Source organism: Leguminivora glycinivorella, chromosome 1 (assembly GCF_023078275.1).
Source record: "Leguminivora glycinivorella isolate SPB_JAAS2020 chromosome 1, LegGlyc_1.1, whole genome shotgun sequence".
Taxonomy (NCBI): Eukaryota; Metazoa; Arthropoda; class Insecta; order Lepidoptera; family Tortricidae; genus Leguminivora; species Leguminivora glycinivorella.
The window spans coordinates 19,377,571-19,486,373 of NC_062971.1; the positions used below are offsets into that span (position 1 = coordinate 19,377,571).

The 108,803-nt window shown below is 36.7% G+C and overlaps 10 protein-coding genes and 3 long non-coding RNA genes across 19 annotated transcripts; 6 read left to right on the forward strand and 7 right to left on the reverse strand.

Annotated features, from left to right (window-relative positions):
- Nucleotides 1–4,172: 4,172 nt before the first annotated feature.
- Nucleotides 4,173–28,081, reverse strand: LOC125228153. Of its 2 annotated transcripts, XR_007177260.1 has the most exons (7): nt 27,788–28,081; nt 27,467–27,560; nt 26,131–26,270; nt 7,574–7,681; nt 5,499–5,585; nt 4,918–5,180; nt 4,173–4,795 (listed from the first exon to the last, which is right to left on the reverse strand). XR_007177260.1 is itself a non-coding variant. In XM_048132613.1 (6 exons), the coding sequence occupies exons 1-5, from the start codon at nt 27,854–27,856 to the stop codon at nt 5,514–5,516; spliced, it is 483 nt and encodes a 160-aa protein (XP_047988570.1). In that variant the 5' UTR covers nt 27,857–28,081; the 3' UTR covers nt 4,173–5,180; nt 5,499–5,513. The 2 variants fall into 2 exon arrangements, 1 of the variants encoding a protein (XP_047988570.1); XM_048132613.1 differs by having other exon boundaries at nt 4,173–5,180.
- Nucleotides 18,475–19,656, forward strand: LOC125233542. Its single transcript, XR_007177862.1, has 4 exons — nt 18,475–18,536; nt 18,819–18,921; nt 19,227–19,347; nt 19,595–19,656. It is a non-coding gene; the product is annotated as an uncharacterized LOC125233542 (long non-coding RNA).
- LOC125233547 lies at nt 20,029–22,007 on the forward strand. Its single transcript, XR_007177863.1, has 2 exons — nt 20,029–20,191; nt 21,844–22,007. It is a non-coding gene; the product is annotated as an uncharacterized LOC125233547 (long non-coding RNA).
- Nucleotides 28,082–30,401: 2,320 nt separating the features above from the next.
- LOC125231625 lies at nt 30,402–34,375 on the reverse strand. Its single transcript, XR_007177643.1, has 2 exons — nt 34,015–34,375; nt 30,402–33,205 (listed from the first exon to the last, which is right to left on the reverse strand). It is a non-coding gene; the product is annotated as an uncharacterized LOC125231625 (long non-coding RNA).
- A 3,906-nt stretch (nt 34,376–38,281) lies between these two features.
- Nucleotides 38,282–39,678, reverse strand: LOC125230038 (tubulin-specific chaperone C). Its single transcript, XM_048135021.1, has one exon. It carries the CDS (start codon nt 39,661–39,663, stop codon nt 38,668–38,670), a length of 996 nt encoding a protein of 331 aa, XP_047990978.1. The 5' UTR covers nt 39,664–39,678; the 3' UTR covers nt 38,282–38,667.
- Nucleotides 39,666–45,153, reverse strand: LOC125226367. The gene is made up of 2 exons (XM_048130370.1): nt 45,050–45,153; nt 39,666–39,791 (listed from the first exon to the last, which is right to left on the reverse strand). The coding sequence occupies exons 1-2, from the start codon at nt 45,149–45,151 to the stop codon at nt 39,666–39,668; spliced, it is 228 nt and encodes a 75-aa protein (XP_047986327.1). The 5' UTR covers nt 45,152–45,153.
- A 4,234-nt stretch (nt 45,154–49,387) lies between these two features.
- On the reverse strand, nt 49,388–54,809 carry LOC125230034 (spondin-2-like). Its single transcript, XM_048135007.1, has 11 exons — nt 54,766–54,809; nt 53,806–53,967; nt 53,266–53,480; nt 52,583–52,765; nt 52,141–52,350; nt 51,528–51,785; nt 51,057–51,273; nt 50,674–50,719; nt 50,352–50,523; nt 49,757–49,844; nt 49,388–49,527 (listed from the first exon to the last, which is right to left on the reverse strand). Exons 1-11 carry the CDS (start codon nt 54,785–54,787, stop codon nt 49,472–49,474), a joined length of 1,629 nt encoding a protein of 542 aa, XP_047990964.1. The 5' UTR covers nt 54,788–54,809; the 3' UTR covers nt 49,388–49,471.
- Nucleotides 54,810–55,340: 531 nt separating this feature from the next.
- Nucleotides 55,341–72,228, reverse strand: LOC125226592 (spondin-1-like). 4 transcript variants are annotated; one of them, XM_048130619.1, is made up of 10 exons: nt 72,211–72,228; nt 60,869–61,279; nt 59,950–60,141; nt 59,519–59,725; nt 59,118–59,375; nt 58,180–58,348; nt 57,872–58,004; nt 57,298–57,475; nt 56,873–56,990; nt 55,341–55,653 (listed from the first exon to the last, which is right to left on the reverse strand). In XM_048130619.1, exons 2-10 carry the CDS (start codon nt 61,262–61,264, stop codon nt 55,559–55,561), a joined length of 1,746 nt encoding a protein of 581 aa, XP_047986576.1. In that variant the 5' UTR covers nt 61,265–61,279; nt 72,211–72,228; the 3' UTR covers nt 55,341–55,558. The 4 variants fall into 4 exon arrangements, with proteins under 4 accessions (XP_047986576.1, XP_047986567.1, XP_047986557.1 ...); XM_048130610.1 differs by lacking the exon at nt 72,211–72,228 and adding an exon at nt 71,715–71,748; XM_048130600.1 differs by lacking the exon at nt 72,211–72,228 and adding an exon at nt 71,720–71,735.
- On the forward strand, nt 69,479–71,574 carry LOC125226447 (pickpocket protein 28-like). The gene is made up of 2 exons (XM_048130463.1): nt 69,479–70,178; nt 71,540–71,574. The coding sequence occupies exons 1-2, from the start codon at nt 69,479–69,481 to the stop codon at nt 71,572–71,574; spliced, it is 735 nt and encodes a 244-aa protein (XP_047986420.1).
- Nucleotides 72,229–77,854: 5,626 nt separating the features above from the next.
- Nucleotides 77,855–80,491, forward strand: LOC125225851 (engulfment and cell motility protein 1). The gene has a single exon (XM_048129726.1). The coding sequence runs from the start codon at nt 77,985–77,987 to the stop codon at nt 80,196–80,198; it is 2,214 nt and encodes a 737-aa protein (XP_047985683.1). The 5' UTR covers nt 77,855–77,984; the 3' UTR covers nt 80,199–80,491.
- Nucleotides 80,492–81,639: 1,148 nt separating this feature from the next.
- Nucleotides 81,640–97,098, reverse strand: LOC125226351 (transmembrane protein 87A). Of its 3 annotated transcripts, none has more exons than XM_048130322.1 (12): nt 96,858–97,098; nt 96,468–96,528; nt 95,815–95,906; nt 94,787–94,960; nt 94,163–94,312; nt 93,025–93,200; nt 88,187–88,294; nt 87,260–87,356; nt 86,555–86,676; nt 82,768–82,888; nt 82,205–82,355; nt 81,640–81,895 (listed from the first exon to the last, which is right to left on the reverse strand). In XM_048130322.1, the coding sequence occupies exons 1-12, from the start codon at nt 96,948–96,950 to the stop codon at nt 81,678–81,680; spliced, it is 1,563 nt and encodes a 520-aa protein (XP_047986279.1). In that variant the 5' UTR covers nt 96,951–97,098; the 3' UTR covers nt 81,640–81,677. The 3 variants fall into 3 exon arrangements, with proteins under 3 accessions (XP_047986279.1, XP_047986272.1, XP_047986285.1); XM_048130315.1 differs by lacking the exon at nt 93,025–93,200 and adding an exon at nt 93,246–93,421; XM_048130328.1 differs by lacking the exons at nt 93,025–93,200; nt 96,468–96,528; nt 96,858–97,098 and adding exons at nt 93,246–93,421; nt 96,259–96,310.
- A 943-nt stretch (nt 97,099–98,041) lies between these two features.
- Nucleotides 98,042–99,748, forward strand: LOC125226370 (mesoderm induction early response protein 1). The gene has a single exon (XM_048130340.1). It carries the CDS (start codon nt 98,311–98,313, stop codon nt 99,496–99,498), a length of 1,188 nt encoding a protein of 395 aa, XP_047986297.1. The 5' UTR covers nt 98,042–98,310; the 3' UTR covers nt 99,499–99,748.
- Nucleotides 99,749–101,880: 2,132 nt separating this feature from the next.
- On the forward strand, nt 101,881–104,871 carry LOC125226537 (uncharacterized protein K02A2.6-like). The gene has a single exon (XM_048130564.1). It carries the CDS (start codon nt 101,881–101,883, stop codon nt 104,869–104,871), a length of 2,991 nt encoding a protein of 996 aa, XP_047986521.1.
- The last annotated feature ends 3,932 nt before the right edge of the window (nt 104,872–108,803 follow it).

Consider the following 108,803-nt stretch of genomic DNA (forward strand, 5'->3'; position numbering starts at 1 on the left):
AGACAACTTTTAGTCTATGACTAGTTTTATAATTTAATTAGATTTACTATTATAATAAATACTTTATTTTACATCTGTAGCAAATAGTATATTAAAGGTCATTAATTACTACCTACTTGCCAATATCATATTGCTTCATTTACGAATACCCACAGTTCTGAATATACATTCCAATCCAGCATGTGTGTTGTGTGTGGAAGTAGATAATTACGATTGTCTCTTACTTATAATGACATTATTTTACTTGTTTATTTGGTTGCATATAAATTTAAGTAAGAATACAATTAAGTATGTACTTACGTTTTAAACTAGCAATACGTATAATTAAAAATTCACTGCATCTGTTTAGGGTTCCGTACAAAAAAGGTACAAAAGGAACCCTTATAGTGCGATTCTGTCCGTCTGTCACATTACTAAATATTTTCTTTTGCGGTTGTTTCTTATTGAAACTTTATTACGCCTAGGCACCACAGCCGGCAGTTCACGTCGATATAATTATATATTATGAAGAGATTATGCTAAATAAACTATTTAGTTTTTTTGTATGGTCATACCATTTTAGATGGTATCACTGTTAACGTTAAAATTTCACTGGCTACATGTTTCGAGTCATCGACATGATTGCTCGCAGCTATCAGTGGCGGCTGGTAAAAATTTCTGCTATGCAACACTGAGCAAAAAGAAACCTACCTTAACATTAGGTACTAGACTAGTAATACATTTTAGGCAAGCCTGAGGGAATCGGCTTGTATGGACCAGCCGCTGCTGGTGGCTATACTCCGTGTAACGTGTGTGTAGATGTAGACGTTCCCACTCGTAGATTCTGCTGCGCCATACGCTTTCTACCGAAATCACCATTTCTATGCAAATATATCAGTTTTGTGTAGACATAAAAAAACTATGTACTTATTATAAATGCTCCACTATCATGTTTTTCTAGACTGATTATTTATGTATTCATAATATATTGTCTTCCTTGTATTCATATTAATGTAATGTTATCTTGAATAGGTACGTCAGCAATAGAGTGTAATTATTGACTTGCCACTGTCAAGCAGCACCGGCAGTCAAGGTGTAATGAAGCATATTTTTTTTATATGTAACCAGTTAAATCTTGGTACCTATGTTGTATGACAGATGGCAGTCACACGACTAGGGTGTGCAAACCGGTTAACCGGTTAACCGAAAAACCGGTTAACCGAGACTTTTTGGCCTCTGTTAAAAACCGGTTTTTATAGTCTCTAACCGGTTAATAACCGAAACTGTATTTATTTCTCAAAATTTCAAAAATTAGGCATTAAAAGGTTCAAAAATACGTAATTATTTAATGTTTTGTAATAATAAAGATTTAATCATTAGTTTTCATTGACAACATTATTATCTGTAATGATTTTATTTTAAAAATTAGTCCCGAGTCTATTCAATTATACATTTTATACAAGACAGTAGAGTCCGGTTAGTATATTACGACTCCGCATAGACCTAACGTCCAACCTCTTACAACGACATAAGCACAAGTATTTATTTGGTTTTCGTATGTGATAGTATGAAAGTACATCCGTTTATTACGACTCCGATTTTAACGACTAGCCGCTATTTACGACACATTTTACACAGAATCCGTCCGTCAAGTCCGGTTGCAACGACGAGCGACAACGTTTTTAGTTTTACTAGTAAATTGAGGAAACAAAGCTACTTCCACCCGAGCACGGCCCCCTGTCTTGCCTACAACAAGTAGCAAGATTACATTGTGGCCATGTAACTTTTTGGAGTATTGCTTTTAAATTTTTAACAATTTGTTCGCCTCGGGTCTAATCTTATAAGCTAAATAGTAACCCAATTTTTATTTTTCGATTGCGTATAAACTAGCTTTACTTACAAATGATGAGCAAGCACGCATACTAAAAAGGACTTTTCTAACTAAACAAGTCACAATAAAATAAGGTATTAATACTATGATAATAATACCCTGTAAATAAACCTATTGATTGAAATGTTTTTTTTTTTTACAGAAAACTCTTTATTTACATGAACATATTAAATGTTTTAATAATAGAGATGTAGATATTACTTTTAATTAAAAGAAATGAAATTCGTTTTGTACGACATCTGGTTAGTACGACGTAATATCAGCGGTCCCTTGAGCGTCGTTGTAACCGGAGTCTACCGTATATTTCAAACTATATTTTTTAAAAGAAAGGTAAAATGGAGAACTTGGTTTTCTTACATCAATTGCTTGTATTACTAGGGGCTCTGGGAGCTGTAGACCTTCGCGACAATCGCGACATGCCTAGAAAACGCAAAACTGACGAATCACATTCAAACCACACAAGCCTTTTTTAGCAATTTCCGCATTTACCAAATTTCCAAAAACTGGATAAAAATGATCTTCATCGTGCAAGTAATACCTGCTACGATATCATCAACATCAGAATTCTTAAAGGTAATGGTAATTATTGCGTAGTACGGCCATTTACTAAAAATCCTCAAAACCGGTTAATAACCGGTTAACCGGTTTTGAAGGAAAAGTCTCGGTTATTAACCGGTTTTTTAAGTTAACCGGTTTTTGCATACCCTACACACGACCCTGGTCCATCGAAAATAAGTGTTAGTAGAGTCATACACTGTCCCTTTCACACTATTATTGGCAAGAACCGAGGGTCATCTATATCAAACCATACCGTCTACTACTCGTAAGCTAATTGCCAACCGTATTATAGTGCACTAATCCTGAAAAATGTAACTACTGAATCCCTAAAACTACAACCCAAACGATTGGCGATAATCTCGCAAAAAAACTGTGATTTCGACATTTCTTGTGTATTTTCAAGGTAGATGTAAATAAATTAATATTTATTGTTTTTATGTCTTTAATTAATCACCCTTAACTTAAAATTATAATGACACATTGAATTATCAGTTTGGGGGCGTTCAAATGTTACTACATGTACACGTTAGTGCGTTTTCACATTATCCGATCCGATATCGGATGTCTGACCGATATCCCATACATTACAGGCGCCATCTTGGATTTTTTCTATGGAAATCCTTCCGACATCCGATACCGGATCGGATAATGTGAAAACGGCTTTACGATGTACGGACGCGTACAAGGGCGGAAGGAGGAATCAACAAATTAGTTAAATTTTAATCCCCAAATATTGCGTTACATTATACATAGCTATAATTTGATCGCTCCCTTTGGAACTTGTGGAATATTTAATGGAATAATACTAGAATACATGTAGCTCAAATAGAAGACCATAAATGGGAAATTATGTTAAAAACAGTAGAAATATCCCACAACTTCGTGTAACTTAAAACACTAATACTAAATTATTGACAAGTTTTATCACAATAATACGTTACTATGTATTACAAAAATGATTATAATAGCCATAAACTGAGGTAAACGTTAAAGAGAAAGGTTTATTACCACTCAACTCACACTTCAAAATACCGAAATTATAAATAAGACCTATATTTACCAATAATAAACTTGCAACTATGGGAACAAATCAAATTATTTTAACAAATATTTTAATTTGAGTTTTTTATGTAGTCAGTAGTCACACTTCTATATATAAATTAAAAATCGAAATAAGATGTCATATATTAAAGAAAAAATGGTGGTGCTCGTCATTTTTTTCTTTAATATATGACATCTTATTTCGATTTTTATTATAATAAACTTGTTAGTTTTTTAATGACATTAAACTTTCAGATGCGTGAACAAAGTAAACATACCTTTAACAATGTTGGGAGATGCTTGGGAAAGTACACTTTTTAAATAGTTATTTGTTATACAAGGGGGCAAAGTTGTATTTTAACGCCGAGTGTGGAATTTAAAAACGAGCAAGTGAAAGGATTCTATAGTGGAACCACGAGCGAAGCGAGTGGTTCGAGAATAGAATGATGAACTTGCGAGTTTTTTAACACACGAGAAGTAAAATACATTTGCACCCGAGTGTAACACAAAACTTTTCCCCTCACTATACCTATATAGCGAGGAAACTACAACGCAAAAAATGCGTTTATCACTGCTTCCAGTAGTTCCACAGGTGGTAAATCATCTTTATTACTAGATTCACCTACTTTTATCAATTTTAAAGCAGTTAATTTGACTTTATTCAAGGTCAAATCACTTTACCCACTAGTGGATAAAATGCGTTTTTACCCGCTGGTATTAAAGGACAAAACACGTGTTTCCGAGCTAGTGAGGGGAAAATATAATTGTCTTATCAAAAACACCTACACGACTGTAACGTGTCAGACTTAGTTAATTAGGTACTTCACTATCTTGCTATTAAAAAATATAATCATATTAATTGTTAACATAGTTACCTATGGCTTTCTGCGACTTAAAATTAAGAATCACAGGGCAAATGTACTTCTTACTCTATAACACTACACGGAAGAGAGCAGTACATTTTATAAAACAATATTATATGACTTAGCACCACATCACTTCAAGTTAACCGTTTTTTAATATATTTAGACTAGTTATACGTATACATTTTCTGTAGTCAAGTTGCGATACATCATTATATCATTAAATTACTTTAAAATATTAATAGGTCGGGTCGTATCATTCACGATGACGCGTGAATTTGAAAAATCTAATCTTTGTTGGCATGATAGTATCACCCAAGGCACGCGTCTTCGTGCATAACACGATAGTAGCAAGCGTAACATTATATTACATAAAAATGTCAAGGACAAACGGACGATCACAGTAGTTTGTCACAATTTCTCCGTTCTTTCATGTCAAAAATGGTTAATTGTCAATAATTACCTATTTGGGTGAATCAACTTTTTCTTGCCTGTTATTGCCATGGTTACGGTCCCCTGAGTCACGCTGGTTTTATGCCAAATTATGTAATCATGGCAATAACAAGCAAGAAAAAGTTGATTCACCCATTTGATAATCAATATGTAATGATATATCATGACGAAAAAACGACATAGAGAGAAGTTATTGTGACTTACATTTTAAGACTAGTACCTATCTATCTACTTACATTAAATTGACAAGATATTTAGATTAGAATGACTATCTTAATGAATGAACTAAAATAATTACAATTTATTATTTACATACGTAAATCATTGTCTGCGACTAATAACTTTAGACTAGTAAAAAGAGAGTGTAAAAGTACATACCCTTTTCTGTAATCGACCTGAAAAATACAACGGGGATTTATTAGGAACAGGCAACATAACAATAGTAATACTACCTACGACCGGACGACCGGTCTGGCTAAGTCGGTAGTGACCCTGCCTGCTAAGCCGCGGTCCTGCGTTCGAATCCCAGTAAGGGCATTTATTTGTGTGATGAGCACAGATATTTGTTCCCGAGTCATGGATGTTTTCTATGTATATAAGTATGTATTTATCTATTTAAGTATGTATATAAGCCTTGCTTAGTTTGGGGCTAAGTTGATCTCTGTAAGGTGTCCCCAATATTTATATTTATACTATTACAGAAAATTACATACCTCATTACAAAGTCATCAATCATCGGGAGTGCGTATTTTTCCCATACCCAAAATAGCTCTCATATGTTCCACTCTTTCCTTTAGCTCCTGAAAATACATACAAATAAAAATATCAATCCTACAGAACTCTAATATGTTGTAAAAAAAGTATAAGTCACAGTCGTGCCATAAAATAACATTTTATTCTGGTTCAAATGGCGCCACACCTTTGCTTGATTACGGATAGGTTAACTACTTATTAAATTATTGCAAGTAGGTCCTACTTGTCTATTTTGAGTAAGTACCTAATATCGTCTAACACTACATATAATTTTTAAGAAAAAAAAACCGCCTTCCTTTGGGGTTCTGGTGATAAATACTTTCAAATGTTGGATTATGTTATCAATTCGTCTGTATATTTTTTAATGTTTGTTATTCGATATTTCCGTCATTTCTGAAACAATTTTGAAATTTAGATGATTCTGAAGTACTTACAGATGAGAATGATTATCAGAACGGAACTCTAACCAGGGGCGGCTCACTCTTCAACAGCAGTTCCACTGCACCAAATGTCACTGTTCTGGACGTAAGTGCATGCTGTTCTTATAAAAATACCAAAGTCACTATAAGTGTGCCGTTCAGATTTGAGGAGTTCCGTTCTGACCATCATCAGCAGTTCCACTGCACCAAATGTCACTGTTCTGGACGTAAGTGCATGCTGTTCTTATAAAAATACCAAAGTCACTATAAGTGTGCCGTGCAGATTTGAGGAGTTCCGTTCTGACCATCATCAGCAGTTCCACTGCACCAAATGTCACTGTTCTGGACGTAAGTGCATGCTGTTCTTATAAAAATACCAAAGTCACTATAAGTGTCCCGTTCCGATTTGAGGAGTTCGGTTCTGACCATCATCAGCAGTTCCACTGCACCAAATGTCACTGTTCTGGACGTAAGTGCATGCTGTTCTTATAAAAATACCAAAGTCACTATAAGTGTCCCGTTCAGATTTGAGGAGGAGGAATGGCGTCACACCTTTGCTTGATTACGGATAGGTTAACTACTTATTAAATTATTGCAAGTTGACCTACTTATCGTCTAACACTATATATAATTTTTAAGAAAAAAAAACCGTCGCCTTTCGGGTTCTGGTGAAAGTTACTTGCGAATGTTGGATTATGTAGAAATGTGTAGGTATTTTTTAAAACTGCTTTTAATGCTATAATTATTAGATGGCAACATAAATGAATATACGTATAACGTTAAGGTTTGAGGAGTTTCCTCAATTCCTCATGAATCCGATATTATATTATAAGAAATCGAAGCTTGACAAACTTTGACTTGAAAACTCAATATGCTTAACAAACATAACTAAATAAATAAATGTCACTGTTCTGAACTTAAATGCATGCTTTTCTTGCAAAAATACCAAAGTCACTTATGAGTGTGCCGTTCAGATTTGAGGAGTTCGGTTCTGACCATCAGCAGTTCCACTGTACCAAATGTCACTGTTCTAGACGTAAGCGCATGCTGTTCTTATAAAAATGGCAAAGTCACTATAAGCGTGCCGTTCAGATTTGAGGAGTTCGGTTCTGACCATCATCAGCAATTCCGCTGCACCAAATGTCACTGTTCTGGATGAAAGTGCATGCTGTTCTTATAAAAATACCAAAGTCACTATAAGCGTGCCGTTCAGATTTGAAGAGTTCTATTCTGGCCATCATCAGCAGTTCCACTGCACCAAATGTCACTGTTCCGTACCTAAATGCATGCTGTTCCTTTAAAAACACAAAAATCACTATATGTATGCCTTTCAGATTCGAGGAGTTCCCTCGATTTCTCCAGGATCCCATCATCAGAACTGGGTTCTGAGAAAAATGGGACCAATCTGTATGCATATACATTCAATTAAAAAAAAAATTTCAAAATCGGTCCAGTAACGACGGAGATATCGAGGAACAAACATTAAAAAAAAAAAAAAAACATACAGACGACTTGATAAGCGTCCTTCTTGAGATATGAGGCGACGGTTAAAAAGTAGATATTACCTACCTACGTACAGCGAAAAATCCGAAACTATGAATTTGTTGACAATTTACCTGTTGCTTTTTTAAACTCATTTCAGCGCTCGGTGGTCTCCACATCTTTTCAGTTTCGATTTCTTTCAGCAATGCAACGCGCTTTGTCATTGCGTCCTTAAGCGAAGCCTGAAAAAATTATAAATAGCTACTAAATTATATTGTGTAGTTTTACGTGGGTAGGTACTTTATTGCTAAAAACTCGAGGGTAATAAAATTATGGGACATGATTATTTTTTTCCTCTTACTCTTTATTTATTCGTTTCATTTTAAATGTGTTCTTATTCTTATTATCTACCTAACTACTAGGATTGCAAATAGAAAAAAAAACCATCAGAATTATGAAAAAACCGAGCATCATTGTTTTTTTTTTCTAAATATGGGTTTTTTTTCAGTATGCAAACATTTATTGGGGAATCCCCGATGCGGCGTGGAGCGTGGAGAGGCGGTGGTGTTGCCAACAGTAAATAGCGATAACTACCAACTACAAATTTCGTAAATGTTAGTTTTATAAGACCAGGAATTAAAGTTATAAAATTAAATTCGTTTCATAGCTAAAATAAAGTCTAAAAAACCGAATAAAAATATTAACTGCTTTGCAAATTTTGAGATTTCGAACTTTCGAAAAAAAAAACATACGTTCCAGAAAAAAACTTTCTTTTACGGATTTTTTCTACTCCCGTGTTTAACAACACGGGAGTAGAAAACGCCATCTTAGCGGTATCGTGTCGTGAATAATTTCTCCTTCTTTTGCTCATTAATTTTGTTTTCCCCTCACTAGCTCGGAAACACGTGTTTTGTCCTTTAATACCAGCGGGTAAAAACGCATTTTATCCACTAGTGGGTAAAGTAATTTGACCTTGAATAAAGTCAAATTAACTGCTTTAAAATTGATAAAAGTAGGTGAATCTAGTAATAAAGATGATTTACCACCTGTGGAACTACTAGAAGCAGTGATAAACGCATTTTTTGCGTTGTAGTTTCCTCGCTATAGTGAGGGGAAAAGTTTTGTGTTACACTCGGGTGCAAATGTATTTTACTTCTCGTGTGTTAAAAAACTCGCAAGTTCAGGATTCTATTCTCGAACCACTCGCTTCGCTCGTGGTTCAACTATAGAATCCTTTCACTTGCTCGTTTTTCAATTCCACACTCGGCGTTAAAATACAACTTTGCCCCCTTGTATAACAAATAACTATTTTCTACTCCCGTGTTGTTATTCGTCATTTACAGTGTCGTGCATAGATCGTTAAAACCCTACATAAAAGATGCCCGCCCCCGCCCGGCGCCCCGCGCACCCACGCATACGATATACTCTTAAAGCATTGTTAGGAAGCCTTTAAGGGATATAGCGTGGGTGCACGGGGCGCCGGGGGCTGGCGGCGGCGGCAGCGGCGCGGGGGAGTGCGAGCGACAGGGTGAGTGCAGGAACAGAGGGGAGGCCGACGCACGGAATGGTAAATCACTAATCTGGGCGGCCAGAAGTCAATTTTTTAAAACTGATTGTGGGTAGAATAATGAGGTAGGTTCAGAAAGTCTACTTATTGACGCACTATAATCTGTCAATGTATTCGACCTTATCGCTAAACTTTCCTCGTATAGCTGGTTGCAAATGTTGCAATATCAAGTATTTGAAGTGCACTTACGACACATATAAAATCGGTGACTTTTAACAGTGAATTTGTATGTTTTTGCGGTAAAATATATAATTTATGTTATGATGGCAGGTAAGGATGTTTCGTTTATATATGTTTTTAATAGGATTGATTATGTTATGAAGATATGGTAGTCATTCAAATGTACATTCTTTTAACGTTCTCATTTTGCTCGTACTTTGACTTATCGGAAACATTTAGTTGTGGTTCCCGAGGAGTCCCGGCAGAAATAATACATGTAGCACATACCTCATTTATTCTAGTTTACGATTAAGCTTTGATTTTTCACGGAAATACTCCGGAAAATGGAAAATTAGGCATCCAAACGTTATATGGGCATAATGTATGATTTTATAAATTTATTATTTTTTGCTTATTTTGATTTTTTATTGTTTCTAGGGCCATATAATGTTAAGCTAATAAGTCGATCTAAGTTGTTCGAGTTGATGCAACAAACGAAATTGCCAAATTTACAAAATAAATTGGATTTTCTTGAAAATGATTTGCTTAGTAGGGAAAGCTTTAATGAGGAACAAATAAAGGAAATCAAGCATTATTTTAGCCGGTTTAAATCTGAAATAAGATCTAGATGGGCTGCAGCACACAATAAAGAAGGTGATTTCTTAAAAAAAAAATTCCCGAAAGTTTTCGAGGGTGTCGTGCAATACGGATGTACTGAACAGATTACTAATGACTTCGGATCCTCTAATAACAGGTATGAGAGCAACACCGCGTAAAAAGACAAAGCCATTCGCAACAGAGACTCTCGATATGCTACTTCCCATGGAGCCCCATACAGGTTGTAACTAAACCTCCGCTCACCTTACTTATTTACTTACTTACTTGACTAATCAACAGTATAGTTAACCCCCCCTTTAAATATACCCCTTAAATTTGGCCTTGTGATCGTCTAGCGTGAATAAGTAGAACCCTTCGATGTGAACCGCGATAACTTAGATCCTTTAATGAGTATCAGCTGTATTTTTGACTAATATTTAAAATTTTATTTATTTATATTTTAAAGAAGAATAAAGGTTATTGTAGCATAATAATATAGTGTTATAGAAGAGTATTTTATCAGATTTAGGCCTAGAAAGTTATATGTGAGAAAATTAATGACGTGATGAAGAAATTTTAGAATAAAAGTTAGTGAGTGAAACATACATGAAATAAATATTAAAAAATATTTTAGAAAACATCGGCTACGCTCTATTTTCGATTCCGGTTTGGGGTGAGAACTTGCGATACCGTCTGGAATCCTTAGGCCCAATCAAACCACATTATCGGGCATCCTAAGCAAGTAAGCCTGAAAGGCTATCTATCTACAAACTAACCCCTTTTTTATTTTGTTTCTTTTCCCTAGCTAAACCCCCTTTTCCCCAATACTGCTAATAGACCATAACTTCTCGATCTTTCTAATGTTTTATCGAAACACCGAGCAGTTGCTAACTTTTATAAGAAATAAGTAAGTCAAACTTTTCTAAGCTTTAGACTTTCCATCAGTGGACGGCGCTCGCATGCCACTGGGCCCTATAACAAACAAATCCTTTTATTCCAAAGACAGTTTGTTTCCCTAGCCAATTTGATAGAATTTACCTTGAAAAACTAGTTAGCAACACTAAGTGTCCCGCAGCCACACCGAAAGATCAGAAATTGCTACCACAATTATTAATTTCACTCAAATAAATTAAGTAATAAGAGATTTTATAAATTACCAGTTTTACCACATATTTTAAGATAGTAAACACCACATTTAAAGTCCATTTAACCCATATAAATAGTAGTAGTTAAATTATTTCTCCACAATACACGTTGACCAATTATATTCCAAGACCAATCATAAAAGAACTCTACTTTCATAGAAATAGTGTGTGACTTTACCCTAGTCCTATCGTTTTCCCTACTCTAGCATATCTGAAACACAGACCATCACTTACCATAGATCTTGTGTTCAGAATATGTACAAGTGTATCCCTACTAGAACTGTACAGTTCAGCCAGCGAAGCTGAGATAGGCAACCTATAGGCTTGTGTCGGTCAGATCCCCCTCTGCTCTTGCCCGCGGGCTAGGGTAGCAGAGAGTAGATCGCCCTATCCGTGTATATATCCAGTATTCTAGGACACACCAGTACCAGCCACATGAGAGACCCAGCTGCGATCATCTTTACTTAGATGTGGATCGATCACAACCGAAATCCCCAGCGACCAACGCCAGCATGGACCAGAGCACCGAGTAAATAAATATATATATATATATAGGACCCCAGCCTCAAATACTGCCGACTTCAGTGAGCAAGGATTACTCCTAATGTCTTTCGTCAATCGTGAAAGTCCTCACTTCCATCTAACAGTTGGACTCTTTGAGACCGGTGAGAAAATACGCTTTTGTAAGTATAGAAAAGCGTCCAAGCCCTCCACTTGGAACAAAAAGACCCCTAAACGCCTCTTATTTGACACCGTAAGGGAAGAAGCGCCTAGCCGGACAACAGTCTGTCACAAACAATGATCTGGCTTATAACTTTCACAAAATAACCCCATAGAAAATTACTAAATTCAATTTTACTGACCAACTAAACAAACGAGTGAAGTTTCCTTTATGTGCTATAATCTAAGCTTAGTTTTGCAAGAATTACTCCCTACAAAACCAAACACAGACTTATCTCCAAGCACCAGCCATACATCGACCCAGTCTTTGTATTGCTTGACGGCACTCATGAAACAAAGCACAGAAAACTTCACTATACACAACAATTTAAATGTAACACTACACTATAAATAGAACACTAAATTAACCCCACAACTGACGGTAAAGCAATTCCACCACAGGTCTAGGTTCAACTGTACGACGATATTGTCCCCGCACAATCAAACAGAGACACAATTTCAAAGTTTACAATCACTTAGAATAATTTCCAAGTAAAAACAAACAGAGAAATAATAGCAGAACAACTTCACTCACCAGTATAACACACGAAAGCCAGAGACACTGTTAGTCTTGTAGATATTTTAAGAATGACGCGCGTCGGCTCGCTCCGACCCTTTTATAGATTCTATCTCCGACTTCCGACTTCCGACATCCGACTTCCGACTTCTGACATTCGACTTCCGACTTCTGACATCCGACTTCCGACTTCTGACATTCGACTTCCGACTTCTGACATTCGACTTCCGACTTCTGACATCGGACTTCCGACAAGATGGCTACTCAATCGTGTGCTTTGTTTACTAAGTCTTATACCCTATGCATTAGAGTTCACGATTAACACACGGATGTTTGCTTATCAACACGTGCCGAGTACACGTGTTTTAGAGAGAGACAGAGCTATTGATATTGATACCTATGTAGTCCAATAGTGGAGTGTTCCGTAAATATTTTTACGTAAATATTATTTTGTGAAAGACTGTTTAAATCAATTTAATAAGTAACTTCGCAATAAAAGATCACATTTGTTCCTAATTGTTACATTGAATGATATATTCAGGAAGTATAATAATCAATATCAGTGATTATTACCTCTTTGACTTGTAAATGAAACCAAGACATAATATCGGAACGTTACGCAGCTGACAACTGTCAGTGTCAGTATTCCGTCCATGTGAACGTAGTTTGTTGATAAATACGTTTTTCCAACCTGTTTTACATTTAATAATAGTGAATTTTATCAGTGATGACGTAACTAAACATGTGATTAACCATCAAAGATATTATTTGTTAAAATATTCAATGAAATCCCGAAGGAAATATGCACCAAAAAGTTAGTCAAGGAAAAGTTGATTCGCCGTAAGTTTTATATGTAATAACGAGTCCATTTCCTCGTCATAGACGCTTGTTCTGTTACAACTCGCCCCCAAGATTGACTATTTTTTACAAATTACAAAGTAGTTTTGTAAAAAATTGCAATCTGATCTAGCAAAAGAAGCAATAAAACTGAATAAAAGAATAAAAGAAAAATATTTCTAGATCAGTCGGAAATATCCCTCCATTTCTAATCGTGTGGTGTGTATTCCAATACTATGCAACTGCTAGTGACTCAGTTTTGAAATCAGCTCATCAGAATCTCGACAATGAACCATGATAACCCCTTTCTCAGAGTCCACGCATCGCCAGGGATACCAGGTTGTGAATCTGATAGGTCCTATTAACCCGTTCTTGCTAGCTCGTTCCCCGGTCGCGGCGAATATTCATTCCATCCACACTGTTGGACCGGAATAATTATCGTAATAATTTCAACGAGTTCACAATAACTTCCCACGCAATTACGAAGAAACCTTTAGAGCTCTCATTATAAGTCCAGAGCCTTCAATCTCCATTGTCGGAACTCAAACCAATTCCTCTACCTAATCACTCCAGCCACATGTTTTGGCGCATGTCTCATACTTGAATAAAATATACTGACTTAAGATCTGTTTGGATGTGTTTTTTTTTTTTTTTTAAAACAAACCTTAAATGACATAAGCATGTTCCTCAACTTGGTACCACATCCTTGACCAAATGAAGAAGTTATTTCATGATACTAAACTTCACATTTTTGAATTACAAATAAGAAGGAAACAAATATTGATAAGAGCCTCGTTCTCACTAGACGATTTTGGCCCTTAATTATGTCGATTGTCAAATACATCCCATTCAAGATGAGGTGTGTGGTTTTCGTATGGGTCTTATTACCTTGTGTAGTAGTAGTCACAAAAAACTACCCTTGAAATGGGTCGAATCCATTGGATTTTAACCTAACCAATAAGAATTTTATGACTAATGTGTTCCCAAAATTCCCCCCCTTGTTTGTTCCCCGCAAATTCCGACCAAACTAGTTTTGACCACTTTCCAGCGCTGTCTGTCTGTATCAATCCACTCATTCCATAAAATAAAACATTCGAGACACACTTTCATATCTTACATCCGTCATATCCAACCATTCAATCTATCAAACATACATCTATAAGCATTCATCACCTCTAACTTATACACAATACACATACACTCGTTCATTCCTCCTCAATTACGCTTTCATTCGATTGTTTACAGAAAGCCAACGCTTTTAAAAGTAATCAAAATAAATAATAAAAATGAAAATAAAATTCTATAATAACTTCAAAAATTTACGTATCCCATTTTACTCCACTCTACCCTGACTCGAAGGCAAAGAAAATTTCAATTTATTTATGATAGGTTTCATTTTATACGTCTATATTTCATTTTTACAAAGTATTTATTAACCGCAAGAAATTTGACAATGTGTGAAAATTGTTTGATGCACATACTAAAAATAAAATGTTCGTACGAAGAAAATGTTACATTTTATGTTCACATTTTAATTAGAGTCAATTACTGTAAGGACACTACCCTACTTTCAATTTTCCTGTCTTTGTTTTTTTTTTTCCTGCAGTTCATAATGCAAAATTGATAGCATAAAATGCAAAAAATTATAAAAGTAAGTAAGCAAAAAAAAGAATAGTGGCCCTCCCTACTCTGATCTTTGTAGGATAAAATACTGACCAAGTTATGCTTAGGAACGAGGATCTGCTGTGTCTGTGATCTGAGTGATTACCGATATTGTACAGTATACCACCCTATATAATGTAAAAAAAAAATGATAACGCATAAATAATAAATATCACTGCTAACTGTAATAACTAAAATGAAAAATAGCTTATCCACCGCTCTGAATTTTCTAATGTCTACCCCAGGTAGACTAGATACTATATGTCCAATTATGATTATATTAAAAGAATCCAACCATACAATGAATGTTCAATACATTCTTTATACAAAAAAAAAATTTAAAAAAAATTGTTGTCCACATAATGAACCGACTTCTTTATCTAGATAATAAAAAAAATCCGTATTATAGATTTACATCCACCATACACCACTTTATAATCCTAGGAATGAAACTACTAAATGACAGTGAAACTTTACGATGGGCTAGCCAATAAGACCCTTTATCACACAGATCACTATAGAAATAAAATTAATTTCAGTCAAAATTTTGACTTCTACCACCCCTATAATAATAACAGTGAATCTCAATAAAATTTTGAAGAACTCATAACGCGTTTAAAATAATGATAATGATGATGATGATAAGAAAGAAAAATAATAATGTTCCACATAAGTATGTCGCAATAAATAAACATTCTTTACTAAGAAGTCATTGACTTGTAACCAATGTACTCATAGAATTTACATTACACATCAGGTAATGTTCATAATAAACGCATAATACAATTTTGCAAAAAAAAGTAATTGCAGTTTTGAAGTGGTTTTCATATTTTCAATTTTTTCCCGCAAAATATGATGTATCCTTAATTTTGATATGGTTTTAATATTTTTTGTAAAATATAATGTAACATCAAATTTGATGTGGTTTTGATAAAATATATTCCTTTTTTTTTTTTCAAACTATCTGCAAAATTTTATTTTGGTTTTAATTGCCTTATGATAAAATACAAAATGATGGCATAAGTAGGTTCAAAATACTTTTATTTGATTGAATAATAATATAACAAAATAATGTTTTTTTTCTTGAAACGAGCTTAAAACTTGTATTGTCCTATTCTATGTCTTCAATATTGTATAACATGCCCCGAAAGTTTTGTAACCTCAGACAATCCATTCCTTCTTCATGGCATTCGCAGTTGCAGCAAACTTAGCAAATTGTTAACAAACACGACAATGGGTTGAGGAACTTGGTCAAAGGTGTCTCTCTTCCTTTTTTCTCCTTCATACTTGGCTAGTTCTATGATGGGTTCTTGAGTAGCTAATGATGATGATTAGATCCTGCTGGCCTCCTGGTAATATTTCAAAATTTTCCAAACTATTCTCTTCTCAGTCGGTGTCATAACCCAGGACACCATGAAACCTCTTCCGAAGACACGTTGCACACTTGATCACAATCAGCATAACCGCAAAAGATCCAGTTACTTATTTTTGAACACAGCAAGTAACTTGAAACCAATGAATATTTCTTCAACTCTAAAGTTGGCTAGTCCTTATTTGTCCAATCATTGGTCAAAAAATAAAATATTGCATAAATCGAATATCATAAACACTTGTTATTTCACTAGCGTTACTAAGCATGCACTTAAACACACACTGAAGTTTTCACCGCATGTTTCCACCGTCCTCGCTGATCCACTATGTTCAATGACAGAACACTGCTGTGGTAAGAATCTATCTTAGGTTAAAACTAAAGTTAAGTTAAAGACTTCCAATAAACAGAGGGAAAGATAAAATAAAAATCACAAGCGTTAAAATATTTTCCAAAAAAAAAATATGCCAACTAAGGTTGCAGGACCATCTAGGTACTTTAACCATATGAGACGTACGTCTCATTTACGTTCACCTACAATTATTATTATTTTTTTTTTTTTTCCTCAAGTATGATGTCTGATCGCTAAGTGACTTTAATTTTTCTAACTCAAAAATTACTGCAGACTATAAAACTCCGTCTTGTTTGCTCAATAAAACTAGAATAGGGTAAATTAACTGGGGTTTTGAACACTTACATATATGTATTTTTCTTGATCGGCATTTTCTGTTCCATTCTTCTGTTTAGTGTGGCATAATATGGCACCACTAACAACATAATCATATTGAAAATCTTCAGTAACACGTTGGTCCTATGAGCAGGTATGAGACCAGGCTCAAAACTCTTACTCCTCCGTTAGTTGACATCAAAAGCCGGGTACTTCAACTCGAACGTCCCACGAAATATCTCAATGTTCACTTCATGTTTTTCGCGTCCAAACTGTCGCTAACTCTGTCTCCATGTACTCAAGTCTTGCACTATTGCACTAACACCTTTTTTAACTAACTAATTATGGCCTAAAACTAATTGAAATTACTATGTTTTCACTAACAGAGCTCTTCGTTTCAAAACGTAGTTAACTCTCACATTTCTCTACGTGTGATAATAAGACGTCACTAAAAATCACACATGCTCCTACACTATCAATTACACTAATTATTTGAAGCTACATAACACTATAATTTCAGTGAAATCGGTTTTCTTAAATAAAATTTAATAACTTCGCGCTCAGATTTTTTTTCGTAAGGAACTGTCACTGTCAATATTGTCATCCTTAACCGTTTTTTTTTTCTTTTACAATTGTCCTCATGGGCGTATTTTCATTGTAAACACACTAATGTGTTTTTAGTAGTCACAAACATTAAATCAACAAAACAATTATTTGATATCATAAATTTAGCCTATCATAATGTTCAAATATTTGACTAGTTATTAGAAATATATAATTGATTTTTTTTTTTCATAATTTAATGAAATCGAACGAAAACTATCGTGTAAATTTGTCAATGCGTAGGAAATCGCGTATGCGCATCGGTTTACAAAAGTGTGACCACATTAAAAATATATTGTGAGATTCTTTAAGGATCTAACAGACGGTCGGACCGCACTTGTAAGGGGACATGTGTTAGGCCCTATTTACAAAATACCGTTCAAAATCTACACAACTTGAATAGTTTGATGTGATTTAAGCAATAGAAAATTAAATTAACAAAATCTTTTGTATTTAAATACATCTATTGTATTAATTTTACTATAATGAAGTAGAGAAAAATGAAGTAAAGTTTTGTAAATGACAACACCGGACAATAAATTACTGAATTACTGAATATTTTTTTTGTCGAAAATTGTATGACCGATCAAGCGTACCAACTTAAAAACAATGATAGTTTGTGTAATGTCACCGATAGAACACCTTTTGGCGAAGATATATGATATCTGTGGTTAAATTATTTTCTCTAATCTACCTGCCATGTTTATCGCCAAACCGCTCTATTCGCGAAAGAATAGCAGATCCGTTTTTGTTTTCTATAAGCTCGTCATTAATTACGTGATCTACAATTAGAATTATTTAAATATCTGCTTTATTTTAATCGGCTTAAACAACCGACAGGCAATTCGGCGCCGACGCCGGTCATGAACCGTCCATATTCGCCATTTTGTCATTTAGCAAACTAAGAAAATGCAAACAAAACATTATTTGCCCTAAACACGCGTTACTTCTAAATAATTTTGTCGACAAAGTGAGCCTGTTTTATCAAATTGAACTCTGAACTGCAATTGCAATGTAATTTTCCGTTAGCGAAAGTGAGGTTACGAAATTGACATGACATTATTGTTGGAAAAAAAAACGTGAATGCAATGGACATGTGTTTTGTTGTGTTTCTCATCAAGATAATAGAAGAATTTAGTGCTCATACTCATGATCTAATGAGCAAACAGCCCATGCAAAGGATGTCTTATCGGGCTATGCCTCAATTGATAAAGTGAACTAATTGCCTACTTCAAAAGCAGTTTTGCATGAAAGGTAAGTTTTTGTTTTATTATTTGATGTGTTTCCAAACAAGTCGTCGTTTTCGAAACCCAGCAGAACATACTTGCGAACTACAACGACTAGACCGAATATATATGGTGAAATGTTGCTTATTTCATTGTTCTGTCGTCAGATAAGTTATTGATAGTAAATTTCCCACGTTAATTTCTGACTTTCACATTCCCTAAGAGGATCTAAATGTACGTGAAATAGGCCTAACTGTCAAAATAGATTTGTTACTTTCAATGAGGTTTATATGGTTGTTTGATTTTTCAGTCAACATCTAATTGGAATTTACAATGCCCGATATTTCTACACATCTGCCACAAATTTTATGGAAAACAATATTTATAGAAACTGAACATACCTTGGTTAAACGGTAAGCATTAAAATTATATCTTTGACTAATTTACTTGACCTAGGTCTCCTAACTGTACTTGGAACTTGTAATGTTGTTTCCGTTCCAACCAATAAAATTTCTCAAGCTTATGGATTATGGAAAGCAATATTTGTAGGACCTCAAATGAATGTCATGACATTTAAAAATAGGCATTGAAACTTGTCAAAACTTTAATTTTGTATTTTTGGATACTTAAATAAAATTATGCAGACTAAAAATCCAGACTTAGCATAGATTTTATTTCTGCTACATTGAGTTTAAACAATGTATGTATTAATTTTCAGTATATGAAATGGGTAACCATCCTCGAAGAACATCAACCAGCTGTCGGCAATGTGCAGGTGGACTGAGGAATTTTCCGGTGTGTCCTTTATGGACTATACTCCGTCTTAGCACAATTCCCAAGTAAGTACAAAAAATCATTGCCACTAAACAGCTACTTTTTAACTTAATTAACTCTACTTAGTGAGTAAAACGAGTCGGCAGAAAATCTTACATGACTTAGAAAAATGGGTATGGTAGGTCCTTTTTTTTTCTAACTGTGAGTGCAGTAGATAAATATAAACAATCTTAATGATACATACTTATAAATAAGATTCCTTAAACATACATACACCCTATTTTAACAAATTTTTCATATATACAATTTCAGGTTTTACCCGAGAGGCCATGCTTCAGGTTGGACCGTCTTCCATATATCTACTGACTTCATATAAAGGAAAGGAAAATTATTAAATTTAAAAGTGAACAGCTCATGGCATCATTATCTAGAAAATTGAAGTGAAGCGTAAAGCAAAACGGCGAGGCATGAGCGACCGGATAAAAATCAAACTTAACTGACTCATCATCATTTTATTGGCTAAGCAAACTTATTACTAATTTATGTCCTAGCTCATGTAGATATGAACTGCTAGGCAGGATTCTCAAACTTTTAATATTTTTTTTCTCTTTGTAAATTTTGCTGTATGCGTTGTTTTTTTCTGACACAATATTTCTCACGGGCGTGTCTTAGTTCCAAAAATTAAGCGACGCGCCCCCGTGAGTAGATAAATGAAATAATATTGTTCCTATTTGGCAGAACCCCACTCTAAAACTAAACCCTTTTCTTACGCTATCTACATGAACATTTCTAATCTCTGACGTTTCCTTTCAGTGTACTGAGGACTCACTGATCTACACTACCAGCTCATGCTCAACGTTACTGAACAACAAAGTAATCCGACAATCAGACTGGACCCGGTCATGTTAGGTAAGTTTACATACTTAATGCGTACCACATACTACATACTTTTTCTGAACCTCAGTAAAATATGGTTTTATAATGATAATAGTGCTTATTATCTATGCCTACTTAACAGGAATATTACAAATTTCAATCAATTTTCCTGAAATTCATTAAGCAATTGTGCCAATGATCAAGCAGTGGTGGAGTTAGGGTATGGCGAGGTACGACCTCCCAGATGCCGGTAATGCTAATATTTCGTAGGATATGTTTGACATGGTTGTAATGAAGTACAGTATGTTGGCATACTCCTGACTTGTGTAATATTGTATAAAAGCTGTGTACACAATCTACCGAACATAATGATTGTATGGTTTTACACTTACTATTTTAGACTAGCCTACAGCTTATCATGTGAGGTAACGAACTCATGTCATATGGAGCTATTAAAAATTTTATTTATACATACATACTTATTTGTATTACTACAGTAAAAATATATACGTATAGAAAGTTGAAATTCGTACAGTGGATTTAATTTATTGAAATAATTGGCAGATATAGGCTATGGTGACCTCTCACCATCAAGAGGGACGTATGCTTGTTTACTACGGATGTAATATGAAAATATATGATGACTTATAAGCTAATGAACTAAATTAGTCCTAACATGATTAATACGTATAACCTAACAGACAGACATTTGTTCTCATAGTGAAAATATTCAGTATAAAGACTTTGTCAATTTATTGTATGATGTATGAAATCCTGTGAGACAATACATATATTATAGAGTTACAACTGAAATGCAAACAAACCATCCATCGAAGGAGGTACTGTCATAGTATAACATGCGTGTAGCTATTCAGCATTCATAGAAAAATGGCGGGACGCCCCATATAATATTGTACTTCAGCGCGACAATGAATAATCGCGCCCCCATAATCATTAGACTAAAGCCTATCTTCTTGTATTACTAGGTCTTAAATCTAGGGCTTAGGTACCCTGGATTATTTTAGAAAAATCATCTTACATCTAGACTGTAGTTATCCTGCCTATGAATGAAATTCTGTATAACACAAGCCTGCTAGGAATATGTATATCATCAGAGTGTTCGTAGACTATATAAGACAGCATCGAAGCTATCCGATCTCCAATGTAAAGCACAAATGTGATGTAAAGCTTTCAAAATAACCCTGAAGATGGCAGAACCTGCTAAGAAAATGTACTGGGCATATAGAGAACTATTTGTTTTAACATGAAATTCTATTACTATTGTACTCGTACATTGTGTACACACTTATGTTTCCAATTCCGGTCACGAGGTGGCAAACTCTTCTAAAGTGCTACAGCTCCGCGCCTCCGGCCTTTTATTTTAGGTACATGGGTATTTTTTCTATAAGTACCTAGTATTTTACGTACTAGCCCCGCCTATCCCACAGCTAGAAAAACATACATTAAGGCACAGAATAAATAATAGTACTGCACATAGGCGCAAAGGAACGTCAAGATGTGCCAATGCCAACAATTGCTACGTAGCAATGCAACCCGAATGGTGCTAAAATTGCCTAATCGGGACAATATTTAGTTCAACCACTGCGATTATGAGCTAATTTCCTAGAAATAGATTTTGTCTAAGTTTACTACGCTACTTTAATTTTATTATTTTATTTTTACAGATACCAGAGGAAGACGAAAATATAATTGATTCTGTACTGATGCATAACTTCGCTCGGAACGCGGCAAGAATTAACAATGGAAGAAAATACTACAGACTTGTTTATTAACGATAAACTTATTTTAGTTTTTATGAAATAGCGATTGAATAAAAATATTAGGTATATGAGTTTTATTTAGAGATGAAATAAGTCAAGAAATACAGCACACCCACTCGTTTTCACAACAACAAATGTAGCCTGGTAAGGCTAATAAAATAAGGTTATTAAAATTCTGGTTGCTCGGCACCAAAAGTAACCTTGCAACGGCTACTTCCTATTATTTATTTGTAAACCTTGGTATCCAAGATGTGTTCTACAGAGCACATCTTAGATCCTGGTCACGGCACCAAATGTAACTAAACCTCCGCTCACCTTACTTATTTACTTACTTACTTGACTAATCAACAGTATAGTTAACCCCCCCTTTAAATATACCCCTTAAATTTGGCCTTGTGATCGTCTAGCGTGAATAAGTAGAACCCTTCGATGTGAACCGCGATAACTTAGATCCTTTAATGAGTATCAGCTGTATTTTTGACTAATATTTAAAATTTTATTTATTTATATTTTAAAGAAGAATAAAGGTTATTGTAGCATAATAATATAGTGTTATAGAAGAGTATTTTATCAGATTTAGGCCTAGAAAGTTATATGTGAGAAAATTAATGACGTGATGAAGAAATTTTAGAATAAAAGTTAGTGAGTGAAACATACATGAAATAAATATTAAAAAATATTTTAGAAAACATCGGCTACGCTCTATTTTCGATTCCGGTTTGGGGTGAGAACTTGCGATACCGTCTGGAATCCTTAGGCCCAATCAAACCACATTATCGGGCATCCTAAGCAAGTAAGCCTGAAAGGCTATCTATCTACAAACTAACCCCTTTTTTATTTTGTTTCTTTTCCCTAGCTAAACCCCCCTTTTCCCCAATACTGCTAATAGACCATAACTTCTCGATCTTTCTAATGTTTTATCGAAACACCGAGCAGTTGCTAACTTTTATAAGAAATAAGTAAGTCAAACTTTTCTAAGCTTTAGACTTTCCATCAGTGGACGGCGCTCGCATGCCACTGGGCCCTATAACAAACAAATCCTTTTATTCCAAAGACAGTTTGTTTCCCTAGCCAATTTGATAGAATTTACCTTGAAAAACTAGTTAGCAACACTAAGTGTCCCGCAGCCACACCGAAAGATCAGAAATTGCTACCACAATTATTAATTTCACTCAAATAAATTAAGTAATAAGAGATTTTATAAATTACCAGTTTTACCACATATTTTAAGATAGTAAACACCACATTTAAAGTCCATTTAACCCATATAAATAGTAGTAGTTAAATTATTTCTCCACAATACACGTTGACCAATTATATTCCAAGACCAATCATAAAAGAACTCTACTTTCATAGAAATAGTGTGTGACTTTACCCTAGTCCTATCGTTTTCCCTACTCTAGCATATCTGAAACACAGACCATCACTTACCATAGATCTTGTGTTCAGAATATGTACAAGTGTATCCCTACTAGAACTGTACAGTTCAGCCAGCGAAGCTGAGATAGGCAACCTATAGGCTTGTGTCGGTCAGATCCCCCCCTCTGCTCTTGCCCGCGGGCTAGGGTAGCAGAGAGTAGATCGCCCTATCCGTGTATATATCCAGTATTCTAGGACACACCAGTACCAGCCACATGAGAGACCCAGCTGCGATCATCTTTACTTAGATGTGGATCGATCACAACCGAAATCCCCAGCGACCAACGCCAGCATGGACCAGAGCACCGAGTAAATAAATATATATATATATATAGGACCCCAGCCTCAAATACTGCCGACTTCAGTGAGCAAGGATTACTCCTAATGTCTTTCGTCAATCGTGAAAGTCCTCACTTCCATCTAACAGTTGGACTCTTTGAGACCGGTGAGAAAATACGCTTTTGTAAGTATAGAAAAGCGTCCAAGCCCTCCACTTGGAACAAAAAGACCCCTAAACGCCTCTTATTTGACACCGTAAGGGAAGAAGCGCCTAGCCGGACAACAGTCTGTCACAAACAATGATCTGGCTTATAACTTTCACAAAATAACCCCATAGAAAATTACTAAATTCAATTTTACTGACCAACTAAACAAACGAGTGAAGTTTCCTTTATGTGCTATAATCTAAGCTTAGTTTTGCAAGAATTACTCCCTACAAAACCAAACACAGACTTATCTCCAAGCACCAGCCATACATCGACCCAGTCTTTGTATTGCTTGACGGCACTCATGAAACAAAGCACAGAAAACTTCACTATACACAACAATTTAAATGTAACACTACACTATAAATAGAACACTAAATTAACCCCACAACTGACGGTAAAGCAATTCCACCACAGGTCTAGGTTCAACTGTACGACGATATTGTCCCCGCACAATCAAACAGAGACACAATTTCAAAGTTTACAATCACTTAGAATAATTTCCAAGTAAAAACAAACAGAGAAATAATAGCAGAACAACTTCACTCACCAGTATAACACACGAAAGCCAGAGACACTGTTAGTCTTGTAGATATTTTAAGAATGACGCGCGTCGGCTCGCTCCGACCCTTTTATAGATTCTATCTCCGACTTCCGACTTCCGACATCCGACTTCCGACTTCTGACATTCGACTTCCGACTTCTGACATCCGACTTCCGACTTCTGACATTCGACTTCCGACTTCTGACATTCGACTTCCGACTTCTGACATCGGACTTCCGACAAGATGGCTACTCAATCGTGTGCTTTGTTTACTAAGTCTTATACCCTATGCATTAGAGTTCACGATTAACACACGGATGTTTGCTTATCAACACGTGCCGAGTACACGTGTTTTAGAGAGAGACAGAGCTATTGATATTGATACCTATGTAGTCCAATAGTGGAGTGTTCCGTAAATATTTTTACGTAAATATTATTTTGTGAAAGACTGTTTAAATCAATTTAATAAGTAACTTCGCAATAAAAGATCACATTTGTTCCTAATTGTTACATTGAATGATATATTCAGGAAGTATAATAATCAATATCAGTGATTATTACCTCTTTGACTTGTAAATGAAACCAAGACATAATATCGGAACGTTACGCAGCTGACAACTGTCAGTGTCAGTATTCCGTCCATGTGAACGTAGTTTGTTGATAAATACGTTTTTCCAACCTGTTTTACATTTAATAATAGTGAATTTTATCAGTGATGACGTAACTAAACATGTGATTAACCATCAAAGATATTATTTGTTAAAATATTCAATGAAATCCCGAAGGAAATATGCACCAAAAAGTTAGTCAAGGAAAAGTTGATTCGCCGTAAGTTTTATATGTAATAACGAGTCCATTTCCTCGTCATAGACGCTTGTTCTGTTACAAGGTGAAGTGGTGTCTGATGATGATGAAATATCCACAGAGCCGCAACCGTCTTCGTCTGATGAAAGTGAAACGATTTCTGACTGATTTTATTAACTTTTGTATATACTTTGTACATATATTATTATACCTATTTTGAGCTAATATTGAAAAATCCTTTTTTTTATAATTTCAACATAATTTCCTTACCGTATAGATAAAATAAATGAAATATTAGCTTAATATTACTAGAACTACCAATATAACATCAAAAATAATATTGGCCGCCCAGATCAGTAAAATAACACACTGTGCGACGCGTCAAAATACAGGAAATAGTGCGAATTTCACGAAAGTTATTCTAGAAAACTATTAAAAAGTAAGTGCATGGTCGTAGAAAAAGTATTGTATGCAACGGTGTTTAGCTGAGTCAAAAAATACACTCGTGGCGTCTTTATTAACAATTTTCGGCTTCGCCTCAAATTGTTACACACGCCTCTCGTCTTTTTTGACCTCACTTAAACGCCAGTTGCATAAAATACTATTTTTTTTTCAAGCCAGAAAAAAACCGTTTTTTTGTAACCCTACTAACTACTACCTGTTAAGGTAAAAAAATTGACAACTCGATATATAACATTTTTTACAGTAGGTACATATATGGTGCTACTTTATTTTCCACACTAGTATGCAAAGAAGTCTCGAATTATTAGTTTTACCAAGGATGATTTATATAGGATTTACAATCTTCATACTAAAGGAAAGTAAGGCGTTCATTCTCCCACTAGTGCGGGGAAGTAAAGTAGGTAGTGTAGTCCCTTGTTTGGAGACTAGATACCTAATTCTAAGCATTATATTAATTTACTTGTATAATTTACTCACTTTAACGTCCGCGAGGCTTCGGGTGGCGTTTTTACTCATCTGCATCACCTGTAGATAGTCCGTCGTGACGCTCGCGCGTCGTTTTCGGGCTTCCACTAGTTGGGTGCGGACGCGATCTCTGTCTCGAATGCTAGCCGCCACTGAAATATAATTATACAAAACCTGAGTTAACTCGTCCATTTTACCGATTTACATCTACAGTCAAGTGCAAAAATATGTATAGAAAAATTCGTCTCATAAATATGGTACCAAAAGTACGCTCTTATTACACCGGACTAAGATGCTATGGGACATTTTTGAGTAAGGTGTGTATACTGTATACACCCATATTTTTACACTTGGCTGTACAATCTCGGCAATATATAATTCAAGTCAAATAGTTGATATATAAATTCATAAATATAAACAGCCGTGTTTATAGTACATTTTTGTTCAATTATACAATTGGGTGGTATTACTTATGTAAGAGTATCTTACCCTTCACAGCTTTTGACACGTGTGATTTTTAGGCAGTTTTCACATTATCCGATCCGATATCGGGTGTCGGACCGACATCCTACACCCTATAAACGCTTCCGATAGTGTCGGATGTCGGTCCGATAAAACGCATTGTTCCAAATCAATGAAGTATGATTTTGTATCAAAAAATATTTTTTAAAAGTTTTATATTTAATAATTATAAGTACTATATTTCAAATATTTTATTGTAAAATTAAAATAACGAGCATAAAAATACTCAAGTGTGTGCAGGTAAAATAAATAATTTTACATTTAACTATATATATCTACTAAAACATGAAAAAATTAGTATCCGCAATTCGGACCGATGAATTACAATCTTCTTTTTTCAACAGAAATTCATCATTAACAGCTGTTTAATAGACGCCATTTTTGTCACGCACACTACTACAAACGTATACCTACATTATATACGCACACATACAAATATTATCGGCCGACAGCCTGGCGGGGGGTCCGGCATGCCAAAAATGTCGGAAGCGTCCTGCCGATATCGGCAGTTCGATGGTGCCTCGGACAAAAACTGTTGTAGGAGAGTGCCATCTGCATTAAATCCGCAATTTTTGCGTTTTATATCGTTTTTTAGTAATAATGATCTATCAAATACATAAATAAAGACCTGGAAGCGCATAAATCTTACATTTTACATCCTTCCTACATCCGATATCGGATCGGATAATGTGAAAACGGCCTTAAACTCCAAAATTTGTTTTTTCACAAGTGCGTTTGAGTTAGCAAACTGTTTACAATCTGAATTCAAATAAAAAACGTTATACATATATACTTTTATAATGTTAAATATAGTAAAAATACTAACCCATAGCTGCACACATATGCTGCCTCTCCACAAGCTCATGATTCAGAGCTTGCAGGGGTGTTCGCTCCTCTGGCAATGTCTCTTCCTCCACTTCCTTTAACATGATCAAATAACGACATAATATATAAATGTTATAAAAACTTGGAACTTCAACTTTTAAAGTCGCGTTATATTCAACTTTTAACTTCACAGTTAGGTCTTCAGAGGCGTGAACAATATTGTTCTTCACCGTGATAAAAAGATAATAAAAATTATAATTTAAGCACCTACTAAAAATAAGAGAATATAACATTTATCGCACATAAATAAAATGAAACTTACGATGATTTCCACTGTGCTGTCTGGTTCGCAGGTATCCATATCCATATCCACGTCAATAATATTTGCCATCACTAAAACTATTATCACACTGATTTACTAATTCAGGAACACACAACCGCACGGTATAAACCACAACTTTGTAATGAGCAGGCAGAAAGAAACGCCGGCCGGCTCGTGATAACCGTTTTGTGGGGAGGGGGTAGTTTTGTAACTGTTTATGTTTTACTAGCAATTCACTATGGCACTAATCGGGAGTGTTACAAAGTGGCAAATTGCATGGCAGACGAGCCAGGTAAAACCATAAAACACCTCTTTCTAGAAGACAATACTTTGAATACTTACATAGTGTTTTAAGAGATAATGATATGAACACTCCAAAACGGAACTATTAAAAATGTGCAGACAGGTTGGCGTCTATAGGATGTACTAATTATTATTCTCGAATCTTTAAATTAGGTGGTAAATAGGTAATACCGAACCTACAAGCTTAGCCTACCTAAATGTTTATGACGAAACAGCGATTCAGCATAATAAGTACCAGAATTCCATTAATAAGTTATTATAAGTACCTACATACTTACTTACCTAAGCAAATTATCTATCCATGAATGTTTTAGATGATTAATTTGCGTTCAAAAGAGCGCATTAAGTTAAGTCATACACCTCCTTAACTTAACGAGAATCGTTAGTTAATTACAAAAAAATAATCTACTTTAAACAGTAAGTAGGTAAATGGAAGTTAATTACTTAATTATTTCAAGTCGTGTTATTTTATTAATATAAACTTCAATTTAGTAAGGGATAAATATAAATTGAACATAACAGAGTTGTCAGACACAGGTAGAGTCAGAGTTCATGAGAGAGATGTTTAGGTGTACCTAACCTATTTTTTTAATTCCTAAATCTAGTGATGCGAACGGTAAAATTTCTTAGAGGTAGGATTCTTTAGGTTCAAATGGATATGAAATCATAATTATGAGGAATTCGCATTTATTTCTAACCTACGTGTAATTAGGTAGGTAAGTACCTATAGTTTGAAATGATTTAGCACTAGCTTCATTTTAATTTAGTCGATAGGAACCCTAATAACTCTTTTGTATAGCTCAACTTTAAAATGTTACGAAGTATAGAAGAGCAAAAGAAATAAATATAAAGTACCTAAAAAGCTAATAAAGTAGGTACAAACTGTCTAATCCTTGAAACCAGATTTTTAGCTGGCGCTTGTTGTTTTGCCAAGACTGAACCGGATTACCTACATTCTACAACATTTTGTGGTCCCTTTGTTTCACTTGTATTGTATGCGATTCGAGTAGCAACTAAAAAGTTAGTAGGTAGATGTCCATTGTTAAATAATAATAAAAAAACCGGCCAAGAGCGTGTCGGACCATCAGTGTAGGGTTCCGTAGGTAGTTTCCCATCCGTCGCCGAGTTAAAAAACAATTCGAGAATTTACTCAGGAAACATCATAATAGCGCGAATTACCTGGCCCGAAGTACAGCGCCACCTTTCGGGAAATTAAACTATTCAGACGGGATATGTGTATTGTGTATGTTGGGTTTTCGGAGATAATTTTGGATTTCGTGAACCGTAAACCAATTTTAATCATTTTTTTTTATTAAGTAGAAAGAAAATACTTTCAAGATAGTATAAAATATGTGAACTAAGATAAAAAAAACCGTCGAAGTGCTAGTCGGATTCGCGTTCCAAGGGTTCCGTCCGTTCAATAATAGTTATTTGTTATACAAGGGGGCAAAGTTGTATTTTAACGCCGAGTGTGGAATTGAAAAACGAGCAAGTGAAAGGATTCTATAGTTCACGAGCTTCGCTCGTGGTTCAAGAATAGAATCCTGAACTTGCGCGTTTTTTAACACACGAGAAGTAAAATACATTTGCACCCGAGTGTAACACAAAACTTTTCCTCTCACTATAGCGAGGAAACTACAACGCAAAAAATGCGTTTAAGTATCACTGCTTCCAGTACTTCCCAGTAGTTCCACAGGTGGTAAATCATCTTTATTACTAGATTCACCTACTTTTATCAATTTTAAAGCAGTTAATTTGACTTTATTCAAGGGCAAATTACTTTACCCACTAGTGGATAAAATGCGTTTTTTTTTACCCGCTGGTATTAAAGGACAAAACACGTGTTTCCGAGCTAGTGAGGGGAAAAATAAAATATACTTTCTTCGTTCAGTCAGCACTGCTAACCCACAAATATAGTCTTAAGCACCTTACACTTCTGAAAGCGCTTATGGCCTTAGTGTAAGAATTAAAAAAAAACGTAATTTTCAAACGAGCTGATTTGCTGGCGCCTCAGTCTTTCGAGACCAGTATGACCACTGCAAGTGCAACCTGGCCGAAACGTCGAAAAAAAGGTAAATTTCTACGTAGGTAGCTTTTTAGTGCTATTAGGTCACTGAGATTATCCGCGGACCGCGGACGAATGGACGGACAGACAGACATGGCAAAACTATAAGGGTTCCTAGTTGAATGCGTAACCGCTAAAATGTCGCTTGGGAACCATTGTAAAAAATCAGCAAAGAATATTAAACACCTTTTGTATTCATATATCTAACGTAATATGATGTACTTAATATAAAATAAAACATTTTTCTGGAAGAAATCACCAAACCCTTTATTATTACTTTAGTAAAAGTGTGCGTTTCAATTATCTACACTAAAATTAACATATGCAGGGTGTAAAACCCTGATATTTATAAATAATAAAATGTGTATAATTATCAAAAATGGTTACTAATTAGTAATCATCAACTTATTCAACTATGTAGGTCTATCTATATCTATACTTAAATTGTATTTACCTCTTCACCATTGAATTGAAAAAACTCCTATCTACATTATGTATTAGTATTATGCAATAAATATCCACTTAATTGGCTAAATTAATTTACATAGGTAATTATAATCGTTTAAACTCAACAGTTATTGTTCCATAAATAATGTAAATGATCTGATAAAAACAAAATGTACTTAACAGTTTAATCTCAAAATTCACAAATTTCTTTAAAAAAAAGAGCAGCACTTACTTTGCAAAAAAGCAGCAACAAGCAAGAGCAAGCAGATACTTTGTAAAAAAATATGCCAATATTCAATATCTACCTAATTAAAATTCAGTCATTAGTAAATACATATTAATTATGTGTATTTAACATTTTCCTAACAATATATAAATAATAGCTTTCAAAAACGACATAAAAACGTAATAACAGATCAGTTGAGTTTATCACACGTGTAAATAGATTAATAATACATACATATATATATATATATATATATATATATATATATATATATATATATATATATAATTATATATATATCGCAACACGTTTTATTTGTTTTTTTGTTACAATATACATAATACATAGGTATTTAATGTGGGTATAAGATATGATGTACTTTAAAATGTCGTCACGTTAAATGGTTTTAAATAGACTGACCAAAATTTATTATAACAATGTGACAAATTACCATAAAATGCCAAAATTGCGAAAAATAAAATGTAATCCAAATTTAAAATTACTTATTCCGAAATTCATTTCTTTTAGTTATTTATTTCTTAAAAGTGTGTACTTCAAAGGCACGTATCCTGATTGCATTATGTATTTAGTTTAAGATATGTAGGTATGTATGATTTTCAAAAGTTTACACAATATGTATGTATGTATCTATCTACATAGTATAACATGAGGAATCAAATGATATGAACCATGCATTTCTGATGTCAAAAATTACAAAAATAAATACAGGTTGAAGCAAATTATGCAAATGTTAACTTTTTTGGATGTATTTTTCACATAAAAAGTAAATGTTATTCATAAAACTAAAAAAAGTTAAAATATTTGTTTTTAAAAAACCTTAGGTTTAAATGGTTTTACTTCTCACTTTTTGACATCTATCAATGAGGGTAGTGAGACCATCCTCCATAATGGCATCAATGCTGACAATGCTGTTGAAGCTTTTTGTACTGAGTAATCACAAGAAAATACTTGTTTAGTTGGTTATAACATAACTCTAAAAGTAGGCAGAATCCAGAAAAAAAAATATGACATTTTGTCTTAAAATTTGATCAGGAATATTCTGTTAAAATGATTAGGTTTCCTCATGTTACATATACAAGAAAGCAACAACTTTAAGTTTATGTGGATAGTTTTATGTTTAACATGATTATAATTTTGTTATGTTTTAGTTTTTACTTTAGTTAAATAGTGATTATGGGTAAATAAATAGTCACAACAGATTATACAAATCTCCGCATTTTCCTTAATTACTACATAGGCATGAAAATTATCAGAACTATCAGTTGTTTCCTGATGAAAATGACAATACCCGTAAATCAATTACAACATTCATAATTTGGTAAATAATTATGCAATTTAACGTTAACCAAGAGAGTTAGTTATTATATCTTATTATGCTCTGTAAAGTAACTCTGTTGAAACAGGCAGACTTAGAAATTATGATATTCAATGTCCAAGCAACTAGGACGGACACAGCACAAGGCATACAAAAGATTCCCTACATTATAATTCATGTTTCAGTGCAGCACATACATGTGGTCAAGATATAGGCACCAATCCAAATGACTTATAAATAACAATGTCAGCTAAACTATCTTATTTGGTCTATAAAGTTTTCCTTGGAGCAACCAGACATTTTAATAAAAGGTTATATTGGAACATTGTTAGGTCTTTGAGCAACCAGAGCTAATTATGGCCAGTTGTACTCTAACCTGGGGTATCATTATGGTTTTATAGTGCAAGTTCAATGTGGCAGGGCATGAACAGCTTAGTGGAAAAACTCTGCTCATCAACATATGTTTAACCCCATTACTTGATCAATGATATTTAGAAAATGTTTAATTTTCAACAAAGATTAATTGATTATATTAGATGTGTAAAGATATAGAGAAGAGAAGCTCTCTGTATAGCATACATGTTTTGTGATTGAGTAGAGTCACTACAATAATATACTTTTTTTTAATAAGTATATCTAACACAACCAATGAATCTATGCTAACAAGTTGAAATGTGGATTCATACATTGTTTTTATTAGAGGTTTTTATTTAGATACAAATCCACATATCCTCCTCAGTTCTTGTGTACAATTTTTTGTACATATTCCAATTGTAACAAAATTTACCACCATCACTTGAGATAAAGGTATGTTAAGCCACCACAAATTGCTATAATAAGTGCAATTAAAACTAAACTAATAATCTTAGTACAGAAACAAAAGATGATGACTCCCAATACAGCAGCACATACCAAAGCAGCAGCCCAAGGAACAGTAGTTAACTTAAAAGCAGGTTTTTCATCTTGTTTTTTATCTGCAGTTGTAGTGACAATAACTGCAATAAGGAAAACTCCCACAGTCCAAGCTAATACGCGCGACATCTAAAACAAGGACATAATGGGCTTTTTAGGGTTCCGTAGCCAAAATGGCAAAAACGGAACCCTTATAGTTTCGTCATGTCCGTCTGTCCGTCTGTCCGTCTGTCCGTCTGTCCGTCTGTCACAGCCGATTTACTCGGAAACTATAAGTACTACAGTGATGAAATTTGATGGGAATATGTGTTGTATGAACCGCTACAAAATTATGACACTAAATAGTAAAAAAAAGAATTGGGGGTGGGGCCCCCATACATGTAACTGAGGGATGAAAATTTTTTTTTCGATGTACATACCCGTGTGGGGTATCAATGGAAAGGTCTTTTAAAATGATATAAAGTTTTCTAAAAAACATTTTTCTTAAAGTGAACGGTTTTTGAGATATCAGCTCTCAAAGTCGTAAAAAGTATGTCCCCCCCCCTCTATTTTTATAACTACGGGGTATAAAATTCTAAAAAAAATAGAGGTGATGCATGCTAATTAACTCTTTCAACGATTTTTGGTTTGATCAAAGTATCTCTTATAGTTTTTGAGATAGGTTGATTTAACTGTAATTTTGGTTTGCTGCTACGGAACCCTTTGTGCGCGAGCCCGACTCGCACTTGGCCGGTTTTTTTACTATACAATTTAGTGTGACGCACTAGTTCCGTTTAAGAATAAACGAGTCACTCGCAAATTAAACATATAATAAGGACAATTCGAAAACTTATTTTTAACGAATATAACAAAGTTGACTACTACTGGAGCTCAACAACAGACAAAATGATATAATATTTTTTTAAAGTACAAAAGAAACAGTTATAACTTTTACTTACGTTTTCGGGTACAACAAAATATAAACAATCCAATGTTCTATTTGATAAAGTTTTTATCAGTTCGAATACACGTATTTTCGTTATTTACTTATGACTATGCTTCAGCAACATTTAATTAATGGTGATAGTGACTTCCAGTCGAATTTGTGCTTTTCTATCACTACTTTGGTACTTTGTTGATGTTATTTAATTTTATATTGATGTCAATGTCATAGTTGTCATACTCGTGTCACTGTCAAAAGTGCTAACCCAGTGCTCAGGGAGACTAGAGATAAGGAGGAATGTCTGTCGAAGTAGAACAGTCGCAAAAATGACCGGCTGAGGCCTTGTAATTGCAGTTACAAATCTCTCCGCTTGGAGCGCATGTCTCGCTCAATGATCAGCGATGTGAGATGACATTAGACGTTCTTTTCTCTAGGCAGATTTCGTCAGACTGAGCAAGTCAAGACGTAGTCCCGTGGCAGTGCGCTGGCTTCGTACGCAGATGTTCTCGGGTTCGATTCTGACAGCGATCTTTTTGCTTTTTTTTTTATACATTAATTTTCTTTTTGTGTATTTTATTTGTTTATTTATTGTTTTATTCATACAAATGTTATAACATAAGCCCTTTTACATTGTTTGCCCCATCTTAGGATTCTTCTGTAATGTTGTAAGTCTGCAATTTCGAAAAGTTGTAACAAAACAAAATATTTTTGGACATTAAAAAAAAATTCAAGAAAAATATTAGTAGAAAAAAATAAAAAAGGTCTGATCAGTAGGCGGGGTCACTACCGAGAAGGCAAAGAGATTGTTAAACCCTTATGCACCTGCGATTGCAGCGCCACCTATCTTTTTTTTATATGTGCACTTCTGATACTTAAAGCTTTCGCTCCTTATATTTCTAATCTCCATACCAGTGCTAACACATTACCGCACCGCAGTAAAGTCATCCAAAGCGAGAAATAAAATAAATAATTATATTCCACAGACTTAGGCTCCCCACAGACAGTCTTAAAAATTCATAATCTTAAAAAAAACTTGTATGCAAATTGACAGTTCAAACTGTCAGTCAATCTGTCAGTGTCAGTTTGAACTGTCAATTAGCATACAAGTTTTTTTTAAGATTATGAATTTTTAAGACTGTATGTGATCGGTCGACTACGACACGTATGGTAGTGATTATATTCCAGACAGTCTTCTTAAAAATTCATAATCTTAAAAAAACTTGTATGCAATCTGACAGTTCAAACTGACACTGACAAGACACTGACAGATCTGAACTGTCAGATTGCATACAAGTTTTTTTTAAGATTATGAATTTTTAAGACTGTCTGTGGGGAGCCTTATAAATCTATTATATTATTCTCTTTGGACTACGATGCAAGACCTCGCGCGAGTGTGGACGGCGCTTAAGGCTCCCCACAGACAGTCTTAAAAATTCATAATCTTAAAAAAAACTTGTATGCAATCTGACAGTTCAAACTGACACTGACAAGACACTGACAGATCTGAACTGTCAGATTGCATACAAGTTTTTTTTAAGATTATGAATTTTTAAGACTGTCTGTGGGGAGCCTAAAACGATTCTTGTGACGATTTGTTTTCTGATATAGTATGAAAGGGCCCCCACAGACGGGAGACAAAACTGTTTTGTCTCCGTCGCTCGGTCTATGGGCTAGTATGAAGGTGCGCACACGAGGCGACGCAACTTTTCATACAAATACGACGGAGACAAAACAGTTTTGTCTCCCGTCTGTGGAGGCCCAAAGAGGCGCGTTCCTAGCTTGTATAGGTGAACGCGTACTATGCTTGTATGAGTGAAAGGGCCAGCGCACACGGAGGCAACAGTTGCTCGGCGACTTTTTTGTCTCTGTCGTCACCCCTTGCGACAGTTTCCAAGGCACACGGGAACGACAGCGACGCAACCACAGACTAAAAAGAAGATATTACCATAGACTAGTTCTATAATCTTTGGATACTACGGACGCAACTTTTTATTTTTTTATGAAATTGAGAGCCTATCCAAAATAGTTTTTTGGTACTTCAGAATGAGGCCCCGCGCACACGGAGGCAACAGTTGCTCGGCGACTTTCGTATTTGTATGAAAAGTTGCGTCGCCTCGTGTGCGCACTTTCATACTAAGCCATGGTCGCGACAAAAAAGTCGCCGGCAACAGTTGCCCGTGTGCGCGGGCCCTGAGTGTTTAAAAATTTTGATGAACTGGTTAGAATTTTACAACCCGGCATCGTTTTTTCTCAATATTGTCGGAATATTCTTTTAAATTCTTGTCATATAAAATCGGTCTTTCCTCTACTTCTTCAATTAAACGACAGATATCAATGTCGTCTTCAACAATCTGTATTTAAAATTATATTTATTTCGACTAATAACATACGTTCGCCCAAGCCAGGCCAGTGATAACTGTCAAAATGACAACCGACCGGCTACTGTTTTGTCGCCGTGTGCGCACTTGCATTGAAACCAATAGGGAAGGAGACAGTTGCGTCGCAGGCCTGTCGTCGAACCCTGCGACAAAAAAGTTGCGTCGCAACGTGTGCGCACCTTCATACTAGCCCATAGACCGAGCGACGGAGACAAAACAGTTGCGTCTCCCGTCTGTGGGGACCCAAATATGACAGGTCGACTGTTCGCGTTTTTGACAGGCGGTAACTGTGAGGTAGCCGAGAGGGTGTGGGCGGCACTTTCAGCGGGGAGCGGGAGTGGTCATACTATACGAAACTACTCTTTATTATACTGTGCTCAAGGTTCCACTTTTCAAACCACTCGCTATGCTCGTGGTTCATTATTGATACGCTTATACGCTTGCAAGAGTATCAATATTGGGCTATTAGAGCCGGGTACTCACTAGCGAGCTGTAACTGTAACCGTTGCATGACCTGTTACCAAAAAACATAGTGTGTACGTGGTTCGCAAACCTCCTGCGAGCGGTACGCGTTGCTGCTCGCAGCGAGCCGATGTTTACAACGTACTCATTTCCGAACCTGTAACGTTACAGGTAACCGTAACCGTTATTGTAACCAAAACCATAGTGTGTACATGGTTCGCGAACCTCCTGCGAGCGGTGCGCGTTGCTGCTCGCAGCGAACCAATGTTTACAACGTACTCATTTCAGAACCTGTAACATTGCATGTAACCGTAACCGTTACTGTAACCAAAAACATAGTGTGTACGTGGTTCACGAGCCTGCAACGAACGCAACACGAGCGGCTCACAGCGAGCCGATAATTGTCGGTTTTTGCCGCGAATCAAAGGGCGCTCGCAGTGCGCTCGTGGACGTCGAGAAGAGAGGTTGTAACAATCCGCTGCGAACGTCAAACTTTTCATCATGAGTGAATGGTCAGAGGAGAAATTTAATAGCTTCTATTGATAGACTCCTACAGAGAGAAATGGAGAATAGTGTCCTGTAGACTCCTAAATTTATTAAATATTCGAAATCGGTTGCACTCATTCGAGTGATTTTTTATACTTAATGGTTACAATTTTTTTTATTTTTCATTATTTACAGTAGATCACTTCTTTTCCGGTACATTCTCTGAATCCACCTTCTTCGTGGCCGATAGGTATCATAAAGTAATGCATCTATAAATATAAATATACATATATGCTGCACAAGCGAGAGACACCTTCGTCCGACATTGTGGAGTTACAATCCAAAAATGCAGATGCATCCGGCTCGTCATTAATTTTACAGTGATGTGGCCTTCTCGTACACACTAGAACCTGGTTACTGTATCTTTTTGGTTACAGTTACTGCTCACAAATGAGTACGCTCCAGGAAATGGATCCGGCGACGTCACGAGCCTGAACTGTAACACGCGTACACACTAGACCTCATTACTGTATCTGTTCGGTTACAGTTACGGCTCGCTAAATGAGTACGCTCGGGGTACTGGATCCGGCGACGTCGCGAGCCCGAACTGTAACATGCGTACACACTAGAACCTCGTTACAGTATCTGTTCGGTAACAGTTACAGCTCGCTAGTGAGTACCCGGCTTAGCACGAGCAGTTAAACACAAAATTTTCCACCCAGTGAAACAGTGATGTTACCTATCTATAACTACATGAGAAACTATATAATAATACATTACGATACAGTTTTTTATCGCTTAGCTCTTTTGTGAGAAAAATATACCTACTATTTGTGAACTTCGGTTTACGTGGAAGGCCTTCTGAAATTGACCTATGGTTTATTGAACATGAACCGTTCATCATTTTGAACTTAGTGTCTAGCTCCGTCGAATGGTTACTAGTAAAAATAACAGAAATAATATGATAAAAGGCTTTATTATATAAATTGTTTTCCAATCTAACAAATGCTATCTATATCAATGTAGATTAACTAAGCAGTTAAAACAAGGATTTTAATTGATTATTATTGCAAATGCCACTTCTACTATTCATATGATGAATTATTCCATATTAAACTCAGGTTAAACATGTCTTTTTGGGACAAATAATTTTATTAATGTTGCAAAGCCTTGAGACACTGAATTATTTCTGTAACTAATGTATATGTATGATAAATATTAATCAAGTATTAAAATTTATTTAGGTAGTGAAGGTTTTATCCAACTCCATTCGGAATGTCTCAGTCCTGATTAGTAAAGTATTAAAATTAGATACCAGTTTATTTCTTGAACTTTCATTGCCTTCAAGGAGTTTTTGACCAGTATTCACTCCAATCATTGACTCGATCAGAAACATCTAAAATAGACCAATTAGGGGATGGGATATCAGGAGCAAGCCAGTTGAAGTCATCTAAACAGTTCCAATTATTGCTCTTCTTGTCTAACAATGACATACTAAAATGCTTCTCTAAGTCATCATACTTTAAATTATATGGTGCTGTCCTGATGTCTGTGCAGTCTTCTACAATACCTTTACTTGTTACATGCAAATAGATATCGCATTTCAACGAGGTGTGCATTCTCAGCTGCTGGCATGCCACTACAATCTTGCAATTTGTACATTTATCTATAAAGACGGAAGAAGTTACTGGGCCAGACAGAATAATGCAATTGTCTAAGTTGTTCATGTGCAATGTACCCATTACACCCTTCAAACTAACTGTGCAGTTCTTCAAATTGCGTAATGTTACATCCCTTTGAAATAGTTCATCATTCTGCAATGCCAATATTTCATTTTCTTTAACATCAAATCCGAAAAGTTTTTCATCCCATTTGTTGCTGTCTGGTTTTCCTGCACCATCATGCTCATCCGCCAAGTTCTGTTTCTGATTATCTGATCTAGGCAACTTCTTTCTAGTGAAACCAAATTTTTTTCTTGGTACATATCGGTCTTCTAACTCGTAGCATTTTGTTTGGAGATTTTGAACTATTCCCAAATATTTGCGCATGTTAAACTCCTTCAAGAACAGAGCTGATGTGATCACATATTTTTGCAACTCATTGACTTCTTTCTTAATATTATCAAAGTGAGATGGGAGAGTTTTAATCTCCAATGTGGGTACTTGAGAGAGTAAGTCTTCAATGTACTCTGATTTTATTTTGAATGCTCCAAAGAAATATTCTTCATTTTCATTACAGGCATCTACTTCTTCTCTGGCTTTGTGTGCCTTGTGCAGCTTTTCCAGTCTTTGTGCATCTCTTCTGCTTAGTCTCTCTAACACTGTGTTTTTGTCATTCATTGTTATTTCTTTATTAGGTCTTCAATCTTTTTATTAAGCTCAGAGTCTTGTTTTGTTGCGTCTTTCAATATAGCTAAGGTTTGATTTGCTAACTTTCTTGTGTCTGTGTGCTTTGATTCTTGGTCATACTGTAAACAAAAAAAAAACAGTTATCAACATTGCTCTTGGTATTATTCTCTACCTTTAATGTTAATCAAGTCAAATTTTTTTCTGTTGATGGAGTTCTATAAGGAGCTTATAACAGGGTACGTATCACAATGTCTAAAGTTAAAAAACCTAACGTTAAATGACCTACGTTCAAAATACCTAAAATCAAAATACATAATGGTGTTTCGACCGAAATTCAAAATACCTAAAGTTTAAAAAGGTGCATATTATAATGTCTCAAATAAAAAAACTAACGTTAAATGACCTACGTTCAAAATACCTAAAATTAAAAAACGAACGTTAAATGACCTACGTTCAAAATACCTAAAATCGAAATACCTAATGATTAAATCCGAAAAGCAAAAATGTCTAATAAAAGGGGCTTAAATAACCGGTTTACCCTTGAATCGTCGACAAACAATTAATCGAATATTATTTCAAAGACAACGTTTCAAATAATTTCATTTCATCGACAGTTCATATCATAGAATGATCGATACAAGTCAAATTAAACCGTGGACTTTTACTTCGTAGATAACTTATTCCGAGTATACTTTATATCGTGGTATTTTGTTTTGAGTTTTTTCATTTCATTTTGTTTTACATTAAATAAAATTTATTACGCGTAATATTATTTCAATTGTGTATTATGTATTTCAATTGTTAATTTTTCTAAAATTTTACAATTTGTAAATTATTTGTTTTTATGTTTGGTTACAACTAACGTAACCTTCTTCTAACCTAACCTAAACCTACACTGTAAGCCGTTCTTTTCTGTGTGATCGCAGTTCTAACCAGGGAGTATAGAAGTATAAAGGAGGAACATCTGTCGAAGTACAACAATCGCAAAAATGACCGGCTGAGGCCTTGTAATTGCAGTTTCAAATCTCTCCGCTTGGAGCGCATGTCTCGCTCAATGATCAGCGATGTGACATGACATTAGACGTTCTTTTCTCTAGGCTGATTTCGTCAGACTGAGCAAGTCAAGACGTAGTCCCGTGGTAGTGCGCTGGCTTCGTACGCAGATGTTCTCGGGTTCGATTCTGACAGCGATCTTTTTGCTTTTTGTTTTTTTTTATACATTAATTTTCTTTTTGTTGTATTTTTATTTGTGTTTATTTATTGTTTTATTCAGACAAATGTTAATTTAAGCCCTTTAACATTGTTTGCCCCATGTTAGGATTCTTAGGTAATGTTGTAAGTCTTGAGAATGAAATTTCGAAAAGTAGTAACAAAACAAAATATTTTTGGACATTAAAAAAATAAAAAAATTGAAGAAAAATATTAGTAGAAAAAAATAAAAAAGATCTCATCAGGATTTGAACCCGGGACCTCTTGCTCCGTAGGCGGGGTCACTACCGATAAGGCTAAGAGATTGTCAAACCCTTATCTCCCTGCTATTGCAGCGCCACCTATCTTCTCTTTTATATGTGCACTTCTGATACTTAAAGCTTTTGCTCCTTATATTTCTAAACTCCATAGTTCTAACCTAACCTAAACCTACTCTGTAAACTGTTTGTTTTTGTGTGTGGTCACAGTACTAACCTAACCTAAACCTAATCTGTAAACTGTTTTTGCGCGTGGTCACAGTTCTAACCTAACCTAAACCTACTTTAAAAGCCGTTCGTTGTTGTGTAAGGGCGGAGTTCTAACCTAACCTAAACCTACTCTAATATAGGATTTAAACCAATCGGGTTCCCTCTATTTGGCATAAGTTAATTGTCCGAAACGATTTTCGCATAACAGACTTCGCATAATCGATTTTCGACGAATGTTAATTTGGCAGAAAACTTATTTGACATAATATAAAATAATACTAATATTACTTTGTACGAAAATGAGTTCGCATAATACTTTTTACGCCGATTGTTAGGGTTCCGTACCAAAAAGGTACAACAGGAACCCTTATGGTGCGACTCTGTCCGTCTGTCACATTCCTAAATATCTCGAGAACTACTAATGCTATCAACTTGAAATTTCGAATAGTTGTGAACATTGTAAACCTCTACAAATAGAAAGTATAATTTTTTTAAATATATTAATTTTAATTGTAGAAAATGGCCAAAATGAAAGGGGGGCAAACTGTAAATTTCAAGTTACTAGGTCAAGTGGGGTATCGTTGGAAAGAGCTCAAATTGAACGTAAATAAGCTATTTTTTATAATTTTTTTGTTGTGGAAAAAAAAAGAATTTTGAAGGAAAATGTAAAAAAAAATACCGTCCCCCCCTTATCTCCGAAGTTTACCAACGAAAAATTATGAAAATTTTAGTAAACATTGGTTTTATGCTATATATTACAGGAAAAATATAATCCTGTTTGTATTTTGAATACTTTTTTTTTAATTCACAAAAAACTTTTTAGATTTTTACTTTCAATTTACCCACCCTTGCGGATGTATATCGTACTTCAAATTAATACGAGATGTTACGTAAACCATCTTCTGTCCAATAAAGTAAAAACTGTTTAAATCGGTTAACATTATAAAGAATTATCCCTGAAAAACCAGGTCGCGCAAATTAGTTAGCAAATTGACCGGGAGATGGCGCTATACACTATAATACTCATTAGTGCCTATACTTTTGTCTTCTAGTCAAGTCATTAGAGTTATATGAAAATATGAGATTATTTTTACTAGGTAGTTTGAAAGAAATTTTGTACGGAACCCTCGGTGGGCGAGTCCGACTCGCACTTGGCCGGTTTTTTATTATAACATTGATTTGAAAATTGTATTTGGAATATTCCTTAAAATCAGAATAACCACCCATACTAAATGCAGTCAGGAGAGTCGGTTAGGTTAGGTTAGAACTGCGACCTCAAGAAATACAATATTTTGTTAAGAATGCACGAATGTCGGTTAGGTTAGGTTAGAACTGCAACATCAATATAGTAGTATTAGCTATGATAAAAATTCTGCGTGATAAATGTCGACTAAACAATATTATGCATAAAAACCACTCGACGAAAAACCTTTATGCACAACATATATTCGAACAAACAAAAATATGCCTAGATAAATTATGCGTAACTATACTATGCTTAAAATTAATACTTCAATATACCCTCTTTTACGCTCGCGGAACCTACCCTACTACTTCGGTATTTTGACCGGTTAATCATTTTAGGTATTTTGACCATAGGGTATTTCAAATGTTGGTGTATAAAATTTAGGTTACATAGTTTTTGGTATTTCAAACATTAGGTATTTAGTCCATTAGGTATTTTAAATTTCGGTAATTCGGGCGTAGGTGTAACTTGCTTAGGTATTTAAAATCATTAGGTATTTTGAACGTAGGTCATTTAACGTTAGGTTTTTTAATTTTAGACATTGTGATACGTACCCTTATAACATGTTATACACCGTATTTTTTTGTTTTCCGTTAAATTCGACACGTCGTTAGGTTCATTATCAAGAACCAGCCTGTATATCACTTTTAGTTGAATTCGCAAAAAAAAATTTTTTTTCATAATTTTTATACATAATAAATGAATTTATTAGTGTGAGAGACCCTTAATAATAACATTCAAGTTAGTGTCAAGTAATTGACGGCACACTTCAAAACAAATAAAATTAGAAATTGGTAAACGTGTTCAAAATTATTTTTATTTTTTTAATAACTCGATAACCGTAAGAGTTAAGATGCTAGTTTCTTAGAGAAATTAATTGTATTTGATCTAAAGAACCTTCCCTTAAAGTTAACGGAATTCAATAAAAACAGGGTGTATAGCATAATATTTGTAGTAAAATGTGTTTGACCAGTTTTCACATTAAGAAGGAAGAAGATCCAAACCATAAAATTCGGTCAATATAATTTGAACTTGAAGTTTCAATGGCAATTTTAAAGGATGATCCTTTTTGCTAACTACATTCAACATCCTTTTGTTGCAACAATTGTGACCCCAAAAAATTGGTAAAAATAAAAATAATGAGTATTTTTAAAACAGGACATAAAAATCAGATAAATATTATTCACAATAACAATATAATTAAATTTCTGGAAATATATTTCTGCTAATAAGTCCCATTTTTTTTTGTAAGAAATATTGTTTAATCAATTGATTTTACAAACTTAAAGGCTATTATGACAGGTGTCATTCCAATATTTTTTTAGATTTAACAATGTTTAACAAATAATAAATAACATTTTATCATTATTAATTGTATGAATGAACACTTGCCACTATACCCTTCATGTTTGAAAAATACTAAACATACATTACATGCACTTGATGATCTCTATTAATCTCAAATCTAAGTCTAATGAGGTTAGCAAATGTCAATCTTACATAGCTTGCCTTTATCTATTAGAGATGGGCCGAATATTCAGTATTCTGCATATTCCGCAAGTTTTTCAATGTTCGTATTCGGCAGAATAGTTCGGTTATATTGCCGAATATTTACCGAATAAACAAAATAAATAAATAGCGTAAGTTGTTTCGTAATTCATGGGATAATGACATCCTATTTCATATAAATTCCTACATTAATTATGTAAAAAAGTAAAAATAACATAGCTTAAGAAACAAAAATCTGAATTTTCTTATGCACTAAATTATAGGAACATTAAGAGCCTTAGTACCCAATGTACCCATTAACCATTAATTGAAAAGTTTTTAACTCTAAGCCAGGATGTAAAATATGGTGGAACCGAATATTCGGCCGAATGTTCGGTTCGGTAACAGCTGAACCGAATGTTCGGCCGAATATTCGTATTCGGCAAAGTCCGTATTCGGCCCATCTCTAATCTCTAGTTTTGTTCTAGGTATGAATTGGGCTGGCATTCACACCAAAAACAAAACTTACGATTTACTTTTAGAATTTAGTAAATTATTATTATTGTTAGAAATGTAACTTGATCTAAGCATAGCAATATAGTTCATAGAAGAACAATTGTGTCGCTTAACTTCAAACTCTGGTAAATCCATTCTGCTATAAGGTTGATTCTTTTTCAGTTTATATATATTTTTATACATAATCAACCTTAAAGCAGAATGGATTTACCCAAGTTTGAAGTTAAGCGACACAATCATAATTCAGTTAATATATTTTTATTTTTTCATCAGTCTAGTACAAAATTTTTTTAATACTTCTTCTGCTAACATTTTTCTTCCCTACAGTGATAATAGGATTAAACTAATAGTATTAATTTAAATAATGAAAATGAAGAATAAGTATGAATACATATTCCAAAAGCTACACGAACAAAACATCACAACCAGCCCATAATAATAATATAATGACCTTCTTCAGCAGTTCTTCATTAGGTTTGGCCAGTTTGAACATGGCATAGCCAAGCCCTCCGAACGTAACCACCCAGAAGGAGGCCCTAATAGCAATGTCCATCTCACCGCTAGATCTTGCCCTCGTTAGTCCACACTTTGTAGTCAAGCTCTCGGGTCTTGTGGTCAGCAATCCGCTCACCCAGTTGATAATAACCTTCCAGTACCCAGTTGCAGTTCTTGTGCATATACAAACGAAAATCTGTGTGAAAGAATACATATACTAAGTATGAGAAGTGTAATTAAGTAAAACAAAATTATTTCATAATTTATATTTCTATTTTACAAACATACTGGGTTGGGGTGTAGGAAAGGGTGGCCGTACCTGGGACTTAGAAAAATTTTGACCAAAATTTTTTTTATTTATTTTCCATTGTAATCATATTTTATAAGTCGAAAAAACCATATTATTTCAAATAAACTTTTTTCTACGAGCCACCATTACGAAGTTATCACAGTATGAAGGGCGCAGGACTTAGAAAAAATTTGATGTATGTGGTGTCATTATGACCATTAGGGCCCCAGAGTAAGGTTAGGTTAGGTTGGTTAGGTTTCTTCCAAAATGCGCGAAGCGCATAACCACCCAGAATAGAAGCCCCCGCGCAGCGGGGCCATCGACCTGTCACGGAATTTACTATCGGGTTCTATTGACAATTTTCCAATAGATTACAATCTGACTAGTAAAATTATAATCTAACGGTTTTTACAATCTTGCGGTGACATATATATTTCATTCATCCAAAATAGGTGTTATAATGAAAGCGTGAAAATTTTCTAAGTGTTGAAATTTATAAAACTTTGTGTCGCTATATTTCGGCCATTTCTCAATTTAGAGAAAAAAAGTTCCAGTAAAAGATGCTTATTTTGATGTGTTCTATATGTTTCATTCATCAAAAATAGGTGTTATAATGACACCGCTCAGTGTGAAAATTTTCTAAGTGTTGAAATTTATAAAACTTTGTGTCGCTATATTTCTCAATTTAGAGAAAAAAAGTTCCAGTAAAAGATGCTTATTTTTACATATTCTTTAATGTTCTGATCAAAAAAGTAGTAAAAACGAGCAAAAAAAAAAAAATTAAAATTTTTCTAAGTCCTATATATGGGCCACCCTTTGCTACACTCTGACCCTCAGTTGGTAGCTGGTAATGTTATGGGTTATTGACCTTATTCGTTCTATTTTAGATTACGATTGACAGATGTCCAATACTGGATAATTAGAATATAGGATAACGAAGATACCAAAGTAATGACCCACATAAGAAGGAATCACATGTCAATAATTAACTCTCGATCACACATTTCTCATTCATTAAACACGTCTATACAATTTCTTAACAATAAAACAAAGCATAAAATTACAAATTTCAAAGATTCAAACAACAATTTTAAGTACAATACTAATAAAAAAAGAATACAACTTGCCTCTTTCCGTATTTAGCTTAAAATACACTCCGTACGACACAGCGATTCCAAGTGCTTCGAGAATAAATACAGTTTTTAGAGTTTTACCGATCCACTTCGAGTACGATGCAGGTTGCGGCTTCTTTACTAACATAATATAAAATACTGCAATAATGAACGATTTTCGAGTCTTTTAGTATCGCTAAAATTATTTCGGAATAAAAGCGAAATGAAGAAGGGCCGAGATGAGATGACGTAAAGATTTTTTTTTTCAGTGTGTGTTGCCATTGCCACGGTGTTGCCGTTAGGTAGGTTTTGAGGGCCTCTACAGACAACAATAAGTGTATGCGATTCGCGTAATCGTATGTACAAACGAGGATAAATCGAATTCATCGTGCACTCGATCAGATTTTATAACATTACGAATTTTAAGACTGTAAGGTCGGCCATAACGTATATATATATTTCTTAATAGAAGTAAAAGACCTGTACCCCACCCAGGCAAGGCACAGAACTATATGTATGAGGCAAGGTCACCTAGAAATGAGTCCTTTGTAATATTCGGAGTGATGGAGGTATGGTGTTCCACACTTTGTAGCTCAAATAATGGAAAGTGTTGACAAATCTAATCTGGATTAATCCTCGGGTGTCTTTCTCATTTAGGCTCCCCACAGACAGTCTTAAAAATTCATAATCTTAAAAAAAACTTGTATGCAATCTGACAGTTCAAACTGACACTGACAAGACACTGACAGATCTGAACTGTCAGATTGCATACAAGTTTTTTTTAAGATTATGAATTTTTAAGACTGTCTGTGGGGAGCCTTACTCATGTTTTTATTCACACTAAAGCATTATAAGAGTGATCATCAACCTTTTTCCCCTCACTACCTCGGAAACACCTGTTTTAGGGTCCGCGCAGACGGGCGACAAAGTAGCTCGACGACTTTTTGTATCTGTCGTCACTCCTTGCGACAATTTCCAAGGTGCGCACACGGGAACGACAGCGACGCAACCACAGACTACTAAGGGCCCGCGCACACGGGGCAACAGTTGCTCGGCGACTTTCGTATTTGTATGAAAAGTTGCGTCGCCTCGTGTGCGCACTTTCATACTAGGCCATGGCCGCGACAAAAAAGTCGCCGGCAACAGTTGCCCGTGTGCGCGGGCCCTAAGAAGATACTACGGACGCAACTTTTTCTTTTTTCATGAAATTGAGAGCCTATCCAAAAATAGTATTTTATGCAACTGGTGGTTAAAAGAGGTCAAAAAAGGTGAGTGGCGTGGGTAACAATTTGAGGCGAAGCCGAAAATTGTTAATAAAGACGCCACGAGCATTTTTTGACTCAGTTAAACACCGTTGCATACAATACTTTTTCTACGACCATGCACTTACTTTTGAATAGTTTTCTAGAATAACTTTCGTGAAATTCGCACTGTTTCCTATAAGTATTTTGACTTGTCCTCTGCAATGTTTCTGCACTCACCCTGTCGCTCGCACTCCCCCGCGCCGCCGCCCGCCCCCGGCCGGCGCCCCGCGGCCCGCTATATCCCTTAAAGGCTACCTCACTAATCACTATGCTGTAAGAGCTATATCGTATGCGTGGGTGCGCGGGGCGCCGGCCGGGGGCGGGCATCTTTTATGTAGGGTTTTAACGATCTATGCACGACACGGTAAATGACGAATAACAACACGGGAGTAGAAAAAAAAATGTTGTGGTACTTCAGAATGAGTGTTTAAAAGTTTTGATGAACTGGTAAGAATTTTACAACCCGGCATCGTTTTTCTCAATATTGTTGGAATATTCTTTTAAATTATTGTCATATAAAGTCGGTATTTCCTCTACTTCTTCAATTAAACGACAGACATCAATGTCGTCTTCAACAATCGGCATTTAAAATTATATTTTTTTCGAATAATAACAAACGTTCGCCCAGGCGGTTGAGTGATAACTGTCAAAATGACAACCGACCGGCGACTAATTTGTCGCCGTGTCACAGAATATATAATAGTACAAGTACAGAAGGCCCACTGCTTTGATGTTCACAAAATGCCGCCCTTTTTAAATGCCTACAAAATTCTAACAAAGAAACGAGCCGCACGTGCGCAGCGTCGGACGATAGGGTTGCCTATGGATTAAAAGGAATTAATACTCTGCAGATAAAATGTTTCACTATTATAGTCAAGTTTTGGGTACTCTCTAGGTGTAAGTAGATCTGTGTAAGATTGTCTTATTGTTTTATTCATGATGACTATTTAACTAAGCATTATTAGCCATTCCACACGCGGACATCGCATATGAACCTTAAAAAAATATTTGCGACGTAAAGTAACAATGGAAAGTACGAACGTGCGTTCCTTGAGAACCCGCGCCACCCCTGATTAGGCCGCGAACTCGCGGCCGCCAGAACAATATAGAACACACTTTTTGTATTTTATTTTTATTTTTTAGTGGAAAAAGTAATTTGATCTAAATACCTATAGTCAAATTGTCTGCTTTAAAATTGATAAAAGTGGATGAATCTAGTGATGAAGTTGATTTACCACCTGTGGAACTACTGGAAGTGACAAACGCGTTATTGCGTTGTGATTTCCTCGCTATAGTGAGGGGAAAAGTTTTGTGTTACACACAGGTGCAAATGTATTTTACTAATCATGTGAAAAACTCGCCAAGTTCAGGATTCTATTCTCGAAACACTCGCTTCGCTCGTGGTTCAATTATTCCACACTCGGCGTTAAAATACAACTTTGCACCCTTGTATAAAAATTAACTATTATATCATTTTCACATATCAACAAATGCACTATTAGGGCTATCAAAATTGCTGCCGACTCAGATTGGTTACGCGTTACGCATAAGAATAAGGACTACAAAATAGTTAAAATGACAACTCATTATTCATTAACTGTAACACACGCTTGTTTAATTAATCTTTGTCGGTCGACATAAAGTTGTTTTAATTTGGCTCAAATTAGGGTCAATTACTTGAACCACCAACTTTTCCCTGGAGCAACTCGTTGCTGTGTTTCGGGCTCCGCTGAAACAAAATACTTATAGATAATACTGTGTAATTAAAAGGTGGCAAAATAAATATAACAGCTCCTTGTATTTCGTTTTGCAGCGTACTATAGCCAAGTATAGCTATACCTAGTTATAGTATATGATGCTGAATACCAAAAATATAATATTATATCGGTAATTGTAATGTACACATATGAAAGTAAATGTGGTCTGATAATAATGTATTAAAATCCAATTTAATTTACCTGTCGACGTTTCTTCACAGTCTTCTTCGCATAGTTCAAAGTTGAATTCTTCTATTTCTCTACAGGTTTCGGGTACCTTCTCGTATTCCTAGATAAATAACATTAAACGATGTATAGAGTTACTGCGTTAGTTTCTATCCATCGCTAGTTATCGTCTATTTTACGAATTTAATTTATAAAATTTTGGGTTTTTGGCGAAGCTGGTGCAATGAGTTTTATTTGCAATCATTATCTAAATAATATGTATAAATAATTATCTACCTACATACAAATTATATTGAGCCGGTACCAAAGCTAACGGACGGAAACTAGCACCATTAGCCTATTTTGAACTTGTCCTGTACCGCAAAAATATGTGACTCGCTCTAATGAGCCTACAAATAAGATTGTTTCAGCTATTGTTGCGGCCTTCGAAGAGTAAAATATTATTCCTGACTGTTAGTACATACATATTAGGCATCGCAGGTTGAAAATTAAAAGGTAAATTTGATTTTGCTTAGGTACTGTTTTCAAGTTCCTATCTACTCTTGTTCGTGCTGCTGAGGTGAAAAGATAATTTCATAATTGCCACCATACCGCTCGTTCAGCTTCTTACCTCGTCGTCCCCATACTCGACGGGGTGGTTGTTGACCAAATGGTACCGCTCCCGCTTGTGCTGCCCTCTGCGCTTGCCGTCCTCGCAACTACCCACGCATTCATCCCAGTCGCTCCATGCTGACATAGGACACTCGGCTGATGATTCTGGATCCGTTACTAGCGATGCTTCACTAAAATAATAGTTTTATACTTATTCTTAATTTATTTTTACCGTAACTGCTCTTTTACGTTTAAGTTCACAATTCTGGGTTGTGGTTGTTCAGGTAAAGCCTTTACCAGTTAGTTTTAATCACAGGTTTTAATAATTTGCTTAGAATCACCTGGTACTGGACACGGTAGTTTTTACACTCGATTCTTCATCTTCATCTGAAACAAAGTTATTGCTACTTTTATTTTCTTTATAAACGTTTAAGTAAATTACCTAATCGAAACTTTCATTCAAACATGACACGATATCGACTGTCATTAGGAACGTAATTTGTTCTAAACTTTTGAAAGTGTATTTCAGACCGTGTTTTGTTTTCTTGAAACTCTGAATTCGAATAGAATAGTACACATACTAAGCTAGGCTAGGTTAGTGAATGGAGAAAGGTCTCAAAATTTCGAATTAAATTTAAGCCGCTATTGTAATCCAAAAAGGGTCACTATTGTTTTTTAAAGTCTATTTCATGTCGAACTGAGTCTTAATATGAAATGATTTTACTTTCAGTGTTTTCTTCATCCTCTTTAGGTTTGTCGGTGTCGCCTTCGCCTTCATCTTCACCGGAGGTCTCGGTCTTATTGGTCAAACAGTACGGAGTGAGTTTGAATGTTCTTATGAGCTCGAAGTGGAGCTTCGCGAATGGCTTGTTCTCTTTGGAAGGGTTTTGAAATCGTACATTGCCTATTGCTTGAGGAGGCATGAGGTTGTCGTTCGGTGACTGTAAATTGGCATAGAATACAATTTTAACCTTTAGCAGAATGTCTTCGTTTAGCTTTCTGGGATGGTCAAACAGTAAATGGACGAGCGAGCGAAAAGTTAAAGTACAAGAGCCAACACACTAGGTACCTACCATTCCACACCACGACAAGGTCACCCATAAGTAAGACCGAGAAAATATATCTCCTTCTTGTTATCACTTACCTAAGGGTGACCTACATGCGGAGCGATGTCTATTATGGCTTTTAGACTTACAATAAAGTCCGTCCCCTTGTCTGTTCCAGCATCCAACGGGTACAGATTATAAGTGATTTTTGGTGACCACGTATTAGGATTCCTCGCGTCACAAAGTTCTAGGTTGGCTGCCCCTAAGAACCAGTCTGGCGATGGCAAAATTGCTGTGACTATTGACACTAGGTGGTATTTCTGGTTCACGCGGAATATAGCGGAGGTTGCCGCATTTGTAGTGCGGGGTCTAGTTGCCTTAATTATGCTTCGGACACTGTTGCCAATCTGAAAGGGGAAGTTATTTAAATGTTAAGTTAGATAGGTACAATGATCCAACAAAGTATGCTCTTCCTGCCCTATGAGGTGATGATAGTCCTAACGTCTTTTACTCACGAATGGTTCTTTTAAGGTTTTCTTGTTAGACTATTTTCTCTTAATTTATTCTTCTAATTGATTCAATTGTCTTCCACGTCCCCTTCTTTGCAACTTCCGCAAGGTGGCTATTTGGTTGTTTTTGCTACCTACGTAGGCTTGATCGGTCCAATCCTATTTCAGTTTCGCCCTTTAAGAAACCAGAAGTTTTCTTTCCTTAGTAATAGTATGCCCAAGTTTCCCGACTTGTACTCAACTACAGCAGTACCTTTTCCTGCATATCCAACTCCAGTACTGTAGTATTTCCCTGTTCAGCAAGTGTTTTAACTCCCTCGGAAGCCTCTTTGTCGATGATAAAGATATTAAAGTTTTTGTTGTGTGATGCTCCCACTATATCACTGAATGAAGCCGAGCTCGTGTTTGACAAGGGGTACAAGGGTCGGTGAGTATTATAAGACCATAGGCCTTCGAATATCATCTGAAAAATAATTATATTTTAATATAATTTAATAATTAAGTGTCTCCATAAAATAAATAATCGAACAATTTTGTGTACCTACGCATTACGCCATAGGTTTGTATGCCGACCTTTTTCTTCAACATGAAGAAAAAGGTCGGCAACGGCATGTTGCCTATGATCATATTTCTATGATAGTGTAATAATATCGACCTGACTATTAAGACAAAGATTTTGTTATAGAAATCCGCACCTTATATCTGGCCTCCTCACAGACAGAGCAATTAGGGTTTTCGTCCGGCGGCATGTCTTCAAGTTTGCGCACATCCTCGCACACGCGTCGTGTCAGACCGCTGTAGTACATGTCGTTCCTGATCGCCACCATCGCGTGAATGGTCACGCAGCCTTGGTCTTTGGGCGGAGCTTTCCATTTAGCCTGGACAAGATAACATTTGAATGAAACAGTACGTTAGAACAAATTAATAGGTACACGAGCAAAATGGGGTAAATGGGATCAAATTAGATATTATCAGGGGCGGCTCGCTCCGCGATCCTTTCGCCGCGCTACAAGTACATGCCGGCGGCCGCGAGTTCGCGGCCCATTCACTGGCGACGACCTTCGCGCGGCGCAATAGAATTCAATGTCGTCTGCACGCGTGCGGTCCGTTTGTTAATGTAGGTAAGAATTTAGAATGGCGGCGTTTTGTGAACATCAAAGGAGTGAGCCTTCTGTACTTGTATACTATTATACATTCTGTGGTATTATTTCAAAATGTCCATGATTAAACTACTATATTTGCATATCGAGAGAAACTTTACCAGTTGGTGTGTGTTTTTTTCAGCGCACCAAGAAGTAGCCGGCGGCGGCCGAATAGTTAAATTGGTCATGCAGTGTACTACATAACGCAGTATATGTACAATGTGGCATCTAATTACCTGCACTAAGCTTTTAGGGACCAAATTAGTCTGAATGACTGTGTTATTGGGACAGTCTCGATCTCCAAATTTCGTCAGCGAGTCATCCGGTAATAACCGGCCAGCCAGAAAATATTTCGGTTTCCTTGGGTTGTCAGGATTTTCTGCGGTGTTACCCGTCAGCCATATACTGAAACCTATGAACTTGGCCTTCCCATCAGTAGATTTAAGGACAACTAAAACATAATAACGTTTTATTTTAACTCAAATAGGTACTCAAAATGCTTCTTACTTAACCAACATTGAAATCTCGCCTTTCGGTTCCTAGCAAGCCTAGATGTCTTGGGACTCGTGAAGTAATGACATACTTCCCGCACTAGTAACGAAATGTAAAACTGTCTGGTAAAAAATATCAGATATAAGTTTGCATAAAAAATTAAGCAGGTATATAATAGTACATATACATACATGGTGGAAAGCATGTTACTTGCCTACTTACCTTACGATACGTTTAGTTTAGTGAGTTTACAATTATAATAGGTAAATAATATAAAACTTTACCGGTGTAAGATTCTTCTGGTACATAATGATCCACCGGAGGATTAATATCGATTATAAAGCGATCGTCAGGAGGCAGAGCGGACGTCTTAATGCCTAAAGGTACTCGGCAACTTTCGTCGCCCAGGACACTTTGCAATATTAAAATCATGAAGAAAGAAACATCTGAAAACCGAATTAGATATAGGTATTATCATGTTTAATTCTCACAGGTTCCGTAAAGGAATAGGAGTAGGTACCTCGGGTACCTACAAAATATGTACCATTTTTGTTTTACCTAATTCTAACTGTTAGAATCTAACAGAATAAAACCTTTTTCCCCTCACTAGCTCGGAAACACGTGTTTTATCCTTTCATACCAGCGGGGAAAAACGCAATTTATCCACTAGTGGGTAAAGTAATTTGACCTTGAATAAAGTCAAATTAACTGCTTTAAAATTGATAAAAATAGGTGAATCTAGTAATAAAGATGATTTACCACCTGTGGAACTACTGGAAGCAGTGATAAACGCATTTTTTGCGTTGTACCTAGTTTCCTCGCTATAGTGAGGGAAAAAGTTTTGTGTTACACTCGGGTGCAAATGTATTTTACTTCTCGTATGTTAAAAAACTCGCAATTTCAGGATTCTATTCTCGCTTCGCTCGTGTTTCAACTATAGATCCTTTCACATGCTAGTTTTTCAATTCCACACTCGGCGTTAAAATACAACTTTGCCCCCTTGTATAACAAATAACTATTGTCAGCTTCATAAAAAATAAAAACAATGATCGGCAAGATGTGTTAAGTACAAGTAGTAGTAGGTCACAAGAGAGTAAAATATCATAGGTACCTACTTTTATTACAAACATGCACTGGTACTTACTACTTGAATTTGATATCAGAAACATTTAAAAATACATCACCTGCCTATGGTAACTATATTATATTTATAAGTGGGTATCAAAGGTAACAAAAATACTTACCGATATTGAAAAACGTGAACATTTTGGAAAGATTTTCGTATGCACTTTTGATCACTCGCTGTAACCATTTGAGAGGACAGCACACAAATGCCGCATGACACTAAATATAAACTCCTTCATTAGCAGCATTACATTGTCCAATTGTAATATATGCTTTGTGGCCAGTATCCTAGTATACCTACTGAATTAAGATCCCTTTGCTGATTTTAAATAATTCATACGCCGGGTCAAACGAACAGAGATAGAATACTGTCCAGAAATGCGGCTTTCTTTCGTTTGATAACAGAAGGTAAGTAAGTAAAGTTAGTGAAATAATTTAAATAGCTTATTTTAATTTTCATTTGAACCGTTGACTAACCAATGTTTAAGACATTAAAAATATTGGTTAGTCGCCCGTTTTAAATAATTATAACGGTCCAAATTTATGAGAAAACCTCGTCAGTGACTTGAAAACCGTGCATCTTTTACGGGGGTCTTGCTAGGTTGGTTGGTACTTGTCACTTGGTCTACCTCCAGTGTCGCTGTGGCAGTAGCGTATCTTTTATGGGACACTCTGTATAATAAAATAAAGTAAGAGTAGGTACTTAAAATGTTTAATATTTTTCATATAATACTAATTAATATACTTAAGCTTAAAATATTAATTCTGACGATATTAGGTATAAGTAACATAGGTAAAATGAAAGCTTTAGGAATTTACTTATATGTAGTTGGTTGGTCGACGATGAGCTCTTTCTATAATTTTAACTTTTCTTAATAATAATAGGTAGTTCAAATTATATTGATATGAAGTTTACAATAAAGATCTTATGTTCTTCTTGTTAAAAAGTTCTCGTTTCCTCGAACCCCACGGGTGGCCCGGAATGATCATGTTCCGTCTACGTTCAGCTGAAATCATAATAATAAAAATATAATACTCATTATCAAGTAATATTTTATAAGCATAAAAATGTAGGTATGAGTAGGTACAAAAAATTAAATTAATAATATTATTTACAGAAAATGGCTAATATGCAAGGGGGGCAAACTTTAAATGTCAAGTTACTAGGTCAAGGGGGTATCGTACATATCAAAACTATTTTTCATATTTTTTTGTAGTGGAGAAAAAATTATAAAGGAAAATGTAAAAATACCGCCCCCCCCCCCCTTATCTCCGAAGTTTAATTACCAACGAAAAATTATGAAAATTTTACGAAACTATGGTTTTATGCCAAATATTACAGGAAAAATAAAGTCGTGTCTGTAGGTATCATGGAAACTTTTTTTTAATAAAAAAAACTTTTCATATTTTAACTTTTAATTTAATCACCCTTGCAGATATATATCGTACTTCAAATTAATAAGAAATCTTACGTATTATATTATCTTTCAAATAAAGTAAAAATTGTCGAAATCGGTTAACATTATAAAGAATTATCCTTGAAAAACCAACATACCATGCAGGTCGCGCAAATTAGTTCGTAAATTCACCGAGAGATGACGCTATACCTATACTTCTAATCATGTTTTTAAAGTTATATCAAAGAGGATCAAGTATGTAATCACAGTGCATAGACTGCCATCTCTTGACACAAACTTGTGAACCTCAATTTTGACAATTTGGCCCATATTCTTAGCTTGATATGTTTTAAAATGTCAAATATTAATATTAGCCCATCTAGCTGAGCGTACCCCAAAGGTGTAATGCCATCTAGGCCACCGTTCCTTTTTCTGTATGATACTGAGGTACGTTTTTTTCTTAGACTTTATCTGTCTATACGGAGTTATGTCTTTGGTTATATTAAGAAATATGCGATTATTTTAACTGTCGAAAGTTTGTACGGCTACGGAACCCTCGGTGGGCGAGTCTTACTCGCACTTGGCTGTTTTTTTTTACTTTAGTATAATTTACAGGCTGACAAGAAGACTAACACAAACCCTTAATAATGAACACTTAAATAATGAATGGCATAGAATGTTTATAAGAGCGTCATGATTGTGGGACTCGGCCTAAAGCGGTAAACTGTTCTGCAACAAAATCTAAAAGGCTGTAAGCTTAGAAAAGTTTCTAAGCTTACAGCGGCCAAGTGGCGGGCGCCAAGGGCATGCACTGACAGTATATGCATACCAGTGACTTCAGTCCTTTCTCCTTCTTCCGTGCACGGTTCCTCGCATTCCATGCGCTCAAAGTCTTCGAAATGGGTCTTGCAGTATATTGGAACTTCTTTCTTACTTGGATGTTTTTCCTAGTAGATAAAAGAGAAATATGTAGGTAAGGATAGAGTGCTCCTGAATTATTAACCAATAAAACTGGTACGTAGAGTCACTCCACCTTTAACATTTCTATATTTACAGAGGTCTTAATGTTTAACCAAAATGATATAAGGTACAGCGGGGCAAATCGCGACTGGGGGGCAATTTAACCGGTGGACAGTCTATTTAATCATGCAAACATTGTAAAACATGGAAAAAATGGACCAGTTACATTTGTCCCTCAGTCGAGATTTGCCCCGCTGTACCTTACATTAAATTTTAATAGAAAACGATACTCACGTTAGGATCATACATCTCGATTGGTAGTCCATCGACTAGATGGTAGCGTTCACGCCATTTATATCCTGTGAGCGTGCCATCCTCGCAGAGGCCTTCGCAGGGGCTCCACTCTAGCCATTGCGTCATAGGACATTCCTCTGTTGAATCTGGATCTTGATCTAAAGGTATCTCGCTAGAACTAAAACGAGACATCATTTTAAGTAAAATTTGGTAACTCTGATCAATTTTGTACCAGATGCAGAGGAAAGAAGAAATTTCTGGGTGCGCACCGTAGCAATTTATTGCTGACAGTAGGTATAAAATAAATGTGTTGTTCCAGATAAATATAGCATAACACGAACGGACTCATTTATTTTCCCTTAATTTAAATGTGTCATGAGTACTTACTTAAAAAAGTTTTTTCACAATTTCGGGGTTTTTTGATATTAAATTTTTGATATTTGATTCCATTAGTAATAAAGCTGCTCAGTTGAGCTTAATATTCTCCCCGCCCGTAAATTATTGCAGGTGACTAAATAATATACATCATGTACAATTAAATAGCAGAGTTTAGGAATACAGAACCATGGCTCACCGGCCGTGTTCGTCGCTAGCTATGTCAGGGTTTTGATACCTGGAGGGCTCGTCGGGCTCTTGACTATCCGAATCGGTTTTCTCTTCCCCACTGTCGGGTTCCTTAGGCTTTTCTTCTTCTTCTTCCTTTTCTTCTACAATTAAGGAAAGATAAAGCTTCCAAATTATGCAAACATGAAAACATCCAGAGAAATAGGTACTTATACACTTACTACCTACACCTAAGCTTTCAAATTTTTTTCAACGGTCTGTCAAAATCTACTTTCTAATAATAGGTGTAAGTACCTATGGAATCTAATACCTACTAACCTGAAGATTCTTCACATTCTCGTTGGAACGTTCTTATTAATTGAATACGGATCCTTCCAAATGGGTGGACATCCTTCATATCGATTCCATAGAATGGTGAGTTTTTATCATATGAACTCATTTGGACCCTTCCAATGGAATCTTGAGGATACGTCTCTATGTTTGGGGACTAGAAAAAATAAGACAAATATAATAGGTTCATACGAATTTCTCCGTGCCACTTACAATCACACAGTCAATATTTAAGTGATGTAATGGTATCTACCAAAACAATCGCCTAAATAAGTCTTTATTTTTCTAATAGTATCTAATCTAAAAAACCGGCCAAGAGCATGTCGAGCCACGCTCAGTGTAGGGTTCCGTAGTTTTCCGTATTTTTCTCAAAAACTACTGAACCTATCAAGTTCAAAACAATTTTCCTAGAAAGTCCTTATAAAGTTCTACTTTTGTGATTTTTTTCATATTTTTTAAACATATGGTTCAAAAGTTAGAGGGGGGGGACGCACTTTTTTTTTCCTTTAGGAGCGATTATTTCCGAAAATATAAATATTATCAAAAAACGATTTTAGCAAACCCTTATTCATTTTTAAATACCTATCCAACAATATATCACACGTTAGGGTTGAAATGAAAAAAAAAATCAGCCCACACTTTACATGTAGGGGGGGTACCCTAAAAAAACATTTTTTTCCATTTTTTATTTTTGCACTTTGTCGGCGTGATTCATATACATATTGGTACCAAATTTCAGCTTTCTAGTACTAACGGTTACTGAGATTATCCGCGGACGGACGGACGGACGGACGGACGGACGGACGGACGGACGGACGGACGGACGGACAGACAGACATGGCGAAACTATAAGGGTTCCTAGTTGACTACGGAACCCTAAAAATTGGAAACAACTAAGAAAATATTGTTTGTGTTCGACTACCTACCTCATACGACACTCCGCTATCAGTCCCAGCATCCCACGGATACAAATTCAGTTCTTTTTCTTGAAGCCAGGTATTATCTTCCTGGCACAACTCAAACCTGGTCACTCCTAGGAACCAGTCGGGAGACGGGTACATCGCCACGGCGGTGGTGATCAAGTGGTTGACTTTGTCAGCTCGGAAGAAAGCATGAGATGGGTTTTCCATCTTTTTGTAACCGTGACCTTTTGCTTTGATTATTGTTCGGACGCCATCACCAATCTGAAAAATATGATTGTTACATTTGTTACCCAAGTAAGTAGTAGTAGTAGGTAGTTGGCGTATTTGAATGAAATAAATTCTATTGTTTCATTTCTTGGTTAGTTGCAGCTTGTAAAGGAAGACTGATAAAATAATCTACGAACCTTTTCCCGTATTTCAGCTTCTAACTTGCTGCTGTTGGCATGCTCGGCCAGTTGTCTAAGCCCATCGGAAGCCAGCTCCCCGGGCGCCCAAAGCACGAAATCAGTCGCATGAGAGGCGCCGATTAAGTCACTGTAACGCGGCAACCAGTCGCTTTCTGGGTACAGTCGCGGATGAATGTTACGAGACCAGATACCGGTAAACGTAACCTAAGAAAACAGATAATACTCTTTCATTGTTATTGTTAGTTTGATTTAAGTAATTAATTTCATTGTAAAAAGTGTTCATCCAGCGTCAAATATAGGTAATCCTCACGTAAGGTCGAAAACTCAGAGCACCTCATTGCATTATATGCGCCCCATCTTAGTTTACACCCATAGACTGATACTTGGCATAATAGGAGACTAGACTAGACTCGCCGATTGATGATTACCTGATATTTAGCCTCATCACAGATGTTACATTCGTAGTTTAAGTTCGGAGACACATCGTCTGGTTGGCGCATGTCCTCGCACAGTTTACGAGTCAGTGGCGCTCCGTCTTCGAACCAGACCTCCTGGCTTTCTGCCACCATAGCTCGGATGGTCACGCAGCCGCTACCTGCTGGGGGAGCCTCCCAATACACCTACAAACATATTTGAAGATAACTCCCGTACATTAATGAGTAATAATCAAACTAAAGTAAATGTCATATGTAAGAACTTTTTAATCATGCACTGACCTATACGTTAGTTGTATATTTAATATTTTTTTACATTTTTATCTATTGAAAAATAAAAAATAAATTGTTTCGCATTGTAATTTTTAAGCTCGTTCAAATGATACCCCACTTTAATTATTATTTTCTTTATAATAGGTCACTAAAATAAGTGATAGGTTATAGATAAAATAAGTGAGTAATAATTTTTACTACATAACTCTATGTCTATAGGTAAGTAATCTAATACTATTGTAGTGACACACTTTGAAACCTTGACCCACTATTAGGTCCCCTCCCTTCTCATAGGATAGGTCATTCGATTGATTACCCACTTGATCTAGGATCTAGATTGAAGAGATATTTTCTACAACCTATATGTATATAACTAATAATTTAACAAATAATTAAAGTTTTATATTAATTAAAAAATACCTATACTTTTAGTGCATCTCAAAGCGCTCGTATTATAAGTATTTTATGCCACTGATATTAGCACTTTGACAGACAGACGGACAGAGTCGCAAAACAAGTACTTATAAGGGTTCCTTGTGTGCCTTTTTGCTACGGAATTCTAACGTCGATCTAAAACAGTCCTCAAACTACGGTTAGTAATGAAACTAACGAAAATAATATTATTTATCCAGAAACTTACCTCTACAGAAGACTTCGTGTTATAGCTGGCTTGCTCCACAGAATACAGACAACGGTCACTATACTTCCCTGTTGCTTGGCCTTGCGGTCTCAATTCACCTGGATTTTGGGCCAAAAGCCGCCTTGGATTTCTCGGATCCTGCTTTAGATCACCTTCAGCCGACAGCATAAACGCCGTAAATTCAGATTCATCATCCGTTCTTGTAATTTGAATAGTATAAACTTCTTCCGGTAGGTAGGTGTCGTCAGTGCCGATAATATTTAACTGAAATCGGCCATCTGAAGGAGACGCTAAAGACGTAGATCCGTAAGGTCGACGGTCACAACGAAAACTAGTAGACGTCTTCAAAATTAGCATAAGTAAGATCAGAAAATGTTTTAGTTTCATTTGTGACATCTCGCTAATATATGACTGAAAAAGAGATAGCAAAATTTATTAAATTGATAATTTTAGTAGGTACTTACAATTATTTATAATTTTTTTCTACTTGCGTAGTACTGTTAAAACTCTAAAAATATGTGTTTTTCGAGACTGTGTAACGATTCAAATGAAGACAGTGGGACAGGACAATGTGGGACGCGTCGACGGATATCGCATATCCTACCCAATTACTTAAGAACTCGTCTTAATCTAAAGGATATATTACATACGCTGTAGCTATAGGTACTTTTTATGTAGAATAGTGTAGGTACTGTTGTGTAGGCACCTTACGTTACAAAAATGACTTAACATTTTTGGACTACGGGGAGCAGTTTAATTTTATTGAGTGTTACGAAAATAGTGTTACGAAGTATTGTAATATACCTAATCGTAACATAATTTAACATTTTTTATTCGTCAAACACAAACATGTAGATAAAAAAAACCTGCCAAGTGCGAGTCGGACTCGCCCACCGAGGGTTCCGTACAAACATTCTTTCAAACTACCTAGTAAAAATAATCTCATATTTTCATATAACTCTAATGACTTGACTAGAAGACAAAAGTATAGGCACTAATGAGTATTATAGTGTATAGCGCCATTAGCGCCATCTCCCGGTCAATTTGCTAACTAATTTGCGCGACCTGGTTTTTCAGGGATAATTCTTTATAATTAACCGATTTTAACAGTTTTTACTTGATTGGACAGAAGATGGTTTACGTAACATCTCGTATTAATTTGAAGTACGATATACATCCGCAAGGGTGGGTAAATTGAAAGTAAAAATCTGAAAAGTTTTTTGTGAATTAAAAAAAAAGTATTCAAAATACAAACACGATTATATTTTTCCTGTAATATATAGCATAAAACCAATGTTTACTAAAATTTTCATAATTTTTCGTTGGTAAACTTCGGAGATAAGGGGGGGAACGGTATTTTTTTTACATTTTCCTTCAAAATTCTTTTTTTTTCCACAACAAAAAAATTATAAAAAATAGCTTATTTACGTTCAATTTGAGCTCTTTCCAACGATACCCCACTTGACCTAGTAACTTGAAATTTACAGTTTGCCCCCCTTTCATTTTGGCCTTTTTCTACGATTAAAATTAATATATTAAAAAAAATTATACTTTCTATTTGTAGAGGTTTACAATGTTCACAAGTATTCCAAATTTCAAGTTGATAGCATTAGTAGTTCTCGAGATATTTAGGAATGTGACAGACGGACAGACAGACGGACAGAGTCGCACCATAAGGGTTCCTGTTGTACCTTTTTGGTACGGAACCCTAATAAATGAACGCCCCTCCACTCCACCTATCGGCCACTGCTGAACACCCTCTCCAGGCTCTCCACTAATGGTAGACGGTTTAAATTTTCGTTGATTAGATAGCAAACTTCGAAGTCTAATTTAAATATGGTATATGTACAGCTCTATAAATCTATTATTTATATGTCCTTATAGGAACCAAACAAAAAGTCACAAATTCCCTTGTCCAATATTACGTGGCCTAAGTGATATAAATTATTAATATTGTAATTTTAAAAATTACACCCTTTTAAAATTAGATATCCTTTTCTGTGTCATATTAAAAATGGTTGCAATCACGAATACGTTGTACAGTACAGTCGTCAATCAAATCAGTAGGTATCAATAGGTATGACTGTAGGTAGGTATATACTCGTAAGTATAGGGACTTAGGGACTTTAAATGGACCCTGTAAACTTGGAACGTCACATTCTTGTGCGAAACTGTAATGTATCATATGGTACTTTTCTAATTTTCTTCTGTTCATCTTTTTACACATGTTTAACCGCCGCCCCAAATCTCAAGGAAGGTGGTTCTCAATTCGACTGTATGTTTTTTTTCCCCTCACTAGCTCGGAAACACGTGTTTTGTCCTTTAATACCAGCGGGTAAAAACGCATTTTATCCACTAGTGGGTAAAGTAATTTGACCTTGAATAAAGTCAAATTAACTGCTTTAAAATTGATAAAAGTAGGTGAATCTAGTAATAAAGATGATTTACCACCTGTGGAACTACTGGAAGCAGTGATAAATGCATTTTTTGCGTTGTAGTTTCCTCGCTATAGTGAGAGGAAAAGTTTTGTGTTACACTCGGGTGCAAATGTATTTTACTTCTCGTGTGTTAAAAAAACTCGCAAGTTCAGGATTCTATTCTCGAACCACTCGCTTCGATCGTGGTTCAACTATAGAATCCTTTCACTTGCTCGTTTTTCAATTCCACACTCGGCGTTAAAATACAACTTTGCCCCCTTGTATAACAAATAACTATTTTATGTTTGTTCCACGATATCTCCGTCGTTACTGGATCGATTTTGATTTTTTTTTTGATTGAATGTATATGCATACAGATATATTGGTCCCATTTTTATCAGAACCCAGTTCTGATGATGGGATCCTTGAGAAATCGAGGGAACTCCTCAAATCTGAAAGGCATAATTATGGTGATTTTTGTGTTTCAGTGTTGTCAGTGGAACTGCTGATGATGGTCAGAACGGAACTCCTGAAATCTGAACGGCACATTTATAGTGACTTTGGTATTTTTTATGTACAGCATGCACTTACGCCCAGAACAGTGATATTTGGTGCAGTGGAACTGCTGATGAAGATCAGAACGGAACTCCTTAAATCTGAACGGCACGCTTATAATGACTTTGGTATTTTTAACCGCCTTCCAAATCTCAAAGGAAGGGGTTATCAAGTCGTCTGTTTTTTTTTTTTTTTTTTTTTTTTTTTTTTTTTTTTTTTTTTTAATGTTTGTTCCTCGATATCTCCGTCGTTACTGGACCGATTTTGAAAAATTTTTTTTTTTGATTGAATGTATATGCATACAGATTGGTCCCATTTTTCTCAGAACCCAGTTCTGATGATGGGATCCTGGAGAAATCGAGGGAACTCCTCAAATGTGAAAGGCATACATATAGTGATTTTTGTGTTTTTAAAGGAACAGCATGCATTTACGTACGGAACAGTGACATTTGGTGCAGTGGAACTCCTGATGATGGTCAGAATGGAACTCCTCAAATCTGAACGGCACACTTATAGTGACTTTGGTATTTTTATAAGAACAGCATGCACTTACGTCCAGAACAGTGATATTTGGTGCAGTGGAATTGCTGATGATGGTCAGGACGGAACTCCTCAAATCTGAACGGCACACTTATAGTGACTTTGGTATTTTTATAAGAACAGCATGCACTTACGTCCAGAACAGTGACATTTGGTGCAGTGGAACTGCTGATGATAGTCAGAACGGAACTCCTCAAATCTGAACGGCACACTTATAGTGACTTTGGTATTTATATAAGAACAGCATGCACTTACGTCCAGAACAGTGACATTTGGTGCAGTGGGACTGCTGATGATGGTCAGAACGGAACTCCTCAAATCTGAACGGCACACTTATAGTGACTTTGGTATTTTTATAAGAACAGCATGCACTTACGTCCAGAACAGTGACATTTGGTGCAGTGGAACTGCTGATGAAGAGTGAGCCGCCCCTGGTTAGAGATCCGTTCTGATAATCACTCTCATCTGTAAGTACTTCAGAATCATCCAAATTTCAAAATTGGTTCAGAAATGACGGAGATATCGAATAACAAACATTAAAAAATATACAGACGAATTGATAACATAATCCAACATTTGAAAGTATTTATCACCAGAACCCCAAAGGAAGGCGGTTTCTTTTTCTTAAAAATTATTATAAGTACAGCATTAGGGTTTGCAATCCGGATATTCGAATATCCGAATTATTCGAATATCCGCCAATATTTTTATCCGAAAATATTCGAATAATCCAAGTGAAATTATCCGGATAAACGGATAATTTCTATAAACATTATTTTTTATTTATAAGTAATATATTTAATAGATAGACGTCACTGAAACCAATTTCGATCAATTCTTAATACGGACAATGTTATTGCTAACAAGTTAACACCTATTTATCTTCAAAATCAAACTAATATTTACAAAACAAAGAAAGCATTCGTGGACAAGAAGTAAGCAGAATGCCTCACCCCACGCACTCAGTTTTTATCAAATATTCGATTAATTGGATGATTTAAATACAAATAAACACTTTGAACTTGAACTTGAACTTGAACTTAAAAAAACAGAAAAACGTTCAAGTATTATTTTTTAATATGAAACGTTACCCCAACCTACTTTCATTACTGCTAATAGCTAACGTGAAGTTATCTGTAAAACCGTACTTAATAAGGGAGATTTATACCTAGATTTCCTGGTCCCTTGTTTTTTTGAAATTGAAATTTAGCGCCTCACTCCGAATTTAGCTGTTATCAGTTCCATGGCAATTTAGTACGCCAGAATTCCCTCCACTTCACTTAGAAATATAAGGCATTTTCCTTTTAAGTCCTTAGTTACATTCATACACAAAAATCGGTCTAATTACTACTTATACTTTGAAATCTTAGTCGATCTACTGATCAGCTTGGAAACTAAAACCCATCAAATTGCTGCCGAGCAATTTGAGGCGTTTTGGATTTGAATATTTAAATAAGTTCGCCTTTGTACCTCCTCCTTCTTCATTTTTTTAAATTTTATGTCTTGTATATTTTATGTTGGTGGTACAATACTTATTTATCGCCTCTCCCCTTCCATTGGTACTTTGGTACCAGCCACTGTGCAACTAAGGTCTAAAATGATCCACACCTGGATAGGAAGTGTCTTCGACTAATTGGTCTTCTCTTTTTTTGGTTATCTGTTTTGAACTTTACAACAAACTGCCAAAAGTAATAAAAACTGAGACCAACTTCAACACTTTCCGTCGCAAAGTAAAACAGCTACTACTTGACAAGAGTACAAGACACTTTATAGCATAAAAGAATACCTAAATAATACCTATTAATATGCCTAGCCATGTTCGTGACTTCCAATTAATTATTAGTAAATTATATATGTATATTAAATGTCTATATTAGTAAGTTATAATTCTTAGTAAATGTGAACCTAACTAAAAAAAAAAAAGTTATATACCTACTTGTAAGATTGTTAGCTTTTAATGCGTACCTAGTGTACCTGCCTTGACGATCTCTTTATGTGTGCATGTTTTTGTTAGTTTTTAATTAAAAATATGTATGGATTTTGAGAAATAAATAAATCTGAATCTGAACGAGTACCTAATACCTATGCTCAGTTGCTCATTCCTGTTCTAAGACCCTAACCAGGACGCTTTTGTTTAGAGCCTACGAAAAGAGTTTTCAACTTTTTATATTAAGTATCCGATCCGGTCCAAGATGGCATCTGGTACGGGCGTAGGCATTTATGCAAATGACTAGTGACTACAGTGGTAGTATCAGCATGGGCAATTATGCCACTGTCTTTTAAGCCGAGACATACGCAATAATTACCTGTGTACATAAGAATATAGTTAGACAAACCCAAGGAAAGAATATCTATATACTCAGCGACAGTCAGGCGGCACTCAAAGCCTTCACATCGCCCAGAGGTGACTCTTGACTGGTATTAAACGGCATCCAAGCTCTTAACAAGCTTGGAAGGCAAAACAAGATGCAACTGGTATGGATACCGGGGCACGAAGGCTTCATTGGCAATGAAAATGCTGATGAACTTGCCAAGGCCAGGTCTGAAGACAACGTCACAAGGAACCATTAAAACGGCTATGAAGGACCATACAAAGGCTAATCGCCAAAAAGAGATGGGACACGCTGACTACACAGATTGTCGCATGTGCGGCGAAGAGGAAGAGACCGCCAGACATCTAATGTGTGAATGTCACGCCCTCGCCAGACAAAGAATGAAGAACTTTGGAGCAGGCTACCTAGTACCAAAGGACATCAGAGAGCTACCCATGAGCCTCATCATCCGATACGTGGAGATGGTCGAGAAGCTCCTGAATAGCTGAAGGATCTTAAGATCTAAGGGGTAATTGCACAAAAGATCCCGATGGGTCGAAGTGTATCCGGAAGGGCCCCGCAGATTTAAGATAAGATGAGTATCCGATCCGATCGAGCGAAGGACCGACTCCTATACATTCTCGAAATCATTCAAGGCGCCATCTTTGATTTTTGCCTTTGACATCCTTCCTATATCCGATATCGGAACGGATAATATGACAACGCTGTATCGCCTATAACCATCATCATATCCAATGATGTTGTCTCACGTTCACTCTACACAAGCCATCCTCTCTACCATCCATTTCCAAGGTAAAGGTGTTGTCAGAAAAACTTCTCGTTATACCTAACACCTACCTAATCACTACTACTAACTGTCTTATATCGACAGCTCACTATCTGATTGCAAGATTCTAGTCATAGAACTAAAGATAGAGAGCTAGGTGTGTTTTAATTTCTACAGTTTGCTGATTTACGCAAAAAATAAATAAAAATGTAGGTAAATTTCGCATTATAGCGCTCATCTATCTCAGCCCTTATCAATTCCACGCTTATACGCACCTGTAACATTAATTTTGTTCCATTTAATAAATTATCCGAATTATTCGAATATTCGAATAATAAAAATTGTATTATCCGAATTATTCGAATACTAAAAATCCGTCGGATAATGCAAACTCTATACAGCATACATTTAAGTTCAGAACCGTGACATTTATTTGTTAGAAGATTTGTTCTCTTTGTTATGTTTGTTAAGCATATTGAGTTTTCAAGTAAAATTTTGTCAAGCTCGATTTTTTATAATCGGATATCGGATTCATGAGGAATTGAGGAAACTCCTCAAACGGTATAGGTACGTATATTCATTTGTGTTTCCATCAAATAATTAAAGATTTACATTAAAAGCAGTTTTCAAAAATACCTACACATTTCTACATAATCCAACATTCGCAAGTACCTTTCACCAGAACCCCAAAGGCGGCGGTTTTTTTTTTCTTAAAAATTATTTTATTGCAAGTGTGTAAAGGGGCTTTAAAACATTGCAAACTCGTGTCCACCATAAGAAGTAACTACGAGTAGGTATATTCTCGTTTGCAATGTGTGTGCTCGTGTGGTGACGGGTTAAGAATTTCACCACCATCTTTCTTCCCGTGGATGTCGTAGAAGGCGACTGTGGGATATGGGTTAAATTGTGGCGTAGGCGAGAGGCTGGCAATCTGTCACTGCAATCTCACAGTTTCTTTTTCTTTGAACCCCTTATTTGCCAAGAGTGGCACTGAAACTTGAGTAGTTTCATGTGCTCTGCCTACCCCTTCATGGGATACAGGCGTGATTGTATGTATGTAATGTTTAACTTACATGCATTCACCAATAAGTATGTATGTACTTGCATCATGCATGTTATTGTAATTCTACATAAAATAAATGGCTGTAGAAACAAAACCAAAACGCGATCGACAGAAAAATATTGATCCATGCGCGCCTCCTAAAATGTGTCGCCCGTAAATCAGCCATAGGAAAACGGGATGTTGACTGTACACTTATCGTATACCTAATTAGAAGTAGGTATTATATGAACAAGTGCCGTGACAAACGGCGTTTTAATTGTCCGGAATGCATAGCATTGCACGTAACCTTATAAAGCATAGATAGATTCGTTGAATGGTGATTCATTATAAAAACCAAATTAGTAAGCATCTCGTTTAAATACAAGGAACCCACATTATAATATAATGGAAAAGAAACAAAATGGATTTTTTCACGAAGAACTCGCACCGTCTCACATGCCCAAACGGATAAAGAAAGTACCAAGTAAAAGAGTTCGTTTTCAAAAAGTCAAGACAAGGGTTAAGCTTAGTCGAGAACAGATTGTACGAAAAAGTTTACAGCAAGTATTTTGTGAATATATGGTTAATTCGTCTCTAAGTGGGATTCGATTTTTAGTTGATAGAACTAAGACCAAAGTGGAAAGAATAATGTGGTTTGCCATAATTGGATGTGCAATTTTTGGCTTCTTCTATTTCGTGAACAACGCGCTTCGAGCTCAGAGCGAACAACCTGCGTACATGACATTAGAAGATGCATATCTTCCAATCAATCGAATTATATTTCCAGCTGTTGCAATTTGTAACCATAATCGAATCAAAAAATCTGCTGTTTCCCATCTTGTCGATGTTTTATACTCACACGACAACACAACATTTTCTAGCAAAGAAGAACTTTTTGAAGTTGTTACGTTATATGGCTATCTTTACGATTTTTCTTACTCTAGAAGAGCAGATATTATGAAATACAATGATTTCCTTGAAAAACTTGAGGATGAAATAGACCAAAGTGAAAATATTAAGAAGAGTAACATATCGGATTTAATGCTATCGCTAACTCCAACCTGTGAAGAAAGTTTAATAAAATGTAGTTGGAAAGGAGTTGTTCAAGATTGCAAGAGTTTGTTTAGAACTCAAATTACCCAATTTGGATTTTGCTGCACATTTAACTATTACAATACTGAAGCAGGCAGAAAGAAAGAAGACCCTGATTACCCTCTTGACAAGCCTTATATATTGAATAATCAGGAAACAGGACCTTACAATGGCCTCACCTTAGCGGTTGACGCTAAAACACACGAGTATCTTTACTCTACACGACAAAGCTACGGTTTCGACGTCCTATTCTTTGATCGGTACGATTACGCTGATCAAACGGCCGGTGGACTGGTCCACAGAGTAGTGTCATTGGGATCCCAGTATGATATGGGTATCGATCCATACACTTACTACTCAACATCAGACATAAAAAGATTTCCTTTTGAGAAAAGACAATGCAAGTTTGCTGATGAAATGCAAAGCGAATACAATAACTATTACAGTTTGAGCAATTGTCTAGTGCGGTGTAGAATGAGAACATTAGAAAGACTTTGTAACTGTGTGCCTTTTTTTCTGCCAAGAAGGAGTAACGTTTCTGCTTGCACATTAGAAGAGCTATATTGTCAGAATAAATACAGTCAAAAACTGTTATTCGTATATCCTCCTAAGGATTTACCGGGGTTGGAGTTAGAACGAGAAAATTCTCTGACGTGCCCGAAATGTATGGCCGATTGCACCGTTACCAAATATAAAGTAAATAGCAATAAATTAATGCGAGATAGGGCGTTCGAGTTCGCCAAAGACCTTGATATGACCGATAAGAACATATCTATAATCCGTATATTTTTTCTTCATACTACATTACCATTATTCAGAGTGGATGTGACATATCGTTGGTATGAACTAATTAGTTACTTAGGTGGGTTATGTGGATTTTTTACTGGATTTTCTATGATAAGTCTGGCTGAATTCTTTTACTATATCGTCATACGACTTAGTTACGTTATAATTGAAAATTTTAAGCGATTTGGTTAATTTTCGTGTGCCGTAGCCCGTAGGGCGGCTGCGGCTTACTTTTTTTACAATTTGCATTCATAGGCCGAGAAGTATAGTTATTTGTTATACAAGGGGGCAAAGTTGTATTTTAACGCCGAGTGTGAAATTGAAAAACGAGCAAGTGAAAGGATTCTATAGTTGAACCACGAGCGAAGCGAGTGGTTCGAGAATAGAATCCTGAACTTGCGAGTTTTTTAACACACGAGAAGTAAAATACATTTGCACCCGAGTGTAACACAAAACTTTTCCCCTCACTATAGCGAGGAAACTACGACGCAAAAAATGCGTTTATCACTGCTTCCAGTAGTTCCACAGGTGGTAAATCATCTTTATTACTAGATTCACCTACTTTTATCAATTTTAAAGCAGTTAAGTCGACTTTATTCAAGGTCAAATTACTTTACCCACTAGTGGATAAAATGCGTTTTTACCCGCTGGTATTAAAGGACAAAACACGTGTTTCCGAGCTAGTGAGGGGAAAAATTTTTTAAAACTCGCATAACTCAATAACTACTGATTTTCGACCCCCAGTTGACTGCATTGCAAATAACCTATAGATTAAAGTAGTCTGGAGTGATCCGCATGGTCCTATGGGCAAGCAAATTTTATATTTTACACAGCTTTTATAATACTTTGGTGACTTAAAGTAAACTTATGTGATAAAAATCACTTTTTTTAAGGCTCGGCGGGTTGACCGTCCCCACGCACTGAGTACAGAAAGACCGTCTAGTGCTCGTTGTCGCGTAATTTCATATGGAAATAAGTATCAATATCATGTTCATTGTTATATTCTGTAATAACAAGGAGTAATGTGATAGATATTAAAACAAAATAACGTTGATATATTCAACATATCAGATTTTTTCTATTTATAAGGCAAGACCGTCATATGCCCCTCAAATGAGGTTGATAACCTTCTTTTTTCAGGTCCAGACAAAAGCAATGCCGAAACTTGTAATTAAATTTAACCTACAACACCCGTTTAAACTCGACTTATTTCCAATAAAGCCTAAAAAAGGTGCATTACTCTTATATGCCGGTCTTTCTGACTAGGCACAATTTCGAAGTTACATATTTTAGGACATAAAACTGACACACTGACCTTACCTAAATTGAATTCTACCAGCCAGCTTAAGACATCAAGTTAAAATTAGTACGAAATTACTTTGCACTCTCGTGGATAAAATGCAATTTTGCTATCCGTTTTCAAAGAATCAAGAGAGCCTTTACCAGTTAGTTTGTTGAAAATAATTACTTAGGTACATTATCTATAAGACATTCAACACAATTGTCGTGACAAGGTCAACCAATAAGTGGGAGCGACAAAGATCTTGATTGTTGCATGTTGTCATTGTTGTCTCTCTCACTTTTATTTTATTTGGATTTACCAACGAAGTAAGATAAACATGGAAACCGTTCAAATTCTTGGCACCGTTTAGCACACACATTTACACAAGACAATATCTTTACAGGCCCAATCAAAACTGGTAAACAAAGCAATAGTCATCTCCTTTATACTAATGCACACAGATAAGTGTGTAGCTGAAATGCATATAATGTCACTAACTACCAATCAGTGATTTTATTCGGCTAATTACCTTCTTGCTGTACGTACTGGCAGCTAAGAATTCGCGGTTCATATTTGACTAAAATTTGACACGAAAAGGGATGGGTTTATGTCATACATTAAAGAACCAAGCAAAAATAATTTTAATTTTATGCATATTAAAAAATAACTACATGATTAATTTGTTGTTATGAAGTAACAACCTACATATGAAAATATTAATTATGTCGTACACGTATTCCGCTATAATAAGTATTTTTATGGCTAGATAAATTCAATTTATATTTGTATATCAATGTATAGTCACGTTCAGGTTGTTGTCAGTTGCCATCTATTGTTAACAGGTGTTAAATACAGGCTTTCATTTTATAAATTTTACCTTATTAAATATGTAATTACTTAGATGTCGCCACCGAAAGATAATAACATACAACACTACTTTCAAACAAAATGTCAGCCGAAAAGTGGTTCCAAAATCATAATACGTCGTACTGACACCGGACCACAGGTCACGTCTATTTCTGTTCTACAACCTTCTAAATTACTTAACACGTTCAGGGACGCTTAGTGACGTCATCTGTCATAGACCAAAGGAAACAAATGACTACGCGTATGCTATACCATACAAGTCCATAAAGTGTTCAGATTGGCCATTTAAACCACTATGCCGGTGACACAAGGTCTGTGATCGAAATAATCGAACTCCTATGCCACTGACACGTATGTGTGTTTAAACAAGTTTACTGGCCTATGTCGGCCGCACAGCAGGCAGGCAAGCATGGTCGCGCGATAAATGATAAAACATCTGGCCGTCCCTATCGCACTATATATTTACGCCGTGGCTTGCGTGGGCGACGGTCGCGCGATGGTCGCACGACGGCGATGCGACGCATACGAAATCAAACCTTATCGATATGGAAGGATGAGACGCGATGGCGACGGTCGCGCGACCATCGCCCACGCAAGACACGGCGTTAGGGGGGACGGTCAGATGTTTTATCATTTATAGCGCGACCTTCAACTAAAAACTTCATATCCCTATACCGCTGGCATAGGAATAAAAAATTGATTTATGCCAGTGGCATAGGAATGAGAATTTAGTAATATGTAGATATTACTAAATTCTATACGGCATAGTGTAGGCATTTAAGTAGTAGAACAGTACCGGGGAGAAACGCTTCGAATAAAATTATACAAAAATGAAAGTTTTTAAGGTGGCTCGCTTTCCATACAAAAAACATCTACCATTTATTTAGTCACCGCACACTACAACTAAATAAAAATATGCGCATACATCTACTATACATTATCCGTCGTCGCGGTAGTGAATGAAATACATTGTTTCATACAGAAATCATGGACAAATCCTTGTGAATTTTTTATTAATTTTACGTAAATGTGCGTGCCAAATTTTGTGTACAGACACAGAGCCGTCATATTTCGCGCATTTTTAGTTGACATTGTCATCAGTGACATTTGGCTCTTGACAAGTAATTATTTAAAGATATTGGTTTAGTTAACTCAAGCAGACTCAGAAATAATGACGCATTTTGTCAACAAAGATACATATCGTGTATTTCGACACTGCTAATGTAAATCGAAATGGCGTCTCGGTCAAACGACTGACTATGATGCACAAGATCGTGGGTTCGAATCCGAAGTTTTTTTTAATCATTTGAACTTTTATGGATTTATTAAGTATTTTTTATTTTTTTAATGGAATATTTGACTATTACTATATTGCTTTCCTATTTTTTATTTTCATACAAAAATACAATACAATCCTTTATTATGCCTTTGTTGATAAAATAAAATATTACACGTCTGGTATAATACATTATACATAGGTCATAGTGTGGGCATAGTATTAGTAAAGTATTGCATTTACTGAGCTGGTTGACCTATGTTATTGTTGTGTGAATGTTTTTCTTCAACAACTAAATGGTTATATACAAGAATATGGGTAGCTTTTGCACATTGTAATTTTTCCTCAGTCACCCGTTGACCACGAACGCTGTAAAGTGTTTGAAACATTGGGATGAATTTTAAACTCATTATACGCGATTTAATCCGTTTTCATAGTTTTTATTTCATGAGTAACTATCGCGGTAACTGAAGACAATATTAACTAAATGGTTACAAATAATAATTATCATCAATATAATCTGGTCCAGGCAGGCAATTATGGTCGCGCGATAAATGATAAAACATCTGGCCGTCCCTATAATCGCACTTACTAATAGTGCGACAGGGACGGCCTGATATTTTATCGTCTATCGCGCGACCATGCTACCCGTGCTGTACTAGCTTTTGCCCGCGGCTTCGCTTGCGTTAGAAAGAGACAAAAGTAGCATATGTCACTCTCCATCCCTTCAACTATCTCCACTTAAAAAACATGTCAATCCGTCGCTCCGTTTGGCCGTGAAAGACGGACAAACAAACAAACACACATTATCTTTGGTGAAACAACGAATTCTTCCACTTCAGATTATAGAGTAACCAGCTTTATACCGCTTTATACAGCTTTATACCGCTTTTGATAAACTAGCTTTTGACCGCGGCTTCGCTCACGTAAGAAAGAGACAAAAAGTAGCCTATGGCACTCTCCATCCCTTCAACTAAATCCCCTTAAATAATCACGTCAATTCGTCGCTCCGGTTTTGCCGTGAAAGACGGACAAACAAACAGACACACACCATTTCCCATTTGTAATATTAGTATGGATTTGACATTATTATTTATATTTAATTAATTATATATGTATAGCCCAATTTCGTCGGGAACAGCGTGTTATGTAATGGCGTCGTTGGTGTACAGTCGTCTGTCACGCCGTGAAGGTGCGTTCGATTCCCAGGATTCTATTAACTTTTTGTATTTTTTTGGATATAAATTTCGTATTTTTTATTGACCGAGCAAGAATGGAGAGCCGAAGGTATCAATTTTATCTTAGAGAACCTATTGATATTATTATTGTCATTTTGATTTTCTATTTATTAAGTTGTGATATAAAACACAACTTTTAACACCCTCGCTAAATATAATATTTTATCGAAATTACTCGACCTTATAGATAAAAAAAGTCCACTTGAGTTTTTAAAGCATTACGTTACTCAGTTAACTATTGCATTTTCATTTACTAATTTAAGATTTCAAAAGCGATTTGAATACCCTTGCTCCATCGAAAATAAACAATTAGAAAAAAAAATCATTCGAATCGTAGTTTAGAAACTAAAATTTATCTATACTTTTTTGGAATATTTAAAAATATCAGATTAGGATATTATGTTAGAAATTCTGAGTTCGACGAACCCAAAAATTATTACCATGTAAGAGAAAGGTTTTTGATTTTTTTTGTGGTTAACGCTCAGTAACTACTGTACGAGTACATATACATTTATGTATAATAATAAAACAAAAAATAGTGTCTCATAGTGTTGTGTTCCTGCCGGTGAGTAAGGCTGCCAGAGCTCAACGAGGGTGTGGGGTGCTGACGACGGGAGGACTTACGGAACTAATTTGTTCCGTCTATTGTCCTTTGAGTCGTCGGCAACCCAAACCCTCCTTTGAACTTGTACACTCCTTTTTGCTGTGCACACGCAGCAAAGGGGAGTGTACAAGTTTCTAATGGGGCGGCAACGCGCATGCGACACTCTTTGAGTTGCAGGCGTCCATAGGTTACCGTGACCGCTTTCCATTAGGCGGACCGTATGCTTATTTGCCACCGACGTAGTATAAAAAAAAAAAAGAGAAAAAGTCCTGGATTCGAACCCAGTACTTCCATGCAAATCATGCGATGGCACGTATTTACCGCAAGGCTATTTAAACAAGCTGTCGCCGCGTGAAATTATCGACTAGAAGGAATACAATAACACTGTTTGTATGTGTGAGTGGTACTTAGAAATAGTGTAAAATAGTAAATTTATCTACATTAAGGGGATTAATGTTACAATGAGAAGTTGACTGTTTGTTGTAATACGTCAATTTTAATATTAAATGTTCGCGAAGCATAATTGAAAGTATATAAATGCCTGTACAACTCCACAAAAAAAATAAGACTGGTAATTTGAAGATTAACGCCATCTAACGCAGCCTGAGCTTCGGGTAACCTAAGCGAGCCACCTTAAGTATCAATGGCTATTAAAAATATTGCATAACATCATCCCCATACAAAAATAGCTCGTACAAAATAAATCGAAATAATTATGATCCTCGCCAAATTACACATGAAACTTAATCCCATATTTTTCTCCGTATTTGTTGGAACGACTAGCACATGATATTACAAAACAGTACGGCATATTCTTTTTGTAAACATATATTCTAAATATGCCGTACTACAACTGTTCCGACTGGCCGCCATTAGCGCACTGACAAGCTCCGTGGCACAATATTGAGGCCCCGCCTACCGTGGCACAATATTCTATGGAACAATATTCGTGGTGGCCGCTGTACACATATGGCCAACGGTTCCACCAACCCCCTTGGCCAAGCGTGTAGAGGGCTACTTGGCCGTAAGTTGGCAGTTGGCGCTTGCGCTTGACAGCCAACCGATTGGTGTCGGTTTTTTGTCCACACATCAAAGGATCTTGGCGCCAATGGCCAACTGCGTTTACACGTTGGCGCTTCATTCAGTTGATCGTCAGCCGTCAGAGAGGACAGTAGTGAAATATTTACGAAAATAATAAGTTTATCTATGTCAATAATAGTGTAGATTTTAGGAAATAAAATAACCTTGCAAATGTTTAATGTATTTCCTAAAAAAGATAAATGTTCTTATCATAATATTCAAAAAATTGTTAATATTTCAAATAATTTAATTTTACTACGGGGTTGTTATTTTTTAATCAAATTTTTCTGTCAACGTCTATGACCTAGAATTTCCTAGACTTTTCCATTCCACGTCCATCTTTCATGAAGAGCCAATGCCAAGTGATTGCTTCGCCAATGTGTAAACAGCGGCTCTTATCTTGGCCAAGGGGTTTCACAAAGGGTTGGTGGAACCGTTGGCCATATGTGTACAGCGGCCAAAAGGATCTTGGCGCCAATGGCCAATTTACTTACACGTTGGCGCTTCATTCAGTTGGTCGTCAGCCGTCAGAGAGGACAGTAGTGAAATATTTAAGAAAATAATAAGTTTATCTATGCCAATAATAGTGTAGATTTTAGGAAATAAAATAACCTTGCAAATGTTTAATGTATTTCCTAAAAAAAAGGTAAATGTTCTTATCAGAATATTCTAAAAATTGTTAATATTTCAGATAATTTAATTTTACTACGGGGTTATTATTTTTTAATCAAATTTTTCTGACAACGTCTATGACCTAGAATTTCCTAGACTTTTCCATTCCACGTCCATCTTTCATGAAGAGCCAATGCCAAGTGATTGGTTCGCCAATGGGTACACAGCGGCTCTTATCTTGGCCAAGGGGTTTCACAAAGGGTTGGTGGAACCGTTGGCCATATGTGTAGGTATATTAACAATCGCTGGGATTTACCTCCTCTAATGTGATAAGGCTATTAGGTTATTATACACGATGAAAATTGCGTAGACTTCGACGACTTCTGCATGCGTGGCATGTGTTATGGCCTTAATGCAAAACGTATGCGATTATCGTGAGGTGTGTAGAGACCTATTAAAAAACTTGTCATAAAATGTCATTCGGTGTCCTGTCATTTCCTGCTTGCTTTTATATTTCGTGTTGCCTTGCCCTATGCACAGATTAATGGGAGGGACAACGGGGTGTGAGAATTTGAGCATTTCAAACACTCTTTTTGTGTATTGTGTACGTAACAAATGATAAATAAATGTCTACTAAGCCATTGAAGATGCCTTCAGCGACGAGGGATTCGACTATACTTAAGATTGCAGTGGAAATGCTAAATGCTCCCGATAAGGTTCCTCAGTTGATAGAATTCGACCAAAGCCAACCTTTGTCAAGTATTATTCAGCTTCTCTGCAAGCCGTGGGGTCTCCCAGATCCCGATAACTATGCGTTACAATTCTCGGAGAGCAACAACCAGAACTACATCACCGAAAAGAATCGTAATGAGATAAAGAATGGGTCCGTTTTACGTTTGGAGCAGTCCCCAGCGAAAACTGTGCAGGAGATACTGTATAAAATTAACAATGGGAATGAAGTTGAGCAAGGTAATGCTCTGACTAAACTCTCCAGTCTAAGCAGTGACCTGACATTTGCACTCGAATTCATTAACAAAAAGGGTTTGACCTTAATTATTTGTAATATTGAATCTGGAAAATTTAAAGGTACTTGTCTCAAGCATGCTCTAGTTACTTTTGTTGAGCTTATGGACCATGGTATTATTTCATGGGATATTCTGGAGAATCAGTTCATTAATAAAGTGGCAAGTTTTGTTAGTAACCAAAGTACAGCTCAGGACCCTAAAGTCATTCAGTCTTGCTTGTCTATACTCGAGAATATTGTTCTTAACAGTTCAGGGAAGAATTCCCAAGTTGAAAAAGAAATAACCATTCCAAGTTTGATCTCCCAATTGCAAAATCCTAATCAAGATGAGGTTAAAGTAATTCAACAAAATACTATTGCTCTCATCAATGCTATATTGGCTAAAGCTGATTTAACTAAGAGAAAAACGATTGCTGCAACATTGTCATCCAAACAGGTCCGTAATGTAATTTATGACAATTTGGTTGGTGTATTAGCTGTTCAAGCACAAGATACAGAGCTGGCACATCAGCTGTATGTGTTACAGACCCTCCTACTCGGACTGCTAGAGCCCAAAATGAGACAAAGAGCTGATTCACAAGAACAAGAATCACAGGATAAAATAAAAGAGCTAAGGAAAATTGCATTTGAAAATGATAACAATTTCAACATAGAAGTTACAACAAGGCGTCAGCTAGGTAGCTTTTCAAAAGACTTCAAGAAACTTGGTTTTAAATGTGAGATTGATCCAATAAAAGATTTTAATGAAACACCTCCTGGTATGTTGGCCCTGGACTGTATGCTCTACTTTGCAAGAAACTATCCCGAAGACTACACAAAGATTGTTTTAGAAAACAGCTGCAGAGCTGATGAACATGAGTGCCCATTTGGTAAAACCAGTGTAGAGCTTGTGAAGCAGCTGTGTGACATATTGCACATTGGAGAGCCACCAAGTGAGCAGGGCCAAACTTACCACCCAATGTTTTTCACCCATGATCATCCTTTTGAGGAACTATTCTGTATTTGCATAGTCCTTCTTAATAAAACTTGGAAGGAGATGAGAGCGACCTCAGAGGACTTTGTAAAAGTGTCCAGTGTTGTAAGAGAACAGATCAGCAGGGCTTTGGCCATTTCACCTAAAGGTTTTGACAAGTTTCGTCAGAAAGTTAACCAACTGACTTATGCAGAGATTACACAGATTTGGCAAACTGAGAGAACAAACAGAGAAGTTTGGGAGTCACACGCTAGACCCATTGTTGAGCTGAAAGAAAAAATAACCCCAGAAATTATTGATCTTATCCAACAGCAAAGATTAGGGGTATTAGTAGGTGGGACTAGATTCAAAAAGTATTCATCAAGAGCTCAGAGGGGTAAAGATAAGTTTTGGTATGTTAGACTCTCCCCTAACCACAAAGTACTCCATCATGGAGATTGTGATGAAAAAAGCACACCAAGTTTAGAAGAACTTGGCAACAAACTGTCAGTAGCCGACATAAAGAGTGTTGTAACAGGGAAAGATTGCCCACACATGAAAGACTTGCGAGGACGGAAGATAAATGCTAGTTTAGCTTTCTCCTTGATTCTCAAGTCGGCTGAAGTTACTTCTCTAGACTTTTTGGCTCCAGATGAGCAGATATTTGACTATTGGACAGATGGTATTAATGCTCTACTAAAGGAAAAAATGACAAGTAAATCATATGAAAATGATCTTGAAACTCTCTTGTCCATGGATATAAAGGTGCGTCTATTGGATGCAGAGGGCATTGACATCCCACAAGACCCTCCACAGATACCGGATGAACCTGAAGATTATGACTTTTACTATGATAATAATTAACGATTTCCATTTTATTCATAAGATGATTTCCAGATTGTATTACTTCCATGTGTATCGAAAATTCCTAGTATTAGTAGTTAAATAAGTTTTAAGCGAAATATTTATTAATTTTAATTATTTTAAGAAAATGTAATCGTTTCCATTTATTCTGACTGAATTTTATCAGCACTTCCACTTAATAATAATAACAGTGGCCATATTCCATATTATATTTTATATACCAAAGATCATGTCTAAAGAACAAGAGAATATATTTTAAAATGTGCGTGTACAAATAAATGTTTTCATAGACATTTTTGTCGTTTATTTTGTCTAGAAGAATATATATATCTAATCCATTATCAAATAACAGCTCTACTGTAAAATCTTATTTTATCAATAAGTTTTCTTTTTAATTAGACTTGCCTAAAACCGGATTGGGGTGCTGTCATACAGGTTATATTTCCGGCGCCGGTTATAGACAGTGATAGAGAAAATGAGGGTTCCGAGTAACCATAAAGGAAACCTTCATTGTATTTAGGTAAGATGTTTATTGTGACTTCATAAGCTAAAAACTCTACATTACATAGCTATGCTGTACAATGCGATGAACCACTTAACATTCTAACATTTCGTAACCTTTATTGTACAGGTATAAGACCCCATTCATGAACAACTAGGTAAAAGTATGGAACCATAAGAGTATGATTCAAAATCAAAATATTGCTTATTAACATGTCAGACAAAATATTAATTTAGAGTTAGGTTCATTAGGTTGGACCAATAGTATCAATAAGTATCTTCCTATTCGTTAGGTGCACGACTCGAATGGTGCTGCCCTTTTCTCTGTTATAAGAACGCATTTACAACCAAATTTTTTCCATTTAGGAAAGTAGTAAAAACTTACCGCGAGCTGCTTGAAAAGAGTATTTACATTTGAAAGTTTTGCATAAGTCGCTACTTGCTTTACGAGCCTATTTTGAAGCGCCTAAATTATGCCCCCTGAAACAAGTATCGTATAAACACTTTCGGTGCCTCTTTTTTGCGGCATACCAGCAAAGGCACGGAATAGAGCACAGGTCTATTTTACGACCTCGTGCAAACACTTTGGTGCCAGTCGTTAGCATTAGGGTAATGGGGTGTAGTAACGCGTCCTAGTAGCACGTCCTTTAGAATATGTGTATTTTGACATTCAACGCCGTTCATTTCACGCACAACGGCAATAAAAACGGTTTTTAATTGTGAGCTGCTGATCGCCAACCGGTAGAATGGTACAAGTAGAGGTACGTAAGTTTAGCGCTGACCGTTATTGCGCAGAAGTCAAAAACAGGTGGCTTAGCGGATTACAGGGGGTGAAGGGTATGCGTCCCCATGCGCAGCTATCCCCTCCACATTTCGCTCAACAACAGTTACGTGCCGCCACTTGTATCTTCTGCTTCGTTAGGAAATGAAACAAATCTCATTTTAAATACTTTACACGTATATTTTAAGTAACTTTGTTTACTGCATCTTGGACACTTCGAACTTTGTGTTGATGATTTCCTCGTCGGAGTCTAGCAGCGGCAGCGTGCTGGTGGGGATGTTCTCCTCGACCCAGCGCAGGTCGGAGTCCAGCGAGTTGGTGGTCGGCTCGGGCGCCTCCCGCTCCTCGCCGGTGCCGGAGTTCGAGCTGCGCATCTTCACGCCGTACGCGTCGTTTACGAACTGCTCTTCTTCTTCTGAAAAACAAATAAGGAGATTGTATGAAATGAAAAACGGAAAAACCATTGACATATATTACTTCGCAAGGACGTTGCATACGGGTGCCAAAAACGGTGTCAGTAACACCGCTGTACAGTAAAGCCGTCAAGCGTGCAGTCTATGCGACCGTTCGGCGTGATGCGAACTCATCAACGGATCGCGTTGTAGCGTTTAGCGTTCCACCAGAGCGCATCAAACGTGAATGTTCAGTTGAAATTATCTTAGCTTGCTACATTATCAAGATCTCGCTCAAGAAAGCAATCATGTTTAAAACGGGTCGTAATTACCGTCATCCTCGTCGTCCGCGTTGTCGAGCAGCGGCGTGAACGCGTAGCGCTGGTTGTTGTTGGTGGGCCGCCACAGCACCATGATCACGGTCAGCACGCTGGCGAACAGGATGTGCCAGTACGCCTCGTCCATCCACACCTCCTTCCAGTCCTGGGGAACAGCTCTTCAATTTATTAATACATTCATACATTAATACATGACGACCAGTCTGGCCTAGCGCGTAGTGACCCTGCTTGCTAAGCCGCAGTCCCGGGTGCGATCCCGGTAAGGGCATTATGTGATGAGCACAGATTTGTTCCTGAGTCATGGATATTTTCTGTGTATAATATATATGTATTTATCTATATATGTAAGTATATCGTTGCCTAGCACCCATAGTACAAGCTTTGCGTACGTTTACGTAGCAAGAACGTACAGGCCGCGTACCCACAAGTAGTTGATGCCACTTCTATGTTGAATGTAATACTACACCACTGTATAGTATATCTATATTAGAATGCTCATCCCGTTACACTAGATGTTACTCTTAATAATCATACATTAGGTAAAAAGCAAAACTTACAGTGATGCAGGGGAGGACGCGGAAGGCCTTAATGGAGTACAGCATGAACACCACGGAGGAGATGACGGCGAAGATCAGCGTGTTCGTGAAGTGCCGGTACAGGGACAGCTTGATCGAGTTCCTGAAAACAAGCATATATACAGACTGTGACCTTGATGTTTCACCATTTTGACAATTATCGCCTGATATTAGACTGTCAAGTATCACGGAACCTAGGGATAGATGTACACTTGTACAGTCAAGGTATATAAATATAAATGCGAAGAAACTTACAAAAATATGTATACATGACTTCATTGCTTTTGGCACTGGTCCCACCGCGAGCTAGTAAACTATGAGCTATCGGCTATAAAAACGAACAAAAGATGACGATGGACTCCGGTGTAAATAAAAGAGACACGGCGATGTTTATAGATACTCGCCCAGCGGTGAGCTATCAATATCGCCGTCTCTTTTCGTTGGTGGTGCCGATTTGCACGGGTAGTGCTTTCCATCTTTTCAGTTCGTTTTTTTATATCATAATTTTCTCTCATAAGCCGATACGTCAATAAACAAGTCATCATAAATGCGGCATTTGCGCCTATCCAAACACTTACATCTAGTATTTGAAATGCAATTGGCTTAAAATGTGATAAAACTACCAATCAAAACGCTTGTTCGCGGTGGGAAGCGGGTGGCCGTGCGCGCTAAATTTAAAGTGCGCTCATTGCCTAGTCTCGGCCGGGGCCGAGAAATAAACCGAGAGAGTTCTCGGCCCTATTTTCGGCCGAGAATGCCGAGACCGAGATCTCGGTCGGACCTTACATAGCTTACTAGAGTGGGACCAGTGCCTAAATAAAAGAGAGAGCGAGCGATTTGTAGCTCATAGCTCGGCTACGTACTATAACTCGCCCGCGCTATCATCGCGTCTCTTTTATTTACACGGGAGCGACTCTCTTCTCTTGCTTACTCGCTCTTGGTGGGACCAGTGCCTAAACGTTAAGGTCGTGGATACGTATTTTTGATTGTCCACATCTATAATGTCATACCTTGACTGTAAGAATCTGTGGGGAGAGAAACGTCGTAGAATGTATTGGACCCCATGCATTTTCCACTAACCACTTTTTGAATAGATTACTTGCTTGTTAGATTTGTGGAGGTCATGAGATAATTGTCAATTTGGTGGCCTGTCAAATATGGCAGTAGAAACAAGCTGAAATATCGGATACGCAGATTTTTTACGCTAAAACCCTTTATTCACTCTACTAAATATAGACGCTAATACTTCATTGTTCAGATACTCTCTGCTGTCATAAGCTAAGGATACGAGGACTACTTAAATGTAAAGAAAATAAACTTACATACAGAAAAAACCCCATGCCGAATTACAGGAGACTTGCTATTTTGTATAGATTTCTTTCACTTAAAATTACTAAAGCACGATTGTAGTTTTTAGCACCATTTAGAAACCAATATACACGTATATTTTTGTCATAATAAAATAATAATATATTCTAACATGTTTAAAGAAGCCTCGAGAGAACGAGCGCATAATTTTGGTCTATTTGCCTTTTAATTGTTATTTTATCTTGTAGCCATTTCATCCGCATTAAAGTTGTTTAACTGCTTACCCCTCCCCTACTTTCAGACGGCCTTGAGTTCTCATGCGATATGCTAGGGACCATCTACACTCATAAGACGCATGTCTTGCGGCGCGCAACGGACGTCTCCGCCACGCCGCCTGAATGTAATTCAAAAAACGTCTCCTCAGTATATTTTGTATAGGAAGGACGTAAGACGCGCCCCCAGGCGGCGCGGCACGCGCCACGTTTTTTGAATTACATTCAGGCGGCGTGGCGGAGACGTCCGTTGCGCGCCGCAAGACATGCGTCTCATGAGTGTGGACGCTGGCTCAGAATGCCCTGGGGGGTTACCATGACGTGCTAAAGCCGTTCAGTTTAGGTTGAGGGAGAGGGACGGAGCTATGTAACTGCTGTTCATATTCTTTGATGAATACTTTTGCATGTTAAATTGTATGTTGTTATTTAATGCATGTTAATTATAAGATGTAATGTTTTGAAAAGAAGTTGCCCGCCGAGTTTCTTGCCGGTCCCATAGTGGATACCCCCCTCCCAACTGAGGGGGGACTGAAATCTTCTCGAGGCTGAGGCGTAGGGTTAGAGCCGGCGTAGCTTTATTTGACGTTCATATGCGCATTGTAATATGCCTACTTGAAAAATAAATATTTCATTTTCATTTTCATTTTCATATAGCTGTGTCCCTTTCTCTCAACCTAAACTGAACGTCTTTAGTACGTCATGGTAACCCCCCTGAGTTCTATACTCCGACCCCTATCTCACTTCGTCAGACGCATTCAAAGATAACAAAGAGACATGCCGCAACGAAATGTGTGTATCTTCAGGCATTTAAATAAATGTGAACAAAATCTACTCTCAGGATCCTTAAACCAGCTAAGGGCACATGAAAACATTACACGACCAAATAAGGAGGTTAAAAATAAGTCGCTCGGTGTCATAGACTTTAATAGGGACTGAGCCTTTAATAGGGGCTGACAAGCCTTGCATGACACTGGTGGACACACAGATTAACAATAGATTAGTAATGTGTAAGAACTGTAACGCATGTACCAATAATTATTGTATTGTATTTTTTCTACTCCCGTGTTGGTTATTCGTCATTTACCGTGTCGTGCATAAATCGTTAAAACCCTACATAAAAGATGCCCGCCCCCGCCCGGCGCCCCGCGCACCCACGCATACGATATAGCTCTTACAGCATTGTTAGTAGCCTTTAAGGGATATAGCGGGCCGCGGGGCGCCGGCCGGGGCGGGCGGCGGCGCGGGGGAGTGCGAGCAACAGGGTGAGTGCAGGAACATTGCAGAGGACAAGTCAAAATACTTATAGGAAACAGTGCGAATTTCACGAAAGTTATTCTAGAAAACTATTCAAAAGTAAGTGCATGGTCATAGAAAAAGTATTGTATGCAACGTTGTTTAACTGAGTCAAAAAATACTCGTGGCGTCTTAATAACAATTTTCGGCTTCGCCTCAAATTGTTACCCACGCTACTCGTCTTTTTTGACCTCCTTTAAACGCCTGTTGCATAAAATACTATATTATGACGTGTAAAATTATAGTTTTATCAATAAATAATTGAATTGAGTTCACACTTCTTTTGTCATACTAAATTTAACCTTATCACTGGGCCAGAAAGGCGTCCGTGTCAGACTAGCAAAAACGGTCCAGATCCTCTCGCACGTGTGACCAGTATTACAGAGATTACTATAGTAGTAGCAGGTATTTTTACCTGTATGCTACCTAGTTTTATAAACTTGTTAAACTATTTTTGTATTAGGTATATCCAGTCGAAGGTATTAATTAACTCCTTGTAACGAATTGGTAAGTCATTTTTCTGAAGCCATTAAACCAAAGATTTGCAATTTAAAAAAACCTTCAATTGGGTATTAATAGATTTGGTAGTAACTTTGAATATTGACTGGTATCTCCAAATTATGACAGTGATGACATCATTCAAATGATTTTGACAGTGGCAATAAGTGTGAGAGGGACACCAGCCCCAATTTTACCCTCTCATGTGGACATACTTTTTGGCTAATCAACTCAATCTAGGTTATCTATATGTAAATCTATGCTCGGTGTATATCCGTTTGGTTTCGTATTTGATCTGTAAACCGACAAATGTTGTAATTACCCGAAAATTTACAAATTATTTGTTAACGTTCTTTTGAATACCTAAAAGTACCGAGTAGTATGTACATAGTACTGACCTCCTCAGTTGCAGCGTGCGCATGGTGTGTGCGAGCGAGACGAACACCCACCAACAGATGGCGCTGTCCAGGAGCGACATGGGCGCCTCGGACAGCAGCAGGTCGCGATTCGAGTCATCAGCCTGCAAAAAAACAACTTGTAAAAAGATGGATCCAGGTTTGGTCAGTAGCATGGATCCCTATTTATTTATTTATTTATTTTAAGGTATGCCAACAGCTATTACAATGATAATGTATCAGTTATGTTAGATATACATTCATTAGGTATTTTAAGCTTATTGCACAACTAATTACAGGCAAACACCACTTGTGTAAACTTCAGTTAAATTAACATTAAGACGATCTCTTATTACGATCCATGGAAGGAGCCTAGGACAAATATATTTTTTTCTAAACTAGTGGCATTTAATAAATAGCATAGGTAAGGGCAGCTACCAAATCCCCTGCTCAATGTTGAAAAAAAAAACGATCTTGGAATACCTTTCCTCATCAGATTAGAAGAAACACAATTTCGTGATGCGAAAATAAGGCACTTTTTAAGAAACTTTTTCTTTTGAGGCCAATCGGTCCCATTCAACATGGATTAAAATATTGTATCGGACCATAAAAAAATTGCCAGCTTTAATCTACAAATCGAGGAAAACTTTTCCCATACGATTTGTATGGAAAAGTTTATTTCTCTATGAAATACTAGTAAGTAATTACCTTGTGGTGCAGCCTCAGCCAGGCCTCGATGGCGGCCAGCACGCCCCACAGCACGCCGGTGCCCACCACGCGCTGCAGCGCCGGCCCCAACCTCGGCCTGCAATAGTACACACTAGTACACTACTTGATCGAAGGTCATGTTGGCTAACCGATCCCGATCGACGATCTTTAAACTAGGTGTAGTATTGAGGCGGGGTCACACAGAGCGAGAAACGTCCGTCCAAAAAGTAGGCGTGCCTCAGGAAAGCCACTCGACGGAGGAAAACGTACGTGCTGTCGCCTACATTAGCCCGTTTGCCGCGCTAGGACATTACCTCGCGAGTAGCGAAGAGCCTCGCTGTGTGGCAGGTACTTTTTGTTTTAGGGTTGGTGAACTTGGTGAGGGCAGAAGAGATTCTATGCTGCTACGCGAACATGGTATCAGAAGACCTCCCCTTGATGTCAAATTATTGAATATTAGCGTTTGAAGAGTTTGGAAAAATATACAGCCTAACCCAATTTTTTGCGGTGTCATCAATTCCGTTCCTCAAAAACATGCACTAATAGTTATTTGTTTTATAAGGGCGCAAAGTTGTTTAACCGCACGTACCAATATTGAGACCCGAGCAAGCGAAAATGCCAATATTGCGTTGCGATGGTTTCAAGGTTAAACAAACTGACACCGAGTGAAACACAAAATTTTTCACCATGCCAACACGAACAAAATGTTGACTATAAAATATCAAACTAAATCAAATCCATCAATTTATTCAATATTTATGATTCAAAATCATCATTTATAGGTAAATTCTACCAGCCAGCTTAAGACATAAAGTTGCAATCTTGTGGATAAAATGGAATTTTGCTATCTGTTTTCGAATAGCAAAGAGATTTACCAGTTGATGTGGCGAAAAACTTTTTTTTTTAAGATAAGGCAAGTGAACTTACTTGACGATGCCGAAGCCGAGCGACACGATGATGACGAGCATGCGGGCCAGCGCGCGCTTCGCCACGGACATCCACTCCGCGAACATGTACGCCTCCGCGTTGAAGTATCTGCAAACAAACAACCATTAGGTATATCTAGGGTTATAGGCAATTTGCTAATTTATCTACAATAATAGCTTGCCTGTGTGGAAGAAAGGGGGTGAAGAATTTCACCACCCCCTTTCTTCCCGTGGATGTCGTAGAAGGCGACTGTGGGATTTGGGTTAAATTGTGGCGTAGGCGAGAGGCTGGCAACCTGTCACTGCAATGTCACGGTTTCGTTTTCCTTCAACCCCTTATTTTCCAAGAGTGGCACTGAAACTTGAGTAGTTGCATGTGCTCTGCCTACCCGTTCATGGGATACAGGCGTGATTGTATGTATGTATGTATGTAATAATAGTTAATATTATAGCTATATGCATAGGTACAGGATAACATGGGGCATTTATATCAGACTTGTATACACTACTTATCATCTTGAAGAAAGTCATACTTGGGTATTGAGGGTGAGAGTGAGGGTTTGGGGGTAGATTTAGGACTATATTGATATGTCAATATGGTTCGCAATAGCCGATTCTACTTTGTGATCTAGAGCATAATAAATAAATAAATAAAATAAAGCGGTAATAGGCTAGTTTCCTACTAGTCAAATCAGCTTCTTTTTAAGAACTGTCAAAACGATTTGCTAATATGGAATTACCAACGAAGTAAGATAAACATGGAAGCCGCTTTTAAGAACATTACCGTTCAAATTCTTGGCACCGTTTAGCACACATACACAATTACGCCTACATTTACACAAGACAATACGTTTACAGGCCCTGTAATCAAAACTGGTAAACAAAACAATAGTCATCTCTTTTATACTAATGCACACAGATAAGTGTAGCTGAAATGCATATAATGTCACTAACTACCAATCAGCGATTTTATTCGGCTAAAAACCTTCTTGCTGTACGTACTGGCAGCTAAGAATTCGCGGTTCATATTTGACTAAAATTTGACACGAAAAGGGATGGGTTTATGTCATACATTAAAGAACCAAGCAGAAATAATTTTAATTTTATGCATATTAAAAAATAACTACATAATTAATTTGTTGTTATGAAGTAACAACCTACATATGAAAATAATAATTATGTCGTACACGTATTCCGCTATAATAAGTATTTTTATGGCTAGATAAATTCAATTTATATCTGTATATCAATGTATAGTCACGTTCAGGTTGTTGTCAGTCACCATCTATTGTTAACAGGTGTTAAACGTAGGCTTTCATTTTATAAATTTTACCTTTTCAGGGCTGGTTTTTCAATCGCCAGATAAATAATATCTGTCAGATGTCAGCTGTCACTGTCATTTATACATGTGATGAAAAGGATAGTGATAACTTTATCTGGTAGATATATTTATCTGGCGACTGAAAAACCGGCTCTTAAATATGTAATTATTTATAGATGTCGCCACCGAAAGATAATAACATAGAACACTACTTTCAAACAAAATGCCAGCCGAAAAGTGGTTCCAAGATCATAATACGCCGTACTGACACCGGACCACAGGTCACGTCTATTTCTATTCTACAACCTTCTAAATTAACACGTTTAGGGACGTTTAGTGACTTCATCTGTCATAGCCCAAAGGAAACAAATGACTACGCGTATGTTATACCATACGTGTCCACGAATGTGTTCAGATTGGCCATTTAAACCACTATGCCGGTGACACAATGTCTGTGATCAAAATAATCGAACTCCTATGCCACTGACACGTATCGTGTGTTTAAACAAGTTTACTGGCCTATGTCAGCCGCACAGCAGGCAGGCAAACATGATCGCGCGATAAATAATAAAACATCAGGCCGTTCCTATCGCACTTACTAATAGTGCGATAGGGACGGCACGGTATCGCGCGACCACACTTGCTTGGCAGATGTATTTAAAAACTTCATATCCCTATACCGCTGGCATAGGAATAAAAAATTGACTTATGCCAGTGGCATAGGAATGAGAATTTAGTATATCTACCGGCATAGTGTAGGCATTTAAGTAGTATAACCTAACCACAAAATTAAAATTTTGAAAAAACCCCCGACCGCGACATAGTGGACCGATTTTCATGAAACATGGCTAAGAACACTCCAGACTAACTCAGCTTTCAAACAAAAAAAACTAAATCGAAATCGGTTCACCCGTTCGGGAGCTACGGTGCCACAGACAGACACACACACACAGACAAACAGACAGACAGACAGACACATCAAACTTATAACACCCCGTCGTTTTTGCGTCGGGGGTTAAAAACAGTGCCGGGGAGAAACGCTTCGAATAAAATTATACAAAAATGAAAGTTTTTAAATATCAATGGCTATTAAAAATATTGCATAACATCATCCCCATACAAAAGTAGCTCGTACAAAATAAATCGAAATAATTATGATCCTCGCCAAATTACACATGAAACTTAAGAGGGCTTTCGTGTTAAAAATAGTGAAATCGCAACCGAGCGCTCGATCATACCGTGTGTGGTATCAAATTAAAGGGCTTTGCGAGTAGTTTATAAATATATATCACATTATAGGACTTTTTCTACTTGGTCTAACAAAATATGAGAAAATGTCCAAAAGTGGAAATAATTGTACCGGTGAAGGCTCGTTTTCAAAAAATTGGCAAAAATCAATAATAGCAATTTATAATCACTAAGGCATAACAGCAATTTAAGTAAACGTTGCAGATTAATTTAGTACAAAACTTACTTCGATATGATGTAGATTTTCAAAGAAATTGTCACTTAATTTTAGGTAATTTCTGAAAAAAATTTAATTCGCCTTAGGCTAGTTTACTCTTTTTCAAAAACTTAAAATAAAAATCTAGTCTGAAATGATTGTGGTACAGGATATACGAATTATAATTTTACTCGTTTTAATATTCAAAATTGTACAAATTTTACAAATAAGATCGACTGATTCAGCTCTATACGTGCGTTTTTCTAAACGTGCATTAGAGAAAAATTCATAATTAATTTAATGAGTTAGTTTTCAATAATCCAGTCTTATAAAAATCAAGATAATAAGATGCTCTAACTGGAACTTGAATTAAATAAATCTATTGGATAACGGAAAGTGTAGTATTTCACCGACTAAAACTATCAATTTTACATTCTTTTGACGTTTTTTTTGAAAGCAGCCTTAATCCCATATTTTTCTCCGTATTTGTTGGAACGACTAGCACATGATATTACAAAACAGTACGCGATATTCTTTTTGTAAACATATATTCTAAATATGCCATACTACGACTGTTCCGACTGGCCGCCATTAGCGCACTGACAAGCTCCGTGGCACAATTTTGAGGCCCCGCCCACCGTGGCACAATATTCGTGGGGTCATTTTTGAGAGCTCTTTAGACATCTGGGTATATTAACAATCGCTGGGAATTACTATGAAATACTGAGGAGTGAAATCACGGTCAATTCATTTACTTTATACCTTTCTCTTTGACTTTAGAAATTATGTTTAAACCACTGTCCATATTTTTTTTTCTTCTAATTATGTGGTGCTTTATTTCGTGCACTGCATAAAACATTTTTAACCGACTTCAAAAAAGGAGGAGGTTCTCAATTCGACTGAATGTTTTTGTTTTTTTTGTATGTATGTTACTCGATATCTCCGAGGATCGTGGACCGATTTTCAAAATTTTTTTTTGATCGAACGGGTGTAACCCCGAGATGGTCCCATTGGCACCAAGTCGGGGTCTGATGATGGGATTTTGGAGAAATCGAGGGAACTCTTCAAATGTTATAGGCACATGTAATGTTCTTAGTGTATTTTTCAAAGGTACACCAGTATTTACGCCTGATGGTAATAATTTTATGTGGCTGAGCTGATGATGGAAGGTCAACTCCTCAACGGTTAGGAGTTAAAGGATAATTCTTTCACTACTGTACATATATTCGGACTGATACATATAATATCACTAGGAACCACTAAAAATCAACAAATAAATTAACTTTTTAACAAAAAATAAAACCGCCTTCAAAAAAAGCGTGTTACAAAACACGGAGAAACTAAAAAGCCAAAAATAATAAACCTTCGAATTCAGATTTCTTATCGGATTGCAATAATCTAAACATCCAAATTATAAACAAATCAATTATTTTTGGAGTCGGGGCCAGCCTGCGTATGGTTGGGTGGGGCAAACAGGAAATAGCAAGGCGACGAACAGGTCTGGTGCCGACTACAAAAATAATTGATTTGTTTATAATTTGGATGTTTAGATTATTGCAATCCGATAAGAAATCTGAATTCAAAGGTTTATTATTTTTGGCTTTTTAGTTTCTCCGTGTTTTGTAACACGCTTTTTTTGAAGGCGGTTTTTAATATTTCAAGTATAGGAAAGTAGCCTAAATAGGTACAGTGCGTCGTTTACCCAATGAGAAAAATTCGGCGACCGCATTAGGTGAACGAGGCAGTGTAATTGCCGCTTAAAAAATTTTACTTCACTTACACAAAAATAAAATGTTTAACAATGTTTTCATCTTTGATTGGATATTTGTAAGCTGGAGATCCCAGGAACTCACCCGGTGCGGTCGATGGAGGAGTATACAGCGTAGTAAGTAGCGCTCTCCACCATGCTGGGCAGCGCCACGCCGCCGATCCAATACTGGATGCGCAGCAGGTCACGCCACTTAAGCGCGCACACCGTGAGCCAGCCCGCGCACAGCACCGTGCACACGGCGCCCATCACGCCAAACAACTGACGATATCATAGACTGTTGTAGGTCGGGTATTATGTACTCACCCGGTGCGGTCGATGGAGGAGTATACAGCGTAGTAAGTAGCGCTCTCCACCATGCCGAGCAGCGCCACGCCGCCGATCCAGTACTGGATGCGCAGCAGGTCGCGCCACTGCAGCGCGCACACCGTGAGCCAGCCCGCGCACAGCACCGTGTACACGGCGCCCATCACGCCGAACAACTGACGATATCATAGACTGTTGTAGGTCGGGTATTATGTACTCACCCGGTGCGGTCGATGGAGGAGTATACAGCGTAGTAAGTAGCGCTCTCCACCATGCCGAGCAGCGCCACGCCACCGATCCAGTACTGGATGCGTAGCAGGTCGCGCCACTGCAGCGCGCACACCGTGAGCCAGCCCGCGCACAGCACCGTGTACACGGCGCACATCACGCCGAAGAACTGATAATATCATAGACTGTTAATGCTTCTAGTTCTTGAGGAGTAAATCACGAGCGAGGTGGTCTTGAACTTTTTGAGGTTTACACAGACACTTTTTTACTTACAAAGACAATTTTTTACTTAAAATTTGGGGAAGACAACTATCTGCAACAGCTCTATACCGAGAGATGCTGCAATACGAGCGGGAATCTATTAGCCAAGAAACACAATCTTGAAGAAAGAATGCCAAGACTATCTGTTTTGAAGTACGATAGCTTCTAGGAAGATAACAAGGATCATGACTTTCTACACTTTAGTTAGTTTCATAGAGGCATAAAAGGCAGTAAATGCGGGTTATTTGTATAGGCATAGTTAAGTGACATCTAGTGACAATTAGGCGTCAATCACGCGTCAACTAGCGTAAATTATCAGTACTGCTACTTGTCAATAGATGTCGCGACGAACGAAGAGTCTAATGCTCACCTATTTTTAGCTACTATTAGTAGTATTAATCAGTATTCTATTTTCAATTTCTTCTGCTTGTAATATAAATTGTAAACTGTTCTAACATTAAATTTTTGGCCGCCGGCACACTGCTGCCACGTAGTATCGAGTAGTGGTACTGATAATTGACGCGTGATTGTCGCTAGATGTCACCAACTATGCCTATACAAATAACCCGCATTTACTGATGTATGGAGTTACAATTCTTCCCTTACTTATTCCTCTATGGTTAGTTTATATGTTTGTGGTACTACTTACCGGTAATAAGGGGTAGATGGCAGCAGATAGGTAACTGCTGCCGGACACCATCTCTATATGCACTGTGCCATTAAACTTAGTCGTACTTAGCACTGCCATGCTTAAAATGTAGATACCCTCCTTATCCACGGTGATAAGTGGGGGAAATTTCTGCAAAAAAGATTTGTAGCATGAAAAATGCATGAAATAAATACAAACACATTATTTCATTTTGTAACAACAAGCACAAGGACACCAGTGGCATAAGGATAAAAATGTTAATAATCATTTGTTGTTAATAATGTCCTTATTGGCGTTTCTAATTAGGTTCAAGTTAAAACTTTGCTTTAACATCTTAACTTAGTTTTATAAGCCTATATATGACTATTATAAATTAACTCCTTTTAAAGACAAGATCTATATAAGAATTGTTTGATCACCTGTAAAGGTAGTCGCGGTGAGACCATGGATAATTGTTACAATAGTAAATACTAATTAATGACAATGTAATGTAACCCATTTGCCACTAACAATAAAGATGTTATTCTGATAACTAATGCAATGACACAGTTCTAAAGTAAAAGAAAATAAATTTGAAAATAACATTCTTAACCAATGTAGCTGAATCAATATAGGTGTACTCACAGATTGTGCAGTGATCCCAGCCTCTTTCTTGCCATCAGCTTTGGCAATAGCGCCGTCATCTGGAATGGGTATGGTGTGCTTGCTTGGGCATGCGATCCTGCGCTCGCCATTGGCATGGGGAAGCATTGTTCTGTTGCCCACATCGCTGGGGGGCTTTGTGCATACTACAATACGCTGAAATACATAATATTGTTAAAAAAATGTAAAATCTGTTTTTTATCATGCAGAAACGTCTGCGAGCGATATTACATATTTTTAAATTAAAGGAAAAATGGGTATTTTTTTTTTTAAATTTTTTATTTTTAAATTAAAGGAAAAATGGAAAAATTCACACCTCCGGCAGGACTCGAACCTGCGACCTTTTTCCTTGCCGGGGCCATCGCGCTTACCAACTGCGCCACGGAGGCCTGCTGGATGTGTGCGAATTTATGCATGCCTTCCATCAATTCTCAACCACCTTAGGGTGGCCTATAACGCCACCCTAAGGCTTAAGGTCGCAGGTTCGAGTCCTACCGGAGGTGTGAATTTTTCCATTTTTCCTTTAATTTAAAAATATAAAATTTTTTTTTTAAAAATACCCAAGTAGTTTTCCAAGTATCTACAAGTAAGTAAAGAGGCATGTCTTAGATCATGATCTAGCTGAAGAGTACAATAGTTCCTATTGTTGAACTTGCCTGTATTAGGGCCCATTTAGACGGTACGAAAACCTGCATACGAGTTTTATTACATTGCAGTATTTGATGGCTGTGCAAAATTGTATGTAACCTCAAGAGCTGGCAATGTAACTAAAATTGCATGCGAGTTCGCACTCCGTCTAAATCAGGCCTTAGTGTTGAGAGCCAATGATGTTGGTGATGTTTTTAAAGCCAAACCTATCTAATCTAAAAGTTAAAAAGGGTCAGACTACTTGCAAATTGAGCCCTAGGGATGTGACAACAATTGACTATACTCTAATACTTATTGTCCTAATAATGCCAAGATCGCTTCAAGAAACCTGTTTCTATTAAATTTTTAAAGAGTGTTTATACCTTTTCAAAATAATGGAAGTAGTCAGGAGAACATGAGCTTTGCTCCCAACGGTATGACACAGTCAGGTTAGAGTCCACATTGTCACAGGCAACTGAAAAGCAAAAAAAAAACTGATGTAACATAATGTAGTTTCGTTTATATTATGATTTCCAAGCAAAATAACACAAGTGAACTTGTAATAAAGACAATGAATTAGTTACAGATGTAGTGTGAAAAGAGTTTCCTTCGTATTTTTCCAGAAATGTTCGTATTTGTAATGCTATTTCAGTCAATGTCAGTACATCTTGTACTGAGACTAACTGAAATAGCATGACATATTTGTATGTTTCCGTAACAATACGAAACCATATCTTTTTGCACTACATCTGTACAAATTATTATTTTTGTTTGTTGTAGAAATTACTGTTGAGTTGAATAAAATTGCACATGACATGACTGCTTACTTTTGGCGGGCAACCAGTTGTTACTCCATACTTTCATTTATAAATTTTTATTTAATAGGTTAATCTGATTCTGATGTGACAAACTGCTATTGTTGAAATCACTATCAACAGAAATAACTTACCTAAAATTTACCAAACACAATGTACATGATATAGAATGTAAATTAGAGTGCATAACAATAACAGCACATAATAAGATTGTGACTTACTTGTTACTATGACTCTGGATTCTTTAAATAATGATTTAGCCAGCGTAAACTGGCATAGTTCCTGAAACAGATATCAAGGCTCATGTAGTCAAAACAAAACTAACAAAATTTATGTTTGGATAACATGATTACATGCAGCAGTAAGTCATTAAAATGAACTAATATTAGTATTGAGCTAAAAACTCATATTCATATCCGATAGAGTAAGATAAAGCGTTTATGTATTGAGTTATGATATGAGTCAGGTAGACACTTGAAACACGACACAAATTGTATATGTTATACGCCCAAAAATCGATGATTAAGAACTTTCGTATTCGCTGCTCCATTACCATGGGAATGCAATTCATCCTTTAATAGCACAAATACAATTAATTAACCAGTACTTACCCCACTCAACGGCAAATCCCATTTCCCAACATCGGAAAAGCAATGTGAAACTTTGACGGTCGCTAATAAAAATACACAGAGTAGCCGTAACATTATAAATAAAACTTAAATTTAAGGAAAAGGAACTGTAATTTATTTTACTCTCTCCCGACCGCCTCTAAACCACATTTTCTTTTCTTTTAATCGCAAAATTCAGCCTTTCCTTAACTCCTTACGCCGCAGCCGCATTTGACAATTATATCTGCACCTAAACAATAGACAACAAAAATATTATTTTAAGGCGCGTTCACACTACACGGTCAAATTGACAATTTGGCTCGCGTCACGTTCGTAGAAGCCTTTGTGATCAGTGTGATCAACAAGTTCTCGATGTGGAACGATAGTCTGTTGACACGAAAAAATATTCTACTTTCAGAAATGTTGCCATGTGATTAGAATTGCTCTTTTATAGTAGAAAATGATAAGCTTCGAAAGACCTTTAGTTTTAACATAAAACCCGCAAAATCTTGGCACTAAAAAAGGGGGCAAATTGAAAGATGTATGGCTTACCAGCCAATGGTCTTTATAAAACGTATGCCTCTCTAAACTTTGACGTTGGTGGAATCATCGACGATCCATGATTCAGCCAGCTATAAATTTTTTAATTGACCTATTATCAAGTAAAATAAAGATGACAGCTGGTAACTAGAGCGACCAAAAGAACACTTAAAAATAATTAGGTGAAGGTTTCATCACTTAAGAAATTTTTAAAATGTATTTTTAAGATTTGTCATTATTTTATTGATACTGTGTAAACATCATCTCCACGGGACAAGCATTTGGTCAGTATTTTTTCGAAGTTGTTAGCGCGGCCCGACGAACTCTGATCGCGTCGTTTCAAAGTTCCTCTTTAGCAAGCAGTGGTGACCGCACTTGTAAAGGCACCAATTGGTCTGTAGACTGTGAATTTACGGAAAAGTCCTAGGTTTCGCCGTACTCCGGGCTTTTACAGTAGCGGTCAGAGCAAGTTTTACTCGGCGCGTGCGGAACTGGATTAACGATTAACGGTCTCGAAGAAATGTAACGGAAGTTAACGAATCCGTTAACATTTTTTACAGTTAACTTAAAAGTTAATCCGTTAACCAAAATGTTAACTTCGTTAATACTAAATATACCACTCAAAATACTAAATATACCACTCCTTGGTGGGTCAGCTTTTTTATCACCATAAAATGGTAGAAAACTAAGTTTTATCTGGCAACATTTAGTGTCAGCCATGGACGATTTCGTGTCAAAATATTTTTGTTTGGTTTATAGTATTTCGCTTTATAATCTGCATTAAATGTTATTTCTCCTGTGTATTTTATATGCCAGTGTGATATAATTTATGAGACAACTATAGAATTCAAAGTTATCGAGAATGTTATTGTGATGTGATCTTCGGCGGCATTGCTGGCCTGTGGTGGCTGTAGTCATGACTGATTGCGCGCTGGTGACCAGTGTAAGCGAACACGATGCCAGTATGGACGTGGGGAGCGACAAGTCTCTCTTCGAGCCTACTGTGGATATGATGGTGAATGACTTCGACGACGAGCGCACGTTGGAGGAAGAAGAAGCGTTGGCGGCAGGGGAGCAACAGGATCCTAAGGCGGAATTAAATAGCCTGCAACGTGAAGGGGACATGCCTTTGGATGAGTTGCTAGCCTTGTACGGCTTAGATAAGAATATGGATAAGCCCACACCCGAACCTGTACCCGAGCCCATTCCTGAAGAAGTAGAAAAGCCAGAGTCTGAACTGCAACAGTTGTACACGGAGACAACAAGCCCCGAGGCGACAAGATGCCTGCGCTCCGGCTCTCGGCCCCCCTCAGAAGAAGAAGAAGACTATGACTACAGTCCCGATGAAGATGATTGGAAGAAAACTATAATGGTTGGGAGTGATTACCAAGCAGGCATTCCAGAGGGTTTGTGTAGCTATGATGATGCACTACCATACGAAAATGAGGATAAGTTGCTCTGGAACCCTACTGTCCTAGAGGAAAATGTTATTGAAGATTATATGAAGAAGATTAGTACTTTAAATAGTGGTAGTGGAGTTGAAGCAGTGCCTAGAGGAAAGCAGCTGCGGGATGATGAAGAAGCTCTGTTCCTGCTACAGCAGTGTGGCCACAATGTGGAGGAGGCGCTCCGGAGACGGCGCATCTCAGCTCAGACACCGGCCCATGCCAGCCTGTGGTCTGAAGAAGAATGCCGTAATTTTGAAAATGGTCTAAAAGCTCATGGTAAAGACTTTCACCTTATTAGGCAAAACAAAGTAAGGACTCGCTCTGTGGGGGAACTGGTACAGTTCTATTACATATGGAAGAAGACAGAACGGCATGATATATTTGCTAACAAAGCTAGGCTAGAGAAGAAAAAATATACACTTCATCCAGGACATACAGATTACATGGACAGGTTCTTAGAGGAGCAAGAGGCTACAGGTGGAACAGGTACCGTGCGTCCAGCATCCCCCTCCCCCATGATGGTTTATGCTCCGTCGTCTGATGCCCAGCCTGACCCGCTGGCTCTAGGAGAGAAGGAAGTGTTCTCACAGTTAAACCACTCTGCGCCTCCGAGGACCATGTCCACAGAAGAGCAGGAACCAGAACATGGCTCCTAATATTTGTTTTTAAAGGCAAGGCCACACTGTTTTTGATTGCATGTACAAAGCATACTGACTTTAGCTTGATTTGATTACTTAGTACTAAATGTGACTTAAATAGTGGGTTAGATATGGTTAGTGTATGCAAGACCTAACTAAAATAAATCATAATAGTACTTGTGAGCTAACTATACCTCATGCATCCAATGATGATTCTTAAGACAGTTTATCTTTGTATGAAGCAGTTATCACGTAAATTTTTGTCAAACAGTTGACAAATAAAATAAAAAAAAATATCATAAAATGTGATGAAACTTTAAATAATACCTCACTTTTTTTTAAAGCTAAGCAAGAGTAAGTTTAATGTTACTTATATATTATTATCATTTGACGCATGAAGATATATTCAAAACTTATAATGACCTTTATTTTAACAGAATGGGATTATGTGGGTGTGAGAGTTGCATTTTTTGAGAGATTCTAAATGTTTTATGAATTCTGTGTTGTCAAACTAGTGTTTGATTTACTTAACTCAAGACAGTAATCTTACAACCTGGAAAAATAGAGTAAAATTTAATTGGGGAGCCACCGTCTGTATAAACCATTTGCAAGCTTTAGGATCTTCCAAATAATACAAGAGCTCATAATATACATACTAATAATGGCACTTCCACACTGTACAATGTCCATCACATCAAAAAAATATGCAAGAGAATGCTGCAAGTAAATAAATATTAAATGCTACATGGGACAGTGACCATGTTAGTTAGGGTTAGTTTTATGATTAGGGTGTGTTTCAGTATACAAGGAGTAATTTTTATAACTGACAATATTTAAGGAGCTGATCATATAGCAGATACAGATACTAAAACATTAATGAAAAGTGTACCTTAATTTTACTCAAATAGAATAATAAAATCACTGGAATTGCCCGATCTACGCGCCCAGCGCGTGACGGACCGCTGTGCGGCGACGTGTGCGCAGTTGCGCACGCCTTAGAGATTTTCACAGACGGAATGAAAGAGGTAAAATTGAATGAAATATGATATTTGTGGTTTTATTATTTTTTACATGTCCAGAAAATATTGCCACTTATCAAATTAACACCCTGTATATATAACCACTGTTAATTGCGTGATGTATTGTCAGTAATTCAAGGGCATATTTTATCATATGAAACCTATAGGTATATGTTATGTATGGACAATGAGGGTAGGGTTTGACATTTGTGTACAAAGTGAGGTAGTTGTGAAAACCAGTCTGTCAACGCGAACCTGGACCAGCACATGTGCTTGGACCCCGAAACTGTGAGTTATAATAGTGGCGACGAGAAAAAGTAGGACAATAGTGTGCATTTACAGTGTAAAGTGTGTGATTTGAGTGAAAAACGCATAACTTTAGGTATCAGTGCGCAAAATGGGCATTAAGTTTGGGGAGTTTGATGTGGCACATGGCTGCTGGCAAAATTACATAGAGAGGTTTAGTTTCTGTCTGCAGGCAGGTGATATTGAAGATGATAGTAAAAAGAAGGCTAATTTACTCGCTGTGTGTGGATCTGACTTGTATGATCTGATTATATCACTGATAGCACCAACTAAAGTAAGTGAGGTTACTTTTACAACAATTGTTACCAAGTTGAACAATCATTTCCACCCAACACCAAATGAAATTGTGCAATCATATAAATTTCATACTAAGTATCAAGAAGAGGGGGAAAAGGTTAGGGATTTCATAGCACAATTAAGGAAATTGAGCATCGACTGTAACTTTAAAGATTTGAATCGAACATTGAGGGATCGCTTAGTGTGTGGTATCAGGGACAAGGATGTACAGAAGAAGTTGTTACAGCAGAGTACATTGACGTTTGATCAAGCTTGTGAGATCGCTTTATCTCATGAGGCGGCAGGGATTGATGCAAGTATCATTGTTCCGGCTTCTTCTAGTCAGAACTCGGGTGAGTTAGAAGTACCAATGGATGTAAATAAATTTACCAGCAAAAGGAATGAGAGGCAGACAGAAAGGACGTCATGCATGCGTTGTGGCAGACCTCATAGGGGCCCCTGCAGGTTTAGATGGTCCAAATGTCATGGCTGTGGCCAGACGGGACATATTGAGACGGTTTGTGGTATGAAGTCAAAAGGAAATAAGGCACCTAAATCTGATTTTAATGGATTATACGAAGAAGTTACAATTAATAATATGAGGCAAGATCGTACAACACCAGCATATATGATGAAAATTATGCTGAATGGAGTTAAGATAGATATGGAAGTAGACACTGGCTGTGCTTACAGTCTCATAAGTGAGCAGACTGCTAAGATGATTTGGAGGGGCTCGGTTCCAGTTTTTGATGATGTTGGGATTTCTTTAAAGACATGGGATGAGAACAGACTATGTATAATGGGTGAAGCATCGGTAGTAGTTCAAAATAAGGGAATGAAGAAAAGCTTATCCATAGTGGTAGCTAAAGGCAATGGGCCAAGCTTGATTGGTCGGAATTGGTTCCGTGATTTAGGAATACAAGTTGAAGGAGTATATAAGTTAGAAGTTGATAGTGATGAATTGGCCACAACATTGGAACGGATACAGAAACACTATGCAGGAGTGTTCCAGGAAGGATTAGGGAAATATACTGGCCCGGTAGTTAGTATTAGGCCAAAAGAAGGTGCAAAGCCAGTATTTTTTAAGAGTAGACCGGTACCATTCGCAATAAAAGGCCGAATTTACGAAGAGTTGGATAGGTTAGAAGCCGAAGGCGTTTTAGAGGCGACGGCACATTCCGAATGGGCCACACCCATAGTTCCAGTGCTTAAGCAAGATGGTAAGGTACGTCTGTGCGGGGACTACAGAGCGACAGTGAATGCCGTAACTGATACTGACACTTACCCCTTACCTACCCTTAGTGAAGCTTTTGCAGAACTACAAGGGGGAGTTCTATTTACAAAGATAGATTTGGAACGGGCGTACACCCAGGTTATGGTAGATGAGGAGACAGCAAATTTGCTAACTATTAACACTCCTAAGGGGTTGTATAAAATGAAGAGACTACCCTTTGGGGTAAAGGCTTGCCCTGGTATATTCCAACGACTCATGTCAACGTTATTGGCTGGTATTCCTGGTGTAGCCGTACTGTTAGACGACATTGTGGTGGCTGGCAATGGAGTGCAAGAGCACAATACGAGGCTCGAAACGGTACTTCAGAAGTTACAAGAAGCTGGATTGCGAGTGAATAAGACGAAATGTAAATTTGCTGCCAGAAGTGTGCAATTTTTAGGTTTTATAATCGACGAATTCGGCATACACCCTTGCGAGGAGAAGATTCGTGAAATTGAGAAGACACCAGCACCACGTAACGTGAAGGAGCTTCAGGCATTCTTGGGGCTGATCAATTTTTATGATAGATTTTTGCCACACAAGGCCTCGATTTCTGAGCCATTGTACAGATTATTGGATAAAGATGCGACATGGAAATGGGGAAAATCTCAGCAAGATTCATTCGAAAAGTTAAGAAAAATGATTTCCAGTTCAGATACTCTGGTACATTACGACATAAAAAAGAAACTTATTTTATCTTGCGACGCATCGCAGTTCGGTCTAGGAGCAGTGTTGGAACACGAGATGACTGATGGAAGTATCAGACCCGTAATGTTCGCCTCGAGAACCATGAACGCACATGAACGTAATTATGCACAAATAGACAAGGAAGCAGCTGCTATCATATTTGGCTTGAAGAAATTTCATCAGTTTATAAGTGGTCGAAGAGTAATTATCAAGACAGATCATAAGCCTTTGTTGGGAATATTCGATTCGAAGAGACCCATACCCAATATTATTTCACCAAGGATGCTAAGGTGGGCACTTCTTTTGAACTCGTACGACTATGAGATTCAATATGTTGAGGGGAAAAAAATTGGTAATGCAGATGCCCTCAGTCGATGGCCAAGCCCAGCAGGTGCACAAATGTCAGAGGAGGATTTTTTAGGAATCTTACTCATAGAGGAGACACCCATTGAATTGGAATTTTCGGCGACAGAAGTGGCGAATTTGACAAAAAAGGATAAGTGCCTCAGTAAAATATTGTACTGGATACGCAATGGATGGCCTGGGAAGAGCGAGGAAGAGTATAAGATTTATTGGCAAAAGCGAGATGAGTTATCCATGTATAAGGATTGCATTTTATGGGGAAATAGAGTGGTTATACCAGAGAAGATGCGAGGAAAAGTGCTAGAAGAGCTTCATATGAATCACGACGGTATTGTGATTACAAAAGCTATGGCGAGGAGCTATTTTTGGTGGCCTGCGATGGATAAACAAATTGAAGAGATGGTGAAGAGCTGTAATGTGTGTGCAGAAAATCGAAATATGCCATCAAAGGTTACCCATCAGTGGATTAAACCGGATAAAGCATGGTCTAGATTACATATGGATTATGCTGGGCCATTTCAGGGGAAGACATTTTTAATCGTAATCGATGCCTATTCTAAGTGGCCAGAAGTCAAGATTGTACCAGATATGAGCAGCTCTGCCTTAATAAGGATTTTGCGAGATGTTTTTGCGGAACAGGGTCTTCCAGACGTACTTGTCAGCGATAATGGTAGAAGTTTTGTTTCAGAGGAGTTCCGTAAATACTTACAATCCCAAGGGATCAGGCAGGTACTGTCCGCTCCTTATCATCCTGCGACGAACGGCCAAGCGGAACGAACGGTACAGACCGTAAAGGCTAAATTAAGAAAATTGACTTCAGGACCATGGGAAGCGAGATTACCGGCGGTACTGTATGGTTTACGCACTACACCTAACAGCGTCAACGACAAAACTCCGGCTGAGCTCCTGAACAATAGGCGATTTAGAACGAAGTTTGATAAGTTGAACCCTCTGTCTTCTCGGTGTGCTGATATAGAAGAAGCAGTAGAAAAGAATAGTGCCACGAAGAACAGGGAGTTTCAAACTGGCCAGTCAGTATATGTCAAGAACTACTGCGGGGGACCACGCTGGTTAAAAGGAACGGTAGAAAAGCGTTTAGGGGTTTGCAGATACTTAGTGAGATGGAACGATAAGCTGCTAGTGAGACACATCAATCAAATGCTCAGTTGCGGGGAGGAAAGTCGGCAGAAAGTTCCTGAGGCAACCGATAGGGCTACAGATGACGATGACGAGGATACCCGAATCTCGATACCGTCGCCGCATCGTTGGGCCGACATCATAGGTGTGTCCGGACCCCAAGACATCACGATACACAGAAACTCTCAAAACACAGCATCCAGCAGCCATAAACGTGCCAGGCAGACCACACCCCCAGACTCACCCGATCATAAAAGAATAGCCCTAGGAGATAGTGACAGTGAGTCAGAGTTATCTCAAGATAGGGATGTAGAGACGGAGGAAGAATAATATGTGTTAAAAGTAGTGTAGCTGTAGCATAGGGTTAGGTAACTTAGTGTTAGTGAATTTTATAAATTAGTGAACTCTCTTAATGGGGGAGGTATGTTATGTATGGACAATGAGGGTAGGGTTTGACATTTGTGTACAAAGTGAGGTAGTTGTGAAAACCAGTCTGTCAACGCGAACCTGGACCAGCACATGTGCTTGGACCCCGAAACTGTGAGTTATAATAGTATATATAGCCTGACAAGTTTTTATTTGACCCTCGCCACGTTGCGGATTTTCAGATGAACTAATTTATTTTACTGGCAAGGATTAATATTTGACACCCGTCGATAAAAGTCATTGAATGTCAGTGATGTAAACGAGAAGTAAATATTTTCAATTTTCTAACGGTTTCATCGCAAATTTGCCCAAAATAATATTTAAAAAAGTGAAAATAATTATACTTAAGGTGATAATTTACTAACAACAAAAAAGGATGAAGGATTTCACAGTATTTCGATAACAATGTTCCGAAATCGTTTGTTGACATGTCCGGCACTGACAATTTATAGTGCGGTTGTCCTGTACTGATTATTTGGTTTCGATTTAGCTTAATTTATTTTTTGTTCTTATTTAAGGTGTCTGTATCTCTGCCGTGAAAAATATTTATAGAAATAAGAAGGCCGTTACATCATTGACACCAGTATAAAACAAGGTCCCACGCAAAAAGAAAATAAACATCGACGACTTCGATAAAGGCACAAGATTTATGGATTTTAGGCTGTGCGGAAACAAGTAGCGAGTATTTAAACCTTGCTTATTAAACTTTGATTCTCTAAAACCCTGTTTTCATTTTCGAAAGCGGTTTGTAGCGACACTCTTTCAGGGTCAAATAAAATCTTGTCAGGCTTTACATAGTCATAAAATTTCAATACCTCTGAAAAGAAAAAGTAATTTGCTGTGCAAATTTTCAAAAATCCTTACCTATTTAATAAAATTGTGCCGGGAACCGAACAGCCTTGTTTTCAGTTTTACGAGACTATCCTAATAATTATGGGTCAAATAGGTCACGTGTCACATATTCAAAATTCCAGCTGCAAAAGAGAAATTATGTTGAAAATATTTTCAAATATCCACTTCTGAGAACACCATCTATTAGGCAATGGATTTACTTACAATACAAGCCTTTGTTATACATCTGTTATCCATTGCTAGTTTTCCTAGGAACAATGTTAAGTTTAGTTAAGTAATTTATAATTTTAAGTTTAGGTTTGTCTAATCGTGATGCGATTTTTTGAGTATTTAAGAGAATACATGCATGGGAATGTATTTAAAGCATTGAAACAAATCTCTAAATACAAATATGGTAGATTTTTTAAATTGTATACAAAATGCGGAGCTTTTTTTGAGTTGCTATGTTAGCGCTTTGTTTATGCTGTTCGGCTGTGCGGTTTTATCGTGATTGACGCAATATATTTTAGGTATCTTTAATAATTAGCATAAAGATCTTTCAAAATCATATAAATAACAATTTGTAAGTGTATCCCTGCACTACGCTACATAAACTGCCGACGTGGTCAGGTATCATCTCTCTGAGCAGCATACAGGAGCTTTTAAATAATCTGCAATATGTTTATACTACGTGAAATCGATAAAAAATAGTATTTTATGCAACAGGCGTTTAAAGGAGATCAAAAAAGACGAGTGGCGTGGGTAACAATTTGAGGCGAAGCCGAAAATTGTTATTAAGACGCCACGAGTATTTTTTGTCTCAGTTAAACACTGTTGCATACAATACTTTTTCTACGACCATGCACTTAGTTTTTAATAGTTATCTTGAATAACTTTCGTGAAATTCACACTGTTTCCTGTATTTTAAAGGTTTGCAATGTCAGCTCAGCTGCCCAAGGCATCCCGCGCACGCGCGCAGTATCGTTATAACAATGCGTTGCCATGGTTACAGAGCCAAACAATGCGTTTTCAGTTTTTTCGATACTGCGCGCATGCGCGGAAAGCCGGCGGAGGCTGGCTTTGGGAATATACTTTTATGTAGGGTTTTAAAGATCTATGCACGACCCTGTAAATGACGAATTACAGTTCGGGAGTAGAAAAAATATAGAAAATGCCAACATCAGGCAACCCAAAATGAAAACCAGCCAATTTTTTTTATTGATGATTGCTGTGTTAAGTTTTCGTTGCTTTTTATATAAGAATTAGGTACTTAGAATCGGTTCAGAAAAAGAATAGACGTAGAACATAAGATGTGAGTGTGCTTAGTAAAACGTCCCACTTTCTCGGTTACAATTTCAATTAAGGCAAGATTTACTTGTATATTTATATGAATAAACTGACAAAGCGGCTTTATAGCAATCGACAAAAAATGGGACGTTTTCCCGTGCACACTCAGATATGTCGCTTGTGTTTTCGGCTTCCGCAACGGCTTTAGTATGTCTACCATGAGTTTTTAATACGATACTCGATATAGTAAACGTCACGGAAAATGACATTAATTGTATGGAGAAAGTAAACAGCGCGCCCAAACGGTTACTTTAGTTACTAGAAGCAAAAATTACATTCATTTCTAAAACGTCAGACTTGTGGTAGAGGCATATTTTATAATATGTGTGCGTGTATGCTGTTTGCTCTAATTTCTAATTTTGATTACCTCTGTTTTACTGTTATTAGAAGACATATAATGAATGTAGTCCCCTTGTTATCTGGATAATATGATATGTGACGTTCTCAAGTAAAAGATCACCATGTTGCCGTTTACCATAAAGACGAAATTTGCTCTTATCTTACCTGTTGGATAGAGCTTATGCTTAAGTGGCAATGTGGCACTGGCACCTCTTTATTGAAAATAAATATATTTTTACAGCTGAAAATTAATACTAATTTAAAAAAATACTATGTATAAAATTGTGTCAAAATATTTAAACTGCTTTCGCTTTATAGGTAATTCCCAGTGATATAATTCGTTTAGCATTAGAAAAACATTAGAAAACCTTGACGGGTCTTTTGGGGGATATCTAACAATTGTATTATTATGTAGTACGTAGTAGGTACGTGTATCTATATCAAGAATTGTATTTTTAGCGTTCCGTGTTTTGTTTCTTAGTTATTTTTAATGTTTTTAAAAGTCACTTCAAGGTCTTGTAGTCTTTTCTAATGCTAAGAAAACTAAAAAATAGTACGTAGTCATTGTCCACATTAAATTTTATGAAAATGTAGAAAAGTCTACTATTTTGACGTTTCGAACGTCATACCTGTTAAGTACCATCTAGGCTTTATTTTTGTCAAGGTTTATGTATTGGATGTAGGTATGTCTCACACCATTTATGTCTTTCAATTTCTAAATGCTGTATGTGTATTGTATTGTTATACCTAATTACCTGTGTATAATAATACTTATAATTTTGTCTGGTGTGAACCTTTAATAGGCAGACTTGCCTAGTTACCTGCAACTTATATGTATACTTACCTCCTGAGTGTACAATTTGCAAAAAACTGACTGGAGCATGTCAACGCAAAAGCCAAAGGATAAGCGCGTTAGTCCTGTGACCTCAAAGGCAAAGGAAATGTATTTCTTTGCCTTTGATATGTGATTAATATAGTATGTAATAAAGTACCGTATTACATGATTCCATAATATAACTGCCAAAGCCTGCTCTACAATAGTATGGCTGGACAACGACATGCTCTTAGCTGTTTTTTTTTAGTAGGAAGGTAAGCTTATACAAGCTTTTTGTGACTATTGTCTTTACAAACTCTTTAATATCAGTCAAGCCCTCAAGCCATTACAGTCACTAGGAAAAAGCGACAAATTTAAAAAACGTGTAAAAAAATTGAATTACGCACCCTTTTCTATTGACCAAATTGTTTGTCCGAATAAAAATGTTGTTTGTATAGTTGTATACACATTGTATATTATATTATATTTTAAATTAGTTGGTTGG

What these genes read in the sequence shown, in the direction of transcription:
- LOC125228153 (XM_048132613.1), bottom strand. Translation starts at nt 27,856, where the DNA reads ATGGCAAATATTATTGACGTGGATATGGATATGGATACCTGCGAACCA. An exon ending in ACAGCACAGTGGAAATCATC is followed by an intron (nt 27,561 to 27,787) that starts GTAAGTTTCATT and finishes ATCATGTTAAAG; the next exon opens with GAAGTGGAGGAAGAGACATT. An exon ending in GAAGCCTCGCGGACGTTAAA is followed by an intron (nt 7,682 to 26,130) that starts GTGAGTAAATTA and finishes TAATTTTTTCAG; the next exon opens with GCTTCGCTTAAGGACGCAAT.
- LOC125230038 (XM_048135021.1), bottom strand. Translation starts at nt 39,663, where the DNA reads ATGAATGACAAAAACACAGTGTTAGAGAGACTAAGCAGAAGAGATGCA.
- LOC125226367 (XM_048130370.1), bottom strand. Translation starts at nt 45,151, where the DNA reads ATGGACATTGCTATTAGGGCCTCCTTCTGGGTGGTTACGTTCGGAGGG. An exon ending in ATGAAGAACTGCTGAAGAAG is followed by an intron (nt 39,792 to 45,049) that starts GTCATTATATTA and finishes TTTTGTTTACAG; the next exon opens with TATGACCAAGAATCAAAGCA.
- LOC125230034 (XM_048135007.1), bottom strand. Translation starts at nt 54,787, where the DNA reads ATGTTCACGTTTTTCAATATCG. An exon ending in GTTCACGTTTTTCAATATCG is followed by an intron (nt 53,968 to 54,765) that starts GTAAGTATTTTT and finishes TTCGGTTTTCAG; the next exon opens with ATGTTTCTTTCTTCATGATT. An exon ending in GGATGAAGAAAACACTGAAA is followed by an intron (nt 50,720 to 51,056) that starts GTAAAATCATTT and finishes ACTTTGTTTCAG; the next exon opens with ATGAAGATGAAGAATCGAGT.
- LOC125226592 (XM_048130619.1), bottom strand. Translation starts at nt 61,264, where the DNA reads ATGTCACAAATGAAACTAAAACATTTTCTGATCTTACTTATGCTAATT. An exon ending in GCTAGCGACGAACACGGCCG is followed by an intron (nt 57,476 to 57,871) that starts GTGAGCCATGGT and finishes GTCTCGTTTTAG; the next exon opens with TTCTAGCGAGATACCTTTAG. An exon ending in TCGAGATGTATGATCCTAAC is followed by an intron (nt 56,991 to 57,297) that starts GTGAGTATCGTT and finishes TTTATCTACTAG; the next exon opens with GAAAAACATCCAAGTAAGAA.
- LOC125226447 (XM_048130463.1), top strand. Translation starts at nt 69,479, where the DNA reads ATGAAATACAATGATTTCCTTGAAAAACTTGAGGATGAAATAGACCAA. An exon ending in CACATTAGAAGAGCTATATT is followed by an intron (nt 70,179 to 71,539) that starts GTCAGAATAAAT and finishes TTCTTTTTTCAG; the next exon opens with GTCCAGACAAAAGCAATGCC.
- LOC125225851 (XM_048129726.1), top strand. Translation starts at nt 77,985, where the DNA reads ATGTCTACTAAGCCATTGAAGATGCCTTCAGCGACGAGGGATTCGACT.
- LOC125226351 (XM_048130322.1), bottom strand. Translation starts at nt 96,950, where the DNA reads ATGTTACGGCTACTCTGTGTATTTTTATTAGCGACCGTCAAAGTTTCA. An exon ending in ACTTCCATTATTTTGAAAAG is followed by an intron (nt 94,961 to 95,814) that starts GTATAAACACTC and finishes TATGTATTTCAG; the next exon opens with CGTATTGTAGTATGCACAAA. An exon ending in GCGTCCTCCCCTGCATCACT is followed by an intron (nt 82,356 to 82,767) that starts GTAAGTTTTGCT and finishes GCTGTTCCCCAG; the next exon opens with GACTGGAAGGAGGTGTGGAT.
- LOC125226370 (XM_048130340.1), top strand. Translation starts at nt 98,311, where the DNA reads ATGACTGATTGCGCGCTGGTGACCAGTGTAAGCGAACACGATGCCAGT.
- LOC125226537 (XM_048130564.1), top strand. Translation starts at nt 101,881, where the DNA reads ATGGGTGAAGCATCGGTAGTAGTTCAAAATAAGGGAATGAAGAAAAGC.